This window comes from Amblyomma americanum, chromosome 5 (assembly GCF_052857255.1).
Source record: "Amblyomma americanum isolate KBUSLIRL-KWMA chromosome 5, ASM5285725v1, whole genome shotgun sequence".
NCBI lineage: Eukaryota > Metazoa > Arthropoda > Arachnida > Ixodida > Ixodidae > Amblyomma > Amblyomma americanum.
In genome coordinates, this window is record NC_135501.1 from 28,394,498 (window position 1) to 28,521,233 (window position 126,736).

Below are 126,736 nucleotides of genomic sequence, written 5' to 3' on the forward strand. Positions count from 1 at the left end.
ATGTTTTCGGGAAAAATGAAGACCTCCTGGGGAGATTCCAAATCTCCTGATGGGATATTTCTGAGAGATTTTGAGGTCACCGAAACCAAGGTGCATAGAGAAATGTTTTCTATTGTATTTGATTTCTAATGCCAATCAATTGGTTTAAAGAAAATTACTTATAAACCAGCAGAAAAAACAACCATGCCGCCGGTGGGCCACGACCTCCGAACACCTTGGATGCTCCTTGGTTTCGGTAACTGTTGGCTTCCTTAATATGTTTGTCAAACGAGCCCCTACTTTCATTTGCCTTGTCTGCACACACACACACACACACACATATATATATATATATATATATATATATATATATATATATATATATATATATATATATATATATATATATATATATATATATATATATATATATTTGTACGACTGGCCTTCGGCTTTGGAATCTTCAGAGGCTGGTGTTTAACGAAGAAGACGAGAAGCGCCCAAACGCTCCGTCCCTCGTACGTGCTCTGGACTGGCCGCTGCCTCTGGTCTGTGCCTGGACGGTACCGCTGGTTCTTCGCGACGCTGTAATTTGCAAGACGTTCCTTATTAAAAGTGGTGGAGGTGCCAACGATCCCCTCGCCCTGGAGCTTCGCACCCGCGCATTGCCTACCGCCTCTACAATGCCTGAGATCGTCACACAAACCGCTTCCTCGCTTCCGTCGGCTGTCTTCTGTTCCGGCGCCGCGCGGCAGCCTGACCCGGCCATCTTCAGCGGCACAGGTGACACGGATGTGGAATATTGGTTGGCCTCCTATAAACGCGTAAGCGCATACAATGAGTGGGACGATAGCGTCAAGCTCACCAACGTTGTATTTTATTTGAGCGACGGCCAATCTCTGGTTTCGAAACCACGAATCTGACATCTCAAGCTGGGCAGCTATAAAAACCAGTCTGACAGAAGTCTTTGGCCGTCCCGCAGCGCGAAAGCTTCGCGCCGAGCAGCGCTTGCGAACACGGGCCCAGCAAACCGGTGAAAACTTCACCAGTGATATAGAAGATGTCGTCGACGTCTGCAAGCGTGTCAACCGTTCTATGAGCGAGGCCGACAAGATCAGACATATTATGAAAGGCATTGAGTATGATGCCTTCCAGATGCTCGTCGCCAAAGATCCCCAGACTGTCTCCGGTGTCATCGGCTACTGCCACAGCTACGATGAGCTGCGCAAACAGCGCCTTTCTGCCCGGCGTGCAGGCTTTCAGGAGGCCACACTCTCCAGCTTGGCTCTCCCTCTCCCAGGGGACGGTGCTCTGGACCGACAGTCGCTCCTCCAGCGCATCCAGCAGTTTGTACGTGAGGAAGTCGCACGCCCGCTATCTTTGTCTACCTGCCCGCCTACGCCTGCGCCATCGCTCGCTCCCAACCTACAGCGTGTTATCGAGGAGCAGGTCGCTGAAGTCCTGCCACCTCCTCCTCAGGCACCCCGTAGTCAGGCAGGTTCCTTCCTCCCTCCTCTATTTTGTTTTCTTCTCCTGCCGATTCAGCCAGACCACACCGAACATTCCGATTACACAGTGGCTAATTTATTCACATCTATTCACAACTGCGGTGACACAACTCTACCGTCGGGATGCGGACTCTCGTCTCGGCATCCACGATCCGTCTGTCCAGTCCTTCTCTGTTTGTCTCTCCTCTCTTCCCGGTCCTCCTTTCCAGCTTGCCTCTCCCTTAGGTCGACTCCCTGGGACGGCATCTTGAGCTGGTTCCCGTCGTTACGGAGGCGGCGCGCAGACCTTGGTCTTATCGGATGATGCCCCCGTAACTGCTGTTGGGAAGGGGTCTCATCCGTCGCCGCTGAGCGGCAAGCACACACATATAAACACAAAGCGCCGGCTGTTTCTTGGGCGCGTCGAATCGCCCGCGCGTACACGCACATAACCGGGGCGGCCGTTTCTTCCGGCTACGTTCGCATGCATGCGATGCGGCCGCGGGCCCGACACCTCCACCGCCACTGCGATGCGTGCCTCCACGGAGCGCATCGCACTTCACACCACAACGGCGCGCGGCTGGTGTCCCGCGATCCTCCCCCGGGCACTACGACATCATTAAAACAAAGGACTAGGGAACAGCGTTACCCCTTTCAACCCGCTCCCCTTGCCAATGGAGCTGGTGCTATAAGCCTCGGCAGCTTGTCAGCGTTGGCGTCGCTATCTCCTGCGCACAATTCCCATCTCGAACACCACGGTGTGCTCTAAACCCACTGCGGCGGAGGGCGGTCAGTCGGTTCTGTGCAATCGCCCTTACTGGTCATTTACCACGGCGCGTACCTCCTGATGATTAGTACAACTGGCCGTCCCCTGTCGTACGGCCTCTGCCAGGGCGCCATCTGACACTCGCTACAATTTTGACCACGCGTTCTCCCCATAGACCTTTCTGCAAAGCACACCTTAGTCTTTCCGCCGCCCTGGTGGCTTCTCCACTGAGGCTCATTCGCCAGTCGCGTCGTTTTCACTTGTTGCGACTCCCGTGACGCCTTTTGCACACACTATCGGCCCGCGGTCTCGCCCACACTGTCAAGCTTCACCTGCTACCGCATCATGAGCGCGCACTCTCGCGCGTTCGCCAGTCTCCCTCGACGTAGCGCCGCCAGTTTGCTCGCGCCTGGGCTCTTCGCGCTCTGGAGCATTTGTGTGCCTGCGGTACCCTCTTTCAGCGCCAGCGCTACCGGTCTGCTCTACTGCGGTGACCGTTACAGCCGCAGCTGCGTCTGCGCGCTCCTCTTTGTTACCACTATCCTCCTCCAGTGCAGTCACCACTTCTGACACTGCTGTTGCCCATTCCAACCGCTCCGGAGGTCTGACATCATCGATGTCCGCATCTTTCCGGGAAGCTAGCCTGCTCGCCGCAGCGCAGAGACTTGTACTGCTAAACTTGTCTTCATCAGCTTCCTTCAAATCGTCAGAGCGCTCCTCTGACATGTTGACACTTGCCTCCTGTTTCTCGATCACTGTGGCTGTGTTAGCACTCCAACTTTCCAGCCTGCGGTCTGCCTTTTCTGCTCTCTGGCCTACCTCCTGTCCCACAGCTGCAACCTCAGTGTCGCCACTCGAGCCTTCCAGTCTGCGGTCTGCCTTTACCGCTTTCTGGCCTACCTTGAAATGCTCCGCGACGCCCGCCACATTCTCCGGACGCACCCCCTCTTGTATTACACCGTCCACCGCCTCTCCGACCTCTCTCTCGTACCGCAATATTTTAGTTGCCAATGCTACTTCTGAAATTTTCAATTTTAATTTCAACAACGCCATCTCATCGGCGAAAGGCAACACTGACCCTCCGCTGACGCGTGCTGCCCCGGCTTTCGCAACCAGCTCCATCTGCCTCCCTCCTACTCGTTTGTTCCCGTCCTCCCCGCTCACACGACTGTCACAGTGCCCAGCGGAAGGACCTACAACACACCAACCAGCTTCACTGTAAGAGATGGCTTGGCCTGCTGGTCCACGCCCGAGATGGTCGCTCAGCCCTGGGTCCTTTGTTGCCGTCTTGATGAGTCCCATGGCCGGTCCGCTTCCTGTCGGGAGATCATGTCGACTGCGCCAGTCAGGCAGGTTCCTTCCTCCCTCCTCTATTTTGTTTTCTTCTCCTCCCGATTCAGCCAGATCACACCGAACATTCCGATTACACAGTGGCTAATTTATTCACATCTATTCACAACTGCGGTGACACAACTCTGCCGTCGGGATGCGGCCTCTCGTCTCGGCATCCACGATCCGTCTGTCCAGTCCTTCTCTGTCGTCTCTCCTCTCTTCCCGGTCCTCCTTTCCAGCTTGCCTCTCTCTTCAGTCGGCTCCTTGGGAAGGCATCTTGAGCTGGTTCCCGTCGTTACGGAGGCGGCGCGCAGACCTTGGTCTTATCGGATGATGCCTCCGTAACAGCTGTTCGGGGGGCGGGGGGGGGGGGGGGGGGGAGGGGGTCTCGTCTATCGCTGCTGAGCGGCAAGCACACACATAAACACACAAAGCGCCGGCTGTTTCTTGGGCGCGCCGAATCGCCCGCGCGTACAGAGAGAGAGAAACAACTTTATTGATTCGAGCTCGACGTCTGCTTAGACGCCGTCGATGGGAGTGGTTCCCTCTTCACGGGACCCATATGCTTCCCTATCCGCCTGGCCCCTGGAGATCAGGACGAGCTGGTCTTCCACGGCGGGGCTGGTTAGCAAGGTCTCCCATCGCTCGGTAAGGGAGGGTGAGGGATGGGGTGGGGTAGTGGGGCAGGTAAGAGGTGGGGGGATTTCCTTGTTGAAGTTGCATACTCCGATGACATGTTGGAGCGTGCCTAACTGCGCCTTGCAGAAATCACATTCCTTCTCGTACCTTTCCGGGTACATCTTGTTTTGAAGGTAAGGGTGCGGGAAGGATCCTGCCTGTATCTGCCTGTAGATCGCTTGCTGTTCTCTGGTAAGCGATTTGTGAGGATCGGGGTAACGTCGCCTCTCCGTCTTGTAATAGTTCGTAATGTCCTTATAACTAATAATGGACTGTGGCTCACCTTCTGCCCGGTATTCCATCTCTAGGGCGAACTGGTGGGCAAGTTCGTTGCCCTCCAGCCCTGAGTGAGCCGGTGTCCATTTCAACTCAACTTTCCTTTCAGAAACGTCGCGTTTACTTTTGAGAATTCCTAGTGCTGCAAGGGACACCCACCCCTTTCTGTAACTGTTATACGCCTTTTGCGAGTCAGTGACAATTCTTCCCACTTTGGGCTGCGCGAGTGCTAGCGCTATCGCGGCCTCTTCTGCCACCTCTGGAAAAGACGTCTCAATAGAGGCGCAGGTTACGAGCATATCCCGCGTCGTAACTGCCAGCGTGGCTTTCGATGAAAACTTGGGTAATGAAGCGTCTGTGAAGAGAGTGACGCCCTGTTCTTCTTCTTCTATTTGATCTAATGTCTCCGTCAAAGCCGCTATACGAGCCACTCTGCGGCCGTCCTTACGACCCGGCCTCATGTTTCGAGGCAGCGGTTTACTGTAGATTTTATGCGCCCACAACCTGGGTAACGGTCCCGTTTCCTTCCGGTCCGCCTCTTACCAGCCCAACTTGGCAAGAACGCGACGTCCCGCCGAAGTTTGACTGAGCCGGACTCTGATTAGACAGATGAGCTTCTATTAACTCTTACACGTTGTTGTGCTTGGCCATGCCGAGAAGCTTCTCGGTCGAGGAATGCGTCGGTATGCCCAGCGCCATCTTGGTTGCCTTGCGTATAATAACGTTCAACCGGTCCTGGTCTTTCTTGAGTAACTTCAGGTACGGCGCCGCGTAAACGATGCGCGACGTCACGAAGGCTTGGACGAGCGTCAGTGCATCGTCCTCCTTGAATCCTCTTGTTCTGTTCGTTACTCTTATGATCATGTGCGAAATTTGTTCCGTTGAAACCTTGATCTTGTCTATCGACGCCCCCGCCTTGCCGTTGTTCTGGAAGATGACACCCAGAATAAGTGCTTGCGTGGTTGGCGTTAAGTTCGCCCCATCGATGGTGATGTGGATGTTCTCTTGGTCTCCTTGCTTTCTTCTGGACTTGATGACGAGTAACTCCGACTTCTGGGGCGAGCAACTGAGGCCGCACGATTGAGCGAACTCGTGCACGGTCTTTGCCACTCTCTGAATGGTCTCCTCCATCCAACTCTCCGACCCTGCCCTCGACGTCCACACGGTGATATCGTCCGCGTAAAGAGCGTGATCTGTGCCCTCTATATCTTGAAGCAAAGTCGGGAGAGGGAGGAGTGCCAGGTTGAAAAGAAGCGGCGAAAGAACCGACCCTTGCGGGGTGCCTCTGTCTCCCAGGGCTATTGGTTTCGAGTTCTCCTCTCCAATTTTGATTGTTGCCTTTCTGTTGGTTAAGAAATCCTGCACATACTTGAAGGTGCGCTTCCCGCACCCCGTTTGGCGCAGGTTACGGAGGATACTTTTGTGTGTGACGTTATCGAAGGCCCCCTTTAGATCGATCGCCAGGATAGCTCTTAGCGTATGAGGCTTCGCTTGCTTGATAACTAGCTCGTGTAGTTGCACCAAGACGTCTTGCGTGCTCAGGTGCCTCCGGAATCCGTACATAGTCGGTGGTAGCTGATCAGTGACGTCCAAATGTCTCTGTAGTCTCTTGAAAACCATACGCTCGACCACCTTCCCCACACACGACGTGAGGAAGATGGGGCGCAGGTTGTCACGCACATAACCGCGGCGGCCGTTTCTTCCGGCTACGTTCGCATGCGATGCGGCCGCGCGCCCGACACCCGTGATCGCGGCTCCTCTGACGTATGTCGTTGCGGTCGCGGCCCTCACCTGCTGTCCCTGTCTACAGGCCACCTACCCGGCAGTTAGAACACCAGCGACCTGCAACCCCACCTTACCGTCCGGCTGCCCGCTTCCGATCACAGCCGCAGCCACTCATCCCCTGGCGCACACAAGACAACCACCCTATTCGCTACGCCTGTGGCGTCGCTGGTCACGTGGCTCGTTTGTGTCACAGCAGTGACCCCCGTTCCTACTATTATAAGAGTGCGCCGACGTGCGACCTTCCGCCGTCGTCCTCGCCTGAGTCACACGAGCCGCCTCCGGATTCTTCTTAACCAAGTTACCATCCCTGCTCCCACCGCTCGCCGCCTCCTGGCCGTCGTTCCCGTTCTCCGATGCTCCTCCGCCAACCCACCGTCCACGCGGAAAACTAGTGGCCGCAGTTCTGAAGGCAAGAACTGCGTCACCAGCGACTCACTCAAGACCTGTTTCTGTGCTTGCCAATATTTTTACCGTGTTCGTTGAGGCAGTCGCCGTCGAAGCACTTGTTGACACTGGCGCAGCCGTTTCCGTTCTGAATCACACCCTCTGTAGCAGACACAAAAAAGTGACTACGCCCCCGCCTGCCGTTTCTCTCCGCACCGCCAGCGCTCGGATATTCGGCCGTTAGCCGCCTGCACCGCCCGCCTGCTCATCGACAACGTTCCCTACACAATCGAGTTCATCGTCCTCGCCCGCTCCTCTCACGATGTTATCCTTGGTTGGGACTTCCCCACCTCACATCACGCCGTTATTGACTGCGCCCGTGCTCAGCTTGACTTGTCGCCCAACAGTGACGCCCCCTTGGACGTACCCGGTGCTGCTGCCGCTACTGTGGTCGTGTCAGAGGACACCGACGTTCCGCCTTTCTCTTCAGTGCTGGTGCCTCTTTCTTGTGCTGCTCTCTCAGATGCAAATGTGACTTATATTATACCCCTCTTTACGATGAGCTGACCAGAAGTCTGTTTTGCTGCCTCATGCCATGCTGACAAATGTTCGTGGCTCCAGCGCTATTTACGTGGCCAGCCCGTTCTCCTGCCCTACCACTTTAATCTGTGGTCAGTCGCTTGGTAGTCTAGCCTTTCTCGATCCCGCCTCAGCATACCCCCTCGTCCATAGCATGGCTGGCCTTCACGTCGGCGCCATTACGCCTGTTCCCATCACCAATCAGTCTTCTATCGATATTTTTCACCGTTCCGTCGGCGCCGCCCTGACGTCTACCCAACAAGACCAGCTTGTCGCCGTTCTGCACCGTTTTCAAGCTTCGTTTGAATACCAGCAACCTTCCTTGGGCCGCACCATCACCGTTACCTCTGTATTGACACTGGAACCCATGCCCCTTTGCGCCAACGTCCGTACCGCGTGTCAGCCGCTGAGCGCCGCCTAATTGACGAGCAGGTGACCGGCATGCTCAAGCGTCAAGTGATACAGGCGTCGCACAGCCCATGGGCATCGCCAGTGGTCCTGGTCAAAAAAAAAAGACGGTTCCATCCGGTTCTGCGTGGACTACCATCGTCTGAAGAAGATTACACGCAAGGACGTTTACCCTCTACTCCGTATCGACGATGCTCTCGACTGCCTGAAGGGCGCTGAGTTCTTTTCTTCACTGGTCTTGCGCTCCGGTTACTAGCAGGTGCCGATGGCGGAGGCCGATCGTCCAAAAAATGCATTCGTCACACCCGACGGGCTCTATGAATTTAATGTCATGCCCTTCGGCCTCTGCAATGCACCCGCCACATTCGAGCGAATGATGGACAACATACTCCGAGGGCTCAAATGGCACACATGCCATTGTTACCTAGACGAGGTTGTGATCTTTTCCCCGGACTTTTCGTCTTACCTCCAGCGCCTTCAGACTGTTCTTCGCTGCCTGGCCGACGCTGGCCTCCAACTCAATTTGAAAAGGTGCCACTAATTCGGAGCTCGGCAGCTCGCTATTCTCGGACATGTCATGTCGAAGGATGGTGTTCTCCCGGACCCGGCCAAGTTGCGAGCTGTGGCCGAATTTCCGAAGCCCACTTCTGTAAAAGACCACCGCAGCTTCGTCGGCCTCTGCTCCTACTTCCGCCGCTTTATCCGCAATTTCGAACGCCACTATCATCGACCCCCTGACCAAGCTCCTTTCCAGCCACGACCTTTCCGCCTTGTCGCCAGCCTGTGATGAAGCGTTTACGACACTCCGTCGCCTCCTGACCACTCCACCAATTCTGCGTCACTTCAACCCTCGTTCTCCGACGGAACTCCACATCGATGCCAGCGGCGTCGGCCTCGGTGCAGTACTCGCTCAGCGCAAGCAAGATTTCGACGAATGCGTTGTCGCTTAGGCTAGCCGGAAACTCACAAAAGCTGAAGCCAACTATTCTGTCACTGAGAAGGAGTGCTTAGCAATCCTTTGGGCGATCGTCAAATTTCGCCCCTACCTGTACGGGCACATTTTTGACGTTGCCACCGATCACCGCCCTCTTCTGGTTGATCCTCTTTGAAAGATCGTTCTAGTCGATTGGCGCTGGGCTCTGCGACTCCAAGAGTACGACATTCGCGTTATCTATCGTTCAGGCCACAAACATGCCGATGCTGATGCCCTCTCACGTTCGCCTGTACCATCTAAGGCAGTGCCTTGTATGTCCGCCCTGCATTCTTTGACGTTTGAGTCCGCTGATATGGCTTCCGAGCAACGCAAAGACCCGTGAATCACTTGCCTCTTAGATCTCTTATCTGGCCAACCGTCTCGACCTCTTTCCCGTGCTCTCCGTCGTCAGTCCCACCATTTCGCCATCCGAGACGAGCTTCTTTACCGCCGCAACTACCTTCCGGATGGTCGAAAGTGGGTTCTCGACATTCCGACACATCTGCGCTCCTTCATTTGCTCTTCCTACCACGATGATTCCCAGTGTGCCCATGCCAGATTATTGAAGACCGTCACCCGTCTACGACAGCGGTACTACTGGCGTGGAATGGCCCGTTATGTGCGCCAGTTCGTTCAGTCCTGCACCACATGCCAGCGACGAAAACATCCACCTCGCCGACCCGCCGCTCCTATGCAGCCGCTGCCTTGCCCAGCGCAGCCCTTCGAGCGTGTTGGCATCGACCTCTACGGCCCTCTTCCCAGCACATCAACCGGGAAGCGCTGAATCATCGTTGCCATCGACCACCTTACACGCTACGCTGAAACGTCGCCTTTACCATCCGCTACAGCCCACGACATTGCATCCTTCATTCTCCATTGCATCATTCTTCGCCATGGTGGGCCCAAAGAGCTGCTGAGTGCATACATGATAAAGGTCCGGCCTTCCTCTCTGAAGTTGTAGAAGCTCTCCTTCAGGAATTGTTGTGTCCCCTGTGCTGTGTCCCCTCTTTCGTTCTGTTCTGTGTCACCAGTGTTCTTTTCTAACGGCCACTTGCCCCCCTTCGCGCGTCGTCTCGAGATGCCCCGCACGGCGGATCCCCGCGCCCTCTTGTTCTCGGAAGCCACTCCCTCTTGTAGACGCCCCACCGCCCCCTGTCCTTCGGGCGGCCAGTTCGGCTTCCGCCTCGGTCGACGCTGGTCGCACCCTCTTCAGTAGTAAATAAACAGTGTAAAATTACCACGTGTCTTTTGCTGCATTGACAACTACCGGACACGAAAGGAATGCAACATCGTTCACCGCGCCAGCTCCGCCTACCATCCCCAGACAATTGAATGGCATGGTTGAGCGTTTTAACCGCACTCTCGGCGCCATGCTGGCCATGTATGCTGCTTCCGACAATTGTAACTGGGCCCGCGTTCTGCATTTTGTCACATACGCTTATAACTCCGCTGCTCAAGCCACCATCGGATTCTCTCCGTACTTTCTCCTGTACGGCCGTGAGCCTTCTTGCACAATGGACACCATTCTACCTTACCGCCCTGATGCTTCCGAATTTACAACTCTTTCTCAAGCCGCAACTTATGCCGAAGAATGCCAACTTGCCCGGTCCTCCACTTCTCACGCCCAGCAGCAGCAGAAAAGCACCCGTGATCCCCCTGCACTTCCTCCCGTTTACCTTCCCGACTCTTTGGTCTGGCTCTGGGCACCCTCCAAACTTGTTAGCAAGTAACAGGGACCCTACCGTGGTCTTCAGCAGATATCCCCCGTCAATTACCTCATCGAACCCCTTACGCCTAAAGTCACTGGAGCGGGAAAAGTACCGCATTCCTTTTCTCTCGCCGCCGCACCGCCGCGCCAGCACGCGCGCGCTCCCGATTCGTTATCCGCGGTCAAGTGGTCATTCCCCGCCATAAATGGTCCGCTCGCTCCTTTCTCGCGGCCGCCGACACACAGACCGTCCGGAGCATTACGTAGCACTTGCTCATATGGGCTGAGATAAGCGTGCACAGCATTTCCTGTCGCGTATTGACGCTTGTGCATTTGATGCCTGCAAAAGACATCGAAGAATGACTGGGTGCTGCGCTTTTGGGTGCAGCAATCGGCGGGAATCAGGCAAAACGCTGTTTTCCATTCCCAGCGGAAAGAAAAGAAAAAAACCTCAAGCGACGAGCACAGAATCTACAGTTCATGTGCGTACTTTTGGGCGCATGGTATTTCTATAACTTCTGTCTACGCCGCTCATGAGGCAAGAAAGGCTTTCGCCTTAATAAATGCGAAGAGTGGAAAGCACACGCACCACGCTGTTCGTATCTTTTTTTTTTTTCGCGACATTACGCGTGATGCATACGCAAGCAAAAATTCAGGGGGGCAATGAGGTCTCCTTACGTGCGATAATGCGGAAGCATTTGTGCCTTCCTGTGTGTTGTTTGTGATTCTTTTAAGCGGCCCAGGCAAAATTTGGAGGTCACCATCGCGTTTTCCGCAGTTGAATTAGGTTACACATCGATTTTGGCCCAAATCGGCCGAGGACAAATTTCAGGGGTGGGTTGGCCAAATATCGAAGTGGTCCGGGTCAAGTTTGGAGGTCACCATCGTGTTCCCCGTAGTTGAATTAGGATCGACATCGATTTTGGTCTAATTCGGCCGAAGTCATTTTTTGGGGGTGAGGGCCAAATTTGGAAGTGGCTCCGACCAAATTTGGAGCTCACCATCGTGTTCCCTGTAGTGAAATTAGGTTGGACATCGGTTTTGGCCCATATCAGCCAAGATCAAATTTCCCTCTTTACATGCCTTCTAATGTACGAGTGCCATATCCGGTCACAGAGCCGCGGACACATTTTCGTTCCTTGAGTCTAGAAAGGCCTCCGTGCCAATAATTTGCAGCCTTTTTTCGCCTAATTAGCAAGTGAAAAACAGCATGCTTCATTCACTGCTGTAAAAGCACGCACAATTCGCAAAGCCTAATTTATTCTGTGTAAAAGGCACAGCGCGCGGCCGTCGCTGGACCATATATGGCGGCGGGTCGGCGGCTCCGGCGATGGTTGCGGTACTTTTCCCGTTCCAGTGACTTTACCTACGGCATCCCCTGATCATCGTCACCGAGGCCGCGCCATTGTCCACACGACCCGCCTCAAACCAACTACGACCCCGCCGTCATCTAATCGCCATAGGCCGCCAGGATGGCGCCCTTTCGCCTGGGGGGGGGGGGGGGGGAGGGGGGTATTGAACTGGCCTTCGGGCTTTGGAATCTTAAGGGGCTGGCGCTTATATATATATATATATATATATATATATATATATATATATATATATATATATATATATATATATATATATATATATATATATATATATATATATATAAGTACTATAATATCCCACTGATAAGCACAACACACACAAAAAAAAACATTCCCCTATGCATATCTGCTAATAGCTTAACGAGGGTCTCGGTTCTGGCAGTCTTGATGCCATAGGTAGCTTAACAGGGCTCTCGCACCGTTTCCGCCCTCGCCGTTAGATGACGTTCCACGTCACGCTCGCGGTATTACAGGACGTGCTACGTCCGCCGCTAGGGTCGAGGGTGGCGCTGGTGAACACTCTCAAGGTTCGCTTACACCCAATGAACATAAATACCCACGAGAGCAGCAGATTGGACAGCTGTCGCCGTAGCTCAGTTGGTAAGAGCACCGGACGCGATTTTCGGAGGTCGTGGGTTCGGATCCCACCGGCGGCATGGTTGTTTTTTCTGCTGCTTTATAAGTAATTTTCTTTAAGCGATTTATTAATCTAAGTACTATAATATCCCACTGATAAGCACAACACATAAAAAAACATTCCCCTATGCACCTTGGTTTCGGAGACTGTTAGCTCCCTTCATAAGTTTGTCAAACGGGCCCCTCATTTCATTTAACTTATCTGCTAATAGCTTAACGGGGGTCTCGGTTCTGGCAGTCTTGATGCCATAGGTAGCTTAACAGGGCTCTCGCACCGTTTCCGCCCTCGCCGTTAGATGACGTTCCACGTCACGCTCGCGGTATTACAGGACGTGCTACGTCCGCCGCTAGGGACGAGGGTGGCGCTGGTGAACACTCTCAAGGCTCGCTTACACCCAATGAACATAAATACCCACGAGAGCAGCACATTGGACAGCTGTCGCCGTAGCTCAGTTGGTAAGAGCACCGGACGCGATATTCGGAGGTCGTGGGTTCGGATCCCACAGGCGGCATGGTTGTTTTTTCTGCTGCTTTATGAGTAATTTTCTTTAAGCAACATATTAATCTAAGTACTATAATATCCCACTGATAAGCACGACACATTAAAAAAAAACATTCCCCTATGCACCTTGGTTTCGGTGACTGCTAGCTCCCTTCATATATATATTGCCACCTAGTGTTGCCAGGTGGCGCAAGCTGTCCGCGAAGACGATGAGGTTGCGATCGTGCTTTCGCGGATGGGCCGCCATTACCGTCTCCTCTTGCCGACTCCAGCTGTTGAAGCGTCTCTCCGTGAGAACTCCGTGACAATTTGGTGGAGGTGCTGGGTAATTTCATGAACATCGGGTGCGAGTTGGTCGTCATCGAGGCATGGTAGCATCGCGTCAAGCATGCTCTGGACTTCACGTCCATATACAAGACGAAAGGGAGTAAAGCGTGTAGTCTCCTGGAGGGCCATGTTGTACGCAAATGTGACGTACGGTAGCACCTCATCCCAGCAAGCTGTCCGCGAAGACGATGAGGTTGCGATCGTGCTTTCGCGGATGGGCCGCCATTACCGTCTCCTCTTGCCGACTCCAGCTGTTGAAGCGTCTCTCCGTGAGAACTCCGTGACAATTTGGTGGAGGTGCTGGGTAATTTCATGAACATCGGGTGCGAGTTGGTCGTCATCGAGGCATGGTAGCATCGCGTCAAGCATGCTCTGTACTTCACGTCCATATACAAGACGAAAGGGAGTAAAGCGTGTAGTCTCCTGGAGGGCCGTGTTGTACGCAAATGTGACGTACGGTAGCACCTCATCCCAAGTTTTGTGCTGAACGTCTACGTACATTGACAGCATGTCCGCAATGGTCTTGTTTAAGCGTTCGGTTAGCCCATTGCTCTGCGGATGATAAGCTGTGGTCTTGCGATGGCTAGTGCAGCTCAACGTAAATATATGGTCGATTAGCTGCGCTGTAAACGCTGTGCCTCTGTCGGTAATAACGCACGAAGGGGCTCCGTGCCGCAAGACGATGTTTTGCATGAAAAAGTCGGCGACCTCTGAAGCTGTGGCACAGGGTATCGCCTTGGTCTCGGCGTAGCGAGTCAAATAGTCAGTAGCGACTATGATCCACTTGTTTCCTGAGAGTGACAACGGAAAAGGACCGAGAAGGTCCATTCCTATTTGATCGAACGGAGAGCGGGGTGTAGTAACGGGCTTGAGAAACCCCGCCGGCTTAAGCGGTGGCGTCTTCCGGCGCTGGCATTCACGGCAGCTTTTTACGTACCTTTGGACATCGTCCGAGAGTCCGGGCCAGTAGTACATGTTGCGTATCCTGGCGAGCGTCCGGGAAAAACCCAGTTGGCCTGAAGTGGGCTCGTCGTGGCATGCCAATAAAATGTCGGCGCGAAGATCGGCCGGAAGTACCAGAAGGTAAGCTCTTTCTTGGCCTCTCGAGTTCTTCTTGTATAAGATACCTTCGCGCAAACAGAAAGAGCCGAGACGTCGAGCGAAGTGTCGTGGTAGAGGCATGGCGTGACCTTCAAGGTTGTCAATCAGCGGTCGGAGGTCCGTGTCAGCCCGCTGCCGGGCTATTATGTCCGATGCATTAAGTATACCGAGGAAACCGCTGTCGTCGTCGATTTCGGGACCGGAAGAGTCGAGTGGTGCACGCGACAGCGTGTCGGCGTCTTCGTGTTTACGGCCCGACTTATATACGATGGTAATGTCGAATTCTTGGAGCCGTAAACTCCAGCGGGCCAATCGTCCAGACGGGTCTCGCAAATTAGCCAGCCAGCATAGGCAGTGGTGGTCAGTTACGACTTTGAATGCGCGGCCGTAAAGGTAAGGGCGAAATTTCATGGTGGCCCACACGACAGCAAGGCATTCCTTCTCTGACGTAGAGTAATTGCGTTCGGCGCGGGAGAGAGTACGGCTAGCATAGGCTATAACTCTCTCAATGCCCTCTTGGTGTTCGACAAGGACAGCTCCAAGACCGATATTGCTGGCGTCGGTGTGGATCTCGGTGTCGGCCTCTTCGTCGAAGTGTGCAAGAACGGGAGATGTCTGAAGGCGTTGGCGGAGCGAGGATAAAGCCGTCTCTTGGTCTATTGTCCAAACGAAGGAGGTGTTGCTCCTGGTGAGGCGCGTCAACGGCTCTGCAATCTTTGCGAAGTCCGCAATAAACCGTCGGTAATATGCACATAGACCCAGAAAACGCTGGACAGCTTTCTTGTCAGTCGGAGTAGGAAAATTGGCGACGGCGGCTGTCTTGTCGGGGTCGGGTCGAACTCCGTCGGCGCTCACAACGTGACCGAGGAACTTGAGCTCTGTGTAACCGAAGTGGCACTTCTGGGGCTTCAGCGTAAGGTCAGCGGAATGGAGGGCTCTGAGGACAGTTCGCAGGCGCACGAGATGCTGTTCAAAAGTTTCTGAAAAAAACGACAACGTCGTCCAGGTATACAAGACAACTTTGCCACTTGAGGCCGGTGAGGACAGTGTCCATCATCCGTTGAAACGTCGCTGGCGCAGAGCACAAGCCAAAAGGCAGCACTTTGAATTCATAGAGGCCATCTGGTGTAACGAAGGCAGTTTTTTCGCGGTCCCGTTCGTCCACTTCAATTTGCCAATAACCGCTCTTCAGGTCAATGGATGAAAAATACTTAGCACGCCGTAATCTGTCCAGGGAGTCATCAATGCGGGGCAACGGGTAGACGTCCTTTTTAGTCACATTGTTTAATTTACGGTAGTCCACGCAGAATCGAAGTGTTCCATCCTTCTTTTTAACAAGGACAACAGGCGAAGACCACGGGCTTTGGGAAGGTTTAACTACACCGTCGTCAATCATCTCCTGAACTTGCTTTTGGATTACTTCCCGTTCTTTGGCGGAAACACGATAAGGCTGCTGGCGGATAGGGCGAGCGTCGTCATACGTAATGATCCGGTGTTGCGTTAGGGGCGTTTGACGAACTTTCGACGAAGAAGCGAAACACTGTTTATACTCCAATAGCAAGTGCTCTAAGGCCAGGCGCTTTCCTTCGGGGAGGTTGCAGTTGATGTCGACATTCGGAACAGATTGGTCGTCAGTGGCGCGCGATGATTGGTCGTCAGGGGCCGCTGCCGCGAACGCAAAGCAGACCGGAACATCCACAACCGCTTCAGCGGTAGCGATCGCAGTTCCAGAGAAAAGGTGCCGGTGCTCTGGAGAAAAATTTGTAACAAGGATCGCAGACCGGCCAGCGCGAATTGTTAGTAAGCTTCGAGCGGCGCAGATGCCTTGAGTCAGGAGGAGCGAATGATTAGCCTCGGCGACTGCTTCAGCGTCGTGCAACTCAGCACAGGCGACTTCAATCAAAACACTGCTACGGGGCGGAAGTGTGACGCTGTCGGCGAAAACGCGAAGTGCGGCACTGCGTTGGCAGGAGTTGTCGAGTTCGGCGGCTTGTTCTGTGGAAAACATGACGATTCGGTTGCGCAGATCGATAATTGCTCCATACTCCCGCAGAAAGTCGATGCCGAGGATTAGGTCCCGAGAACACTCGCCCAGGACGATGCAGCTGACGACGAACGTGGACTTGCTGATCTGAACGCGAGCAGTGCACATACCCTTGGGCGTAACCAGATGACCGCCGGCAGTTCGAAGGTGCGCGCCAGGCCAAGGGGTAATCACTTTTTTCAGAATGGTCGCCAGTTGTCCACTTAAGATCGAATAATCGGCCCCGGTATCAACTAATGCGCTTACTCTGCGACCATCGATAAGAACGGGTATTTCTAAAGAAACGCGGTTTTTTAACTCTGGTGATGGCGTCGGCGGGTTTTTGTCGGATTGTAGCGGCGACGACGGGAGGTCTTCAGCACAGCGCCCCCCAGCGACCTCGCCCCCGAAGGTCGCGGGTTTCAGTTTTCCCGACGAGGACTTGGCGATCGGCCCGGTGCCGCTCGCGAGAAGCCGGGAGGTGTCGGGGAAGAGCGCCTCGGTGAGGGTGAGCGCGACTGCCGCTGCGCTCGGGATGGATTGCGCTGGTCCGCAAGGAATTCTTCAATTTCAGGGGGTCGTTCACCTTGACGGGGTCTCGGTGAGTCGGTGCGGAAGCCTTGGATGCCGATGCGTCGGTAATAACAATTTCGATAAAGATGACCTGGCTCTCCGCAGTGAAAACAGAGCGGTCGTCGGTTAGGTGTACGCCAAACGTCGGCCTTTCGGAGGGGTGCTCGACGATCCTCGAAGTACTGCACCGGTTGCACAGAGGGCCGCGGGGCTTGAGGCGTGGCGTGAATTGGTGGCGGCGAAGCGGGAGCCGGACGCCTTGCAACTTCGGCGTACGTCGGACGGTGGTAGTCCCCAGGCAGAGGTGGTACGTCGACCACAGGAACAGGGCCCCGGAACGCCTGTTGCACCTCCTCTCGTACAAGAGCGAAGATGGAACCGAGCGCAGGCTGCGACGGGCTACAAAATTTGTGAAGCTCCTCACGCACGATTGTGCGAATAAGTTCCCGCAAATCATCAGGATGCTGTCCGATGGTGGCAAACGATGATGTGACTGCAGCAGCATGCACGGGCCGGTCGTAACTGGCGCAACGCTGTTGCAGGACCTTCTCCATCGTTGTGGCTTCCGAAAGAAATGCAGCAACTGTAGATGGTGGGCTGCGCACGAGGCCTGCGAACAGCTGCTCTTTGACGCCTCTCATTAAGTGCCGAAGTTTCTTCTCTTCAGGCATGGCAGGATCAGCTCTCCTGAAGAGCCGCGTCATGTCCTCGACGTACATTTGTACGCTTTCGTTCGGTAGCTGGACGCGGGACTGGATTGCCCGCTCCGCTCTTTCGCGGCGATCCGCGCTGGTGTAGGCCTCCAGCAGGCGACGGCGAAACTCTCGCCAGGAAGTTAGAACTTCCTCACGGTTCTCAAACCACGTGCAGGCGCCATCCTCTAGGCTAAAGTAGACGTTTCTTAGTTTCGCGGCGTCGTCCCACTGGTTATAAGCAGCCACACGCTCGAAGTGAAGGAACCAGTCCTCCACGTCTTCGAAAAGGTCCCCGTGGAAGGCCTTGGGAACCCGCGGGGTCTGCAAGGTATAGTGGGCAGGTGTAGCACCGGCAGCTTGCGTGAGAATACCGGTGGCTGGTATCATGACTGTCGCGAGTGGTCCAAGCTCCGGTGAAAGGCCGCCATTACCGTCTCCTCTTGCCGACTCCAGCTGTTGAAGCGTCTCTCCGTGAGAACTCCGTGACAATATATATATATATATATATATATATATATATATATATATGTTTAAACGCAATAGAGTGGGCACACGGTGGAAAAGGTAACAATCTTCTAACGTTTCGACCAGTGTCTGGCCTTCGTCAGAGTATACGAGATGTATATATATATATATATATATATATATATATATATATATATATATATATATATATATATATATATATATATATATATATATGGGCATGTTCAGATAAGAACGGTAATCGAGGTCCCATGACCATTTTTTGTTTTCAATGAAATTTTTATATGTGATAGGTAAATGTGTCCACAGAAAGGAATAAACCTTAGTTTTGCAAGAAACTGCGTAGTTTTCTCGGAAAAAAATCGTATGTCACAAGAGGTGGAGAATGTCGTTTTTGCCACTTCGCAAAGTTGCAAGTTTGCAGCATCACTGCATGCACAATAAATTTTTTCCGCACATAAGTATTTTTTCGGTACCTCTTTGCAACGTTTTCTACGCGAAAAAATAAAAATACGTTTTCTTGCTATTATAATCTTTTGAGTAAAAAGTCGCAAACTTCGCTTCCGGAGCTATGCGAATTTTATTAAAATTTGCTTGAATAATCCTCAATACTTGATAATTTGAAGGCACCAAAGAAGTGTTGCATTATATTGTTTTGAAGTATTAAAATAGATACAAAATTGAGTTCATATTTTGTTATTATATAATTGCTTATTACTGCCTCTTAGAAATAGTAACTGTCAGAAATTTGATTTAGCACTCACTGAACGTGGTTAAATTTCATTTACCACAATATGCGAATAATCCTGAATGTTTGTACAGCTTCTACTCGCTTGTTAGCGGCGTTCTTAATCCGTCAATATGGGAATAAAGTCGCTATTTTCCTTATGTCTCAAGAACTGGCTGGTGGCGGTCAAACTTTCTTTTGTATTCTCTAATTTATCATCGTAAGGTACATTGGTATGTAATCGATTCTTTAAAAATATTAGATAATTTCTCGGTTCTTAGAAAAAATTTTATATATAAAAATTAATATTAATGTGTTTCTGAAGCCGACGTTTCCGTACCTGCATCTGTTTACCGCTGTGTTCAGTGGTTCTACAGGGCACTGTCAGGAGACAGAACGTCGTCTTCTGAGAGGAACAATTTATCTGCAAGGTTTTTAATCAGGAGGAGTTTTAATCAGGACACAATTTACAAATGGTATGCCGCTTTATGTGCAGATTGCAATTCAGAAAGCCGTAACGGAATAAACGGCAGCAGTTGATTTCGGTATGCGCACAGTATATTGTCGAGCACGAAGCACAAACCAGATCACAGTCTTTTCCATTCCGAAGCAACAGTGGAGGCCACGTAGGATGCACTGCCTTCATTTGTTTGAACATACTTCCACATATACAGCGTCTGAACCCCAGGCACTTTCTTTGCCATTTTCCATTCTTCCTTCTTCATTTCGCGAAAGTCTGCAAGCTCCCTCTGTGGGAGCTCCAGAATGGTGATATTCTTTAGCGTTCCTTGAATTGCGTCTACGAAGCCGCTGGCTGTTTGTATGGCCTCACTTGCAGGCTTCCGCAAGTTGTGGTGTGATGCTTGATGTTTCACAAGCCCACCAATGCCGTCGCAAGCATTTTTGCCGTGTCCAGTGACCGAAAACATCCATTTCGTCTCTTGACGTTCACTACTTTGTAGCTCATGAAACTGATATTTATTCTTGAAGTTTGTGGGAGCCGCGTCGCTCACATATGTTATCTTGGTGTAGATTGGCGCGTTGTCTTCGAGGTGTGCTTAGATTTTCGACAGAGCCAAGCATGCATGAGCTGAATCATGAGATATCGTCGGAAATAACGGCGTAGTTCCGAGTTGATTTTCTTGACGTGACAACGCAGGTAAACACGGTGACCTGCTTTTTCTGCCAGTGATACGCTTGTGCTGCGTCTGGTAGCACAAATGTCGAGTTTTCGGCGAAATCAAAATGCAAAACAATTACTCCGCTCTTGCAGCTGTGTTTTTCTTCAAGTATTGCTCTTGCTTGCACAGATCTAATATAGTTGCGGGGAATCCACTTCATGGTCTTTCTTAGAAATTCTCTCATAAATGATGAACCGGTCAGAGTTTTTTTAACTAGCTCATCGTATTCCCATGTAGCAATCAACACCTCGTCCTTGCTGCTCATTTCAAAATTTTCCAAAGTGAAAATGCCATCTTGTGGACAGTGCTCACAATTCCTGAAGAAACATGACACAGTAGGTTCTTGGTATACGTAGAGACTCTGCATATCCTCGGGAGAAAGCGACCTTCCGGACGCGTTCTGCAGTCCCACGAGGCACAACTGAAAGTTTGCACAGCATACAGAAACACACACTTGCCGCTGTGGCGAGCCTTTCACCCACTCAGGAGACAAGGATATGAGTTTTGTGAGGCCAACCTGGGAGGCAGGGTGAGCTTGCTTGTAGAGCCTGAATGCTTCTCGCAAGGACTGCGCCATGAAGCATTTAGGTATCCATTCTTTCTCACCCTCCTTTTCGATTCTCACAACGTCCTTCTTGTTCGTAGTCGGTCTAGAGCAATCGAGTTCATCCATGGTGTAATATTCTAAAACGGTGGTAATGTCTTCTTGTTAAAGTTTACATCTTGTATATCTCTGCTGTGTTGACCATACGCCTTCTTCATCCACCATCTTCTTCGATTTTCGGATAACGTACCTCGTTGCCTCTGGAATAACTTCCTGCACATATTTCACGTTAGGTTGCGTGGTAGCAGTTTCAGCAGCTGGCAACGCTCTTGAAAGGACGTACACCTATTGTAGGCAGCATGTAGGTTGTCTTCCCAGCTGCTGCATTGTGCACACTTTTCTTCTGACGCACGCGAAGTCTCTGGGATGATATATGCTGCCTGTATCCCCGATCGGATTTTCGTCACCGTAGCTCTTTCCACCTCTTCCTGCTTTCGCTTTGCACAGGAAAGTCTGAGGCATTTTTTTTAGAGCGCTCGGTGGCTTTAGGGGCGAGATTTCGGAGGTAAGGCTGACACTTGAGTTTAAATTTTCTACGATTTCTTCCCCAGGGCGGAATTCTTGGAATGTTTCGCTTGACTCTGTCTGCATATTATCTATGTCTTCCTTGAACCGACGGTAACAATTCTGACAGATGAAGTCACTTTCTCGTACTCGGAGAGCTTCTTCGGGAAGTAGGACTTTTTTGAGAGCAGCGACATTGAGTGTCTTTACACTGCGAAAATTACGACCTTTTTCAATTCTCTGTTTGTGCCTTTCTGAGTAGCCGGCACAAAACGTTCGCCGCGGAAATCTCTTCATGAATGCAAAAGCTCAACGCTTCCAAAGATTATCGCGGGACAGAGGAGCAGGTGACAGATGCAGGACCCAGGGCTGATTTTCCAAAAAAGGAGGGACAGATGGATGGATTTTTAACACAGGCTGCCCACCGTCGACACTGATGCCGTTTTGGTCTGGTGTACGAGCCGAGACTGAGATACCAAGTACGCTTGTAGAGGGAGCCCTTCAGCGCAGAGAAAACACATGAGTACAGAAAACGACCCCACCGGGTCTACCAGGCCTGGAAAACGACTCGCGAAACTCGAGATCCGAACAACATCCGCTCACCAGGGCTATCTCGGTCGAAGGCCGAGGCATAACTGCCAGGCGATCGGTAGCTTTTGGTTAGTTTCCCATAAACACAATGTAAGAGAAAAAGTAATTTATGACGAATCACTTCGCAAGTCTGTTGTTTAAGAGTAACTGTCGCATTGACCATAACCACAGAGTGGTACTCAGTGGTACTCTTGAGGAGAGTATAGAAGAAAAATTCAAAAATTATAAACCTTTACTTTCAAGAAAGTTTTCCTGCACATTCGTGCAACGGTATGGGGTAGCGTCTTTGCAGGGAAATTTTCTTACATACCTAGCTATAGGAGCGGCTGCCAAGCGCGGTTCATCCCTGGAGCGGCGGTAGCAGTTAAAGGCAGTGGTTAAAGGCATCTTGAGAGTAGCGACGGGTGGATTAATTGTTTGCATAAACTACCCCTACACCCGCGTCACTCCAAAAAAACGTGCTAAAATATGCCTACAGTAATTTAGGTCCCACTGTTAGGACAGTACGAAAGCGAATAGGAGCCTTACGCCTTTGATTGTAAGAGAAAAAAAAAACACTTAAAATTTGCACTTATAAACTCAGCAACTGTAGCGTTTAAAATTTACCCACAAAAAACCAATACTAAATCCAGCTTCTGACGATTGCGCATCCTAAGAGGGAATAGTGAGCAGTCGTAGGGATTGAAATAATGAAGTCGGTTTTGTATTTATTTTCATACTTTAAAACAATATAATGCAACACTTTCTTGTTGCCTTCAAATTATAAAGTATTGAGGATTATTCAGGCAAATTTTAATAAAATTCGGTGATGATGTTTTTTTTTAATCAAAATAAAATTTGTCACTTTTTTGACGTTTTTGAACATCGGCCAAATTTGAGGCCATATTGAAAAATATTTGTCAATTGTAGAGCTACAAAACTTGTCTGAAGTGAGCAAAAGTAGCTGAAAAATACTGAGAAAAAGATTCAGTGGGGAGATCTTAACGCATCTTGCCCTATGGCTGCCCTGAAAAGTGCCTTTTTTGCACCGCATAGCTCCGGAAGCGAAGTTTGCGATTTTTTTCTCAAAAGATTATAATAGCAACAAAACGTATTTTTAATTTTTCGCGTAGAAAAAGTTGCAAAGAGGTACTGACAAAATACTTATGTGCGGAAAAAATTTATTGTGCATGCAGTGATGCTGCAAACTTGCAACTTTGCGAAGTGGCAAAAACGACATTCTCCACCTCTTGTGACATACGATTTTTTTCCGAGAAAACTACGCAGTTGCTTGCAAAACTAAGGTTCATTCCTTTGTGTGGACACATTTACCTATCACATATAAAATTTTCATTGAAAACAAAAAATGGTCATGGGACCTCGATTACCGTCCTAATCTGAACATGCCCATATATATTGAAGAGCGGTTTATTGTAGAGCCGAAAGGGCTGGCGGCGTAACCGTTGCACAAACTGACCCAGCAGCAGCGGCACCAGAACAGACTTCCAGAGCAAGCTCGGGCTCTCCAACGCGCGCGGCAGCCGGTCGCCGAGGCCGGCCGAACCTCTTCATCGTCGTCGATGGTGGCGCACTGTCGTCTTCCTCATTGCAATATATTGAACATTCAAGCATTGAAGCACAGATTGAACATTCAATCGGCTGTCACCCATGCAAAAAAATCGCATTGCAAAGTCTGCGCGCAGATGACGACATCAGCAATGGCTTCCAGCACAGCCTCAGACTTTATTGTGGAAACTCGAGGTAACTATTCATGTGATACATGCAACGTATACTACATGCTTGAATGTTCAATATGTAAGGTTTAGTATATTGGCCAAACAGAAACACCGTTCTGATATCGTTTCAATAATCATAAAACTCATTGCAAGACAGTGCCTAACCTTCCTATCTCTAAACACGTGAATGATACTAAGCACCCTTTTGAAAAAATTCAAGTAACTTTACTGGAATCAGGCTTCAAGAACCACCATGATCGAACGTGAAGTTCGCGAATCATTTCTTATGCACAAGTTCAACAGTGTTTCTTGCGGTCTGAATGAAAATGTTGGAAAGCTGACTTGCCTTGCGTCATAACCGCATCATGCCATGTTTCATATATGCTGATCATTTCTTCCCCACTGTTTTGCGCTCTTTGCTTCTATCGCTGAAGTGATATCACATCTCAGCACCATACCCCATAGCTTTTCACATGATACGTTGTTTAAACAAGAATGGTATTCATCTGTGTTTTCATCTATCTGATTTTTTTTTCTGTTGTTGTTCGCCTTTTCTGGTGCATTTGAGCACACGACCAATTCTTTCGCAAGGATGTGACTGCAATGATCCTTCATGATTCCTTAATCATGCTTGACTGTGCTTACTAGTGACGTCGTGGCTGCCGTGGCTCCAGCGAATGAGAGCGTGTGGTGGCCTGGCGACGTCATGGTAAAGTGACATCTTTGCTCCACGATTTTAGTTCCAAAATCGGTCACTACGATCCCACCAATCGGCCCGCGAATTTTGAAAAACACGGTTTTTAAATGTTGCGCCCCGACCGCGAGACCCCACGATGTCGGAAATGAAGTTCATTCATTCATTCATCATAATAAATTGACGGCTCAGTTCTGAAGACTCATACTTGGTGTGAATGCTTCTTAGCATCATTTCGAAGCATTGAAAACATTTACAAGTGACTTTTTATTCGTTGCATAGTCCCTTTAAGATATAAATAAAGCACTTGTGATACGCCTGCCATGCCGGCTGGTCATCCCTCCTCATGGTCCATGCGAGACAGCACGCTGAATACCGTCATTAGGGCCACCTTACCGTCTTTTTTCTTCTCTTGGCTGCCCCACACCAAAGCGGGTCTCGTTGAACTTCGAAAGCAAAATGTTCTCGTTTATTGCATACCTTCCACTGAATGTCACGCGATATGTTCTTTAGCTCCAGCCCTAAAAATGCACGACAGCGAACGACGGCAAACTGCAGTCGTTATCTGGCCATAAGTGTTGCGCCATGCCAGATGCCGTGTTCTGCGGTGAAGAGGCGTTAACAGACGACGCAACTTGCGGCACGAGAGCGCAACTTCAAAATTCTTTTCTCACTTTAAACCAAATTTACATCGATAAAAAATTTCATAAGTGAAAGGCAATAAAGTCTTCTCCGTAACCCGCTATTGGCCATAAGTGTTGTTCCATTCCAGGTGCCATGTTCTGCGGCGAAGAGGTGTTAAGAGACGACGCAACTTGCGGCACAAAAGCTCAACTTCAAAAATTTTTGCCTTGCTTTAAACAAAAATTACCTCGATAAAAATTTCAGAAATGAATGGAAATAAACTCTTCTACGTAACGCGCTACTGGCCATAAGTGTTGTTCCATTCCAGGTGCCATGTTCTGCGGCAAAGAGGTGTTAAGAGACGACGCAACTTGCGGCACAAAAGCTCAACTTGAAAAATTTTTTTCTCGCTTTACACAAAAATTACCTCAACAAAAACTTCAGAAATTAAAAGCGATGAACTGTTCTACGTACCCCATTATTGCTTGCATTTTTATTTGGACCACCTCAGGGTAAAATTAACGAGTTTTTATGGCTCAAAACACACTTTTTGCAAATTTAGTATTTTTTTACTTCGACGTATGCAGTTTCATCACCTGTAACATTTGTTACAGGTACTAGACATCTAGAAAAACAAATAGGCTATTTCCATGAATTTACATTAGGATAAGTTAGGATAAGTTTCCATGATTTTTTGAACCAATTGGAGATGGTCGAGAGCAATGTTTGGGACGTTTGGCGTGGAATGACCCAGTACAGAAATAAGTAGGCACAAGTAAAAAATATACAAGTACAAATAAATAAATAAGCATGGATAGGATGAAGGGGAGTGGGACCCACACGAAAAATATGGAGAGTGCACAGAACGTGCAAGGAGTAGGGAAATATAATATCCAGATGTGATCTCTGCTTTCTCAGGCAACCCATTCATGCTTATATAATGACAGGCATGCTGAGCTGAGCTGAGATGGGCAACAGCAAGCATGACCATGCAGCTAGCTACCTTCGTAGAAAAATGCAGTAACTTTTCCCTCCTCCCCGCCACGAGAGGAAGGGGGGGGGGGGGGGGGGCAAAATTTTTTTGACCCAACAGAAGCAGCAAAAAAAAAAAGAAAGAAAACCTTAGTGTTTTTTTTTTAAGCAAAAAGCTTCACTACGCAAGGTAAAGCTGAATTAGAGGCTGCTGGATACGTGTGGACACATACTTGACACTCTTGTTGAGCCCGCGAGGCCACGGTTAAAAGAAGAGAAGCTGTGAGTAACTAGTATGTGAACTACCTGCTGAGTACCTGTTCATGGGTACTATGACATAAGACCGGTTGGTGTGTTCCCTCACTAACACAAGGCAGAGGTCTCCAGCAACAACAGAATAAGGGCAATACAAATTCCCAACTTGGTCAAATAAACCTTGAAACTCGGTGGCAGAGGCATGGCAAGTGTGTTCAACACAGGGGATATTGCCCTTTTTGAAGTGAAAAGCTTCACTATGCTAGGTAAAGCAGTCATCGCAAGATTGAAACTAGCGAGATTTACGTACTTCGATTTTACAGGTCGTCGAGAGTAGGCGTAGCTAAGCCGGAGAATGACCTTGAATGACCTTCAGCCGAATTACATTATCCGTGTATGACCATATGTGGTACAGTTATGGTATCGAACTGTTTCGAGCTAGCAGCCTGCTTTTCGGCCCAACACTAGCCAAGTCAAATATGAATCTCACCTTCCCAGCATTCCTCTGGTGGATGAAGTGCTGTTAAGAAATTCGCATGGTGGCACCACTTTTCCCTCTAGGCAATTTTGACGAACTCTATGCCTGAAAGAGCCAATACATAGCACATTGGCCCTGCTCAACAGTGGGCAATAAATGACCCATCTCAGTAGCAGTTTCCTCGAGGCAATGGCCATTGCTGAGATGGCATTGCCTGTATGTGTCATTAATCTCACAGGTTTGCCCATATAGTTTGCCTCTAGTCTGTACCTCTTGCGACAACCCCATCCAGATGAACACGGCTTCTCAACTGACTGCGTGGAAAGCACCTGTATTCAGCTAAAGTGGTGCACAGTTCAATGCACCTGAAGATGCCCTAAAAAAGAGGCTCCATCTACGACAACTTCAGCGCAGAGGAAGAGAATGTCCATTCCCTCTCTGCCTCACCTTGACGCCACTGGAAATGATCTCAATGACACACCTTGCAAGGAGAACGGCTAGCACTTTATTTGAGTGTCAGGCCACAAAAACGACAAAGACGATGAAGAACACTATCAGCACTGCAAACACCTTAATCATGAGCCACCGGTTGGAGGTCACCGACTGGAAGTAGCGCAGGATCTCAGAGTGTGCCGCCTCCACGTTCACCGATGTGTCCTCCACATTTGCGTCGATCCTGCATAACCGCCAGTTCTCAGGATCTGTTGCAACTTACAGGAAGCAGCACAAGTCAGACGGCCATTCGGAGGAGGCTCCTGGGGCAACTCATTGTCTCTACATAATTGATTTTTTTCTTTCTTTCCAGCCAGGAGAACTAACATTAATAGTATGTTACATCTCCAGCCACCTAATCAGTGCCGATACCTGGTCTGCACAGCAATCAGTGCTGCCCTGTAAAGTCAGTCAAGATGAACTGTGAATCTGTGCTAGTGTTAGCCCTAAGTAATTAGAGAAAAAAAAACATACAAAATCCAGTCGCTCAAAAAGGCCTAGTCGTCAGTGCCAAATACCATACATGGTCATGTCTCCAGACAGACCCCTCCTGTTCCATTAAAGTCCCTCCTCCTCCTCCTGACAAAAGGAAAAATTGTTAGCAAAAGGAATTGCATTTCACATGTGCATCATTTTTCCACACAGCAGTTCTCAACGGGAGCTAAGAGATGGTGACAGATGCCTGCAGCACTTGATACGGTCAGTACGAGTATGACCATGCTGACAACAGCACGTCATTGGCATTGTCGCCTTAACCCGCCATCACACGGAGGCCTCGCAACAACACAGCAATGCGTCAGTGCTGCTAACTCATCTTATGTACTAACTAGGAGTTCACACCAAAATGGACAGAACACTATTGAAACAACACCCTGCTGCACAAAAGCCAAGATAGAGTGCACCCACGCTAGTGGTGTGCTTCCCTTCGACAAGGTGCCTTGCGCCTAGCTCTGGCACTGCTGGACTGGTAGCATGCCATTAGGTCTCCCAGCGTGCTTCGCAGCAAAGCCTTAGAGAAACTGCTTTGAAACCAGTCATCACTTACCATGAAAAGTCTAGCCTTGTTACCATTTTAAAGGTTCACATTAGTGCAAACTACAATTCATTTCCGAAACACGTTGAGCAGTGAAGCGAGTGCCAAAGCCATCCAGGTAAAGGCCACCTCGTACAAATGGCCGCCATTCAGAGCTCTTGGCTGCCCCGTGATTAAAGTCAGTCAAGAGCCAATTCTCAGTAGTTACATGCAGAGGTCTCCACTTCAATTTTTATTCGGAAACACTCAGAATGGCTTGACGTCTGTCGATAAACTAATCTACGAGCCAGTTCTATTTTGGGTGCATCCGTTACATGAGTATATATAGGTATGTATATGGCGGTATTCTATACACTGGCTGAAAGCACCAGAGTCATCATGTCTGCTCACTCTTGTGCAAGGCTTTATGACAGTTTAGATTCTAAACTAGAGCAAGAACAGGCAAAATAAGTTAGTACTAGCTAGAATAATAACTGTGTGGGGTAATATAGTAGAATCCTGAAGATTCACTATTATTGTGTGCATTACTTAATAAACTTGAAACCTGAATACAGTGACAGCTGATGCAAATTTCAGGATGATATAAATTCAGAAAATTCTATCCCCAAAATGCGTTGCGTACAATGTGTAGGAATTTGGGCATACCAAACACTCCACCAGCTCTTTATGGATGATACAAAAACGGGAGCCACGACCTCACGTGTGAGCACCAAGCACTGCTACTGCAATCACCAGTCATGCAGCCGTAAGCAGTAGAATCCTTCTATAGTGGTCACTCGGATCAGCAAAAATCTTTACTATATCAGGGTCTTTATTACCATATCAGTTGTTGGTGATGGCATGACTCTGGGGATGCTCTGGATAATTACTAAATGCCAATTGACGGCTTATAAAAGAAGCACTCAGAAATACCTTCCGTCCTGCTCTGATCACCCCTTTATGTCACAATTATTTGTTTTCAGTTATCACATTTCATGTGACCATGTTTTCATTTTGTTTAAGTCTTGCGGAAGTACTGCATTTGCATGCGGCTACAATGCAGCTACAAAATTAATGCCGGTTTGATTCCACGTAAAAAAACCAAAGCTTTGCTTGCGTGTCATCTTCTGCAGCCTCAACGTCATTTAGTTTAGAAACGTGCGCGACACAGTCAAGTGCAGCAAGACCGGCCACGCCGTGCCACTGCTGATGTGCTGCCCTTTTTTTCCCCTTCTCTACTCATCACTGTAGTTTTACTAGCTTTCCTTTCTCAGTGAACCCGCTGCCTTCTTTCTACATTCATAGTCAGCTTTACCTTTTCTCTTTTTTTTTTTCCGTGTGCACTGCGTGCTTTGCTTCACAGCCCCAAGGCCCTCAAAAGTCGGCTTCTCCTCGCGCTCATGAGCTTGGCGGTGAAGCCATCTCAAACAGCGTCGATTTATCATCTTCGGTATTCATTTGCCTCCGAAGTTGCCCTAATAATAATTGGTTTTTTGGGGGAAAGGAAATGGCGCAGTATCTGTCTCATATATCAGCGTACACCTGAACCGCGCCGTAAGGGAAGGGATAAAGGAGGGAGTGAAAGAAGAAAGGAAGAGAAAGGTGCCGTAGTGGAGGGCTCCGGCATAATTTCGACCACCTGGGGATCTTTAACGTGCACTGACATCATCGCACAGCACACGGGCGCCTTAGCGTTTCTCCTCCATAAAAACGCAGCCGCCGCGGTCGGGTTCGAACCCCGCGCGTGCCGCAATGTCATCACTCTGCACATCCTCACGGCCAGAATCTCCCTACTGCAGCCGTTTCTTGTAAAAAAATCTTTATTACAAAAAAAAATGTACTACAGCCATTTCTTGTAAAAAAAAATCTTTACAGAAAGAAAAAAATGTACTACAGCTGTTTATTGTAAAAAGAAATCTTTACTACAAACGAAAAAAAATGTCATCTGTGGAAGGCGAAAAAGCACTGCAGTTTAACTTTACTCTATCCAAGTTTACTAGGGCAGGGTTCTACTGAAGCCCTATCAGTGATAATGTATCTGCATGATTGCTCTTTTCCTGCTTCAGAGTATGAATTTCATCTTTTTTTTATGATATAAAATCTCTATGATACAAATCTCACAGGGTTCGCAAAAAATATTCGCAGTATCCAAAATGAATAATATTTATACGCAGACTCACTGGAAATGCATTAAAGTAAATCTGTTTTCGGCTGAAGGATTTTTTTTTTAGAGCTCACTGCTTGCTTTGCGTACCATACGATGGCAACGACATTGTGCAGAGCTCGGTGTTTGAGGGTACAGTCACAGCTTGGGCGTTCCCATCATCCGCAGTGGCGGGGGAGTGTGCTTGGAACACACGAAAATATTTACAATGCACTCCGGCCACTGAATTGATATCAACTATGATTGTATCATCGAGATTCTACACATTTCAGATGATATGAGTCTTTTTCGCGACCCCATGAGATCCACATAATTGAGATTTGACTGCATCCTGAGGTGAGCCACAACGTGAATGTGGTATGCATTAAATCAGGCTCACATTTATATCAAGGACTGCATGCATGCCACTGAGCTTATCATTGCAGCAAAGAGCCTTATTGACTCTGCAGGCCAAGAGATTGGGGAGGGTCCCTGATAACTGCTTTACTACTGCAACGCTTGGGCAGAGCTCTTCCGTAGGATTTTGCACACAGGTCCTACCAACAGTGCTTCATGTGGAGTGCAACCAAAAAATAAACGAGGGACAGAAGGATGGCATTAGTCCGCTAGCTGAAGTTTCAACAAGATCTACCTCCATCTGGCTCAGATGAAGACAAGGTCTCTTGAAGCGTTAGCTGACTGACGCTTCCCTAGCTCAGCATTTCCTGTCAAGAATTCCATGCACCCGTGCCTCTCTCACCTAGATATGGAGTGAAGTGCATTCTTGGACCTGCAGTCACTGTACAGCAAGAAGACACAGACGGCGTGCCCTGTGCTGATGAACAATTCGTACGCTCAGCTAAAAAAAATGTCACTTGTACAACGATACGCACCTCTGGACCATTTCCTCCTGCTCCTTGACCATGTGCGCTAGCTGCTGGAAGATGGAGCCCAGCTCCACAATGGTGCTCTCGATGCTTGCCATGGTGTCTGCCCGGTTTTGGATGTAAGCATCCTGCAGCAAAGCATGCCCCCGCTGCTCGTCATTGCCTGCCCCACTGGGTCCAGTGCACGCCGGTCATGCAACTCCGGTAAAAAAATCTGGCACCTCGTCTGATGGCCCGTTCTCAGAGGCCAGCAGACAGATACGCCAGTTACGGGTTTGGGCGCCAGTGAGAAAACAACCTGCAGACCTCTAAATTCGGAATGAATCAGTACGATGCGTGCAGAAGGTTTTGCCACTTGCACGTTCAAACAGCTGGCACAACCTGCAACCAGCACCATTTCCTGCCTTGTTCATGCAGAGCTGAAACTAGGAGCCCTTTCCTGGAAGAGTGCCACAGAAGCAGAAAAATGGCACAAGCACTGAGCTGCAGTGCGACTGCTATGACCAGCACTTGCCTCTGATTGCTCTCCTCTTTGCTTTGCTGACGAGAAGAGAGTGTTTAGGACACACCAAGCAGCTCTTTACAATGGCACAGCTTCACAAAGTGCCCAATCAGGTCGGGCAACTGCAGTTCAATGGGCCATTCCGGCCCAACAATATCTGCAGAGATAGCAAGTGGCTTGTCAACAGGCCACGCGGCACTGGACTGCTCACATTCATGCCCCCTTCATGAGGCTCACGTATTTGAGATTGGAAAGGGGTCACATAAACTCAACACCCGGACAGTTTCTTTTTTTTTTTTTTTCCACTATTCGACATTGAGTCCCCCGAAACCATCTCCCTATCTGCGTGGCGGCAGGGAAAGCTGCGTCTTTAGCCTAGGGACAGTCAATTTAGTCTTCTGTGCCAAAGCATTAGACCTGTCAAACAAAGCATGACAATTTATGGATGCATGCCACGACTGCCCTTGAAGAAAAAAGTGGAAAGGTGCCACAGTGCATCATAGAGGAAGAGATTTTGTACATTCGTCATAGGGATCGACGGACCGGATACATTACGAAGCTCATTCCGCGCTTAAGACAGCGCAAATGCGGACTGAATTCTGCAAGCACTAGAAAAGAACCAGTTCAGAGCTTGTGCCAAGATGTGCTAATCTGCATTTTTATGAAGTGAAATTGTCAATACATCATCAATACATTGGCAACTTTGTACCAATCAGCAGTTCAAATAGCACTTGCATTTTTCAAAATTAGGCAGTTTGGATGATACTTTTTCCTGGATAAGACGTTTTGTTTCGCAATTATTTTAAGAACACCTCAATGAGGGGATACTGCTGTGCAAAAATGTAGAAATAAGCAAATCTCTTGGAAGCTTCATGTTCATTATTTTTAAAATACAGTCAAATCCACTTATAACAATATTGAAGTACCACGGAAATATCATTGTTACAACCGATAATTATTACAGACAGGTTGTGCTGAAAAAAAGAAAGAAAAGCTGACAAACTTTAGAGCATTTACAGACAGGAAAGACCTAGAGGGCTTCGATTGTTCTAATGCATGTAAAAGCTCGTTAATTCAAACTTCAGAGGACCAGAAAAATGTTCAAATTATCAAATGATCCTGAAAAACTAACAAGGTCCGATTGCATCGCGTGGTATGTTTGTCTGGTGAAAGACTGGAGAGTGGTTTCTTGCTTCCAAGATGAAAACAGTGCAATGATTGTTATTTTCATAAATTCTCTATTGCATGCATACTCTCGGGAGCATTAAGGCAGGACTACACAAAAGTGGTAATGGCCTCCCCGACAATGTTCACAGTGCATCATGCAAGCGCTGGAGCTCCACCGCCGCTGTGTCACACCCCTCACAAGCGGCAGCGTCGCGTGTGAGGAGGCTTCACTGCACAAACATCGAACGACAGACACGTGACAAGCGTGCAGTTTCGGCGCACTGGAAGAACCGGAGAAAGAACCACACGGACAAATGTGATCGCACCAATCAGCACCGGAAATGGCGCACAGTGGGGCTTGGTAAGGTGGCTGCTACAAAAAGTTCAAAAAAGCGAAACCGAAACTAGACAGTCCGACCGATTTTGAGACAGGGCCGTGCGTTTGTCGTTATGCCAGGTGTTGTATGCACGTCCAGGGTGCATTGATGGCTCTGCAGCATAGAATTCAGGTTTGAGCAGGGCTATATGGCCGATCGCTTGCCACGCCAGTCATACCTGGATGCAACCTCCCTTCGGGAGCCCGTTCGAATTAACCGGTGCGAGACCCGTAAAGTCCGAATTAGCAAGCGTATGACACCATAGACTTACAAGGAAGTTGGCCAGGACTGTGCTGGCAAATCGAATTATCCATATTTTCGAATTAAAGTAGGTCGAACTACAACCTTTTACTATTATGTTACAACTTGCAAAGGTTCCTGTTTGTTGCTGCCCATGCCGGTAACAGCTGCCATAATCGCCTTGTCAGTGAGGTCTTATTTGTCACGACTGCAATCATCACCATTCACTGATGACCAAAGCATCGTCATCACTGCACCAGCGGGAGCTTTGCGCGCCTCTGTGTCACTAGCACCAAGCCCATTTTCCGGAAGCAATTCTTGTGGGAAATCCAAGGAGAGTGCAGAACGAAGGGTGTAGTGACAGCTGACAAGAGAAAAACCAAGCTGCTAACACGTGTGCACCGCACTGACTGATTGGGAGTAGGCATGGCACGCGTGGCCAATGCAGCAACGCAGCAGCTCGCCTGACACAGTGACGCCTGCCCTTGGGACACGTGAATCTGTGAAGCGGAGACCATGTCCAAGTTACACAGGGAAAGAAGTGACCAAGAAGAACAGGGGAAGATGGGACAACGCACAACACCGAGAGAAGCAAGCATCCTCGGCGCGCTCGGTGGTGGTGTCTCAGAGTGCGTGGTCACGGATTCTTTTGGTTTCGCTGCGCCGGCTTGGTGCGTCGGTCGACTCTATATGCACGAGCTTTTGTGTTGTAAGCGTGGTCTTGCTGGTGCGGTTGTAGCGTTTCCATGTTTTTGTTTCTTTTACAGTTGCCACTCAGTGACCAGATTTAATTGTTATAACCGATAATGTGCTATGACAGCATTTCTATAAGCGGTTTATTTTACCATAGAACACATAGTAAAGCTGACGGTGCTGCAACTAACCATTGTTATGTCTGATATATATTGTTATAACCGGTATTGTTAGAAGTCGGTTTGACTGTAATGTGTGGCAGTTTGAAGCGTCTGGTGGCACCTCATGGCAGGATGACATACCACACACTATGGCTGCTCACAACCCACGAACATCTAGTGCATAATTCCACTCTGCCAGCTGCCGACTGCTGAATGTAGCTTTGAATGCAGGACAAGCTACAGAGAAAGCAGATAGAGATTTCTTCCCATTGCCATTGGCCACATTCATCCAATATGGTGAATGGAAAGGTGAGTCGACCTGTTGCTAGGTAAAGCATGAAAATGAAAAAAAAAAGGCCCCTACTCATGCATCTGTACTTTTGCACTGCTCTTTGCTAGTGTCCTGCTCTTAAAATATACAAAAAGAAACATCTGGTTGCAGAAGTCGAGATTTCAATCTCATCGTTGTCCAGATTAATGCAACACAGGCCGCATTCGGCTCCGTGCGTTTTCACCCTGTCTATTGTCTGGGCAGTGGGTTTTCATATTAACTGGGCATATATGGATTAAAAAAGCTCTGTCCCCACAAAAATTTCCATAATTTGAGTTGACCATATTAACAGTGGTTGTATTAACGGGGCATGATTGTACACGGTAGCTTCTGTGCTAATGACTAGCTACAGAACAAACAACAAGCTGAGCCCTCAATGAGATGGCAAGTTTGTACTGCTTCTTTCATGACCTTGGTGGCCTCCTTGGAACTAGCTGCATGAGGAGCCAGTACTAGTACTCGCTGCGATTGATGCAAGTTGATGCAAGTATCGAAAACATCACAGGGTTACCTGCCACCTAGTTTACAGAGCTCAGATCCAGAAGAAAGAAACCAAATATGACAGGGCTGCACATGACACAAACTGCACTTTTTTAAGAAACAGAGATATGCGACGTTGCTGTAGACGTTTCTCTCAGCAAAGGAGTGCGAGACTGGCAGAAGAGAAGGAGGTACAAAATAAAGGGGGCCAGAAAAACTGTTATGCTGTGCTACATGTGCAAAGGAGTTTCCTTTCATTGAGATACATGTAGCACAGTGCAACAGGTACCAGTGACTGCTAACTTTACACAGCATAGCGTATGAAAGTTTTTTAAACCGGCACTTTCTAAGGTGCACTGCCTGCCACCAGCCCAGAAAGAAGCCCAAGTCAGAGTTCGGTGCAGTGTGGCCTTGAGCAACGCTGCGTCTACGACACATGCAGACGGGAACTGAATGCCCCACCTGTTCGTCAAGCAGTGCCATCTGCTGCTGCTGCTGGAGCTGCCGGTGCCGGGGCCCCTCATCCATGTTGATGGCCAGGAAGTCACCCTGGGCTCCCGCTTGCTGCTGCTGCTGAGAGGCTGCATACTCATCTGCCAGCAGCACCGACCCACCCCCAATGGCCGATGGAGGCAGCGCCGTGCTCACACCAGGGCCCTGCCCACTGAACTGCTCCCGGCGGCTCTTCTGGTGCTTCAGGTTCTGTAGATGAACAGAAGAAGAGGCTTTACAAGCACACATGCATGCTGGGCAGTGAACACAAACATCCTTGACAAGTCCATCAGACTGGGTTACGCAGCACAGGGACACGCAGCACAAAACGATATTCGCTTGGGACGAATGCTTCGAGACTTCCAATAACAACCATTCAGATCAACTCAAATTTCGAACACTTCACTATTTTACCAAATATTCTAAATTACTGAATATGCGCACATGCCTAGATTACTGTAAAAACCCACATAAAATACGACTTTTTTTTCCAGATTTCAGCATGCCCATTTTCCACCTCTCATTACATGTGGATCCATACAATTTTCAGCAAAAATGCGCAGTTCCGGTTTCATTATTATCGAGCTTCGTCATCACCATGCTTCGAGCGAGAGGAGGCGCTATCTAGCGGTGGCATAGGTCGGTAGTTTCGATTTCTACGCCAGGTCACTACACTAACCTGACATGAGCCTACTTTTTTTCCAGAAAAGTTCACATAATTTGAGGGGAGGGCTCAATACACGGGAAAAAAAGTTTCAACAGATTTTTTTTGGGAGGATCGAAATTTAATAATGCATGTGCGCCTGCCTGCCTGCTTCCTTCCATTCGTCCATCCATCATCAACAAAAAAGCACCCGGTTAGAAGCGCTCGTGTCGCCGGCTTTTAGCATCGTTCACTTAGAAAGGTTCTTTCAGTATCATGGCACGATCCGATGATTTTGTGACAGCTGGCAGCACCGGCCAATAGCAGCGAGATAAAGCAAACATCCTGAACATCGGCTCTGAAGGTCAGGTGCGCACTTTTTATGCAAGGTCAAAAGAACTCGCAGGATAGTTACGTGTGTGTAATGTGAATGTTTAATTAGCCCTTTTCACTCCCAATCTCGAGCTCACCAAATCAGGGTCTGAAGGTCCTACTTCCTTCATGGCATTTCAGTTTTTATAAAGTTTTGATTTAAACTGCTATGCTCTTCTCAGATTCTCAAACATTTGCTGGCTTTTAAGCATACAGTGGTGCAGCTGAGTGCCGAACAAGCCACCGCCACCGGCACTTCTATCAACGCACAGCAGAGTGAGTGAGAGCACACGCCTTGGTGCTCTACCAAGTTTGCCGTGTGGCCCCCCACCACAGGAGCTCTCATTAAAAGATAAACACGCCGTAATGTTATGTTATCAGAGCACAGCATCTTACTGTGCTGCCGAGGTCTGCGCTGGGGACAGTGCGAAAACTAAGGAATAAGCTAAGTAACACTAATGGTTAAAGAAAAAAAGTAAATTCTTAACGACGGTAGTTGGTGTAGTGGGTTCACTACACGAGTATATATGCTACTTTCATTGTTGTACTGTACGCTTTGAGAAGCTCTGCTAATTCTACTATTTCCGTCAAATGGCGACTGGCAACTCTGTTGTCCGTACCATCCAGTGTGTACATCTGGTTTCTTGGCAATGCTTAGTGTATGCCTTAATTCTTTGAGACCTGCTCTAAGTACCTCCACTACCTTTCCGACAATATATTTTCAAACAAAGCATACTTCACGCACACAGAAACTGAGACAGTTCTTGAATAGTTCTGTCTCGTTTTGGGGCTCGAGACCTTCATATCCTGATGCCTTTTAATCACATCCTTGACCCCTGGGGACAGCTTATTAGCTTCCTTCCAAGTTACTTAATGTTCTCTACATTTGTAGACTCAAACTTCAGTCAGTAAGCTATCATTTGCAGCTTCCATAGCAGAGGTTAAACCATGATTAAGTTCTCGAGTAGAAATCTAAATCACAGCACCTCTCTACCAGCCCCCACCTGTTAGCGTGCTTTACCTGAGATCTTTGTTTGCTCTTTCTAAATATAGTTCAACCTGGGACTTCGATTCGACCCTGTGATTGTTAGGCTTCATATTACTCAACATCTGTGCACTTGAGACAGGTTGAAAGTTCCCTTTAAATGAACCAATTCAGAAGCGGCAGTGAATCAGAAGAAGCCCATTGCCGAGTGACCATGCTGTATGTGACTACTGTATGTCGCTCTCAAAGCGAGCGGGTCGCATACTTACCTCTGTCCGAACCTCCAGGACACTCTTGAAGTCGTTGGACATGGATGCCAGCTTGGACTGCAAGAGAGTAAGAAAAGCTCACTCATCCCTCCAACCAGGCTGTCTGGAAGCGGTGCATTCAGCTCCGAGCAGCACCAAGGAGCTGCTCTGCTCAGACTTTCTTAAACAGTTTGTACACAGTAAAGCATTTCACGGAACTACTAAAAATTGATGCTGCCGTGCCATTTTCCACCTCAAATGTTGAGAGCCATGACTCAGGTCTTCATCAAATAAATTACTAAGACGCAAACAGCTTTTGGCAGTTTCTCGGAGGCAACTCAAAAATCTGAACTTCCAAATGTGTTTGATGGCCACTCGAAGTTTGACTTAATGAGATTTAACTAATATGAACCAGACCTTTTAACCAGCATTCTTGGCACCGCACCTGACAGCCCACACAGGCTTCGAGCCTATGACCATCCTCACCTGAAGGGAGACGACGACCGAGTTGGAATGTGATTGCATGTGCTTCCCGCCATGCTGGTTTCTCGAGCGGGCCACCTGTGTGCACACAAACACACATCACCACACTGATGATGCTGCATCTGCACAGTACCTGAAAGAGGGCGAGACCTTCCCCACTTGCCTAGAAACACTGAGGTATGGACTCCTTTAGCAGGTATCTTCGAGTAAGTACACAACTCAATGAACAGTGTGCTACTATCGTCAAGCACACGCCAACCCAGAATAACTCAATTCCAGTGCCCCGGCTAATAGAGACTTAGCATATATAATCACGTAATGAACCCACATTTTTTTCCAGAAAACTTGACATCAGTTAGGGGGGAGGGTTCATTATGCTGGAAAAGAAGTTTCAACAGATTTTTTTGGAAGGAACGAGATTTCATATTGAAGAAGGAAACCAGCGCAAAAGACGAAGACACAGGAACAAGGAACACAGGACACCGCTGGAGTCGGTACATGATTGAAGAAGGAAACCAATCATGTACCGACTCGCCCAGCTCTCCACTCTACTAGAGATTTCATATCATACCACCGTCCGTCCTTCCGTAATGAACAAACGCACGTGGTCAGGCGCGTTCATGCCGCTGGTGTTAAGCATCGTTCACTATGGCGCGATCTGACAATTCTGAGGTAGCCAGCAGCACCGGCCAATCATGGCGGCAAGATAGTGCAAACATGCTGAAGAGGCCCTGAAGGCCGGGTGGGCGTTTTTTATGCGAGGTTAAAAAAGAAAACATTCAGCATGGTTATGAGTATGTAATGCGAATGTTTAAATCGGCGGGTATCATTTTGGCACGCTGCCAAGGTCTCCGCTGTGGACGGGCAAAAACTGAGGAACCCACTACAAAATGCTAAATAGGAAAGTAAATTCTGGATGACAGAAGTGGGGGCAGGCTCATTATGCGAGTGGGTTCATTTTGAGAGTATATATGGTAAATTCTGCTTCATTTGAAAATGAAATTACAATGTTTTCCTCCTACTGTGACCATTTTGGCTGTTTACAAGGTGGAAGCAAGACTGACAGAACAATAGGATTTCAAGGCAATGAAGCAGTCACAAAAACTTGGGGGTCACTTAAGCCTTGCCTTGAAGGTGCAACATGACAGCGTTAGTGGGTCCCTTCAGTGGCCTGTCGTCCTCTTTGTGCATCACTTCGGAGACACCGACAGTGTTCATTCCTTCACCATCTCATAATGCTTAACCTACCTGTAAGAGTACAATGCAATAGCATTAGAGATCTCTCCCATGCAAGTCCCTTGTCCTTCTCTGTCACCTAGGTGCTGCCTACATGCCCATATATGCGGAGTTGGCCATTCTCTGCATTCACAGATCACGGGGGAGTCCCCATCGTCAGGCAAGTGGTGGTTTCAAATTACAGCCACTGGTGGAGCTGTGAGGACCAAGTTGCTTTCTCATGAGCTGACATGACCAATCATTAATTTAACTGCTGCTTGCCACGGTGGGCAGTCTGCTCACAATTTGGCGGGCAGGCGGGCCACCTGCCTTTCTCAACATGCTGCCAGTGCCAGAGCTGCTGCTAAGCGGGACCCTTAATGTGACCTTTAACGGTTGGATGAGTACTGTATTCATACATATACAAAGCATATGATTAATGTCTATACAACCACTGATGAATCCAATCCACTTGACTCTGTGTTTCCTTAGTGTGTCCCTTCAAGGTGCCATGTGCAAGTGGGACCCACCTCCTGAAGCTGTGCGATGGCCTTGTTGAGGCTGCCAATGTCCTGCTTGATGATGTACGTCAGCTCCTGGATCTCCTCGGGCCGGTCGTCAAAGATGGTCTTGCGCCGAGCCACTGCACATGCGCCCACACACACACACACACACACCACTCACAAGAGCTGCCTGAACGTGTAGCCATGCCAGCCAGGCTGTCACTGGGTCTTCCAGGCAATGCAGCAATGGCACAGCTGGGCTCCTTTATGGGCGCATCCACTCAGCTACACACACAGTCTGCTGTCAAGAATCTGGACTCAAAGAATTTGGACCAAAAATCTGCTCAAATTATGTGGATTTTAAATTAAGGGCAGCCTCTTCAACATAGTTGATGCTGACAGAATTAAAAGCTGGTTCAGACTAACCAGAGGCTGTAACTAAATGGATTTGAATTAACAACTGTCTACCATACATGGACTTGCACTGAGTGCAGATGTCGCAGCTGTGCTCGGATGATGTTGACCACAGGGCTCACTTTCTTGTCAGTGCTTGCTAAGGCCTCACACTTCGCACACAAGGACTGCCATGCATTCCGGCAGTGCATACATATCCAGCTGCTCAACCATGAGTGGCACATATAATAGTACTTGAGGTATGCTGACCGAACAAGTGCCACCATAATCATTGCATGCAGAAATTGAGACTACCCCATGCCAAGCTTCAGAAAAATAAAAAAAGCCATGCTAAGTATTTCCCCACATCTTTCCAAGCCAAGATGCTTCTGAGTAGCCCATGCGGCATCCAAGTTGCCACGTGTCGGCCGAGCATCTGCACTCTGCCCCACCCGAGAGGGATGGTCGGTAGCCCATGAGATTCTTTTCCTTTCATGCGCTTAGGTACAGTAAAACCTCTGAGGCCACAGTGCCATGCACAATGCTTCACACCCCTGCCTGAGTGGTGTATACCCCCGTCCCGTTGCTTCTGGTTTCTGCTTTGCCCAAGTTTTGGTGGTAAAAATTTGGCATTATTTTTTTTAGTTCAATCTGAGCTAAAAATGAGGTTATTCAACAAGAACTTTAAAAATATCATTTTCTGTTCAGTTATTTTTTCCTTCGCCAGAAATAAGACAATACAGTCGACGACCAAAAATTCGGACGCCAAACTTTTTGGACATGCTTGATTATTCAGACTTTTTCGCGCCACCGCGACATGGCTCATAAAGCCAATGTATAAGAGCGTCTGAAATTTTGGACGTACCACAACTGACCGCTCGATTTTTCGGACCTCGTTCGCACTCGCTGCCAAACGCCGCCATATAATGTGTAAAGTGGAACCTCATTAACTGAAACTGCAGGAGAGACCAAAAATTTGATCAAACAAAATGAAATTCAAGCTTAAAGGGAGCGTCTTAAATTGCGATGCTGAAATTTTGCCCGAGTCGGCACACTGCTAGCTTCGAATTCTTACTGTTCTTGAACGCGTTCTGCTGCAGTAACTTGAACAGTAGTCAGAGTTCGCTGAACTCATCTGTGACGAGTCTTTCGTCCCGAGTACGGGAAGAGGCTGCAGTGAAGCGTGCGGGAGGCGTATGGGTTCACAGAGACAGCGAGAGCGGAAGGAAATGGTGGTGCATTTCAAAGCGAGGTCAGTGTACTCGCGGCAAAACGCACTGTAACTCTGACGTTTATATCGCAAAACCGTGAACAACTGGCGTTTCAATGACAGGCAAGACGCCTCTCATACGCAGCCACCATAGAGTGAATATTGGCAGGTACGTTGCCGGTTTTGGCTCTAGCTGCTGGGCCTAATGACGAAGGACAACGCCGACGGAGCACTTGCTTCGGCCGTTTCTCAGTTCTTATTGGTTTGCCACCTTCGCGTTCTTGTTCCGGGCCCATCGTACTGCAAGCGCACCGCAGATCCTGCAGTGGCTTTCACGTCTAGACTCTGTCCGAACCTGTGTGTTCAACGGCGGCATGCCAAGGGCAGCGCAGCGAGGCCGAGCTCGTGAAAGCGGTCGCTGCCTGTCGTCTGTGCACATGACGCGTGGTGAAATTTAGTCATGACGAGCTTCAGTATGTGTGCAATACAACTGACCCCTTACTCTAGCATATTGGCAATAAGTTCGTGATTTTTTCATTGAAATTTCATTTTCTGGACTGCCCAATTTTCGGCCGTTTTCGCGGTCCCTAGAAAGTCCGAAAAATCAGTTGTCAACTGTATTAGCGCACATTTTGTGCAGGACATAAATTGCTCCAAATTTCACTCATTATTTCCATAAATAACTCCGTAATGACAGCTTGCACCAAGTAATTTCCACCAAGTCACATATTTCAGTTTTCCATTCATCACAATCATTTCACCTCAAACATTACCTTCCTCACATGCAGCACTTTCGCGTCTGTGTTGCATCTGCCTGCTTCATATGCTGCTAAAACACTCACTGTCATACTTGCCACCTGGGTCTTTCAAGAGCCTCAGAGAAAGAGTGGTTAGCATGACGAGTGCTCGATAGTTGATACTATGATGGCATAAAGCATATGATCAGTACCTATGTTCTGGCCTTTCACTCCTCAAACATTATTTCCAAACTTATCCACACAATAAGTGACACTGTGCATATGAAACATTGCAAGACGTTCAAAATCCTCAAAAGTTAACTAAAAATGCTGCCTTGGAATGAGTATCAGACATCCACTAATTTCTGCCCCATGCCTATAACATTGTGCACTGGCAAACTACACTTCTTGAAAGTGAATTTTTGGGTATAAATTGGGTTTAACCTGAACTTTAGGAAATCTGCAGAGGGTGCAAGAATTGGGTACAACCTGGTTTTACAGCCAAAAATGAATGCCTGTAGATAAAGCCTACAGTGCGCAGTGCACTGAGCATCAGCAAACTGACACTGCGGATTCCCATAAAGCATGCTCTACGCTCAAGAAAACCCACTCACAGAGTGTCAGCTTCTCCAGCTTGGCAAATGTGTTGGCGATGTCCTTGCCAATCTGCCTGCAAACAGAAAGGAAGAACAACACAGCCCGGTCACGGGACGCGTCATTGACTTTTATCTTCATTAGACAATTAAAAACAATCAGAACTAGCTACATTTAATTGGCTCTAATTATCTATTTCTCATTAATCCTCCCAGTATTTTGTGTTTTTTGTGCTGCAATGAAAGAACCATTAGTGATGAAATGTTGCTGATCTTCTGATGTTTTCAATGTCTGGGCATCATGCATTTTTCTCCCTCACCAAAAGAAAGGTACGTTCTCACTAGAAACGATACATCTGCTACCCCAGAATGCCAGTCTAACTGCACTCATTTCTAGCCCCCTTTGAAAAGCAACGAAGCGCTGTAGATGGAAAGCATAGCAGGGTGACACGTGCGGTGCCTCTGGTGCCAGTCTCTGACGACTGAAAGGGGCGCACTGACCTGGCGGCGTGCATGAAGCGCCCCCACTCCTGTGCCCCTCGTTCACCAGGCCTCCGTAGGCGCTGCTGTTGCTGGGCCTGCACAGACACGACCACAGCATTCAGCACTGCACAAGCAACTGTGCACAAAAGAAAGAGAGAACTTTTCCACTTCTAAGAGCCTTCTCACAGCCTCACTTTGTGATCAATGCTTAATGTTGCATCGGCGCATGAATTTCTTTCCCTTTCATTCCATCCCTAGAGTGTTATTTTTGAGCAGCGAATCACTCCACACTTGTAAACTGCTCTTAGTTGAACACACTGGAAGTGACCCATTTCCTCATTCCTGCTCAAGTTCCTGCAAACCATGCATAATGTGACCATATTCTATGGAACCCAAAGTGGGACGGGGGAGGGGGGGGGGGCAGGGGCGGGGTAGGCAGGCAGGTAGGTAGGCACGAAGAGAGCATTCAATCATACATTTTTATTTCAAACACGCAAAAGCCATTTTCGTTTTTCTAAATAAACCTGGGCGAAAAGTTTCTCCTTCTGTAATACTTCTGGCTAGAATGTATTTTCTTTAGCAAATGTTCCTTTTTGCAAAGATGCGCAAAGTATTGCTCGCACGTCATGCGTATATTTATTCAGCACAAAGCATGGATTTTAATGTCGCCACTTTAAGCTGCGTCTTCTCTGCGGTCCATATCTTGTTGATGAGAGAAAACACCCTCTCTACCGGTGTATTTGTACCTGGCAGGCACATGCAATATTCCAGCACGGTCATCAAGTTCTCACAAGGCACATCATTCTTCTCGAAGTGCCCGAGAATCTCTACCCAGCGTTCCCCAACAGATACTTTCTGCGCCTTCCATTCCTTAATTTTTTCAGCGGTCACATAATGTGAAACATTATTGATTTCATCAAACATGGCATTCTCATCAACAGTGACATTATTGAACTCTGAAGTTATGAGTTCTGCAGTTTTCTGCACGTCATCCCAGCATGGGGATGACCCAAGCGAGACCCATAGAAGGCTTCTGACTTCATCAAACTGCTAGCACCATCGGTCGAGGTATGACGGGCAGGTTGCATAAAACTTCACCACAGTATCCACAACCTGTTCTCTTCGAACTTGTCTCTGTTCTTCGAGCTTTGTTTCCCTTTAGCGCACACTTGATGGCGGAAATGATTGCTCAAATCTTTCTCGCACTTTTGTCTGCAGCTGGATTAAGGCACTGTAGACTTGCACAGCTGTCTTCGTGTCTCCTTCAATTTGGAGTACAGTAGCTTCAAATATAGCAGCTTGACTATGCAGAAAATAGAGCCAGAACTCTCCACATAGGTCTTCGAAAAACGACTTGATATGAGACGGACACTTGTCTATCGACAAAAAATATGCCTTTAAAGCTGGATAGAGCTTTAGGACCCTCTCAACTGCTGGCATCAATGCCAACCACCTGGTCTTGCTATAGACCAGAAGGTGCTGGTACTCCACTGAGACAAAATCACAAAATTCTTTGAAAGAGTCCACCCTAACCGTGTAAATGTAAAAGTACGAGTAGATTTTCCCAATCACGGCCTCAATATCCAATGGCAGGCAATCTGCAGCAGTCTGAACGGTGCTGTGCACTATGTGCGTAGCGCAGCCAATTGCAAGGATCTTGTGATCCATAGAATCTTGCAATCTCGAGAACACATTGTTCTTCCCGTTCCGCGCAGCACCATCAAAGTTGCCATTTGCGTTGTCGGCACTGAAAGCAACCAGCTTTGGTGTAACTAGGTTGGCTTCGAGTGCATCCATTATATATTGGCGCACCCTAGCTAAGTCTCACCTGGCAAGGTGTTAATCTTAAGGAGCTTCGTTTGCACTCCTGCAGCAGCGGTGAAATAGCGCACCATTATCGGGAGCACCTTCAAATTCTTGTGGTTGGAAGCATCACAGAACACTGAGATAAATTTAGCCTCCTGCAGGTCAGTCTTCAATTCTTCGTCTGCAGACGGAGCAAGCACGTTCAAAGCTATCTCTTCTGCCTTTGTGCGAGCGCAGGAAAATTTTTCGGTGAACAATTTCTGCAGAAGCTTTGAAATGCAGTCCATTGATCGAAAGCTATGGTTGTGAGCGATCGTGTGGATAGCGAATACACCCTCTGATGCAGCAAGTTGGAGCTCCTTTTACCCGGCACCTTCCTATCTGAAGAACCGGGTTACTGCACTGGAACTAGCAGCAGCCGACACACTCTGCTCGTGCTTGACAGAGCTGATGTGTTTTACTATATCCGAACGTCCACCGTGAGCGACTGAAAAGTCTTCCCCACATGCATCACAGCGCACATCCGCCTCTGACTTAGTTTTCTTGATGAACGGGTACTCTTTTCCCAGCTGTTCCGTGATTTTGCACTTGCATTTCGGCATTGTCACCGGCAAGACGACGAAACAAGCCAAAAACCCAAAAAACAATGCTGACAAAGCCACTACGAGGTGCCGTCAACAAATCGGGACATTTGACTTTTATTATGGCTTCGGCTCGCTGGACAACGCAGGCCTCCGAGCCAGCACAGAGGCAAGCCTTGCCCGGCCTATCCAATATCCAGCCAGCCATGCAAGCAGACGCGAGTAAAGTGTTCTAAAAGGCTGTAACGCGAGTTTTTGGAGGCCACGGTAAGGTGAAACGTTGGTCAGGTGGTGCTGCCGTACTGTGATGGATAGAGCGGATAAAGCCGCTAGTGATGGAGACAAGGTATCTTTCTAGGCCGTTCCGAAAACATGCGATTTGGAAAGCAGAAAAAGGAAAATAACTTGCTCGCGTTGCTCGCACCGGCATGTTTCAAAGGAGATGATCTTGAGAGCTAATTATCAACCAAAGCTTCGTTCGGGAAAGCCAAAGCGGGACAAAACGCCGTCCCACAAGGACCTCGGTGGGACACCGGGACTATGACTGCAAAAGCGGGACTGTCCCGCCTAAATCGGGACGTCTGGTCACTTTAACCATGCATGCTGGAAGACATGGGCACTGCACATGAGATGAGATGTTTGGGCACATTGCCACACCATAACATACACACTACAGCATAAGAACACAACGAGCAAACAAAGAAGATGCACGGATCACTGATGTCCTTAGCAAATTACAGTGAAATTCCGAGCAAGCGCCCCAACCCACGCAAGTCGAAATTACTGGCAAAGTAGGGAGGAGACGCTATCCCGGAACGGTGCCAAAATTCAAGATGACGGCGACATTTTGCCACCAGAAAGAAAAAGCACAGTGCACATGGATTTAAAACGTCCTGCCTTTCTTTCCCTTTCGAAGAACTCAAAGAGCGCATCGTCCACGTATTCACTAAACAGCGGAGTGTCTTTACTCAACTTTCTTCGAAGTTTTGCATTCCCGTAGCAAGTTCTCGAAATTTTTGTCCCATTCCCGTATCCATTTCCGGTCGTGCTTGAAGTCTCGAGTCCTTTGCTGCATGTTCCTTCCGTTTTCCCAAAGCCATTGTATGACCTCATTTTTCTTCGCCACTTGTACGAATGCACTGCCGACTTGACAACACCAAAACAAGACAAATGGCGCGTGGCGAACGAGCATGCTAAATTGCGAATGGCTAGAAAATCAGGATTGGATCGGATAGGGCAGGCCAGTGTTGCCTGGGCGCGGTGTGGGATAAGGGCGTGGAGCAGGCGGAAGGGGGCAGGGGGAGGGGGGGGGGGGGGGGGGGGGGGGGCTTTTGCATGGGCGGGGGCGCTTGTTCGGATTTTTACGGTAACTCTTTTCTTACTGCAAAAAAATGACTGATTTTGAGTGTTTTAAAATAATAAATATTTCTTTACGAAGCGCTGAATGCACTGTGTCTTTTAATATATGACACTAGCTTACTGATTACATATGTGAATGAAAAAAATGCCAAGGTTGTGCGTGGAAAACTTTTCAAAAATTTATTTGTTAAATATGCTGCTAATGCACAAAAAGAATACAAGCAAAACAAAGAAGCCGCTGCAATGAGCCAGAAGTTGGTCACAAAAAATAAAACAAAAAAAATGCTTCACATGTTCTTAGGTACCATTCTGGTGATTTCCAGCTGTGTACATAATACAGTGCGCCTTCTGTAGCCTGCGCAATCATCTCATTCCTTGTAGCATAGAGAACTGGGCCAGCTTGTTCAGCAAGTCACTTGCGCTTCTCGTCTTTGTTTTTGTTCTTGCGCATTTGTGCTGTGATATCTACAGTCTACATCTCAATCACCGCCCTCAATATATATCACACTGCATTGGTCATTACCCTACAGTAGGTACTGCATCACTGAGCACTCAGCCATTCATAACTCATATTGGAAGAGAATGCAACCACCACATTGCACAGTTCAAGACTATTAATGAGAATAACCATTTTCAAGGGACTTCGGCTAACACTGTAAATTCAGGGGCTATCTGATGTTAGCGTAACCTTGTGCACTGTATTTTTGAATGCCAATTTCAATGCATTTTTTTACTGCTCCCTCTGCAAAATATAATGCCTTTGGCCCCGAGGGGAAGGAATAGAAATATTAAATAAAAAACTAAAAAATAAAACTTGGCTCAAAGGAGAAAGAAGCAACTAGGACCCAAGGAATGGATTCGATCTAAGCAGCTGTGCACATTGCATGAAAACGACTGCACTGTTCAGTTCTGCACTGCTACAAAGGCTCGATGGAGGAGCACATCTGGGTGCAATGGACTAAATTGAATTACTGTACTATAAACAAAAAATGTAACATGAACTGAGAAGATTTTAGCCAGGGAAAGCTCAATAATGGCGTAGTTTAATTTCCCTTCAAATGTGTAAAAAACTCCTTTAGAAGAGCTAACCTCACTTTTATTTACTCTCCAGGAGCTAATGTGTTTTTGTGTTGGCATTTCAGTTTTCTTTTTCGCGTTTCACAACTGGAAGCAACCCTGGGCACTGACTATAGTCTGATACAAATCAAGTCCGCAGTGAAGCTCAGCCCATTCAGGACCACCGAACAGAATTCCTATGTGACAAAACGTAGACTGTTGCTAAAATTTTTCTCGTTACCTACACAAGAAGCTAACCACAAGACGAAATTATATGCTCAGCAATTTTGATGCTTCTGGCCTGTTTGATACAGTCAAACATTAAAAACTGATTTTGTACACTGTTGTGGCTGGTCAGCGGAGTAATGCCCCTGTCACATGAGTGTCTTCAAGGAACTGATAGTTTATCAATTGAAAGACCACTGAGCGCTGCTACATGGGTAATTTTAATGGCCATCGAGTCAACAGAGCAGCGCGGAACTACATCGAGATTTTGAGGGCCTTCAAGTGGTGTCTACATGCATTCTTGAACGCACAGCCTCACAGCAACAGGCAGGGGAGTAAGATCAGAGCAGTATAATTTTTGAAAAACATGGAACTTCAAAGTATAAAACTTAATTTATAAAAAATAAAGACAGCCCGGGCAACAAAACACTGCAGCACATATAGTACCATTTCTGCCAGTGATGCAAAAACAACCAACACCAGCTTCCTCAAATGTGCACGAATGCTACTACAGATTGTCCAAGATAACAAAGATCATTTCAAGAGTTAATAATACTATTGTAATGATTAGAGATTTTGTTTTAACCCTTCCAGGTTAAACTTGCTGGCTGATTGCTAGCATGCCTGTGAAATTATTGGCGCTGACAATGGCACTGCAACACCCTGGTGCGAGATGACTCAAACACTTGATGAAGATCCAGTTTGCCGTGCAGCACCGGCACAGCTTCTTCAAGTTTGATAGCGATTGAGACTTTTGAAGGCTCTAGACTCGATGACCTTTGAAAGTGCCCATGTGACAGGGGTATAATACAGGGCGATGCAGATCGTGGCCCGCTGTTGCCAACGGGTGTTTTTTTTAGTAGTACCCTGCTATAGTTGTAATGCACTCAGCTGTCAAGTTAAGCCGAGTCAACTAGAGCCGAGCCACCCAGGTTACTCACAATGGTGCCCTGCATCAGCTTGGCAGCCGACTTGAACTCTGCTGTGCGGTCCCGGCTTGTCATGACAGCTGCTGATCCGTTGGACAGGGATGTGGTGACAAAGCCAGTGGCAGGGGTACGCCTGAGACCAGGAGGGTCTTCGTGCTCCGAGCCTGAGACGGTGCGTCTACGGAGTGTGCTCATTGGGCTCAGCTCGGGGCATCCTCACACACCCTGCAGTAGCGAAACGTGCATTCGTAAGGACGCTGACAAAGTGAGATGTTTTCAGCTGTGTCTACCACACTCCAACAACAGGAACAATATATGGAGAAATGGCAATTACAAGTGCTGGTCGATTACAAATCACAATGACAAACTGAATCCCATTTTCTGACCAAGCAACGCAATGCATCATGAGAGCCAAAAAAGTGTTACTTGCGACGTGAAGCAAGCCGAACAGTTCAGGATGGCTACAAGCTTGAAAAGACATAAGCGAGACAAAGGATTCAATTTTAATAACCCACAGCTTGCCAGCGATAGCAGACTGCCTAAATTGAAGAAGCGTAGCTTGATGGGCCAGGTGGTGCATGGTATGCAGAAAACCAGCGGGAAGGACGCGTTCACAAGCAGGAGCTGTGCACAGGACAATGCTGGAAACACAATTTACATTTCCTTTACTTCGTGAAATTGCCGACAACAGAACAGGGTGCACATGTGTGAGAGCGACCACACGCGCTATCAAAACAACAGGAACAAAACATTAAGCGGGAGAAGGTAACGTGTTGCAACCTATGTCTTAAGTAAAGAAAATTTGAGCTGTGCATCCAGCGTTGTCCTGTGTACTTCTCCTGTTTGCGAACGCGTCTTTTCCACTGGTTTTCCACACAGACTGCCTAAATGTTGTCACTTTATGCTGCCCTATAAACTCAAACAAGAACTATTGACTGGTCCAAGTTCATTTCCCGGTTTCAAAGGGTAAGTAAGAAGTCTGCACTAATTAAAACATTCAGAGCATCATACAGCACACATGGATCACATTGAATGCTCCAGCTGTACTACATTAAATATTGAGCCCTTTCAAACAATGCAGGAAACAATTTTCTTTGAGCAAATTGATCGCAGTGGAAAAACTGGCTTCATTTCTCAATATAGAACCATGAGAAATTGGCCTACTCCAATGATATACAGGTAAAGCATGCATGGCAGTGATAAGGAACCCAGAGTAATGGTGAAGGTCATCACATTTTGCAGTCACTAAAGCACAAACGGTAGTAGGCCACCAAAGATTAATGAAGGTCTGACAATCACTGATACGACATATGACATGTAAATCTCACCATAACGCTTTATAAGGCAGAAGCTGCATTCATGTCTCACTTATATACGAATGGTAAAATTGCACTCAAAATGAATCTAGGAACTGAATGGCATCGCTTTCAGGTCGTTTCAACCGTTGGTTTTGTAGAAAGAGGGTGTACAGTTGTACCAATGACTTCGTAAAAAGGCCTCAAATATGGTATGTATCACTTTTTTGGAAGCATTAAACACATTGTATTAAATTAAAAATTACTTCAAGAACAAGAAGCATTATGAGGCAGTTGACTGATGGACAAGGCTCAAAGCTTAACAATTTTTCTAATTTGTTTTTTGCCCCACCAAGATGGCAACCGCAAAACATGCAGATCACCATGGAGGCCTATTACCAAATTATGAAAACACACTGAATGGCTTGCTTGATAGTTTAGTAGTATTCCACATGCAAAAACATGGTAGACAGGAGCATCGTTTCCCATTTGCCAACACATGAAGCAGGTGGGACACATGCCCCACTGATGCACAAAAGGTTAAAGAATGGAATTTTGCTCAGGTTTTTTTCTCCAATAAAGCGTCATGAAGATGTCTTCAATGTGCTATATGAAACTTATACTGCTGGACAGTGGGCAGCAGTAATAAACATTCACTGCACCATCATCTCAATTATCAGTATCATTAGTTTACGACACTGACATCTCTATTATCGCCACGGTAAATCTTGGCAGACACTCTCAGGTGAACGCAGCAGCTGACCGATATACCTCAAAGGAGTAAGAACACATCCAGAGCACTAAAGAGTAACTCCGGCATTTTCTCTGCCTCTGTGGATTTCATTGACACTTTTATGGTATATTCTCCGCAGTCTTCTGGTCTCGTGAGTCAAATTTAGAAGATGGGTGACATTTCGTTGCAGTGCAGGTTAAATTAAAATTTGTCGTTTCGTGACCTCAATCGTGATGATTTTTATGGGCAACCTTGCGTGTATGATATCAAAGTTTGTATGCTCATCGATATTCTGTATGTATGCTCATCTGGTAAAGGACCAAATTCCGGCAGCACCTGCCGTGCGATGGCAGGTGCTGCCACCAGTGGGGCTTGTGTGACCCAGGTTGCTCTTCCCGAGCAACCTGTTGCAATCAACCATTAATTTAACTGCCACCTACCACAGTGGGCACTTTGTTTGCAATCCAAGGGCAGGTTGTGACAACACCACAAGGTCACATGACCTAAGTGACCCACCTACATGGGTCACCCCTCTGTGGGGATTTTTCGTGGATTTTTGCTCACGGTCAATGACAGCGATGCTGGCTTTTCTGCAACACGGGCTCCTTTAATAATTGATTTTTGGCGAAAGGTGATCTGTCTCGTATATCATTGGAAACCTGAACGGCGGCGCCATAAGGGAAGGGATAAAGGAGGGAGTGAATGAAAGGAAGCAAGTGCTGCCGTAGTGGAGGGCTCCGGAATAATTTCAACCACCTGGGCTCCTTGACACTTACGATTTAAAACCAGCCCAACTAAAGGTCTTACTTAGCACAGACATGAGCAGGCTTGCCTAGAAAATTTGAGCTGTGCACTGAGGAGCGAATAAAGAATTTTTAATCCAGACGCTAGGTTTCACAGACAGCATTGGCGCTTGAGGACAGCTGCACAGATGTACAAACAATAAAAGCACTAGTAGCATGTCCTTAATAAAATCAGTGCACCAATATTCCACTTATTCGATCCATAGCACACTGCTCCCGTGCTCCAGACAAATTTGGTCATGTCTGCACGCTGATTGCGTACAGACATGAGGCGGTATGAACTTACAGGGTGAAAACCTGTAGGCCTACAAAAGTGCAAAATGGGGCTAAGAACAGTGCAGTCACAGATGGAATTGCAATCGATCAGGGGAATATAAAACAACAAAACAAGCAGCATAAATCAACCAATCCAAACCAACCCTCCACCCAGTGAGAGCAACTAGAAAATGGACTTGTACAGGACATGAAACCTAGACAGTGAGCGACTGCGCGCATATCTACAGAAGGCCAGTTACGGCAGCAGAGAACAAGTTGGAATGACGAGCTCAGGAAACTCGCCACAAATGCTAGTCCACAGATGGTGCAAAACAGTTAACAGGAGACCACTAGAAGAATCAACCTGGCAGCCTGCCACCTCCTGGTTGCCACAATGTCTGATTCAAGCCGCCTGAACATTCAGCCCACGAATTAAGGCTATTTTACTCTTACACTCATTGTTTTCTGTGCTCAAACAACAGTTTCCCGTCGTACAAACAGGTGCTACTAGCGCAATGTTCGCTATATAACAACAGCAAACGAGAGACGTGCCGCGTAAACGCCGCCTATCCGTGGGCCATCGGCAGCGCCCTTTCGGATCCGACTGTCAGGCCCCGCCAGCTCCGGTGCCACGTTAGAGGCACCACAGCTACGCTCTGAACGTAGCCGGTCAGGGAGGGCCAGTGGCAGCGCCGGGAGTCACCGCCCCTCGCACGATCAGCACCGCGCAGTTTCGCTCCGTCAAGCAAGCGCCTGTGACAGCGCCTCGGTACGCCAGCCGGGCGCTTACGTATGCAACGTGGACTTGGGAGCCAGCGTCAATCCATAGCCTCGGCTGTCGGTGATGCCGCTGCCTTGATGCACTACTCAGCCGACCGGGAATGAAACTGGGGGTGCCGTCGGTTGCCGCGCACGAAAACCACGAAGGAACAAACACGCGGACGAGCCGAACTACACACAGCCAGCTGTAGCCGCCGTAGCTGTAACAGCAGCAGGAAACGGGATCACTTTCAAGTTCCGGACGATCAACCTGTACGGGCGCTCGGGCCTAGTCTTGAGGTAAACGACCATGAAAACACAACGCGCCGCGCTGGCGACTCAACACATTCAGAGTCTACTGACCCAGCAGCACAGATGATAACTCGCCACTGCTCGCTCGCGTAAACGGCTACACGACAGCATACGATAATCAAGCGGAGAACGCGATGCGTGTACAGCTCCGTATGGTTTCGCACATATTTTGCTCATTTACCCTGCAACGAGGCGCTGCGGTCGTTCCGTCACTATCAGCAGCAGGACGAGGACCAAATAGAACATCGGCCCTTCAAAATACTACAGGGGCTAGAAGGTTCTATAAATATACTGCTTTTGAGTACTTCTTTTAGTTCATTCAAGTGCCGGTGTAAAGCCGGAACGGCACGAAAGGTCAGTATAGTTCATGGTTCAACCAGCCCTTTCAGAGCAAAAGTTTAAATTTGTTATATAACAGTGAAAAAAAAAAAAAAGATCGTGGCGTAGGAAAGCGCGCCAATCAGAAACCGACGGAAGCAGAAAGGCAATTATTCCGGAACCCTTCACTACGGCACCTCTTTCTCCTTTCACTCCCTCCTTAATTATCCCTTCCCTTACGGCACGGTTCAGGTGTCCGCCGATATATGAGACAGATACGCCATTGCCTTTCCCACCCAAAAAACAATTTCATTTGCCACACGAAGTGAGAAATTGAATAGGGTTTTTCATACACTCGGCCATGTACAGTGAGAGTCGTTCTTGTCGTATGTTGTGCGGAATTCTATACGAACGTTGCACGACGACTAAATTCTCTGTTGTTCCATCGCGGTACGTGCGATCAATGTTTGGCAATGCAACAAGTGAAAAAAATCCTGACTATTACCAGGGGTGCCGTAACCTGACACCAAAACTGTAAACCGGAGCTGGCAACAAACTACAGAAGACCAAAAGCGGAAACAAGCAAGAAATTTCAGCCTCTCTGGCCCTCTATGCGTTGTGCTCTCGTCGCTATCCGATTGCTCATCTCCCGGTGGAAAGCTGAATTGCCTCTTGAGGAAATGAAATGGCGCAGTAACTTCCTCACTTATCTCGGCGGACACCCGAACCGCGCCGTAAGGGAAAGGCATAACTCGAGTAGTATAAAGGAGCTGTGGGGAAAGGATAGAGGAGGGAGTGAGAGAAGAAAGGAAGAATGAAGTTGAATAACACCATCTGCCGGGCTAGTTGGTTGCGATCCATATGTATCAGCAGCGCGAACACAAAAAGGAAGAAGGAGAAGAGCGCTGAACATGATAGGAAGGAAGGAAGGAAGGAAGGAAGGAAGGAAGGAAGGAAGGCCTCAGACGTTGCTGGCACATACCCACTACGGGGGAGTGGCCAAGACACAGGCGGTTAATTACTGGATACAGGAAAGTTTTGACGGGAAAAGGAGTGGCAATAGTATACATGATAGTACATCAGCGCTCTGTACTATCTTCTTCTTCTTCCTTTTTGTGTTCGCGCTGCTGATACATATGGATACATAAGAATGAGGCGCCTTACGTAGAGGAGGGATCCGGAATATTTTCGACCACCTGGGGATCATTAACATGCACTGACATCGCACAGAACACGTTTGAGGTTTTGATTAACCTGCTCCAGGTATTGTATCCAGGTGCCGCTCCTCCGCTTGCGAGCCTTAATTCAATAGAGTGGCTACGTTCGCAAAGTGTCTGTTCTTTTTTAAAAATTAAATAGCAAAAAAAACGCTTTAAAAAGCTGATCTAGCATGCCGTTGCTGCTGTAAATGACCGTGGATGAAGCTATGAAGAGGATATTCACATATGATATGATAAAAGCTTCGGGTGAAGTTGTGTGTGGCAGCGCGAGAATTTGCGGATCGAAGTAATATACTCAGTAATCATATGTGATTACATAAGGGAAAATTTTGGCCTCCCTATTTATCCCTGCCGCCGAGGGCACAACGCTTCATCAAACTGCAAGTTTGTTATCTCTCTAGTTTACTGCGGTTCAGCCAGCGCCTCCTGCAGGCTGCATGGCAGCGCTTCACTTTCCTGCAGCTGATTTGTCGCTTGCCTGACGCGCTTCAAATTCTGTTTTTGAGAATGTGTGCTCGTTGCTGAGCGAATTTCCTCTCGACATGGAGAAAGGTAAGCGCGCTTTGTCGGTCGGGCTTGTGCGTCACCGGGCAGAAGTGCCAACATCGTGCAAGATCCGAGTTTCGGATCGCGTCGGTGCGCGGAGATGTTCCCAAAGCTACCCAACGTGTTTCCTGAACGCGTAGAGTCTGCAAAGTGCCCAGCCCTGTGAGCTGGTGCGTAGTATACGTGCTCTAGCAGTACTACCTGCGGGACGTGCATGCATTTCACTCTGAAATAATTTCGATCCTCTGTGCTCGGATGATCCCTCTGGCAGCTGACAAATCTTTCTGCTGGCCGGTGTTGAAAGCTAGTATGCGTATGTACATGCATTTCCGACTTGTGGAAAAGGTCGAAAGACAATGCATCAACTAATCTCGGACTGCACATGCCCAGTATGCTTGCGGCATCGACGCGCAAAGCCTTACCGGCACACTGGTGCGCGTTGTCCAATTAAGTTTAACTGCATATGCGCAGCAGTAACTTGGACGACTCGGTCTCTGCGCAAGCATGGGTACGTGTATGGGCATGTGCCATCAGCAATTAGGTGATGCATTGTTTTCCATTGCATTTATTCTACATTGTTTTGTGTGACGAAGCGAGAGAGGCTTCCACGGTATGCAGCGCTGTGGAAGTTGTGGTTGGCAGCTGCGATGCTACTAGATAGTTCCCTCGACCGCGTAATTTTGCCTCGATCTACTTGTGCTAGTCATTAGCAGGCTAGTTTGGGGTCTTGGTGCTCGTGTAGTGGTTATAGTCATGAGCGATCAACTTAATGTTGTCCTGCCTACTTGCCTATAGTGGTAAAGGGATTAAAGGTACCGATTTCCGCCGCGTTACGAAGAGTATGTTGGTGCCTTTGTGGCACTTGTAAATTGTAAGTTCTCCAATACTTCAGGTGTAAATATTTCCTCTGAGCTCGTGCCTGACTCGTGATGGCACAAATCCTTATATTATACCCATGTTACGGAGGGATTTTAATTGGCGTCAAACTGATGTGTCATTAAGCCCAGCTGCATGTCATGTTCTGTGCAGACTGTGCAACACGAACCTTTTCAACGAATTAGGTTGAGCTGTCACTCAAATCAACAAAGTAACGCAATGGCATTGAAGACTTTAAAGTGCCAATTTAAAATGCTAATGTGTGTACCTTTGTGTGCAGCGTCTTTTGGAAAACAAAAATTTATGAGTAAGTATGTGCTTTGAGTTGACAAATTTTAACACACATTACATAATATAGTTCTTGAGTATAGTGGTTTAAGTTGTCATTCTCAAACTTGTCAGTTCTGGCTTTTGTCTGTTCAGTTTTGGAGTTCAGATGCATTAATAGCAGCAGCCACCTTCGAAGGAAGCCGAGATTCTTCATCTGCAGCACCTCTTTCACAGTCATTTATAATTGTAAAACGGCAGATATAAGGAAAATGAAAAATGAGCAGATAGCAATAATGAAAACAGAGAAAATAAATACCTGCACCTAGCTCAGAGTAAGGCTTTCAACTGTAACTTATGGCTAGTAAAAAATAAATATGAAAAGGAAGTTATGTTTGTGACAGCTGTCTGTTAAATTTATCGAAACAAAACTTGACGGTAGCAATGCCGCTGCAACATGCTTAGTGAACAGTGGAGCTTCTGACTGCCTTTGAAAATCGCCTTGAATGGCTGTGAAACTCTTTCAAGTTTGAATGTCATTAAGGGTCTGCAATGTCATGTGACTAAAGTGTCGCTGCTGACTTGCCTATAGCATGGTTGTTACTTTGATCCTTATTTTTGGCTGATTTGAATGTGGTGTGCAGGGTCGCTCTAAAGTGGCCTGCCTGTTGCCAAAGGTACGGCCAGAGCAGTACGATCAGTGCTCACAGGGAAGAACTCTTGCTAGGAAATGGGAAATTCCTTAAGGAATAAGCTTTAATGTGTAATCATAGGGGTCTTCAAAGAGATGGCTCCAACTCAGCATCTTCCTTATAGCTTCGTAAGTGGGCCAGTGCTGTGCTGTGCGTTCCTTTGGGCCCTGACGCATGACACTGTGAGTCCACATAATGCATGCTGTTGGAGCATTGGACAGGCTCAGGGGGACTGATAATGGTGTTGCTGTGCAGAAGGGGAGAGCTCGCGCCTGCTCCCTGGGGCCGAAGAGGAGCAACCGGCGGAGTCGACCGAGGCGAGTGCAGCGCCCTCATGCACCTGCAGCAGCCAGCCGGCAACAGCTGCCACCAGCAGCCGGGCATCCTCCCAGCTCCAGGTGGGCTCCACATTCCTACTCAAAGTATTCGTGGAGGAAACCTTATCTTCACTTGCAAGCAAAACTGTGCTATACCAGGCAAACGCTGGCCAAACTGCATTGAACTGCCATATCACGGTTGTGCCTGGCATTGAGGAAGCCAAAGCAGGAACTGTCCTTACCTGCTGGCATGTAACCAACATCGAGCAAGAATCTTGTCACCATACGTACGATCTTGTGCCGCTGCCTAGCAACCCGAGTTACTAACCGAACTTACCCGAGTTACTCGGGTAAGCTCGGATAGGTTCGTTCGGAGGAGTGTCGTGCCAGATGCGTGAGAGGGTGCTCGGGAAGAGAAACACGGGTCACACTGTCCGTACGGGTGGCTGTCACAGAAACAGCCCCTGCCAGTGCAGTGCCGCATCGCTTAACTGCTGCGCCAGTGCACTTTTTTTTTCTTTATTGCATGGAAATAGTGCCGAAAAGAAAAGTCTAAGCACGCTTACGCCACAAAACACCAGGCCACCATACCCCTGCATGACCCTTCCTTCCAAAACATCAAAAGTCTGGGAGGCACTCACATGCATCCAGATAGGGGATCCAGCTAGGCGGCTCTTGCAGGGCAGCATATACGCACCACAGCACAGCATATACGCACCACGAAACAAGGATTTCGACGACCATGGTGATTCGGCCCAAACTTCGGTGCTTTTGCATAAGATGGATTTATCACTGAAAAAATTGTGTTTGAAAATTTTCCCTCCAGTCGATTTAAACTCGTGACGTCCTTACTGAAAAGGACGGGTTGCCATGAAGAGAATGGCGATTGGTGTGGACAAGATGCAGCAGGCGTTATAAAAACTTGCTGAGGATTGCTTTGTCAGTGAGTGTGACCAAAATACTCATGTGCAGCAGCTGCTGTATGCAGACAATCCTCAAGTAATTCTTTCTGAGCCCTGCCTTTTTTGTTGGCTTCATCGACTGGAGCGTTCTTGCGGGCTTGCGTTGGTACCGGATAGTTTTTTCACTCACGTTGAACTGCCTCCCTGCTGCCCGGTTGCCATTTTGCAGTGCATATTCAACGGCATGGAACTTCAGTTTTACATCTTATCTTGCTCGCCTCGCAGGTGGCGCCATGTTGAGCACAAAAACAACGTGCGACATACAAGGCTCCATGCAAATTGAAACTTTTGAGAGTATGAATGAACTGGATGTGGGAGCTGTGGCGCGTGCTTCGTGCCACCACCGCATCCAGTCCAGCTATTGCGAGATTGTGATTCTATGTGATGATAAAACAAAACTGAAACCAAACAGTTGGTGTTATAGAAGCAAACTACATGGCGCAGCTTGTCCAGGAGCACCGACTTGAATTTTGGCGACAGATTCAGAACGTCAGTCATATATGAACAATGGCCTATGGCTTTGCAGTGAAAGAGCTAAAAAGAGTTTTAGCATAGTGTTCTGCTACTGTCAGCCGCTTCCGTGGTGAGCTACCTGCAGATGTGTTGATGGCCCCCTGAGAAGCGCTCACCTATCACTGCGCAGGTGCAGCTGGGTCCCCGCAAAACCAGATCATGGTAGCGGGTTGTGCTTCACTAAAACTCTCTAAGCGACTCGAATTGTGCTCTTTTTTTGCTCAGGGATTTTTTTTTTCAAACGTAGTAATTGGGAATTCCAAATGATGGCACGTGGTCGTGCGCAGTTTTTCGCCGTATATAAGTTGCACCGATGAAAAATCTAGAAAAAAAAATACTTACTTATACACTGCAAAATACAGTGTGTATCTGCTCCAAATGCTCAATTTTCTGCGCCAGAAAGCACTTCTGGCTGCTCCAAAAGCTGCTCCAAAGTGACTTCGGCCAATCCCATCACTGCGCGCACCCTTGACAAGACACAAGGGATCTTGCCATGGTCATCGTCTTATGTGTTAACTGAAAATAATATTGTGAATGCCCCATGTGAATAAAATGTGGCATTCATTTGCAGATTGGTCAAGAAATGCCATTCGATGTTAATTTTGAACGTGGTGGCTGTTTTGGACTAGTTGCTTTTTGCACATGATGAGGACATGACTGTTTGTCTGTAGCCGGGAAAATAGGGGTCATGTCGTGTGTCACTGATGCTGCTGGCATTGCTGATCTTCATCAGTGCTGCTTTCAGCACTGCCCAGAAGGAGTTCGCTGCATAAACGTTTGTCATTCTCTCTTTCTTCCAGTGTTGTTGTCATGTAAGTGAGCATTCTGTGCAGCCTTTGTTTTTGCAGCATCAGAAGTGAGAGGTGGGCTGCATTTGCCTACTCTGAGACCCTTTCACACTCTGAAGTGAAGGCAATCACACACAATGGAGTGTTTATTTTTCTTTGTCTATTTTTTTTTCAGGCTGACGAGCCCGAACAGCCAACTGACCTTTGTAAGTGTTTTTCTTTTCTGTAATTCTTTGTCACATTGTGAAGTGCCATTCAGATGGTGAAGCTTATATGGTCTCTGTCAGAGGTTTCTCGTGGTGATCTGTTTCTAAACTCTGTTTAACATGCAAGCGAAAATGCTAGCAAATCGTGTCGCCGCAGCGCAAAAACCTGTTTTGGCAGTTTGAGCAGCGAGGTTCCAACGAGTTGAAAATTTTTGCTGCGACGCACTGCTCAATTCGCTCAGTCACTTGCATCTGAACCAGCTTTAGCATTCCTCTTAGCAGGCATAGATAACATCTTGTAATAGTTTGCTGCTGAAAAGTCTGCTGCAAGTACCCAACACTGGCAATGTTTTGTTATCCTAACACTGTATGTTTCTGCACGCAGGCAGGTCATGATTTGAGATCGCAGTTGCACTGATTGCCACTCAGAAAGCTAGTAGTGGCCACCAGGTGTAACAGGATGTACTCTCTGCTAAAGTAGAGCTCTGGTCTGTGACCACGTCCCTTGTACAGTCACCTGATGATCTGGTGCTGCACCACTTCTCTGTCCTCCCTTGCCGGTGGTGTGCCATTCAGTGGCTGTTAAAAAGACAAATTAAAGTTGGCCTGTTTGGATAGGCAACCGTGTTCTAATTGCAAAGAGCCTACTCTGACTGAAACCGGAGCTTTTGTAAGTCAGAAAAGGTCAGAACAATGTAACACTATAGTGTGTTGCAACCACTGGTCATTTTCACTAGTAAACTGTGATGATGTTAAGGCCAATTTTTTGTGCTGGACTCTGAGGCCAGGCTACATTTTTATTCACTTTTAAACGATCATTACAGAGTCCCTTTTGGTCTTAACCCTTTTAGGAAAGAGGGACACATGATGTCCCACTTACTTCAGGTGCCCACAAATGGACAACAGTGCACCTGCATATGCTATTTTTTGTTCCGAATACATCTAAACTATCAAAAAACCATTCAGTGTTTTTGTCCTTTGCTATTAGGCCTCTGTGGTGTTCTCTGTGTGTTTACAAGTGCAGTTGTACAGTGTAATGTGGCCCCATTTGGCGGGAAAATGAAATTTTAGAAATTGTTCAGCTTTTAAGCATTTTAATGTGACAGCATTACGGGTCTCATTCAGTGGAGAACCCAGCTTTTGTTGGCGTTGTGAAAGAAAAATCCTGATTGGTCAAGAAGAGTGTGACTTCAGAGCCAAGCACTTTCGATAAACAAAAATTGGTTGGTCAAGCACTGGAGTCGAGCCTCTGTTCCTTGGGTCAGGAGTTGGACACGATACCTCACTGCCACTAAGGAATACTGTCACGCAACACTCTGAAGGTAGACTTAAAGGGGCTGTGAAAGGGGGTCTCAACAAAAATGTGATCTGCCTAGGATGCTAAAGGACAGCGCTTCACAAATATCCTCCAACAAGAATTTTTTAGATGCGTTTTTTGGAAGCTGAGTTATCTCTAGTCAAAATTTGAATTTCCGCATCTTCTCGCCTTTCCTTCTCCTCTTGTCACTTTTTGCACGTTGAAGTGTCGGCGCTCTTCCGCCAGCCCCTAGCACTCGCCCCCCCCCGCTGGCTGTCGACGCGCGCAAACGAGTGCTAGCAGTTCGCTGCTGACGTAATGAGTGCGGATGCTGACGTAACGAGCTCGGATTCGGGCGAAAGCCCAGCACCGCTGATCACCGCTAGGCGCGCAAGTGGGAGTTTTAAAAATTGTATTGTAAATTATCGGCTTGCTTTTGAGGTCTTGTACACGTCATGGATGCTCGTTGGCCTGCACTGTATATAATGCGAGCATTTTATAGACAACCTCAGACAACCTTTTCAGGGACCCTTTAAGTGTCCTATCAAGTTTTTCCTTCAGTCAACAGCTGCATAATACCTATTAAGGAAATTTGCAATTATAGTGCAACTTTTCTTATGAACAGAAAGTACTGAGGTAGGGATTAGTATCATATTTAAGGTCTTTTTAAGAAGTTGTCTGTAGAAATATGTGTTCCTTTTCTTTACATAATCTATGGTTGAAGTGGTTTGGAAGTGATGTCATTCAATTCCTAGAGCCATTCTTAGTATAACTGTACCATTTGTATACGTGTGAGACATGTATAGTATAGCTTGCGCCTTATAGTAAACGGTTAACATTATGAGCTTGAGCAGGGAAAATTTTGAAGTGCAATTTTCTCAGCGACGAATGTGTCCTTTGCTCCTGAGCTAACACCATGCTAGCGAGAATAAGATGCGCAGTGTTTTTTTTTTGCCAGGAGCACAAAGATGTATAGAGGTGTCCTCATTTTCCCCTGGATGGTGGCACGTGAGTTAGGTGGGTGGATGAGATTAGGAAGTTTGCAGGCATAGGGTGGACGCAGCTGGCAAAGGACAGGGTTAATTGGAGAGACATGGGAGTGGCCTTTGCCCTGCAGTGGGTGCAGTCAGGCTGATGATGATGATGGTGGTGGCACGTGTGCAGTGAGCCACCTGAGTCACTTCCTGTACCAGAAGTTGGGTCTCGGCAATGACGAAGAGCCCGTGCACATCCTGGACGAACCCAGCGTGGCCGGCATCGTGCGCTACATCAAGGGCGGAAAGTGTGGGTACCACTCTCAACCCTCGCCCTGTGAAAGGTGCATTTCTAACCTGTCAATGGTACAGTGTGGGGACTCAGCCACTTTACCTAGTGGAAAATAGGATATTTGTGTAACAGGTAAGAGCACAATTAACAGCCTTAATGCCGTTGCTTCTGTGGTGCAATGGCTTAGCACTCTGCTGTTGAGCACTTAAGATAACAGTTTGAATTTCATTTTTAACTTCAACTCTTTTGCTCATTTGTTTTTTAAAGCATTTACACCACATAAATCATTTGTCATTTTCACCTGGGGGTGTGGTGCCTTTAGATTGCATTTTGAGATCCATTTGAGGGAGAATCCCCATTTAGGCCCCTTCAATGCACACCTGTTGTTTTCACCATTTTCTTTATGTAAAAAGAAGAAACACAACTCAAATTAACTACCTTGGGGTGTATGTCAGCTTTTAGATTGCATTCTGAGATGCTTTGGAATAAAATTGCTGCTTAAAAAAGCTTTCAGACAACCCTGAAGACGAAACCAGAAGTTGGTGGACTGTACCACTGAGAGACTGTGAATACACCTCGTAAAGGGGTTCGCAGCAACATACTAGTAGTTCTAGGGTAGGGATTTACATGGGAGATGTGATAAGCGCTGACCTCCAGCCGCAGCTGTTATAGCTTAGGGTGGCCCTGCAGCAAAGCTTTGCTGTTAGAAGGGCACAACCCCTCCCCTCTTCTTTTCCCTCTCCCGCCATCTGCTTGCTGTATGCACCCTCAGGTGAGGTCCAGATAGTGGAAAAGAGAGCCTTGCTCATAGGCTGGGATGCTTCTTGCATGAGCACACTTGAGGTGCAGCCCAGGCATGACGAGCTATGTCTGCTGGGGACAGATTTGATAAGCAGGCATCCTAGTGTGCTCCCCTAACTGCGGAAACATTTCTTGGGGAGTCCGTAGTTCAGTGAAGGTCGGAGGGTTCCTACAAAGGTAATTGAAATTGTTTCAAAAATTTTAATACGATAGCATTAGAAGGCCTATCGGAGAAAAAGAAAGCAGCATCGTGTGTCATAAAAATCACTGACCAGTCGAGGAGGTGCACCATCACAATTGATGCCACCAGAGTGGGAGTGACATCATTAGATGTGGACATGGCCGAGTTGGCAGGTGCACTGATAGGTGCACTGGTCATGCAAGATGGCCGAGCATGATGGCAGGCTCAGCTTCATTTGTAGAGTGTCAGGTTGAATGGAACCAAAATCAACGCCTGCCGTAGTGGAGAATCCCCGCAAGGGGAGAGGGTGACCACGGAAGTATGTCACTGAAGATGCAGTAGCAGCGACTCCACAGGCATTGTCAACACGTAATGTAATTAGGCGTCTGCTAAATTTTTTTGAAATATGAAGGAAATTAAATTTATAGACGGTTATAGACAGCAGACATGCCTGTCCCGAGTGTCTGTGGCTAGCCCACCACTACACATTGCATGCAGAAGCACTAGTAGCCGAGCATTGCCCTGACACGTGACACATGATAGAATCATGGAGCATGTTGAGCTCCCATGGTTATAGTACCTTTGTGCGTATTGACTTATGGTGTCTGGCTTCTTGCAGGCAAGAACATCATTGCCATGATTGGGGCTGGCATATCCACAGGTGAGCCAGCTGCGTTATGCCCACTAACAAAGCAAAGCTGTGCCTTTTGAAAGTTCTTTGAGCAGAGTTAATGTAGCATTAACATAAATATTCTGCGAATTCTCATTGCTTACTAAATGTGTGAAGAGTAGCGAATGTATTGAAGCCCACCTGCACAGCCTGGACATAGCTGTTCACTAGGCTGGCTCTGGCGTGTTAACAGACAGCTGTGATTTAGTTCTTATGTCTTTCTAGAAATATGTCTGTGCAGGCTCGTCAGTTTCCCTGGGCTGGCCCTCTTGAGGCAGTTTCTCTGATGCCATCTTGGCACAGAGCATGGCTCGCATGACATAGGTGGTAACAAGGGAACGGGATGAGTGCTGACTGTCAGTACTTAGCATGCCATGTGAACGCACATTGCTTCTCAACCTACTCTTTTATCCTATTCTTTACTTTTTTCTGTGCTCACAGTTATCTCTTTGAGCCAGACAGGGCTGTTTCATTGTCTGCCATGCTAACCGACGGACAGCTTGAAATTCCTTGATTGGTTACTTCTTCTGTCGATCTAGAATCTCGCACAATGTACTTTCTACAGCGTGTGAACAAGGATGAATTCTGTGTCTGTGTCTGATGGCATCATAATGTTCTTTCAGTATAGAGTTCCTACAGCGGTCTGTCTGACTGCATAGATATGTCTACAAGTCAGTGGAATCAGATGTGCAGTTTCGTGCTTACATTCTGTTGCCTGATTTTTCTAGTACACAGTATACTGGTTCCTTGGTTATATGCTGTCTTAGTCCTGCAGCATCAGCACAGACAGATCCTAGCTGATTGCTTGCTTCGTTCTGTTGTTAGACTTCTGGCATTTGCTTTGATCGCATGGAACCAGTTATTGGGCTGCGACAATAAAAGCATTGAGGCAGTACAGAAATGTATGGTTAGGACAATATATATGACTGGAACTTCAGATGTGGGGTCTGTTTTGTCTGTTTGTTCCTCATCAAAGCACTATCACTGAAACTACCGTATTTACACGATTGTAAGTCAACTCGAATGTAATTCGAACCCCGCATATCACATTTCTGAAAAAAAAAGAAAATTGGTGGTCGTTTGCGCTTGGCCTTTAAAAATAGAATAATAGAATAGCTGTGGTCCCACAGCTTGTCGTTCTAACATCGTCATACAGCTAAATCTCTCACTTCGCAAACAGCCACATCACGACATCGCGTGGAACAGCTGAAATTTTGCTTCGCTGCAGCTGCCACACCTGTATCACCCGTTGTGAACGTCGAACTTGCAGCCTGGCATGCAGTTGGTTTCTTTGGCGTAAAGAATGACAGCCATCTTGAATGTAGTCGTGAATGAGCGCTTACCGGACCCAGAGCACAAATGACGCACTACATTAAAACTTGTGAAACGCGGCCAGCAGCAGTCAAATGCATCAGAGCCAAAGAGAAACTACGTGTGACTGGCGTCGGCTCTTCCGTCGGCTACCGACACTCCCTGGCGCCGCTGCGGTTCCGAGTGGTAGTGTCGCCGCGAATGAAACAGCGGCCCTTCCATCAACTATCGACGCTCCCTTGAGCGCCGAGTGCGCAGTTGAAGGTAAAAGGAAAAATACTTGGATGACGCCTATTTAGAGTAGAACGCGAATGCGTTATTGGGCTGCCGCTTATCAGCAGATGTAATCTGCGGCCACGCGTGGGGAGTGGGCTGGTGTGGTTTGCTGCTTATCGACAGCCACCATCGGCCGCCTCGCGCAGGGTGGGGATGCCAGTTCTGCGCATTGACATAGCAGCTGCTCAAGGCCAGCACCAAGAGCGATGCGATGGAGCCACGCTGCAAAAATGCAACCACGCTGTAGCATGCCTGATATTTCTTTTGTCTTGCCTTTATTTTATTTATGGTGCGATGCTTTCGTTTCGATTTTAAGTCGACCTCCTTACTTCAGATTTTCAAAATTTGAAAAATACGTCGACTTACAATCGTGCACATACGTGTAATAAAAACTCATAGGCACTGCCATGAGCTGCTTTTTTGTATAAGGTTGTTCACAGTGAGATTTGTGTATGTGTCTTAACTATATTGGCCGCGGAAGATGATGCCGTGTTCAAGAAAGTTTTGATTTTCACATGGAATCAAACTCGCGTCATATTCGTGGCTTTGTTGTATTCGTGCAAATTCGGTATTTCTACAACACTTAAATGAAAACGAAAAAGGGATAACATAAAGTGTGATGACTGAAAATAAATAATTATCACATAAAGGGTGGAGAAGAGCTGGATGGAAGGTATATCTGAGTGTTTCTTTTATAACCCAACACTGTGTTTAAAAAGTATTAAGTATAATTAACAAGTACTAAGTTTAATAAGTATAAGTACGTGTTTAATAAGTGTTTAATAATTACCAGACAACATCCTGAGAGCCACCAGCAACTGATATAGTAAAGACACTCAGTAAAGCTTTTTGCTAGTCCGAGTGACTTTACTGTACAGGGGTCCTACTATAATATTTATTTTTGCCCTTGCACATGAAGGCAGCAAAGAGTTCTACTTCTCTTACACACCGCAAAACACATAAGAATGAATGTGGAAGCATGGTCCACATTATTCTGTCCACCACTGTGCGTACATGTTGCACATTCTGAGTTGATAAACACGTCATTGTGGTGTATTTCCGCCGACAAGCTTCAGACAAGTCACCTGGCACTGGCACCCTGTGCACGGGTACCATTGTTAGGAGAGTGGAGTTTTCTTGTTTTTTGCCTCCGTTGGTCTTTCACAGGTGTCTGGAAGTGCTGCAAATTTTCCTTCTTTTCGCATGTTAGTACAGTCGAGTTCACTTATAACAATGTTCAAGTGCCACAAAAATTCCATTGTTATAACCGATCATTGTTATAAACGGGTTGCATGAAAAAAAGCATAACAACTGCAAAGAGGGGTCACGGATGGCAAGTGACATGCAAGCTCCGCCGAGGCATCATTTTGGTGGCACCAAAAGGGGCATTGTAAAAAATACGAGAAGGTTGCTGCGGCTGCCTCTCAGCTTGAAAAATCCCTTAGTGCCCGAAAAAAAAAACACAAAGAAAACATGAAAACTTGAAAGCATTTAAATAGGGAAAAATAGCTTGCACTTCTCACTTCTTTGCTGAAACAAACCCGTAATCGGTGAGTTTCGACTGCTTCGCGGCAATCTTGCTGACATCGTTCTGGAGGGCACCCAAATGTTGGACATGTCCGAGTGAAAGGTTTTTTGCAAAAATGAAGTCCTGCAGGGACTCTATCATTCTTGAGGCCTCCTGATGAGAGACAACTTGTACAGGCTCCGGTTCATCTTCGTCATCACTGCTATCATCGTCTTCCGCACCGGTGACTGCTGCAACGATCGCCTGGTCTGTCAATTCTTCGTTTGTGGTGACTGCATCGTCGGCGTGCAAGAATTCTTCAAGCCCTTCTGCGTCGCCGTCATCACCGCGCACCGTAGACCAAAGTTCTGTAATCGCTCCATCGGCAGGAGCTTCGTGACACTCCGCGTCACTGATATCCCCGGCGAAGCCCGCTTTTCGGAAGCAATTCATGACGGTGGAGGAGCTGACTTCTGCCCATGCCCCAAAAATGAATTGAACAGCCATCAGGAGCGAAGTCTGCAGTGGGTCGGCATTCACGCACAGCAATGACCAGGCTAAGAGCAAGCCTGCTCAACACACGCCGGCGACACAATGCCTTGAAGCACGCAATCACGCCTGCGTCCATGGGCTGCAAGCCTGCAGTCGTGTTCGGCGGCAGGAAGAAAATTTTCACATGCAACAGCTTCTGGGCAGTCTGGTGTGCAGTACAGTTATCAAGGACCAACGCCACCTTCCTGCCTTCATGCTGCATCCGCTGATCGAACTCGCACAGCCACTCGCGGAAAAGTTCATGCGTCATCCACACTTTCTTAATATGACGCTAACGAACTGGAATCGTCGCAGCGCCACGGAAACAGCGGGGATTCCTAGATTTTCCAATTTTGAAGGCAGGGCACTTGTCGCTGCCGTCCATATTCGTATAGAGGAAAACGGTCGCCCGCAATTTGCTCTGCTTGCCGCCCTTACAGGGATCGCCTTTGAGTGCATGCGCCTTCGACGGAAGCATTTGGAAAAATAGGCCAGTCTCGTCACCATTGTACAAGTCCCGGTCTGCATATGCTTCGCGGATGTACGGCAGTGTCTCTTCCAAGCACTTCCGTCTAGCGTCGACATCGAGCGACCCTGCCTCACCTACGACTGCCTTGTAGACGATTCCGTGCCTCTCCTTGAAGCGCTGAATCCAGCCACCACGAGGCTGGAAATTGGTGTTTCGAAGGAGATACGCAAAGTGCTTTGCCTTCTCCGCTAAAATCAGGCCACTAATTGGCAAGTTCATAGCACGTACGCTAAGGAACCGCTGATACAGTGCCTCCTCCACGTCTTTGTAGGCACCATGCCGAATCCTCTTCCGGCCGTCCTCCATAGCATGGCCAGCACTAGCATGGCATTCGTTTTTAGTCATCTTGAGCGCGGTGCAGATAATGGTTGAAACCGTCGGCTGTGACAGGCCGTACTTGCGTACTAAGTTGCACACTTTTTCACCACCTCGGTGCTCCCTCAAAATGTTTCGCTTCGTTTCCGAAGATATTGCCGCTCGCTTTCTTTTCTGCGTCAGTTGATCCGGTGGAGCCACGCTGGCCGCGCTTCCTGAAGGAGAATCGTCCATTGTTGAACTCTGGGGAGGAATCCGATGGGCTTGCAGAACCAGCAGGACCGAGGCCGGTGATGGCAGATGATAAAAACCATGCTGGCAACGCACGTGCTTTGACGCGGTACGCTGCCCTTGGAACATGTGCAGCTCGTGAAGCAGGAGCCAAAGAAAGTGGGAAAGATGGGGCAGCCCACGCTGAAATGCCGTGACGCGTTTTCAACGGGCGGTGCACCCTCAGAATGGACTGCTCCCCGCACGGATACAAAAGCAACAAAAGGAAGTGCCTTCCTACCCTCTCCACCTCTGCCCAGAGGAAAGTGCCCATCTTTTCTCCTCTTCCGAGTCATACAAGCTTCTTCGGCTCACCCCATGAGCCTCACCTCGTATGTGTCGTCACGTGATCTTTTTTGCAGCCGCTGTGGCCGCTGTGCGGGTGGCTCCGCATATGCGCGCGCGCTTTTTGCGCCGTAAGCGTAGTTTGGCTGGCGTGGTAGCTGCGTTTGCGAGTTTTTTTCTTTGAGGGTTGGCTCCAAATGACTACATTTAATTGTTATAACCGACAATCTAGTATGATAGCATTGTTATAAGCGGTTTATTTTACCATAGAACACATTGTAAAGGTGACGGTGCCGCGGCTGTCCATTGCTATATCCGATATATTGTTAAAAGCAGTATTGTTATAAGTGGGTTTGAGTGTATTTCATGTCTTTTATTTTTAACTTCTGCTCATTGCATACCTTTCTTAGCACAAAAGCATTGTGCACCATTGTCAAGCCTCTGTGGTGTTTTTGGGCATGCAGTGAAGACTGAATGAAGAAACAAACAAAAAATCCTTGCCAAGAATGCAACATTCACTCCAAATCTTCCTGCCACCTCTTAAGCTTGCCAGAAAGTTCATGAGTTGTGCCCTATGCTAAGATACAATCGTGCCAACACACCAGCTGCCTGCTTTTCCCTGGAGCCAGCTCTTCAGCGGTCATCATGTATCTCGGTGATGTGGCAAAAGAATGTATGGTACTCGGCCGATGAAAATTGTTGGTCACTGCGTTGTCAGAAAGAGAACAGCTCTATGCTGTTGCTTCACACACACTACTCAAGTTAAATAATAGTACCATGACGTTCATTTATGTTTGCCTTCTCTCTTTCTCTTTCTTTTTCTCCGTTTTGTTTTCTGTTTCGTTGTGAAATCATGAACACAACCTAACCCAACATAACCTGACCGAACAGAACCTAACCTATGCTGCATTTCATTTGAGCCGCATCGGGTTGCAGCGGCGGGCATCCCCGACTTCCGCAGCCCAAACAGTGGCATCTACTCCAAGCTGGCCAAATTCAACCTGCCCTCGCCCGAGGCCATCTTTGAGATTGGGTACTTCCGGGTGAGTTTGATTTTAAGTCTGGGACTCTTCATTAACTGAAATCAAAGCATCTAATGAGGCGCCTGGTTTTGGACCGACTATTAGCGTAAATCTTGTGCCAGCTATGTCACCGTTCAGTGCCTGTTTGAGTTGCGTCGGTTTTAGTGGGCAGCTGGAAATATTTGCCAACATTGTTATTGCCCCGAGAAATAGGGACAATCATAGTAATAATAAAGGCATTTTTGCACTGCATTATAATAAGGCACTGTTGACATTGCATGTTACTCAAACGAAATGAATGACTGCTCTGCTGTTACTCTCAAAGTCACCGTACAGCTCTGTTGGTCATATAGTAACCAACTGGACTCCTATAATTTGGACTTGCCCCATATTTCGGACTTCGCTGAGGAACCGTCATGCACCTCATAGGTACCTGTACATTTTCACGTCCGATATTCCAGACTTTGTGGAGTCCAAAAGTTAGATTTTTTGGACTAAAATAGACGCCAACAATACTGCGGAGGTCGCATTTGAACTGAAAGTTTGTTTTATGGCCTAATATAGATGTAAGCAGGCACCACTGTCATAACTAACCTGTTCCCTGCCGCCGTGAAAGGCTCCATGGCAGGCACTGACTGGAGTCAATTGGACGGACTGGTTTGGATAGGCTTAGCTATTGATTCTTTATCGCTCCCATTCAAAATAATGGCCTTTCTCTGCAGTGGCGTGGTCTATGCTGCCATTGAGATGGCCGGCAAAGAGTGCGCAATAATGTTGACAACGTGACAATGAGACAGCTCCGGCATTCGCCAAAGCTTGGGCGACACCACCTGGGGACCCGTGGTGCGAGGCAGCTGATGTGGGAGGAGTGATGGGGGGGAGTGGAGAGAGTGCATTCCAAGGAGCTCGTGTCTTCCTGTGGGTTACCTCTCTGTCTTCACAAGCGTTGCTGCCCACGCAAACTGACTGTTCTTGCTTTGCACGGCATGTGCATTTGTTTACGGCACACTTGCAGTCTCATCGGAATGTGGGGTATCGTGACATGAAGTAATGCGGACATGACAAAGCATGACTGTGGCTCAGATACAGTCTAATATTATCGCTTGCAAGTGGGATATGGAGAGCATCGAATTTCACTATTTTTAAAGCTCGTTTTTTGCAGAAAAGTTAATTTTTTGACGTTCATGGCGTTTTCGGATTGTATGGTTATTCGGACCATTTTTCGTGTCCCGCTGAGTTCGAAAGATCGGTTGGTGACTGTTTTCACAATGGTAGCCAGGGTGCCTTGCACACCGTCTTTGACAACGTGCAAAGGCAGTAGCACGCGTATGACATCACATGCATTTGATGAAACCCTGAAAGCCACATGTTTGGACACAGCTGCCACTGTTCGCAGCACACTTATGTTGATCGCTTGGTGAAATCTTTTTTTTCTGTGGAATGCTCTCGTGCACATAAATGAAACCAGGACATTTCCAGTGTTCGATTGCTCCCTACACCTAGTAACCTTGCTCCACTGACCCTATGCATGGAGCCCGTTTTTCGGTGGGCTTGTTAAACCTGCTCCATTGGCTCTTGTCTCTCTTGCCCAGCTTTTTTGTCTTTGGGGAGAGACAATGTTTGAAAGATTATGTGCACTTTGGATTCACAGGATCGGTAGGGTTTCTGTGCTTGCAGAATAGGTGAACCTTCGCACTGTGCACACTTAACGCAGTCAGTGGGCCGTATTGCCTGTGGCCAGTGCCCTGGTTGTTTCCATCAGCTAAAGTTGTTGCGCCCTCTTTCAGCGAAACCCGGCCCCCTTCTATGCCCTGGCCAGGCAGCTGTTCCCCCAGGACCTCAAGGTGTGTCCATTTGCCTCATGTTGGGTAGGGGACTTTAGCAGCCTTGTGTTGTACCAGCCAGCACAATGTTTCCTGCATCTCGGCATGGGGCTGTGTTGTGGTGTCATCATTGGCAAAGACCGTAGGGGTACTGCTGCATGTGCATGTCTTTGTGCTGTTTGCTGTTCTTGTTCTCATCATGGGAAAAACATGGGAAGCAGTGCGTTTTTACTCTGGTGCTTGTGGCTGTGTACAGGACGGTTTGTGAATGTGCCAAGAGCACAGATCGAGGAGCACATTGTCAGCTACGTGCAGGGTTAGCGTGTTGACCATGCAAGGGTAGCGAGCAACTGCGCTGCCTGTGCACTACCCCTGTTGAAGAACGCAGTGTCCAGAAGGCACAGAGGTCGTAAAACTGTGCCACACATTCCTGGCCTTAATTGCTGTTTAAGCATTGGTACAGTGAGGGAGTACCTGGCAGAGTTGTGTGAGGCCAGTCCCAGCTGTAGTTTGCAACAGCCTCAACACCTGCCAGGGAGTGAGCAAAGGTGTCACCATGGTGTCTGCTCTCTTTTTTTCCATTGCGTTCCTGTAGCCGACATTGAGCCACTACTTCCTGCGGCTGCTGCACGAAAAGGGCCTACTGCTCAGGCTGTACACCCAGGTGCGTGTTTTGAGTAACATTCTGCTCTGCAGTTTCCTGCCATCCAAAGCACTTGGAAGACCAAGACGACAGTGTGTGAGAGCAGTTGAGGCAACCAATGTGCACATGATATGGCACAACATGTATGAGCTCGTGCTTACATTGGGCTTGCTACATACTGAAGTGTTAACACGAGCCAGAGTGGATTCAACTCCCGGGCGCTGCTGTCAGAAGGCGCACAGGAGGCTGGCTGGGAGCAGCCATAGGAAGAATGGAGGGATGCGGTTGTCTTTGGAGGTGTGCGAATATTCAATAATTTTGAATGTTTGGTCGAATAGCTAAGCATTCGATATCCAATTCGATCCGAGTGTTTGTAAATTTCGAATTATTCTTCTCGAGTGAGTAACGTTCCGCAACTCTTGCTTGGTGTGGTTTCAGTTCAGCGTACCTCCTCCAGGATAGCACTGCAGTGTGCGTGCAGCCAAAAGCCCTGACTAAATGGGCACCTGCCTGGTGTGCATGTGGCAGCACATACGAGTAGGCGCTGGCATGGTGCCCAGATCTGCACCTGCCAGGTGTGTGCACAAGCGCAGGAACTGGCACGGCGGTGTGCATGGAGTGGGAGACGCAATGCTCCCTGGACTTCCACGGGACGAGTGTGAACTGACAGCATGTGCCGCAGCCACTCTTCTCCACGTGATACTTGTTAACCAAGCGTGATGGCATGAGCATGAAAGGGAGCTAGTTCGGGATACATGGAGATGGGTGCTCCTTCCTAATTCCTGACGCAGGGTGGTGCTGGGAGCAGGTTAAGTGATGCCAACTTTTGAAGAATGCCGCCCCAGGCTCATCCCTCTGTCTTTCCTCCTCCCTCATGCTGGGCGCTGCTGTCCACACCTCGTTAGGTGTGCACTGGACACCATTTTTAAGGCAGAAGCAATGCTTGCGGAAGACGGAAACAGAGGAGGAAGGGGAGGAAGGGAGGGCAGCTGTCGCTATTTTACAAAGTTGGAGAGGCTTTAGGTCCACGCAGTGCGTACTGTGAGCAGATGTTCACGGAGTCACCGCTGAAAAGCTGCAGCTTCGCAACAACACAGTCATAGAGAAAGAATGAATAAGAGAGGACACTCTTATAGACCCCGGCGGCCCAGTAGATTCTAGTGCACCTAGCGGTTGGTGAGAGCAACTGGCCCACACTTCCTGTTCTGGGTTTAGCCGCGTTAATTTTGGATTGCTCATATGCCGCTCAGATCGATTTTAAGGCACTTCAGCGGTTAGTAAAAACAACTTGCGCACACTTCTTGTTTCAGTTTCTCTGGTACAAATTTCAAATGGCTTGCGCGTTACCCATGTTTGGCTGTGGCCGGAGGTGCACGAAATGTCTTGCTAATCCGTTCTGTGAATTTCGTCGTATCGAAATTATTTCAATGTAGGTTGTACAGAAAAGTACTTATAATACAGGCAGGTATGGATTCATAACTGAACAAGCGCTCTTTCTATCCAGCGCGCTTGTCTTCTGTTCAGAGCAAGTGGTCATTCAGCAAGCAATACTTAATGAGGAGACGGAGTGTTGAGGAAACTGTTTATTTCAGGGCAAGATAAAGAATGAGCACATAAATGCTTGGTACAAACCAAGATAAGCATGGTACAGAAATGCTCGATACACAGATAATTGCGTTCCATAATACAAGCAAATCTGACAGTATTAACAGAGACACGTAGTTACAAGACAGGTAGTCAACACATTGCTAGCGCTTACAGAAAAAAAAAAGGCCTGGAAAGTCTGCTTTGCAGCTGGCCCACAAAGTGAAAAATAAATGGTGCTACAACGTTGGCAGTCTGTTTGCCTCTCTTATGTACCACCTTATCACAAGTTTAGAGTGTTGTGTGGCTTGTCAGTCATCGTCAGCAGTCCAAGTGTCATGAAGGCAAAAGGAACTGTAGTCCTCACTCCTCCAAAAACTGAAATATGTGCCATGCCGCGCCTATGCAAAAATATGGCGTGCAGTGCGTTTCACCACGAGCAGAACAATATATCCCCAATTGTCAGAATAATAAACAGACCTAAGTAAAACTGCTCTGGACCGCAATGCCCCCCCTTTCCATCCCTTTACTTTTGTAAACAAATCACCCACATGGGTGCTGCATGTCTTACGCCATATGTGAACAGCTCACTGTGATGTAAAAACAAAACAAAAGCCTGCGCTCACTCTCTATGTCGGTGTCTTCAAGCAGCATTGTTGCAAAAGCCGTCTCACCTGTTGTCCAACACGCGAAAATCTTTTGGTGCAACACAGCAACGCCGACACAACCGATCATCACAATCATGTGCAGACAGTGCAGACAACACAAGGTCTGGCCTCTGGCAGTCAACTGCACTGCCGGAAAAAAAGGCTCTGGAACATTTTTGAATAAATTACATCTTCATATATATGTTCAAATTGTGGCGTTGAGGCATAATATAACTATTTAGCAACAAGAAGCTCCTATGCTTAAATATAAGAACATTTCTTTTCACGCTTGCGTCCTCTGGCGCTTGTGTAGTCGTGGCGTACTTCCAGAGACCAGTTTTAGCTGAGTGTCCTCTCTTTATGTTTTCTTTCTCCATGACACAACCACAATTAAGAGCAGCATTTGGAGGTCTAGCAAATACGTAGGCTGAGTATGTACCATATATTACTCGCTTAATTTGTACACTTTTTTTTCTTTATATTAAGGCTTCAAAAAGGGGTTGTGCATTTTACATAAAAATTTTTTTAGCATGTTCTTAAAAACGTGCCAAAGGTCATAACAAACAATCAATGTGTAGACCAGGTCCCCATCTCGCATCCCTCAATGGCCAAAAAAAAGTTGACTCCAAATATACTAACACGCGTACCCCCTCCCGCTCTGCCCTTATGTATTTCTCCACAGGATGGAATGAGGGCTCATGCACATTAATACCATTACGAAGCCAGCAGTGGCAGGCAAAAGAGATAACAGGTGCGATAAAATGGCACCCTCACGTGCAGCCCGGCTGACTAGTGGAAAGTTGAACAGCAAACGGTTCGATAGTTTCAGATTCAGGTGCGCTTACAACTGATCATTCGGGAAAGCGACCGCCAGCATGAGCGAGCCGGGTAAACGGCACATAAATCGTGCCTGTGCCACTTGCACCTTTCGCATCCGCATTTTTTTTTTTCACATAATGGCATTGTGCATGGACACCAACACCATGTACATGAAAGTGCGATTGAAAGCGTGTTTCATTTTCTTTCATGACTTGCGCACAGATGGAAGTTGATGACAGTTACAGACAATGCACAACACGAGAGTGTGTTGCAGTTTAACACGAGGCGTGATCTGCTGTGGCGATAGCATAGTGCTCCTTGTGCAGTGGCCAGCAGAGCTGACCTGTTCGTGCTGCTACGGGCTCAAAACCTAGTCGCGAGATTATTATTATTTTTTCTCCAGATTGGCCAAGGTCACCCTTATTAAAGCGTCATTTATTTCCTGCATCACATGACTAACCTCAGAGGCCTCACCACACACCGGCATTTTCCGGGTTAGGAGGCCGATAGTCCTTTCACACTAAAAAACATGATTTTGACGATGCTTTTTGTGCTGCTTCACTTTTTTTTGTATGCCAGAGGTGTTTGAAACACTTGCTTTCAATTTGTTTTGAAGCAAAAACACCACTATTCGCACACTCCTTTGTTGCTTTGCATTGCAAATGGCGGAAGGCACTTCTTCGATTATCTTGGCTTGGATCATTACAAAGAAAATGTGTATGTGTAAGGGCATTGGAAAAGCGTAGGTGGACTAGAAACACATTGAGTTGGGCTCCAGTTGGACCGGCATTTCAGGGCACTTCCTCCAGCAAGCACATGCTCGAAGCACGGTTGCAAGAGTACAGTTGTAAGGAAGTATGGATACTGTTCTTGCGTCTAGATGACATTTTTGATTTGGTAAACAGTTCCTGCTCATCGTCTAGTCTGAAGGCTGAGTTGTATTGATGGGGGAAACATTTGATCAAAAAGTTCATTGGGAGAAGGGGAAAAAGCGGGCGGGCATGCTTTGTTAGCATTGGTGTTCCTCCTGATTGTAAAATGTGCCCACAGCTGGTACATGCTTTTCAGCACACCTGTGTAATTTGCACCATTGTGTGCTCAGAACATTGACTGCCTGGAGCGGCTGGCAGGCATCCCACCTGAGCTCATTGTGGAGGCTCATGGCACCTTCCACACCTCCCACTGCGTGACGTGCAACCGCCAGTACTCCCTGGACTGGCTGCGAGGTGAGTAGCAAGCAGAACCACTATCGACCTTGGTAGCTGCAGGCAGGAGTGCAGGGCAGGAGGTCCTAAAACAAGCTTCTCGTTTTGCAGAGGAAAATTGTTCATCTTATCGCAAACACCGAACCAACATAAAGGTTTAATCCCACAATAGCATCATTCAATATGATCCGTGTAGATAATATATATGAATTTCGTTTGTTACAAATAACATACTTCTCTTCCACAGGTATGAGTAATTCCTTGACACAACTTGCTTCCCTTGAATATTGTACACCAACAGTTAACACTCGTTGTACTGACACTTGGTCCTTACCACAGTTTCGAACTGATTACAACCTGCAATCCTTGGCTCACAATCTGCCATTTTTTCTTAATAAATATAAAGATACTGCTGGATTTAGTCCAAAACAACTGCGAATATACTTTGTGAAAATGTAATCTGTATTTATTCTTATGTCGTATGAGAAAATGTCTGTTATCACTGTACTCTTTTTTTTTTGCATTCATTCATTATTGATAAACATTCTGTTATCTTATTTCTGCTGTGTTGCTCTCATGCATACACTGTATAATTTATTTTCTATTTATTTATTGACGACCACTACTGTATTGTTCATTAATTGTTGTTTCGTTCTGTCTGCTGCTGCCATGTAATGGTTTCCTGGGCCTTCGTCAAGCTGTTCGTATAGCTTTTACTCCAACTGACCATCCAGATACTTGCTGGAGAATAAAATATGATTCGATTTGATTCGATTTTGATTTGACCCATTGGTGATGTCATTGGAATTGTCCTTGTGGGCTGTGCTTGCTTCTCGCACTCCTGTAGCCATGCATGATGCAGGCCTCTGGTCCTGCACAATGTCGTTTATTTTGTTCACACAGCGAGTGAATGAGACGCCATAGCAGTGGGGCAAGTAAAGCATAAGCCTTACCTGTTGGAAACCAGTCTGCATGTGTGCGTGTTAACACTCAATGGTAACGATAAAAATGGCGTCCTCATGCAACCTGGCAGGTGGGATCAAATTAATGATTGGTTGTGCAAGGTTGTTCGGAAAGGTCAACCTGGATAGCACAAATTCCACTGATGGCAGCACCTGCCATCCCAGGGCAGTGGCACACTGCCTAATCGCTGCACCACTGCACCAGCAGTGGTTATGAGGGCTCCCAGGGATCTCTGAATGTTAAGTAAAGAAAGACCATTGACCCAGGGGGCATTAACCCATTAGCTCTCGTGTCATGACGGATCAACGCGCAGATCAGAAAGTGAACGGCAGCGGTGGCTACCTAAGGGACACTCAGAGCTAGAATATCGAGCTGCGTGGCATTAGGTTACATCATGCCGCATGGCGTCTGCGTTCACAAAGTGAGCGAGCGAGCTTACGCCTTCCCACATGTAAGGAGTCCCAAATGTCTCTGCCAACCTTTTTTATGTCAGTATAAACCAGCCAGCAAGGAGTTTCACAAAAACATTACCCATCGTGTCCGAGGTCGCAAGAAACATTGCTGATGGCTCTTTCACATGGTTTTCCTTGCAACATTTTTGTGCAGAAATTGGTGAAAATAGTTGGTTTGGCAGCATTTGCTGCTGGCCACTGAGGGAAGGCATGGCTTAGTGCAGGGCCTGACTCCTCTGCTTGTGCGTACAAACAAGTTCGGAGTGCCAAGCACTGACGCCCGAACAAGGGAATGCCTTGTGGCTACCATGCTAGTTCACCATTGAGCTAGGCATTGCTGTAGGCCAGCACAAGCATCCGTGCCTTGCAAGTGGCCTGCTTCGATCAAGAACACTGCAGGGAACTGGCCCAGAGCATGTGCCAACGCACCACTTCCTAGTGATGCAGTTAATTTGCATGCACTGTAGCCCTTCCAGTGTGTATATTATAGCAGTTCAAAGCGAGGTCCTGTAAGGTGAGTAATGCTGGAGAGAAAGGGAGAATGAGAATAGGGGAATTGCTCAGCCCTATAACTGTCTCCTTTAATGATGGGAACCACCACAATGGGGCTGCGCTGCCGCAGTTCTTGGTCACGCTAGGACCACTCCTCCAGTTACTGCTGAGCGGTTAGATGGGGGGAGAAGGTCAGAATCCATGAAAACTGTGCTCACATTAGCAACAGTGAATCACCAACCGTTATGGTCTAGCACTATTGCTACCGAATGTCCTCTTCTCCTGCAACAGTTACAGCCGCCACACCTTTGACAAATGTCTAGGGCGAGAAGGCTGGTGGTGCAGTAGTCTCACTGACAAACTCTGCATGTTTGACTAGGTCTTGGTATGTGATGTGGTCAATGTTAGCAACGAGCAGCATTTTAGAGAGGCTCGCTTCATGCAGGTTGTGTCCTAGTGGGAGATGGACTGGGTATCTTTTACAGCGACAGCTGTTAAAGGCATGTTTCCCAGTTCTGTAGCAGTGTCGGTGTGACATGAAAGAGAAACAAGGACACAGGAGAATGGCAGCATTCGCTGCAAGTTGGATTAGTGCTGCCCCCTGTGCACAGTGGTATGAACTAGTGTTTGTGCTGTTTGTGGCCCTGCGCATAGAGGGTGGCACTCTGTGATGCCATGTGGAGTGCCTGTAAGGTCTTCCTATGGGCCAGCAATGCTTGAACGGTGAGCAATGCATTCAGCACTGCAAATACTATATAAACACATGTAAGGGCTGCACTTTTTTTTCCAGATTTGAGAGCCAATTTTCACATTTGCGGCCCCTGCACACGATGTGCTAAAAATATTTTTTTATTTTTTACAAGTAAAAACAACATACCAATTTGGAAATGAGTAGCGTTTGTTTTACGTTCAACCATCGTCACTTGCTGAGTCTTCAGACTCCGAGCTGGTGCTGTTCTCCGGTGCATGCTCATCCTACAAGAAGTCGTCTTGAGTGCCGTTCAAACTGTTTGAGATCCCAGTCGCCTTGAAACTACATTTGCAATGTTTATGCACATGGAGTTCCTCGTAGACAAGAACCAGCCAAGCACAGTCATGAGTGGTGCCCCCTTGAGCTGCCCGGTCGTCACCTTCTCATGCTAAAATTCTAATGTGGTAAACTTCATTGTGCTAAAATTGTAACGCACCACAGCTGTTAATGAGAAGAAAAAGCAAGGAGTGCATGAAAGCTGCAATGCATGTGCAGCTGACAGTCACAAAAAGTTGGAGCTGGTGACACTTATGCTGATTTAGAAAGCGAGAGTTCACGTACGAGGAAGAAAGTTGATGATGACAATGGCCTGCGGTCTCGCGCCATCCATGTGCAGCGCCTGGAAGCTCCTGTGCACACGCATTTCAAAGGATATTCCCTGGTGGGTCAGGGAAAGGTTTTGTGCGACCCTTACAAAGTTTTTTTTTAAAATATTTCCTTTGGGAAAACGGTGCGGCCCTTGCACACATTTATACGGTTGCTCTTGCTGAATATTGTGTTACACAGGCATAGCAACTGTCAGTAAATTTGTTTTCAATCATTGTACCAGTGAGTGCCCCTGAGTGGCTGCCCTTTGTGTGCTCAGACTACTGACTGTGACTCCTGCTGCTTTGAGAAGCATCTCCTGTGCTGTGAGGCAAGATGTCTGCAGCCTTACCTGTGGCTTCGCCCAGTGGCCTGAACGTACAAGGAAGGCGGAGGGATTTGTGTGATATTTATTACCGGAGGCTTAGCAGCTTTTTCCCTCCCTGTCATGATTGTAGTTTTGCCTGTCAGAGTGTAATACGAGCGGTGGATGGCTTGTTGCAGAGCGGATAGCTGCGGAGCCTGTGCCTTTGTGCCTGGACTGTGGCTGTCCCGTGAAACCAGGTGAGCCTGAGTCACTCTCTGGTGCTCCACAGTGATCTGGAATAGAGCGCCAGAAAGCAGGTGGCCCGGCTGTACCCTCTGTTTCTTAGTGCCTTATTTATTGTACATGACAAGTGCTTCTTCATGCTTGGAGCGCCATTCTGTTTTCAGTCCTAACCCCTCGTTCTCCTGTTTGTGCCCAAGCCACAGAGCAAGACTATATAGAAGGTGAAACTCCCGTCAGCGCGAGTGAGCGCAGGCGACCAGATAAACTCACAATTGTATGCGCCGACGGGGTCACATGCAGTGACGGCGCCATGCGGCACGTCGTAGAAGCAGCAGGGGGGAAAAAAAAAAAGAATGCAGTGCCAGGGCAGGCGCTCCGGCGGCGCGCGCTCAGAGCAGACGACAAGCAGATGACACGGGTGTTTGCTTCAGCGGGCATGCCGTGACGCTGTATTTCAGTAGTTGCTTTCCAGGCCGCCAGGCGCCGCCAGCATGATGGTGGCGCCACGGGCTTGTGACCTTTTCTGGTTGCCGCAGATGTGGGAGTTTCCACTTCTTATAGTCTTCCTCCGTGGCCCAGGCTCAAGCACAGTGCTACTGGAGGAAGCTCATTTCTCATGCACTTGAATCGCTTTACAGTGAAAGTGTTGCTCTCCTCAAACTGCCATCTTCTCAGTGCCACATATCCCAAAACAACATAACAACAGATGGTAGCCAAATGTTTCTCACATCAGATACAGCCTCACAGACCGAGGAGCATAGTGATTCATGCAGGAAGCAATGCTAAGATGAGGTGGTTTCGGTATATTGCTCTGCGCCCCACAAGTTCTATTTCGTGAGAGGCAAGAATAGTGCAGGTCAGTGGCAGGTTTCCTGGTGGATGCTGTGTGCTTGCATCGTTCAGAAGTGGCACATAAATTACATTGAGCCAACCGGTGGCCTTCACTGATCGCCATGGGATGTGTGCCACAGTAGCGTCACTAGAAACACCTTTTTGTGGGGGAAAATTATTACTGATGCTATACCAGAATAAATATCTAATGTATAATATGCAACCTTTGTCCGTAAAGTTCTGAGACTGAGTTCGTTAAAAAAAATGCTTTTAACGTTGAAATCATTTGTGTGCAGCACCCCTTCAAAATAGTCTCCCTTGCAGTCTATACACAGCTTCCTACGCTTCTTGAGGTCTTGGAAACAGTTGGAAAAAGCTTCTTTTGGCAGGGCTGTCAGCTCCTTTGTCGTGGTGTCTTGAATGGCCTCCACGCTCCCCATCCAGCGACCTTTTAGGGCTCTCTTCACGCGAGGAAACAGGAAAAAATCGCATGGGGAAAGGTCAGGCGAGTATGGCAGATGGGGAAGTACAGTAATGCTATGCTTGGCGAGAAATTTTGTCACACTGAGAGAAGTGTGCGGACTTGCGTTATTGTGGAGAAGGCTTCATTGTCCAGATGTCCATAAGTCAGGGCGACGGCATTGCAGTGCATCATGCATGTGTTGGAGCATGCGATTATAAAACTCCCGATTCACCGTCTGCCCTTGCGGGACGAACTCGGGGTGTATGACACCTCTGGCATAAAAAAAAAAGGTATCAGCATTGTCTTTGTTTGGTCTTCTGTCACCACACCTTTCCTGACGGCGGAGAGCTTGTGGACCGCCATCCGGCACTCTTCCTCTTTGTTTGAGGATCGTATTGAAAACGCCATGTTTCGTCCTCAGCAATGATGCTGTCGACAAATGCAGCATCCTTCTCTGCCTCGGAGAGCAAATCAGTGCTCACTGATGTCCGCGTGTCCTTCTGGTCCTGTGGGAGGGAGTGCGGCACAATGTCTGGCATTCAGCTTTGAAAGTTTGCACAAGTTCTCACGCAAAACTTGGTGGCATGTTGTCTTACTAATGTTGAGAGCGTCTGATAGCATGTGGACTGTAATGGTGCGGTCTTGCTGTACGATTTCCCTGATTCGAGCCATGTTGTTTTCATTCCGTGAAGTTGAAGGTTGCCCCTGCCTTGTGTCGTCTTCCACCGACATTCTCTCCGAAACGAACCTCTTGTGCCACTTGAAAACTCACGCCCGCGATAGTGTCTCGTTGATGTAAGCGTCACGAAGGAGCTCATATGTCTTTGCGGCTGTCTTGCCAAGCAGAATTTTATGTTTACACGTTGTTCTAGGTGGACTTCCATCTCTCCACATTCACTCACAGTAGAATGTGCAGACGACTAGTGACAACGTATTTTTCTGCATGTAGTGCTATCTAGCAGCTCCCATAGCAATTAACATAAATAGCTCAGGTTAGCCCGAAAAGATGGTGCTACACTTACGCACCAACATTTGTTTTGGGCAATCATTTCTAGGGAAGAAAATAAATCAGTCTCGAAACTATACGGGCAAAGGTTGTATTGCAGTACTATATATGACCTCTTATGGTATGAATTTATATAGGTGTAAACATAAAAATGCTCGCCTGAAATTGTGTGCTTTGAGCATTTGGACAGTGTAGACAGTCTAGGTGTAGACTTAATGTTTGCTCTTATGGTTGTATGTACCGACACAGAAATTATTCTTCTGTATATGCCTTCAGTGGTGAGATTACGCATTGCTAACACTGGCGAAATTAGCTGTTGTTAACTTGCAAGCATGGAATTTTTTATGCTCAGAGAAAGACTCAAAACTTAAGCTTACTAATGTGTTATAGGTCAGTTTGTACTGACTGTTGCGTAAATCAGCGAAAATCGAAAAAATTCCGTTGGCCTAACTGTCCACTCCTTAGCGCTGAAATTTCGCACAAAGGTGGCATTTAGTGGTCAGTGTTCTTCTATGCTACATTTGGGTGGAGTACTTGCCTGATTCGGTCAAAATTAATTGGAAATCTTCATCGCCTGTGGCGGCGACGAGCCAAACCTGCGCGCTTTCGCAGTTATGATGCTGGTAGCGCAATCGTGCGCGTTCCAGACAAACGAGCGCTCTGCCTTGCAGGGAGGCTATGGAGAAACGCATGGGGGAAATGCAAAGTCCAGGGAGGGGCCCAGTTGTGTGCAACAGCATTTTCTGCGCCCAATTTTGATAAAACAGCCGAGACAGCACTTTCAAACCAACAGCACAGCTGCTTTCTCCCCCTTGCATTTCACCGCAGCCTCAATGGTAGAGTGCTCGTCCCTTCGGCGAGCATAGGTGGCGCTACGGGTATGATTGCTGCGAAACCTTGTCGCTTCAGTCCGCCATCACCGAAGGCAACGGAGATTTTCGATTAACTCCGACCGAATCGGGCAAGTACACAACCTAAATGTAGTATAAAACAAAACTGACCACCAAGTGCAACCCCTGTGCGAAATTTGAGCCCGGGCAAACGTGCAATTAGGCCGAGAGAATTTTTTTTCGTCTTTCTCTGATTTACACAACAGTCGGTACATGTGGAATAATACATCTACAAGTGTGGAAACATGACAAATTAAAACAATAGCAGTTGCATGTGTTAACAATGGCCCTAGAATGAAATGAGTTTTTCATGTAATTCATTTTTTTAGTGCTATGAAATCATGGTCGTTGACAATGAAAATGTTGAGCCTGTGGGATTTTTTGGCTGAGTGGTGTGTGTGTTTTGGCTTCTGCTGCAGACATCGTGTTCTTTGGGGAGAGGCTACCAGACCGGTTTTTCGACCTGTCAGAAGAGGTATGTGCTGTGCATGGGGTCTCTGCGGTTGTGCTGTTTGGTTCTGTTGTCCATTGGCTTTGTAAGGCCTCTTTATCAGCACAGGATATGAAGTACCAGTGTTCAATTTAATTCCGTCACTTCATATTGTTTACTTGCTTGCAAAACTTGAGAGAATGTTTTTTCTCTTAACTCTTTCGCTACTGCACCATAGGCCATTGGTAATGTATGACCGACATTTTAAACCAGTGGCCAAAAATTAAAGTCGGCACTCCTGGACAAGCTGCTCTGTCTACTTTGCTTATGTAGCACCAAATTTCAGGTTTCGGTTATTTTTTTCGAGAAGGCGTACTGCAGCGGTGGCCTAGTGGTTGAGCATCCGCCTCGCATGCGGGAGGCGCGGGGCTCGATCTCCAGTGCCGCCGGGTACCCACCGGTGATACAATGGGTGCAAGCTTTCCTCTGGCCTGGTGCCTGGCTCAATCAGGGTGAAATGCTTGGGAAAATGGGTCTTTGACCCCACCTTGAGCGAAAACGAAAAAATACCTTGTGTCATGTCGCTCTTTGGCCGCAGATGCCATTGCGCCATAACAGTTCACTATCATCAACACGAGAAGGCGACATGAAAAATGCTCGCCGGTATCCGTTTCTCTGTGTGTTTCTTATAGGTGAAAGGTTACATCAGAGCACTTTAGTTGGTTCTGATGCACTCTTTTTTTTTTTTTTTATAGCAGCAGTGGTGAGTTAGCCAGTTATGTGGAATGATTGGACTTCAGTTCCGATAACAAGACTGTCACAGAGGCCCACACATAGGCACTTGCTTGCATGTGCTTCATTTTGCCATTCACCTTGTTTTATGTAGTGCTCTTGATTTGTAAATGATGAGAGTGGTTTTATTTGGTGCTTTAGAGTCTTCGCAACATACTGCCAATGTATTTTGCCAAATGCACCAGCAGAATTTTGATTATGATGTCTAGGAAGGCCATGCCCCCTTTTCACCTATTGAACTCATTTGTCTGCCAACTGAAAAAAAAAAAAAAAATCGAGAAAAAGAAAAACTGCAAGCTCTGCTCTGAAAAACAAGAACAGAACTCTGAACAAGTGTAATGTGAAGCACATTCCAGATCACTCTCCACTTCACGTCCTTATGCAACTGCTTTCTCTAATGACACAGCAGTCATATTCCCCAACTTGAAAGGTTATGGAAAGTGCAGTGTATTATGTACGCAGCTGAAAATGACAGGAATGGCAGCTAAGAACATGTGGAACATAATGTGTAATTTAATTTTTTTGTAATCAAGTTTTGGCTAACCACGTTTTGCTTATATTTTTTTTTGTATGTTACCATCTTATCTAGCTAGTAAGTTTTCGAAAAGTTTTCGAAAACTTGCAGTAGAAATTAACATTATTATGAGGGAGTTGGCTGATGGAAAAGACTCAAAAGCTGAACAGTTTTTTTCCTGCCAATATGGGCTGCATCAAACTGTCCATGCTTGCTTCAGAAAAGGCAAATAACATCAAGGAGACCTATGAGTGAAAGGGAAAAACACACTGAATGGTCTGTGGGCTTTTTCATTATTATTCAGCACACAAAAAAAATGGTATGTAGGTGCACTGTTTGCTGGCAGCGTAAGCAAGTGGGACAGCACCAGTCCCGCGGTCCTACAGAGGGTCAAAACTGGGTGTGCCCCTGTGTGCAGGACTTTGCCCGGTGTGACCTGCTGCTCATCGTGGGCACCTCCCTCCAGGTGCAGCCCTTCGCTGGGCTGGTGGACAAGTGAGTGCAGCATGTGCACTACTAAGCAGTGGGGCTTCAAGAGCATGGACTCTGTATGGACTGTGTCGTGTGTGGTGAAGTCCTAATGGAGCTCTCCCGGCCTACGCCATCAGAGCACATGTGTCTGGTCTGATAGACAAAAGATGCCATGTGTGGAGGGGGCTATAATCAGGAGAAGAATGGCTGCAAGGCTCAGCGAGGCATTTCTAATTGGGAGAATACAGGTGGTGGCGGAGTGGTTGTCACAAGCAAAACCAGTTCATAAGTGAAAGGGGACAGTTTCGCCTATTCGGAACATCCCCTTGACGCCACGTTGTCTGCACCAGGGAGAGATCTATTGCCACGTGTTGACAGGAGAAACTCTGCAGGAGAGACAGTGCCGAACGTGCTTTCTTTCAACCTTATGACTGCTGTAGCTTAGCAGCTATGCCAAAATGCATGAAAAGGACACCCTGCTTTTGTATTTTCGCTGTAAATTGGACCAGGTTTCCTTTGGTCGATTTGGCGGAAAGGGTGGTAGCGTGGGAGAACTGTTTTTCAAGGTTCACAGTCCATTTTGCACGTGTAAAGTTCACTCTTTAAGAAAGCAGATTTCGTAGTGCACTTGATAGGGCAAGCCATTGTGACTGTGTGAATCAAGCATCGCTGGCCTAATGCAGCATTTTCAGGATATATTTTGTCATACCCATCAAACTAGTGCTGTTAGCAGAAGCAGAGTGGTTTGTTTTCAACATGCACCACATGCAGTTGTGCATTCGTGCTGTGTGCGAGCGTATACTGGCATGTTGCTGTGTGGCTGCAGAACTCTGTGCAACTACACAGGCACAGGTTTTTGCACTGCCCTTCAGAAATGGTTTTAAGGCTGGATTCGTATTGTAGCTGGTTTTGTGCTGCTTTATTGTTCTCATCACCTAGTAAAACATGATACCTTGTGGAGCTTTAAGCAGACTGGCCGGGAGGTATTGAAAGGCCTTTGCTTTCAATCTGAAAGTGAGACATTTCTTATTTATTTAAAAAAAATTGATACCTTGCGGAGCTTTAAGCAGACTGGCCGGAAATATTGAAAGGCCTTTGTTTTCAACCCGAAAGCAAGACATTTCTTATTTATTTAAAAAAAAAATATTTATCATGTACTGCAGACCAAACATGGTCCAAGCAGGAGAGGCAGATGGAAAAAAGTGCAATGCATACATACACAAAGCCATATGAGATGCAGTCACACACAAAGACGCCATACAAGAAAGGAAATAATATGCTACGTCAACAACATAGTACATTGTTGACAACGCGAACTGATGGTTCAAATCACTCATCGGGGCAAGCGGAAGAGAATCACGTGGAAATGAGTTCCACTGTGTGATCGTGCTGGGATAAAATGGCTACTTGCAGACATTTGTATGAGCAAAGATTGGTTCAACATAGTGCTCATGCTTATGACAAGATTTCTTTGATGAGTGTTTAATAAGGTATTCTTGGGGATCAAAGCCCAATTTAAAAAATAAGTGACTGAGAAATTTTATTCGTGCAGTTTTCCTTCGTTTTTTCAAGCACTGCAGCTATGCTTCATACAATATAGCAGACGGAGAGTCTCGGCGTTTGTAACACTTGTATATAATACGAGCGACTAAACTCTGAACTCTTTCTATTTTTTCTACATCTACCATTGTATGAGGGTCCCACACAATGCTTGCATACTCTAGAGAAGGTCTTACTATGGCTTTGTATGCCTTGCTTCTCAGCTCACTTGATGAAGGTCATCAAGCACTCCAATTTATGTTTTAAGAATCCTAATTTTTTACAAGCTGAAGAGCACATGTTGTCAGTGTGTGCTCTCCATTTAAGCCTGTATATGATTGTAACACCTAAAGACATATTTCTGTACTTTGTTAATTAAGTTGCCATCCATGTTATATGAATATTCTAGTTTGTTTCTTTATTAGTAAGACACATATATATACTTTTTTTTCAAAATTAGTAATCATATCCTACTCCTTACACCATTCTACTAGTAATTTTAGATTTGCGTTCAGCTCAGATTGATCAGCAACAGACTTTATATTTTTAAAAATGACGCAATCATCTGCAAACAATTTAACACAGTTGACTCCACAGATTGGACAAGATCATTGACATAAATATTAAATAAGACTGGTTTCATTACAGATCCTTGTGGCACTCCTGAGTAAACATCTAGATTTCCAGAGCACGCGCCATCTATATCAACATGTTCTTTGTTAGTAAAGCAAGATAAAATGCAGTTGATTATGGCCGATTGTTTTCATCTTTATTATTGATTTATTGCTAGGCACCCTGTAAAAAGCTTTGCAGAAGTCCAAAAATATGTCTACCTGGCCATTCTTATCTAGAACCTTAGCAAATTCATTAACTGTTACTATTAATTGCGTGGTGGTAGAAAACCCTCGTCGGAACCTGTGTTACGCTTTAGTCATAATATTATGTTTATCCAAAAAAGTATTTACATATTTCACCAAACTATGCTCCAGCACCTTGCAAGAAATATGTGGCATTGAAATAGGTTGGTACCGTATCAACACATCTAAGGGCCGCACTTTTTTTCCCAGACTTGAGAGCCAATTTTTGGGGTGCGACCCATGCACACGATGTGCAAAAAAAAAAAATTGTTTTAAATTAAAAACACATCAATCAGGGAATGAGCGGCATTTATTCTACATTCAGTCGTCATTCCTGGAGTATTCCGACTCTGTGCTGGTGCTGTACTCTGGTGCGCGCTCATCTCACAAGAAGTCACACATCATGTCCGCTGTCAATGCATAGCCGTTGTTTCATGCTTCCATCACATAGCAGAGCAGCTCTTCTTCCAGTTCGGGAAACTTGCATGGCTTGCCTCGGAAAGCACGCTTTTTGCAGCTTGTGATCCTCAGTGCATCCTGTTGGTTGCAGCATCTTCGGACACACTTTTCGACCATGTCGAATTTTCTGCCAGCCACACGCTTGCCGTGTCCGACAGCAAACTCCCAGCCATGTAGCTATTAAGGTGCTTGCCTTATCGTGCTAAAACTGCAATGCTCGGCGGCAGCATGCGAAAACCACAACTACGGTGAACTAACATGCTACCACAACTCCCGTGCCTTTGACAGCCACGCAAGGCTGGAGCTGGTCATAGATGCTGATATGGACAGTGAAGCTACTTGCGGCGGGACGATGTGTTGACGGACAGACGGACGGACGGACGGGCGGGCGGGCGGGCGGGCGGGCGGGCAGATGGGCGGGCAGATGGGCGGGTGGGCGGGCGGGCAGGCGGTGCGGGTGGGTGGGCAGTGCGGGCGGGCTGATTGTCCCCTTTGGAACCGGGTGATGGCAGTTGCCACCATGCTCAGCTTTTTGTCCCTTTATTTTTGTTTAACTATTTTGTAAGTTGTTAAAATTCGCCATTTTCTTTAAATGCGTCTTCATACTCTTTTAACCTTTTATCACCTCTGCTTTTAAACCACCAATCCACCGCAGATTTACCACCGCAGACTCCACCGCAGATTTATTTGCATTTATTTGTATGACTATTGTTATCTCTAAACCCTAGGGCCTCAGGAAGAGTGACTGCGCCTGCATCGACATTGGGATGGATACCATCACATTTTAGTATCAGGGGCCGTATTCCGAGTTTGTGTCATAATAAAAAGAGTCATAATGTGCTGCAGAGGCAACACCTGATTGGTTAAAAAGCCTGAAGTGGATGTCGGTTCAGTTGCGACTGTGAGGAGCGGCAGGATGTCACTCTGTTGCGGTTGCCGCAGCGAAACGTCCAGCGGTGCCTTAATATCAAAGCTGCTTTATTTACCCAATTGACTTCAGCAAATACAAACAATATAGTTCAGGCACTCTGTTCTGCACCGTAAACGCCGGAGGTGTACTTAAAGACGAAAATATTGTACGCAACCACACATGGCTTTTCAGTGACAGAAGGCAGCCTCTACAGCCGTCGGTCGCTGATGGTAAATAAAAGGCAGCTAGCTTGTTCACACAGCACGGTGTTTTACATTTATTTTGACGAAAAGAAAATGCAGAGGAAAATTTGTAGCATGTACTCACTCTCTGCACAATGCGCGCTCCGTGCCGCACTGAACCTAGACGCTGTGACGACTTGCCGTCTGCAACATCGCTGATCGCTGAATGTAAATTGGTGCTGTGATCGGACGGTTGTGCAGACGGTAATTTACATTTTATTTAATTCATTTTATGCAGGCACGCAAATAAATAAAAGAGATGAGCTAAAAAAATCTCATCACATTTCTCTTGATATATGCGTTGGGAGACTTCGCAGCGATGTTACAAAGCGCATGCGTGCCCATTGACGCCTTAAAACTAACTTGCAGGTTAACTCGCTAGCTCAGTGATGTAGAGCCACACCACCGCAACTATCGAGAACCGTAAGGGACACCAAAAAACCACCTCTGGCATGTCAAACGCTTCGGTGTAGCAGCGCGTCGCTGGTGACTGACCATCCGTGCATGTGAGTGGTTGCACGCTGGCAGACATTACACACGGTCATGATGCAGGACGCTTCAACAGCTAAAAGAGAGCTCTAGAATAGGAAATGCACGTTTGCACGCAGTAAACGCAAGTATTTTGCGGGTCGTTCTGCTTTATGTTACATCGTTCAACATACGCAGACGAGATAACTCAGTGATAGTGGCGACATTCATTTTGAATGACGAGAACAATTTCTGCAGCAAACCACTGCTTGTTAGGCCTAGTAGCTGCCGGATCGTCCAAAGAAATAAAAAACAGGCCGAATTTATCGTCCATTCAATTTTTTATAGGCAAAACAAGACGAAGCGAAAGTCCCGTACCCAGTTTATAGCCAGTTCACGGGCCAAAAAACGCAGTAACATCGATGAGTTAGCTTCGAAGCGAGAAGCTTCACTTCAGAGAGCGCCGCCATGTTGGCTGTCGGGCATCTGCTGGGTACGCTATGTGTTTGACGTCACCGTCCGGTTTCTTCGATCCTTTTTGCTGCATCCGAACCACAACATCTGCTTCCGGCACTTCGACCAATCGACCAATGCGTCCGCTGTGGCAGGTTATGACACCTTTTATTATGACGGAAACTCAGAATACGGGCCCAGGTGTTCTATTATTTCTAAAGATTTACCACACATAGCACATGTGTCATCTTCTTCGTTAAATTTCTTTTTATAGCTGCGCGTTCTAAGACACCTTGACCTAGCTTCAAAGAGTAGGGCACTGCCTCTTGAGTTATCATAAAACGCTTCCTTCCTGATCTTCTGCTTCCAGCATCGATATAGTTCTACACTATGCTTCTTTTCCATTGAATCTATCAAATTTTTACTTTCCGCGTTTTTAGCCTGTCGTTTAATGCTCTGTCTTTCTTCGTCCCCGTGTCTGGCATACTTAGTGGTTAGCTTCCTAGCTCTTTTCCGCCAATGTGAGTCAACGCTCTTTCTGTATAAGTATTTAAAAACCTTAGCTGCCCACTTGTAACAGTCCAATTTCCTCAGGGGTTCGTCGTATAGTATTTTACTCTGAGCTTCCCGTGCTTTGAACGATGTCCATCCCATATCCCCTTGTACTGCCTCGTTTGTGGTTTTCCGGTGGGCACCTAATGCTAATCTTCCAATCGCTCTCTGATTTACTTGATTTACTTCTAATCCGGACTGAACTTCTGCCCTTAAAGGGACACTGAGGAGAAATTGAAGTTGGCTTGTATTGATAGAATACCAGCTCCTCATCACAAAGACGCCACTCTTACTGAAAACAAAGCTCTTGTAAGGTAGAAAATAGCAAGAACCAAAATACAGGTATTGCCGCCACAGGCCAATCTCGCAAGTACAAGCGTGGTGACGCCATAGGACAAGAGACGCAGCTTGGAGGAATTTTCCTTCCTACAGGGTGCGCGAATCTCTGAGGCTGACAAAGGTGGGTTGTGCAGTTCAGTATTGAAGTAAGTTTTGTTTTAAAACCAATAGTGCACTTTTATCACACAAGGAAGGCAGACAAAAGACAACCTGAATGTTGGAAGCAAAGAAAACCGATGCTTGGCGGCGCCACAGGCGGCCAGGAGAGTTTTGATTTGTTATGGCGCTTCACGTCTATGAACTTTGCGTGCCCCATGGTTTTGTTTTTGGCGCGCCTCGATTTACAAGTGCGGAACAGCAGAGGAACTCCAAGTGCTGCTTCAAGTGCTAGTTAACCTTTGAACGAGCCTGTTAAGGCTTGTCAGATGACCTCCACGGTCCATGAAAAACTATGATGGCACAATGATCGGTGATCGTACAAGGCAGCACTTGTGTATTCGCACGCTCGCCCGGCGAAACATTCCCGGCTGTGCCAGTCAACTTCAAACTACTTAACGGAAATCGTTTATTAGGGAACGGGAGACAAGGTACAAGGCAGATCAGAAAAATTGCTGATGGCCTGGCTCTGTTAGGCCAGGATATACCTAGCGAAAGCGCGGAGATTTCTGCATCAGAAGAGTGCATTCACTAGATGCGCCTTTATTGCTGGTTGTAACTTGAGACGTCGTGGCGGAGTGGTTGCATCTCCGCCTCAAACGCCAAAGGCCCTGGTTCGATTCCGAGCCACAGCGCAGGATTTTTTTTTCTTTTTATTCAGTGAGTGGGTGGGAGGTTTCGGTGGCTCCTATAGATGCCGCCGCCGAATATGTTGGTTAGCAGTTAAGCGCAGGCTCTGTTAAGGCGTGTTTATACGCCGGCGTAACACGCGCGCGCGTTGCACGGCGACGTCACGTCGGCCAAAGCGGGACCCTCTATACTCCAACTACGCTCTGCCGCCGACACGTTCAGCGGCTTCGGCGCACTCTGACCGCACTGGCGGGGAGACTTGGAGCATGTCTCTATTTCGCGCCGAGTGCGCCAGCCGCCGCCGGCCCGGCCAGACTGATTCGGCTCCGGGGCGAGGTGCGCGTTGTGACGTAATTCAATAGCTTCGGCAGTTGGGCGGAGCTGTTCTTTTCGAGCTCGGCTAATTTAATCCATTCATAGTACATATCTGAAGGTACATGCAAGTGGGTGAGAGAGCCTGACCCAGTGGACCCGTTCGATCTAGCGAAAGCTGTTGAAGCGTCGTGCGCCGGCTTTAGTTTCAAGCCGCTGACTTTAAACGCGACCGCCCTTGAGCACCCATCTGCTTTTTGTGGCAAAAAAATAAATAAATAACTTGGCCCTTGCAACCGTGGGAGACCTCGACGCCGCTTGCTGCGCCGTGCAACCGCGCCGTTCAAGAAATCACAATCCGTTGGCCCCAAAGCCCCGGCCAGCCTCCAATGGGCGCAAGGCACCGACCTTCTCCTGGCCCCTCGGGGCTCCCCGCACTGGGGTTATGATATTTAGTTTGCAACGGCTGCTCTCTGAGGAAGGGGGAAACGACCCGCCGGCGCCTAACCTAACCATGCTCCCTCAAAAGCATCGCACGCTCTGTGGGGCTGAGGTCGCTGAAATGCAGGCCGGAGTTTTTGCGAGAACTTCGTCGTCGGGTTCGGGAACGGGATCCATCGTAACGCTGGCAAGACGCTAGTGCAAACGTAAACGAAGCGACGGTAACGACCCCCGATAGATGCCTTCAATGTGCAGCGGCGGTAGCTTTCATTTCGGCAGCTGCTAAACCGCACCGCTAGCCGTCAGAAATCACGGAGTCTCCGTTTATGTCACGTTTCACGTCACTCAGTCCTGTGACGTCATAAGAGTTCTCGAGTTTGAATCGGACGGGCGGGAAAAACTTCTTCAACTTTGAATCCAAATTTCTTTGAAATAAATGCATATTTTGCTCCCGGACAGTTGGCAACAAAGCCATGAAATGCTGAACTATCAGATTTTGCTAACAAAAAAAATTTGATAGGGTTCTCCTCAGTGTCCCTTTAAGCACAGAACCGCATTCCCGAAAGTAAGCCCCGGTACCATTATTCCTTTCCAAATACCTCTCAGTACTTCATACCTGTTGTACCCCCACAATTCCCTATATTTAATTATCCCGGCATCTCTTTGCCCTTTTGCTATGAGAGACTGCTCGTGCTTTTTCGTGTACATCTGCCCTTCGTTTACACATACCCCGATATATTTGTATTCGGCCACTCGGGGTATTTCATGGTCTTTTAAGCTCCTGATTGGTTGTATAATTAAAAATCATTACACTGTGGAAATATGGGGGGACAAACCTTTCGCCCCGCTCGCACTCCCACTCCGCGGATGCAGCGTTCCCGCTCGCGAACCGCGGAAGGGTTCGTGCTCGAGGGACAAAGGGAAGGGACGACACAGCGTGAACACTCATATGCTATTTATTACACTTGCAATCAATACACAGAGCGGGCCAGCTAGCTACAAAACATCAACGAGGCATTCCTCGGAAATAGAAGGCTATGTAAGAAGGACTTCCGACTTACCGGCTGGGGCAGGGGCGCGACTTCGGAGGTATCGGCGGCGAACGTTTGTATGCGCCGATAATGGCGGCCAGGTTCTCCCGTGCGCGCCGCATTCTTGAGGCAAAGCCTTTCCCTAGCATTTGCCGGGGAAGGCGACCAGAGCGCGCGTTTGCTGCGCTCGCTTCGCTGCCTGGAACCAGAAGTCCAGCTGCAAGGCACAACGGATCCCCGTGCGCCTGCCGCGGAAGGTGACGGGAGCGTGCGGCTCCAACCGCTCACGACGCTGGCCGGATCCCGAAGGGCCTCTCTCCGGTTCCGCAGAATTCCGCGTAACCTACGAGGTGGCGCTCCCGTCGCCGTTCCCTTTCCCCCATGAGGGAGACTTCCCTCCTCGCCCAGCCGGGGGCTGTCCGTCCCGATGGCCGACGATGAAGATGGGCCGCATCGAAACGGAGGGGGGAAACAGGTTCTCCACAACACCTGACTTAGTTGCGCTAAAACTGAAACCTAGACTGTCTGCTTCGTGTCCACAGCAATAAAACCAGAGTTTGCAAATCTTCTTGGCTATCTGCTAACAGTACAATATTGTCCGCATACATTAAACCCGGTAGTCATTGCACAACAACCCTTCCGCCTAATCTGTACAACAGATTATAACCTAGATTGCTTCCTTGTAGCCTTCTTTCCATACTTATCATATAAAGCATGAACAGCAGCGGTGATAGAGGACAACCTTGCCTTAATCCTTTGCGTGCCTCGACAGTTGTCCTTCCCATGTTATTTCAACCTTATTTTCTCGATATATTTCCTGTAGAAAATAAATTATCTCATGACCGATACCTTCATCTTTTAATATGTTCCACAGGAGTTCCCTGTTCACGTTGTCGTATGCACCGCTTATGTCCAGGAAGGCTAAATACAGAGGTCTGTTTTTCGCCTTAGCTGTATCTATGCACTGGGTAAGCACGAACAGGCTATCATCTAAGCGCCTACCGCTTCTGACCCCTTGCTGAAGTCCTCCGAGCATTCTATTACTTTCTACCCATGACTGCATTTTTATTTTCACCGCCTGCATTGCCACCCTGTATATAACTGATGTTATCGTAATTGGTCGGAAGGATTTTATGTTCGTCTTATCGCCTTTCCCTTTATAGATCAAATTCATTTTACTCTGTTTCCACCTGCGTGGAATTTGCTCATTTGTTATGACTGCCTCCAATGCTTTTATCTGCGTTTCCTTGTATCTTGGGCCAAGTTCATTAATTAACTTCATTGGAATCTCATCTATCCTTGCGGACGTGCATTTTGGAATATTTGCTTCCGCCTTTTTCTAGCAAAGATTGGTTACTTCTAAGCTGTTTTCTATTGTGCTGTCGTGTGTTGCTCCCTCATTTGGGGCGATTACCCCATCGTCTTTCCTAAATGACTCGGCTATAACTGATGCAGTGTAGTTCACGGCGTCATCTTCCTTTAATCATTTTCTCTCGGCATCATGAATCTGTTCCACGGCCTCGGGCGCCATTCGTGGGCGACAACTGGAAGGTCCTGTGCGCATGCGTCACCTCTGCAATCAAGCGCACCATTGCCCGCAGCCAGCGCTGATCGCGCAGGCCAAAGCGCATGCATTTCGAAGGCTATTCGCACGTGGCTCATGGGAAGTTTGGGTGTGGCCCTTACAGGGACATTATTTTCAAAATATTTCCTTTGGGAAAACACGATGCAGCCCATACATGGGCGTGGTCCTTACAGGCGTTTTTACGGTAATTACTTATTTCTACTGGGCTTCCTTTCTTGGAAACTGGAATAGCATGAGCCAGCAGCCAATCACTTGGTACTTGACCAGTTTTCAAGGACTTTTCAAATATTACAAAAAATTTACCTTTAAGCTCCGCATATCTGTTAAGAAAAATGGCTGGAATTATATCTGGACCTGTCGACTTTATTTGCATCTAATCGCAAAAGCAGGTCAACTACAACCTCCAAAGATATGGACAGAGAACCTGACTAATCTGTTGCAGGAGTGATGTCACAGTAACTTTCTGACTTTGAAAACACACTTTGCAAATGAGAATTGTACATTTGCGCTATTTGCCTGCTGTCTGTGACAAGATTATTGCCTACTGCTACCTGCTCAATCCGGTTTGACCCATGTTCCTCAGGAATTGCTAGAATTATTGTGGACTTTCTGAAGCAAAACGGCCAAGAGTGTCATTGTAGTAACACTCCTGGGGCTCTCGTATCTTACATTCGAGAATAGCTTTTAGTTCTTTAACTATGTCGTCATCAATGCACTTTAATTTCCTGCTGCTCTTTAGCCTATGTTTTAAATGTGGCAACTCTGTTATCCAAGGGCTTCCTCGACCAACCTTTTTCAGTTGCGTGAGAACTTAGCATTGCCTTCAGTAGAGATACCCAACCTGCACAGTACCTTGGCATGTGTGCTAGAGTTGTGACTAAGTGTTAGCTCTTTTGGGGTTCTAAAGTTTTAGTGTCTTTTTTTTTTTTCAGTTAATGCCTTTGTACCAATTTAGCAGTGGGGCGGGCCCTTGCTTGGTCAAAGTCTATGGTTATGGGTGTTGTGACCAGAGGGCTGTGTGGGTGAAGAGGAGTGTGAGAGAAGACATAATACTGCAATAGGGCCTCCTTGAGCAGGAGTGAGAGAAACTGGGGGGTGCATTGGAGCGCACTGGAACTGCTGCTGTCTGCTTTTCCAAATTCGTTTTGACGAAAGGTGCTGTAACTCACTTCTCGGTGGATACCTCAACCATGTCGTGAGGGAAGGGGTTAAGGAGGGGGTAGTGGATGACTGTCTGCCACTTTTGGAGGGGAAGAGGGAAGGGAAAAGGAGGAGAAGGCGACAGTTAAAAGCGAATGTGAAAATAAAATTTAAACAGTGCTGTTGAAGAAGAAACACTGCATCACACTGTATAAACCCCTGTCAATTTTAGTGTGCTAGCACTTATAGTGGCCATTCCCCGCATTCAGACATTGTGTGCTTGCTTGTCTGAAGCCGGTTTCATGGCAGATGGGCCACAAAACCGATGGGCAGGTGAACATGAGCAGCCTGCTTGCTACGTCAGGCGGCTTGTCAATTGATCATGAGAGGCTGCTCGCAAAGAGCAACCAGGATCACCAACCAACCAGAGCAACCCAAGTCCTCCCGATAGCAGCACCTGCCATAGAAGGACATTGGTGTATCACTTGAACGCTGCACCACTGCGCCAGGAGTGGTATGAGCACTCCCAGGGATCTATGAATGTAGAGAATGATTTGTTCATGTACATTAACCGAACAACTGCCATCCGTGAAGACTGGATCTGGACAGCAAAACCGAAGTGAAAACCAAACTGCCAGTGCGCCTAATTTGCATTTGGTCTAACTACACAAATCGTCCATCACTTTTTTTTCCTACCCATGTTTACTGTTCTGCATTGAGTATTTGTGCATGTGTCTGGAATGCTACAATTGAAGTCTAGCACTTGTTTGTTGCTCTCTCTCCGGTGCTTTCCCTGATGCACTGATGAAACATTGCTTAGCCGTGGCAAAGTCTGTCCTTTCGTCTTGGTTTCCACTGTGATGTGAGTGGTTGCCCCTCGCCGCCTGTGGGTGCAGGGTGCACAACTCTATTCCCCGGCTCCTCATCAACCTGGAGAAGTGCGGCCAGGGCAGCCTGGTCACCAAGATTTTGGGGCTTGGCTGTGGCCTTGACTTTGACTCGGAGGCCAACTACAGGTGAGTGGCACCCTTCTTTCATTTCTGTGCTGGGCGCTGGGCTCGAGGAGTCATCGACATCTGATTAGTGAACTTGCTTCTTACTTTCAAGGAGGCATTGTGCAACAAGTTTAAATTGCTTATCAAAAATAATGTGGCAAAACAAACTGCAGTCTCGCGGTGGCTGCAGCAGCCAGTGTTGGCAGTAGCCCCATCGGTTCACCCATCAGCAGACTGGGGAAGTCATCAAAGTACATGGGGTATGAAAACTAGGGGATGAGTGCAAGGTATGAGCATGGCCTCAGTTATGTTGTCGAGGGATCATGGTGTTTCTGGAAGTGGGGTCCAATGGCAGGACACAGTAGCGAGATGTTCATTTCAAAGAGTGCTGTTCACTTCATTGTTTCTTTTGTTGTTTAGTGTGTGTGGTTTTTGATGTCAACAATGCCAGTCTACAAGGTATACACTGTACCTGCATGAATTCAAACTCTGTCAATCAGTGTTTTGCGTACACTGCATGCCACGGCTGTATTTATCTACTGCATCAGAAAAACCACATCTTCATTTCACCTCGTGACTGAAATTTGAATGGACCAGCATGATTGTCAAGCAATGCCTCACGGGTGTGCTAAACCCAAGTACTCAGTCCATCCATTTCAGTAGATTGACAGTGGAGCTTCTCAGGGAGCCAAAGGGCTTGGGAGCTGCATGGGGGACGTGCACTGAACTGAACTGGGTGGGGGACGCTATTCACTGCTGGTGCAGAGACGTGGCCCTGCTGGGGACCTGTGACACGGGCTGCCAGGAGATGGCCGAACGCTTGGGCTGGAAGGTGAGAGTCATATGGGAAGCAGCAGAGCATCACTACTGACGGAGGCGGCCTGCATTCAGCCAGGATGCTTGCTGTGCTTGTCACAGTGCTTTGGGGCTGCAGCTTTGTGCTTGGAAAGTAAAAGTGGGCCGAGGCAGGGATAATCGGAGCACGCGACGTAAATTTCGGGCTGAACAACTCGGCAGCTGTCATGAATCAATTCTTCGGTCCTTTAATGCGACAGATCCTTCTAGCACTTCAATAACACTTCTGTTAGGCCTAGTTGGTGCATGGTGATACAGATGAACGATGTGCGCAAAACATTCGACGAACCACATACATGGGAGAAACACAAGGACTGGCGCAACACTAACAACTATTTTATACGTCTCACACCAACGCATAGATATACATCTTTTCACACTTGCGCAAGCTAACAAAAAATTCCACTCATACGTGATTACTAGCAACGATGTGAGCACAAAAACTTCAATTCGGCGGAGTAAAGTGATAAGGAAGTATCGCTAACATATCCTTCAGCCTTTTTCTTAATATGGAATGCTTCGAGAGCCAGCCGCGCGTGTTCGTTTCTGCTCCTGCCCAGAATCGCCGTCTCTTCGAATCGCGGTGCACAATTGCTGCAGTTAATAATGTGTGACACAGGATAGATACCTTTGTCACTTTTGTTCCTCACATTTAGCGCATGCTGCCTGAGTCGCTCATTTATGCAGCGCCCTGTTCGCCCGATGTACATTTTTCCACACGAGAGTGAGAAAGCATACACGACTGCGGTGGAGCAAGGGGCAAAGGTTGTCCCATGCCTGATTTGGCAGCCGTGCCTTCCATCACCGCACGTGCGGGAGCACAGCTTAGAAAGCTTGTTCGGCGCAGAAAACACTAGAGGGATTCCATGCCTGCTAGCCACTCTCTTGAGTTGGTGGGAAACCTTATGTATGTAAGGCATCACCACAGGCCTGTAAGTTTCATATTCAGCCACAATCTTTATTGGCGCTCTGGTTTTATGTTTCCAGATCAGGACCTCAGCCACAGCTGTCAAAAGTGAAACAGGGTAACCTGCTGCCAAAAGCCGGCGCTCCTGATTATCAACACTTGCTTGCAATTTATGCGCACACGATTTTCTGAAGGCCGATTCCATACATGAAGTTGCTATGCACCTTTTCACGATCTTTGAGTGGGCAGACTTAAAAGGCAAGAGATCCTTCTTTACTCGTGGTAGGTATTCCAAGCAAGTGTGGCATTCACAGACCTCAAGCTGGATGTCTTAAAACTGCAACACATTCCTCTGGAGTAGCTCGTGAGTAAACACAAGACCTTGTCCGTGTTGCTTAAAATCATGTAAAACATCATTAATCGTATCCTGGTAGGAAGAGTCTGCCTTTACGACCTTGTGCCAGGTGATCACATTTGTCTGTTGAGAGTTTCAGTGACCAGCTGCACGGCTCTCTTGACTGCTCATGCTTAGAAGCCTCCCACATTGTTCGCCTACATCCCATGATCCCTCTGTAGGTTTCGTGTAGTCGTTTGTTGATGTTCTTGGTTGGAGGGAACGCTGCTAACGTTGTTGAACATTGAAGCAGGTGTAGGTGACGACTGCTGGCTACAAGCACAGGCGCTTTTCATATGGGGCCACTGGCTTTAGACTCACTTCCTCTACTTCGTGTTAAGCAGCAACAAGAGAGCTGAGCCATAACTTTTTGAGCAAACTTCTAATCCCGGCCCAACCTTTGTGCCCTGCTGTTACTGCAGTCTGTTCGAGTGTTAAAACTGCAAGGATGTGTGCGTATCATCTGCTGCAGTAGTGAGCCTTTTGTGTAGCAATTGTGCACCTGAAAAGAGTGAATTTTCTTTAGTAATTGAATTAGAGGCTGCTGGATATGTGTTGACACATACTCCTGTTGAGCACGAGGCCACAGTCACAGAAGAGAAGCTGTGAGGAACTAGTATGTGAATTGCCTCCTGAGCACCTGTCCATGGGTACTGTGACATAAGACCGGTTGGTGTGTTCCCTCACCTAAACAAGGCAAAGGCCCCCAGCAACAGTAGAATAAGGGGAACACAAATTCCCAACTTATTCAAAGAAACCTTGAAACTTAGTGGCAGAGGCATGGCAGGTGTGTGCAACACTGGGGTTATTACCTTTTCTTTTTTGAAGTGAAAGGCTTCGCTACGCTAGGTAAAGCAGTCGTCGCGTAGGCCGCAGAATGACCTTGAACGACCTTCACCCCAAACACGTGTAGTGGAGCTGCCATGGACGAGCCTCAGACGCTTAGCAAGCATCCTTGCTTTTCGCTGAATTCAAGGTTTAGCCAAGTTAAGCCACTGCCAATTTTTTCAGCCCCGATGCACTTCATTAGACTTGAGAAAGTGCTGGATGAGAACCCCACATGAGAGCCCCTTCCTGCCTGACTTTTGTGTGCTAAAGGGCACTGTTCCTCAAGAAATTCCAAGGCTCAATCTAAAGGAGTAGAGACACCTAATTTTGGTGGTATGTTTTTCTCTCTACAATGATGCAGAAGACACTACTACGCATGAACCACCATGTAATATTCGCCTACAGCTGCTAAATAATTTATAATCAAATTTTTTTCTGTCATGCTGTTTTGGTTTCAACGGCTGAACGATGGCTGTGATGTCAGAGTGTGCTTTTGTGTCACATGAGGCATGGAAAAACGTCCATATAATCACTGCTCCATCATTTTAATTTACGGCAGTGCCGAATCCAGCCTTGCTCAAGAGCCGGAATGACAGCGAATGTGGAAGCAGCGATTATACTGCAGTTTTTTCATGTCTCACGGGACCTGGAAGCACATGTTGACGTCACAGTCCTCATTCAGCTATTGAAACCGAAACTGAAACAGCATGACAGAAAAAATTTGATTATAAATTATTTAGTGGTCGTAGAAGAATACCAGGTGGTGATCCATGTATAATAATTCCTTACGCATCATCACGCACGCAAAAGTGAGGTGTCTATACTCCGTTAATAATTGACTGGATGTGTATATAAATAGCCTGCTCTGAGAAATTATAGTATGATTACTCCCAAAATAAATTGGGCGCAGGAAAGGTGGGGGTTGAGGCATACGTGGATTTGGGTGCCTAAGAAATGCTCAAAGGAACCCGCTGAGGGTTTTGCTGAACCCAGTTTGAGAGCCCCTTTCCTTGCTACTTATTTGCTTGTGTGCCGAGGGATCACTGCGCGGCTGTTCTGCGGGGTTTCCTCAGTGCCTGCTCACCACTTCATTGGGGCACACTGCTCGCAGGATGACCTGGCACAGCTCATCGAGCGGTTGGAAAAGGAGAGAGTGGCCGAGGCCCAAGCCTTGGCCGACCAGAAAGCAGCGGCTGCCAAGGCTGCTGAGGAAGCCGCCGCTGAAGAGGCCAGGAAGAAGCAGGAGGCTGAGAAAAAGCTGCAGGCCGAGAAGAAGCGAGAGGCTGAAAAGAAGCCGGAAGCTGAGAAGAAGTGCAGTGAAGCCAACAAGGGAGGTAAGCTGCGGTCGTCCAGGGACCCATCGGTGATGTCCTGGGGTCCATCTACTCGTGTCATGCCAGCCGTCATTGGACTGTTCCAACGCTGGCGCAAGAAATAAAGGTGGCCACCGCACCACCTGCACCACTTGAACTGGCCTTGTGCAGTTGAGTCACATGCGGCACCATCTCGTAGCATGGGAGTGAGGCTGTTTCATTTTGCCAATGGCTGGGACTTTGTTAAGCTCCGGGATTGCATTGCAACTTGCCTCCTGGTGGGTCATGTTTGTAGAGCTCATAACTTTCAAATTCTTTCTTTTTTCTGCAGGAAGCATAAAAATTACCCTGGAAACTAAGCCAGATACAGTGGGCAAGAAAAGCAATAAAGGCGAAATCCTTCAAGGACAGTTCTTAAGACACGAAATTCTTGGTTTGTGTGTATATGATTGGGAGGTATGCTGAGTGTGTCAGCCTGGGGACCAGTGGGTGTAGTTACTCTTTTTACTTTACGCAGGCTCTTTTCCAAAGCTATGCGATTCTGCAGTGTCCAGCTCAGCGTGAACTTGTGCTTTTTGTCAGAGGTCAAGGCAGTCGATGTAGAGACAAGCTGTTTCACAGTTGTTTCGTTCCCGCATGGTTTCACATACTCAAGTTCAGGCCTCCATTTTCTCACCACTGTGCTCATGAGCCCTCGTGCCCTCTGATGGACAGTGCTCTTAGTGTTGAAACTGGGCGTTCCTCTGTCCTTACGCATGTATCCAAACTACGTCATGTTGCTCGCAGTAACAAAATGGTAGAGAGAGCCCACGAATTGTTCTCCCTGGATAAGAACTGGCCCCTGCTAGCCTTGGAAGGTAAACCGGAGTAGCTTATGGAAGGGGCACGTTCAGTGCTAGCTGCTTGCTGGCCTCCTGAGCTGTGTACCTTCATCTCTTCACATCGCCTTGCACTCTTTTGTGACGATAATCCATCACTTTCATCGTCTTTCAGTGAGGCAGCCACACCACTTGCATAGTCCCTGCAGGCGAAAGGGTGCAAGAACTTCAGGGGGCGACAGTCCTTGAACTTGTCTGGGATACCACAATTTCTTGCGTATAGGCCGCATAGTCTCCAGGGCACAATTTTAGCTGCAGAAAGTTTCTTTTTGGTCAACAGTCTGCACCCGGCACGTAGTCCACACTTGGTACATAGTCCTCACCTGGTACATTGTCGTCACCTGGTACATAGAATCACGGTGGGTATTTCGTGCTATACAGGGCTATATTCAAACAGAAAATGCTGTGTAGTCTACGCCTGTAGACGGTCTGAAAAGCCTAAAATTTTGCCTTCTAAATACATATTGCCCGCAGCCATATTCTGGAATTTATGGCACTTGGTAAGTGCAACACTGTGACAGGTTCCTCATGGATACCTGAAAGGGTGCACACCATGCTTTTCTCCAACTTAGCAGCAATGCAGATTATGTGTAAAGGAGGTCGTTTCATCATCCTTTCACAGTCGGTTGTCCACATTGCTTGCGTCCTGCTGCACATTTCACTGATAGACCCAAAACCTTGTTTGTGCATGCGTTTGTTCAGCGTGGCGCACTTATTTGCAGAGTAGGAACTTCATATCCTTGAGCTGTCGCTTGCTGCTACTTTCCTTGCTTCATTTTCAGTTGTCACAGCATTCTCACTCAGACTGAATGCCACAAGGTCTTTTTTTTTTTTTTGCGCATCAGTGGGTACTTCCACTTTGGCAGTCAGCAAATTGCTCAGAACCTCTGACCACTGCTTATGACAATTCCAGCTTGCATGTTATGGTCAAACAGTTGTGAGGGCGACCTTTGGCACGCACTTTGTTCTCCTCTTCATCTGCAGCTTGCAACATCAGGAATGCTGCACAACTTTTGATTTGGGGGGAGTCCGGCATTCTGTGTGCTTTGCGAGTTGATCGGTTTCCTTTCACTTCCATAGTAGGCATCCTGGCTGACAACTTTTTCCTATATCCTTGCATTGGATGGCTGCAGCTACCATATACTGGCGATTACAAGTCGACTTCGGTTATAAGTTGAACCCCCAACTCGCAAAACCTTCTTAGCAGAAAAAAGTTTGACCCCGATTATAGGTCGACACTAAATCGCGATGCGGCCGTTGCTCGCCAATAAGTTCTTCAGAACACCAAGTCATACAGACACGTTTATTCGTACAGGAAACTCCTCTTACGATTCGTCGTTGCTCCCAACAAGGACACAGTCACCTGAGCCACTGCTACTGCTGGTCGTTGGAAGTGGTGATCAGATGCTGCACAGGGAAAATGCCCCAGAGACCATGTCGGTTGGCAGTCCATACCAAGCGTTGTTTACCCACTGTGCCACTTGGCTCAGAGCTTCGCCGCCCGGTTGGACACTTTGAGGTCGGTGCACGGGATGCACATCTCCTCCACGACAGCACGTGCCTTCACTTCAGTGTCACTGCAGCAAACACTCAGGCCCTTGCTTCTTTGGTTGTGAACCCAGTCTCGAACCACACCTTCAACAGCAGTTGTTTTCCAATTCTGCATAAAGAATCACTTGCTGCATGAAAGCCGTGCTGTATTGTTGCAGAGCTTGCGGTGGCATGTTGGGGTCTGTCGGGCACACAAACCATGCTCACCACTGATGGTCAACGATCCGGCGTAAGGTGCCCAGCGCCAATGAAGCGAAGTACAGAAATGGCGACAAGGGATGAAAAAAAAAAACGCGCAAAGACGCTTCTGAGAGCATGTAACTGGTCGCATGGTTTGGGATTGGATTGGATTGGATCTGAGACACAGCATTGCCAGTTTTTAAGTGGAATGTCCGCGGTTCATCTCCAAAGTGTTCCTGTTGTATGTAAACAAAAACTTGGGCATATCTATAGATAAATTCCTGTTTTTGAAACAGCCCACTTTTGAATCATGTCTGACAACTATAATGGAATTTTACTTGAACGCACATGATATTACCTGATGCTTGAAAAAAAATTGGAGAATTGAAAATTGATTTTTGAGGAAAGGGAATGACACAGTAATCGACCATGCAGTAAAGGAAGGGAGGAAAGAAGGAAGGAGGAAAGAGGTGCGGTAGTGGTTGGCTCTGGAATAATTTCGACCACCTGGGGACCTTTAGCTTGCACTGGCATCGCACAGCACACTGCAAAAGGTGCTTCGCCTCTATCCAAACGCGGCTGCCGTGGTCGGGTTCGAAGCCGGTACTCTGGCCCAGTAGCAGAGGGCCCAAAACTCTACTTTGGACCCCGCATATAGGTCGAATTTAGGACTCTGCGTATAGGTTGACTCCGATTATAAATCGACTCCCAAACTTCGGAAGGTCGTTTTTCGGAAAAAATGTGGACTTGTAATCTTCAGTATATGGTATCTACTTTATTTTGAGGAACCTGCCTCAAAGTCAGGGTGGCATTAGTACCCACGCCAGAGTGAATCTAATTGTGGTGTTGGTGCTGTCAAGCTGTGTTGGAATGCCATCTTCATTGTGGACCATTTGCTACAGATTGTTCAGCCTTCCTCATGTGCTTTGCCTCCCCATTGGACTGCCAGTGCCTGTGTTGATTCAGCAGCCTGGCATATCAGCTCTGATACAGGGTGTAACAATGCAAATATTTTTGATTTCTCAGAGAACTGCATAAAGAGTTAACATACAAGTGGCATATTTCAGCATATTTACGACAGCAAGGTCAGAGTGTCTGCTGCCGAAGACATAGGAGGCCCTTCGAAGCATAAATTCCTACAAAAGCAAATCCAAGTGGACCGTTCTGTTGAGGTACAGATTTGGCATGAAGGAGAACACGAAGGAGTGTTTTGGTACTCGTAAGTGTAAAATTTCTGTGGTCATAATGCTGCACTGGTAGGTGATGGAACAGTTTTGTATTTCGCTCCTGATTTGCTTTGTGCACCTGCTTAGTTATGCGCAGTTTTATCGTCCTTAGTCTTTGAGAAATTTTATTGCGCTGTATTCATCTTCATGAATCTCATTTAATTTCTGCAATGAAGGAACCATTAGTGATGAGATCCTAGAGGTTCATAACTTCTGTCCGATGTTTGAAATGTGTGAGGATTACAGGGTTCATGTTGTAACATACCAAAAGGGACTTGAGCACTGTCTCATTGTGAAGCAGAACTGATGCCAGGGCTTTTCCTTCTGGTCTGCCATCATTGTTAGTGGCTCCTCCAATCGCCAGGCCATGGCAGACGACACCAATGACACAGGATCAAAAGAAAGGAGAACAGGACAAATGTTACAGAATACAGCACCTGGGCTTTTGTCGCACCTGTCACGGCTCGGCTACTGATTTGGAGTACCCGGGTTCGAACCCGACTGCGGTGGCCCCGTTTTGAGGCGAAATGCTAAGGCTCCCATGTGCTGTGCGATGCCAGTGCATGTTTAAGATCCCTAGGTGGTCGAAATTATTCCAGAGCCCTCCACTACGGCACTTCTTTCTTCCTTTTTTTTCTTAGTCCCTCCTTTCTCCCTTTCCTTATGGGCATGATATGTGAAACTGATACTGCGCCTTTTCCTCTCCCTAAAAACCAATTCTCAATTCTCAGTTCTTTTGTCCCTAGTGTCATCTTTTGCCTGCCCATCTAGTTACAGTGCCATTGTGGAATGAAAAGGCTGTTGAGAGCTTCAGTTGACATGTCCAGCTGCTGCAGAAGTGAGCAGGTTCAAGGGGTGCAAGAGTAGTAGATCGCTGTGAAAGTAAAGGAAGCGTCAAACAGCTCCAGGGCTTTGGCCATATTACCGTATATTGCCGCATTTAGGTTGACACCGAATGTAAGTTGAGCCCCCTCGACTTGCTGCCCTCTCTGGCCAGAAAGATTTGACTCCAAATATTATGTTATGCATGTCGTCAATGCATTCTGACCAGTCAGCAGGACATGTTGCATCTGGTGTGTTACACCAGTGACAATGCCACATACACGGGAAATGCAGCCTTAACAGCTGTTGCTGTAAAAGCTCTCGACTTATATGTGTCAGTGTGCAATATTTCACCTTAAGAATTGTTTTTAGTTAACCATTCAGATGCGTCACCTGCAAAATTTACTTAATGAAAGCACCTGTCGTCCATTGACCCACCTGGTCTTTCCGCACGAAAGAGATGAACACCTATGGGGGTGTATGTGCTATGTTCTAAGCAACCTAGAAATGCACTGGATGTGCCATGGCCTCCTGGTCTCACCTCGCAGCTGGTCAAGGCTCTGGGAAGGTACAAAACTTGTGCGATTGGCTCATTGCAGTTAAAAAGGACTGCACATAATGAGTACAGAACCAAGGCAAGTTGGGCCATCAGCTGAAATTTTACCAGTCAGTACTCACCTGGAGAAACAACACTGGAGATATGGGCAGGTTATGTTCGGGCATCTGCACTGTGAAATGAAGGAAAACAGTGTGAATGACTGGGATGTGACACGACTACGCAGGCGCTGGACTAAGAACATAGGTTTATTGTCAGACAGAGAGGGAATTTAAAGGTGTGTGACCTGTTTTCCTTCACTCAGCTTTATGCACCAAATAGCCTGCTAAAAAGCCCTCTTGGATCTTCACAGTCTACAGTTAAAGTACATGAAGAAATAAGTTTTACTATACTTTCAATTCTGAGAGAGCCGTCAAAAAGTGAAAATAAAAAAACTCAAGAAAGCAAGAGGTTTGCTAAATCTTGGCATGTACCCAAAAAAAAGTCGAATAGAAAATTTTGTCATGAGGTGGGTAGCGTAGTGTTATTAAAACGAAGATTTCTGTATTTGTTTGTATTGCAGTCATGGACAGAGCAGCCGTTCTTACTGTGGAAGTTGACATATAAATGAAGCAACTGAAAAAACATTGCACAACACAGGTGTTACTGCCACACACAATGCACCAGTTGTTACATGTGCTTTTTTGTATGTTTTGTTGCGTTCTCAATAAAATATGTCTAGCACTTAATATAAGCTAGGCTACCGGCCACTTTAGCTAATGCAGCTATCATGCGCACTCTGCTGTGGGTGCCAAATGGAAAAAAAATTTTTCTCATCCTCCCCAAGTGAGAAGTTTTCTGTGGAGAAACCATTTTTACCCCATTTTTTCAAGAAATGTGTGGCACAGTTATTGCACCTGCCCTCTTCCACTGCTCAAACTGCCCAGGAGAGGAGAGTTGGGCAATACCAGGGGGTGGTGGCATTCAAAAAGGGGAGAGCCACGTGGGCTGATGTGACAAACATATGGAAATCTAGTAGTGGAAGAGTTATCAAGAACAACTCTTTGTAGCTGTGTGATGTGAATTGGCAGCATGGCAGTCACACCGAGAGACCAAGAACTGTCAGTGATTCTTAAACGAGGATGGCTTATCTTGCAGTATGTGTTGTCGAGAATAAAATAGCCTGCTTTTCACAGGTACGGAATCTCTCACGCAGTTCATGACAAGTGGCATGAGGGTTTCTTTTTTTTAAGTGGCAGTTTTAGTGTTCGTGGGCATGAACCCTTTGATTCTGTTGTTCCTTAAGGCACACTTTTTTTTATAACCTGTTCTATGATGGTCAGCTTTGTCTCTCAGCTTTTTTTTGTCGGTTAAAACAATTGAGCTGACCACTTCACCTGAACTGTCTCTGGGAGCCAGGTTGTGATGTGAAAAGAAGTGAGAGAGCATGAACATTGATGCAAGGCTCTACGCTGGCTCACATGAGTCCCTTGTGCTTTCCCCACCCCCTGCCCTCACCCCCTGCCCCGACCCCCACTATGCAGAGACACCAAAAAAGTGATGGGCCATTGTGACACCTGTCTTCAGAGTCCCCTGCACTTCTTGGCTTTGTTACCAGCTGGCTGCAGTACAAGATTGGCGGGTTATGTGTGGAGCTTCCTCTGTTTACTAGTTGGGAATCACAGCCCATCTCTGTTGGGCCTGTAATTTTTCTTAGAAGTTTAATGCCAGTGTTGACTGTCAAGCTGAACTATCTATGTACAAAAGGTTCGCACTTTACGTGGCATGGTTAGTGCTGTCGGAGCTTTTTGTCACTTTGAGGGAAGCAGAAATGTTGACTTTTGTAAGGTGAAGGTATTTAGCAGTATGTTAACAAAGTATGTTAGAAATTCCAGTTGTTGACTATACTTATTCATGCCTGTGTACCTTATAGCAGGTTAAAGTAGCAACGAAATGTTGAATGATGAATATTTGTCTTTTTTTAGCCCATAGGGTTGTGCTGGCCAGTTTCGTACTGATTGCGTGCAGAGTGATTGAAACCTGAGCACTTTGACTGCTTCTCTAAGATGAAACAAGGCATCAGAATGTAATGAGTAAGCAAAAGAGGCCCTGATATCGGCTGTGCTGCTTAACTGTCTTACTTGTTGCTGTCTTTGATTTCTAGCATTTAAATGAGCTCAACCAGGCATGCTGGTTTTTGCCTGGCATAGAACCCTGCTGTAGTGACGGCATTATGTACTGTCGTGCTCTACTTGTTTGCTCTTCCACTTTGAGTTTGATCTCTTTGTTCTCAAACATTTGACCCAGAAAATGGGCAGAAGTGACATTGACATGGATAAAAGAACTGCTAGACATGTACGAGTGCTCGCCCGTGTCTACAGTCGAATACAACATAAGTGCGCAGTGAAGCTTCTCCCACATTCAGGACCACCACACAGAGTTAGTTCCTCCACAGCAAAAAAGTATTCCATTGGGCAAGCTTTTCTTGCTACCTGCACAAGAAGCTGACTACAGGGACGAAATTTTATTTTTATAAATTTTGATGCCTTCTGCCTAACTGATATAGTCACACTAAAAAAAAGTGATTTAGTGTACTGTTGTTATTGATCAATTTAGTAATATAGGACAGCACACATCATGCTTCATTGTTACCAACTGCTATTCTTTTTAAGATGTATCTTACTATAGTCTTTTTGTTTGCGTCCTTATTTTTCAGCCCCATACTGTCAATGACACCAACTATCCTGATCAGCCCTTGTGCGCAAGTGCTTTCTCTGGCCCTGGTTGCTGCTGCCTGATTAGCACACATTATAGCAATCTTTGTTCGAGTTGTTGAGTTGCACTGTGAAAACTAACACAATCAGAAATGAGAGAGGCTCCGTAGCTGCGCTAGCTCTTGACGCGATAAGTAAAACTTGCAGAGGTGTAGGTTCAAATGCTGCCTGCAACCCGCTTTGCTTATTTAATATTTGACTCTGAAACTAAATGCCTGTATTGTCCCGAGTCGGTTGTCACATTTTCTTTTTGTTCCCTGTCTTCTGCCTCAGAGTTGAAGTTGGTTTTCGTAGGATGGGGAACACAATGTTCTGTGGCTCAAAATTCTCAGTTCTTGAGTCGCATTATAGCCGCTATGCATTTCACTACTTGCAAAGGGCCAGTGGCGCCGAATTTCACCAAGAGGAAGAAAACAGCTGTAATGGCCACATGGCCTCAGTTCTTTGACATATTGCCCGTATGACTGCGCTTGCAGTGCCTGTTGTGTGGGTCTGTTCTCTCTGATGAGACAGTGCTTGATTCGATGTATGTGTGCGGTGGAAGTAAACCTAGTTTTGTTGTAGGCGTTGTTTCTGAATGTGTTCTTACTTAGGAAGCCACAATTATAACCAGCACAGTGCGGTGGCTCAATGCCTAAGTGAAATTTTGTTAATGGGAATCTACTTGATTGTACTGGTTTCTCCTGGAACCAGTGGGAAAGCTGCTGGTTTTGTGCTGGTTGTACTGGTTCTAGCAGGGTGCTTACTGGTTTTTAGAGCGATAGCTCTACTCCTATCTTGAAACCTCTCAGGCGAGTTTCATTGTTTGACCTCTGGCTCCAAAATTTGACCTCTAAAGAGCCACACGTGTTTCTAATCACGTACGCCAGGCATGCCAGCTGCTGTGGAGAGGATAGTCACATACCCCGCGCCCCGCCATGGAGAGCTCCAGCAGATGTGTGCTCCGCCACCATGTTGCGGAGAGGAGGAAAGGAGGCATCCCAGGTGTGCTGCATACTCCCTCCGTGACAACACACACCTTGACCGAGTGGAGCAGGAAAGCGTCTGCCGGCATCGCATGCACAGTACATGAAAGTGGGTTCTGCATAGAACACCAGTGCACTTAGATGCATTCAAAAGAATGCTGGTTGTGTTTGATGCAACGCCCGGTCACCTGCATGCAAAGCTCCCGGCCAGGCAAGGTAAAAATTACATGGTTGCACTGCGGAAGCCTTTCCCTGCCCTCTGTTTCTCTATTTGTAAATTTTATTTTGTATTTTTTTCCTTTTTATTTTTATTTAGTTTAATTATATATTTATTTTGTTTTTATTGTATTTTATTATTTTCTAATTTTATTCTATTTATTTTGTTTTTATTTTTCCATCACTATCCCCAACAATCGCTATCATCATTGTCATCACTATCACTATATCACTAGCTATCATTATCACTCTCACTGCCATCACTAACACTATCTCTAGCACTATCACTATCAGCAGCTATCATCACTACCACTATCTATCTCTAGCACTATCACTATCAGAAGCTATCATTATCGCTTTCACTATTTTTACTGTCTATTTACTAACTACTATCATTATATATGTTGCTTATCAATTGTTGCTTAATCAACTTTTATCCTTTATTTTAATTACCATACAACTTATGATTGACAGTTTGTGCGGGCAGCATCCGCCTACAGCTTCCGTCCACGCCACTCGTGAACCAAGAAAGGCTTGAACAGCAGCTTGGGCATGTTGGTTACTCACTTGTGACTGTACAGTGCAGAACAACAAGACGAGAGACAAGTGCTGACTTACAGCTCATTTTATTTCGAAGAAACAGAGCAGCTTATAACTTCTTCACACCCTCAAAACACGTGTCACAATCATATCGATGAAGCGTTTTAAAATGACAACCTAAGATTTGTAATCACATTTTTAACATGTCCAATTCTTTCTTTGTTAACGCAACAGATGGCGTGATTTGTATTTGGCTCGAAAAGACAGGTTCCTCGACGTAACGCTCGCTGGTACAAGTGTCAAAAGTATTTAGGTACGTTGATGACTACCTTGTTCTTTGTGACAGCCAAGGCCCAAATACTCTAGGAATAGTAATGGACGAGGTGGGTTGCTTTGCAGCCATTTATTGTCACACACGATCTAGCTTCCTTCTCAAGGGCCTCTGAGATTTTCAGACCTGCGACGAGTTCACTGGAGGGCATGCCTGCTAGGCCTATGAGCCAAGAGGGGAGAACGCACCAATGCCATGCCAATCGGCTCACTCAAAGCTGACCAAGAGTGCTATTGTGAACTTGTGCCTGACAAATCCCTTAAGGAAGACCTGTGTTCACAAAATGGAGGTGAGCTTTCTTTGCCAGACAGAATGGCTTGGCAGCTTGGGATAGCCTTCGCACCTGTTGGTATCTGTTACCAAGCAAATGAAAAGGCACCTGATGCAGGCTAGGCCCGGGTAGCAAGATGAGACAAGGAAAAAGAAAAAGAGGAGCCGGTGGTAGCAATACTGTATATTGTCAACGTTTTATATCGCCTGAAAAGGATTGGTCGAAAAGGTGTGAATCTCTTGGTGACTGCATTTAATGCACTGAAAAGTGTTTGCAGGTGAGTGAATTGCAACCCACCCAAAAAGAAATGGGGATGCACGATAGAGCACCAAACCCCCGTTGTGGAGTACACCGAAGGCCTCATTTATTCGTTGCCAGTGACATACGTGTGGGAAAAAATACACAGGACAGACTGGAATGTGCATGAACGAGAGACTACTAGAGCACAAAACGAATTTCGAGCAAGATTGCAGAAACCTTGGAATTCATTGCAGAGAGTGCTGCTCAAAAACTTGTGCACCTGAGTTCGGCAAATGTAAAGCACTGGCTAATCACAAAGATATGTTAGTCCGCGAAATAATCGAGGCAGCTTCGATAACGAGGCTGTGCGACCATTGTGTCAGCACGCTGTCTATTGCGTTAATAAGGAAAGAATTGGACATGTTAAAAATGCAATTACAAATCTCTGATTTCAAATCTTAGGTTGTCATTTTAGAACGCTTGAACGATATGGTTCTGATGCATGTGTTTTGAGGTTAGGAAGAAGTTGTAATGAGCTGTAAGTCAGCGCTTGTCTCTTGTCCCTTGTTTTGCACTGTTCCGTGGCAAAAAAAGAAGGCTTACGCCCTAATAATAAAATATTGAAGCCAATGTTGTGTCTTATATATATCACTGGCGCTATCGCTCGACATTCGGTTCAGCAGGGTTGAACTAGAACCTCTCAAGTTTTTTCTGCAGGTTCCAGCAGGGTGCTTGCTGGTTTCGTGCTGGCTGTACTGGTACCATCGGGGTGCTTACTGGTTTACGGCTGGCCCCACCAAGTAACCTGCTGGTTTTCGCTTGGTTGTACTGGTTTCCTTCTCTGGGATGCTGCTGGCACCACTGTTTCAGGTCACAGAAAAGCTGGCTTCGTCGTTGGCCATGAGCAAAAAATCTATGCAAAATTAAACATTGCCACCTGCTGGGGTGGGCAGGTCACAACTTGGGGACTGTGACAGTTTGCCACCATTTAGACTCGTGTGTGTTCTTTCATGTCCTTGTCTGATGTTGCGCTATTTTATACGTCATGTACTACCAACAAGCCCAAACCGCCACTTTGTTAGATCTACTGTAAAGGAGCCTTACGGGAGCACGCGCAGAGCAACCTGCGTCGCATACACCCGACTGGTGGCTGTGGGGTAGGGCAGAGGCACTTCGCCTAGTGTTGCACCACTGTGCTAGGAGTGGTGTATGATAAGGCGATACAGACAAGACAATAACACTATCGCGTCCCACCTTTAAAGGGGAACTTAAAAGGCAACTGCATAGGTTTTAGAGATCGACGAGCTTAAAGGGGTCGAATGTGTGAAACTTGCAGGTAAAGCATGCGAAGTCTTTTTGGGCTAGCGTTTGAAATAGTGACGTAATCGTGAATTAAAATCTTGATGGCTTTCAATCTTCTCCGCAGCACACAGCGCCAAGTAGGGGGAACATGATGACGTCATCGAATGTACCGGCACAGTTCCAGTGCATAAATGCTTGCTTTGGAGAAAAAAAACACCAACTCCACCGAGGGAAAAGCATGCCGAGAGTTTTTAGGCAGCATCAAACGAGGCACAGCAGGGTATGGTTGATGACAGCAGCAATTTGAAATCTTACCTTCCGTGACTGCACACCGAGCTTGCCCGCACTTCTCCTGTGCACTGAGGAGAAGCCTAAAATTCAATTATCGATTGCGTCACTATTTTAAATGCAAGCGCAAAAAAATTGGTATGCATTACCTGTAGCCGTTATAGATTTGAATTTTTGAATGTAGCAGAATTCTCAAAAATTGTTGCAGTTGCCCTTTAAAGGGACACTGAGGAGAAATTGGGGTTGGCTTGTATTGATAGGAATATGCCAGCTTCTAAACACAAAAAAAAAAACACCCTTTCTGAAAACAAAGCTCTTGTAAGGTAGAAAAGAGCAAGAACTAAAATACAGGTTCGCTGCCACAGGCCAATCTCGCAACCACAAGTGTGATGAAATAAGAAAAAAAAGTACAGGTTTCTGAGGCTCATAAACACGTGCATGAAGGTTACGTGTCTGATCGATATTGAAGTATGGAAGTTTTGTTTTGAAACCACTAATGTACTTTTATCACACAAGGAAGATGGAAAAAAGACAACCTGAATGCTGGAAGTCAAAGAAAGCCTGCAAGTGGCGGTGCAACAGGCGACCAGCTGAGTTTCGGTATGTTTTGGGGTCCTTCGCAGCTATGCATTCTGTGTGCCCGCATGGTATTGTTATGTGCCTTGATTTGCAGGGACGCAGCAGCAGAGGACCTCCAAGTGCCTCTCTAAATGCTGCTCGGACGAAGTCTGTGCAAAGGCACGTAAATGCGACGAGGAAAACCTGTGTATACCAGGAAAGCCTCCAACGATCCTTGCAAACTTACGACCTATCTCCTTGACTCCAGCACTCTGCAAGCTGGTGGAGAAAATGCTAGCCACATGATTGTCATGGTGGCTAGAGCGGCATGCTTTTTATCACTCCACTCAGACTGGCTTTCGTCCATTTATTGGTCAGAGGCAGTGGTGACAGTAAAGCGTTACTTTTTTCGGTAAACTTATAGTAACGTACTCGTTAGTGTTTCGGAACTGTAACGGGTAACATAGTTACGTTAACAGCTTTCGGTAATGTGAGGTCTCGCATTACTAGTTAGTTTTTCTTCCAGTTGTTCCCCACTCAGCCCCTTTTTTCGAAAAAAAAAAAGTAGAGCACCTAAAATGATGTTGCAAATAATCAAAATGTACAGTTGCTCACGGCGACCCTTGTTGCGGCTCGCATGCATACCAGAGAACACCTCCCCTTGTCAATGCACCCAACTAAAATACAAACAATAGCCATAAAGCACGAAACACGTGCACGAACACGCGTCCACACACTGCCTTCCCTTACCTCCCCTTCCCAAACCACTCACACTGACAACTCTTAAAGAGTGGAAGCATGCTGAGCATTTTGGAACATCACATTTTTCACAATTACTGTAAATTTGTTGAGAGCTCAGCGATGTTTTCCTTTTGAAGTTAGAATTGAGAATGAAGTTTTATTTTGTGTTTAATGTCACATTGAGAAAATGGCTTCACTATGTACCATCACATATGGAACTCTACAGGCAACCTTAGGCCACTATAACATTGCTAAGCTCTTGCACATTTGTGCAAAGTATTCTTGTTAATCAGGAATTTGTGCAAAATTGTTGTTTGGGCTAGAAGTTTTATGTGAAATATGAGCTTTACAAAATCGTTATCGTGAGTTTTTAAGGCAAAGACGCCAGCTATGAAGTAACGGCAAAGTAACGTGGTACTTTTTTTCGATAACGGTAACGCGTTACCTTTTTTTGCAGGTAACGTAGGGTGGTAACACGTTCCTCTTTTTCTTCAGCATAACGAGTAACTATTTAGTTACTTTTTTTCCGGTATCGCCTACAACACTGGTCAGAGGACAGGTTGGCTCTCTTGGCATCTGCAGTTTGGTCATATCTACCCGCAGCCGCAATGTGTGTACCGTTTAGCAGTTGACTTTAAAAGGCATATGACAACGTCAGTCATGCTGCCATCCTGAACTGCATTGACATGCTTCATCTCCCTCTGAGAGGGCGTAGGTTTGTTGAGTCATTTTTGGAACGTAGAAAATTTGCAATAAAGCGGCCGGATCATTTGTTCCGCTCTGCGGCGTGCCCCAGGGATCAGTATTGTCTCCGACGTTATTTAATATTGCTTTCATCCAGCTGGCATGGCGCTTACATGACATCCGTCACGTAAAATTTCTGCATTACGCTGATTGTTGTATCGGGCCAAAGTTTAATCAAGCGTGTTATCACTTTGTTACTGTGGGCCACGTATCTGATGTACGCGGTTACTGTGCATGCATACTATTGTATTGCTAGCCAATGGCATGCCTCTGTTGCACCCAGGCTTCCTTTATAAGGCGAAGCTTCTGAATCATTTCTGTCTGTTATATTCATGTTGCTGTGACTTCACACGTCTCCGGTCAGCATGGTGATGAGGGTGCGACCGTTTGGGCAGAGGCATTGATCGAGCCTGCAGAAACAACGATGACGCCACAACAAAGGAGGACATATCAATGATGACCACTACCCTGGGATCTCTGGCCAAGTTCTGCTCAGACTCTGGCAATACCAATGTCTACGTGGAAAGGTTTGACCTGTATGCAACCGCCAACTGAATAGACACAAGCCCTCCTACCGATGGTTACTGGCATTGGGAGTACACCACGGCAGGCAAGCGACACGCAACTAAGGAGAAGACCGCTAGCAATGAGCAGCGGCCCCTAAAACAGCCCAAGGAAGCAACGTGGGAAAGGCAGTGTTCGCACCTGTAAAGCCGAAAGTTGGGCGAGTTGGATATAAGGTTCATGATGAAAAAATAGCGCAAAAGGAACACAATCAAGAGATGGAAAGGGAATGACGCAGGCAAGCGCTAACTCGCAATTGGGGTTTGTTGCTGAAATTTAAACATGTGCTTCACAGAAGTCACTTTGAAAGTAACACAAATCAAGCAGCCCCCCCTCCTCGGAAGCCAAAGTCAAAAAGAAAAAGGAATTGTAAGCAGCATGTGTCACTCATCGCTAGGGAAGAAACAATTTAGCAAAAGACCCGTTATAAAAAAAGATATCAGTGCAGTGCGGTGAATAAAGAATCAGTTTCACAGTCTACCATGGTAACAGATCGAGGGCTTGCCGACACAGATTTTGACATTTCCTAGCTTATATATAGCTAGACTTGAAGAGGGAACAGAAGAAGTCCATTAACGAGCTAGCGGTAAGAGGGAAGATAGAGGAATTCAGGATATTGCTACAGAACATATTCAGCTTTAACTGAGAAAGACTAAATGTTCATACAATGAACAATAATCTGACAGCTGTCATTACGGAGTGCGAAGTAGAAGTAAGCGGTAGGACGGTTCGACAGGATGCCGGCAAGCTATCTCAGGAGACGAAAGATCTGATTAAGAAACGTCAAAGCATGAGGGCGTCTAACCCTACGGACAGAACAGAACTAGCAGAGCTATCGAAGTTAATAAATAAGGCCAAGGGTAGCCAACATAAAGAAGTTTATTATGGAGAGAATCGAGCATGCTCTAAAGAATGGAGGTAGCTTAAAAGCGGTGAAGAGGAAACTAGGCATAGGTAAGAACCAAATGTATGCTTTAAGAGACAGAGGGCAATGTCGTTAGCAACATGGATAAGATAGTTAATGTAGCCGAAGAGTTTACACAAATCTATGCAGTAGGTAATGTAATCAGAAGGTTAATGATAAAAACAGTAGCGCACAGCAATGCGTCATCCCGCCAGTAACGAAAAAGTAAAGAAAGCCTGAGGAGCAATGCAAAGGGGAAAAGCAGCTAGTGAGGATCAAGTAACAGCAGATGTGCTGAAGGACGGAGGGAAGATTATGCTAGAAAAACTAGCTGCCCTTTATACGCAATGCCTTATGACCTCGACCAAGCTTGGAAGAATGCAAATATCTTAATTCATAAGAAATGAGACGCCAAGGAGTTGAAAAATTACAGGCCGATCAGCTTACTGTCTGTTGCCTACAAGGCATTTACTAAAGTAATCGCTAATAGAGTCAGGACAACCTTGAGACTAATCAACCAAATGATCGGGCCGGCTTTCGTAAAGGATATTCCACAATAGATCTTATTCACAGTATCAGTCAGGTGATAAGAGAAATGCGCAGAATATTGCAACGGATAATCTCCGTAAAGACGATGTGGAGGAAGTGTCCGGTGTCTGCGCGCTATCCGCTCAGTGTTCGCTGTGCCCTGTGCTCCGGTTGTCCTTGTGCCTGCCTAGACTTCGGGCCACGTAACATCTTTGGTGGAGGTGCTGGGTAGACGATCTCCACGCAACGCAACTCCGAACTGGTCATGTCGGGCCTACTACCATTATGGCTCCACCCGGCGAGTCACGAACCACTCCTACTGCTCCCTTCGTGGTCATGGCTCCTCCCCGTGAGCCCGGTACCTTTTCTGGGAACGACGGCGCCGATGTCGACGACTGGCTCAGCCTATATGAACGAGTGAGCACCTATAACCGGTGGGATCCCACCGTGATATGCTGGCGAATGCCATCTTCTGTCTTAGTGGCACGGCCCGGGTCTGGTAAGAAACACACGAAGACGAACTGACGAGCTGGGACACTTTTAAAGAAAAGCTCCGTACTTTGTTTGACAGACCCGATGACCGGAAGCTCTCCGCGAGGAAGCAGCTCGCATCGCGCGCCCAGTCGTCAACAGAAATCTATGTTGTATATATTCAAGATGTCTTGGCGCTTTGCCACACAGTTGACGCCGCCATGACAGAGTCCGACAAGGTGGGCCATGTTGTGAAAGGAATTACGGATGATGCTTTTAATTTAATTGTTTGCAAAGACTATACTACCGCGGACACAATCATAAAATAATGCCGTCGCTTCGAGTAGGTCAAAAGCCGCCAAATTACACAGCAGTTCTCTCAACTCCCTAATACGGCCGCCACCTCTTCGTGCGAAGAACAGCGATTACCGTCCCGCGCTTCCTCCGTTGATGTCCCCGTCGCCGACGCTGTCACCCGGATTGTTCTCCGCGAACTGGAAGCCCTTGCGCCTGTGATGCCCCGGCCGCCTGCACCTGATAACTCTCTACTCGCCGTGTCACCGTGGCAGGAACTCGCTAAACTGAACCTCCCTCAGGCAGTGTGCGCCATCGGAAGCCTGGACACCCACCAGCCACCTCCCTCTGTTTTTCGTCGCACCTATTATTCTACGTCCCGTTACCGCAATCCCAATGAGGGGCGCACGGCAGACAACCGCCCCATCTGCTTCCGGTGCTCTCGCATTGGCCAGATCGCCCGACATTGCCGCAGTCCATGGCCTTCGCCACACCGCAACGTCTTCCCCTCCTTCTACAGTACCGCCTCGTTCCGCAACTTCTCGTCCCGAGCCTCGTCCGAACCGTCTGAAGCATCCGTTCCCCCTCCACGCCGATTCTCCGTTGCCGCAGGACCGCCGCGCCCAGACACCTTCCAGCAGCCGCTCCCATTTGGAAAACTAAATGATGCAGCTCCCGGAGGTGATGTTGCATCAACGACCCGGACCAAAAATATTTTCTCGACCACTCGACCGAATCTCCTGGACGTCACTATCGACCGTGTTCCTGTGCGCGCCCTGATTGACACCGGTGCTCATTAGCGATGAGTGCTGCCTTCCGCCATCGCCTCCGCGGAGTCCTCACGCCTGCAATGTCCCGCGTGCGTGTCGCGGATGATGGCACACCTGCTGTCGACGGTATGCATACCGCGCCCGTTACTATTGCCGGCCAGATTATACCGGTTCTGTTCATCGTGCTGAACATCTGTGCCCAGTATACCCTATCCTCGGCTTGGATTTTAACGCGACAGTGTTAAAAAGCCCGGTGTCGTCGGCGGCATTGTCCGTGAGCGAAAAATAGCGCATCTGGGTGGACACCTGAACCGCGCAGGAAGGGAAGGGATTTTCCTTCCCTTACGGCGCGGTACGGGTGTCCAGCGAGAATTATGAGACAGGCGTCATTTCCTTTCCTTAAAACCAATTTTCATTTCATTTTCCTTCACTTACGGCCCGGTTCGGGTGTCCACCGAGATATGTGAAACAGACGTCATTTCCTTAAATTGTCCAACGGGCCACGCGTCGCTCCGAACGGGCGATGGCGTTCCGTGCACTCCTTGGCAACGCTGCAACATTCTGTCGCGTCTCACTCTTAAAGACGAAGCTTAATCGTCCTCCGAATTTTTTGACTGAACATACCGCCCTCATTGACTGCTCGGAGGGTGTCTACACCTCGAACTTCACTGCTGGATTCAGAACCAGTCGTCGATGTATCACTGCGACTGTTCAGTACCGAATATGCTCGCCTGTCATCCCGAACCTTCTTTCGTTCCACTGACCCTATCTCGCCCAGTTCCCGATGGCGACTATCTCGGTACGCCCAATCTTGGTCTGCTGCTGATCCGTAACGTTCCCTACCTTATACCGTCGCCACCGTCCAAGCCAACGCCCTCTCTCTGCCTTTCCTCAACTTCGGCGTCTCCTCTCAAGTTCTCCCGTGCGGCACCTGCGTGGCTACGCTATTCCCTCTCGCTCCTTGCCACGCCGCTAAGTTGGCCGCCACCCCTGTTCAAGACACCGCCGCCGCGCGCCGGCAGTCTCCACTCTCGACAGACGCCTTCACTACCATAATGGGCACCGACCTCCGTCCCGACCAAACTGCCCAGCTGCGTACCTTCTTGAATCTTTTTCGGATATTTTTGATGTGAACAACACCGCGCTGGGTCAAATTCTCGCCGTAACGCACCGCATTGAAACAGGCGATGCCCCTCCCATCCGCCGCCGCCCCTACCGGGTCTCTCACGCAGACTGTCAGGTTATCAATGCGGAAGTTATTAAAATGCTTGCGAAAAGCATTACCGCTCCTCGCAAAGTCCCTGGGTCTCACCCGTCGTACTTGTCAAGAAAAAGGATGGCTCCTGGCGCTTTTGCATTGATTACTGCCACTTGAATAAAATCACTAAAAAAGGACGTGTAACCCCTGCCGCGTATCGATGACGCACTTGACTGCCTCCATGGTACCAAATTCTTCTCATCCACAGATCTTCGCTCCGGCTACTGGCAAATTGCTGTAGATGACCAGGGCCATCAGAAGACCGCCTTTGTGACCCCTGATGGGCTTTAGCAATTTAAACGTATGCCTTTCCGATTATGCAACGTGCCAGCCGCATTCGAACGCATGATGGATGCCCTTTTGCAAGGCTTTAAGTGGTCCACCTGCCTGTGCTATCTCGATGACGTCATTGTCTTTTCGCCCACGTTTTTCTCTCACATCGCTGACCTTTCCCAGATCCTTTCCCTCACTCGTCATGCCGGCCTGCAGCTCAACTCGTCTAAGTGCCGTTTCGCGCGCCGTCAGCTCGCCATCCTGGGTCATGCCGTCGACAGCACGGGGGTGCACCCTGACCCTGATAAGATCCGAGCTGTCAGACTTTCCCGAGCCACGTTCTTGTAATGACGTCCGAAGCTTCTTAGGGCTGTGCTCCTACTTTCGCCGATTCGGTGAAGGCTTCGCCGACATCGCCCGCCCCCTCAACGACCTCCTGGAAAAAGACGCCACCTTCATGTGGGGACCCGACCAAGCACAAGTGTTCTCCAACTTGATATTGAAGCTTACTACCACGCCAGTTCTGGCACACTTCGATGTGACCAACGCACTGAAGTCCGCACTGGCGCCAGTGGCTACGGCATTGGCACTATTCTCTCTCAGATGCAATCCGGACAGCACCATGTCATCGCCTTTGCCAGCCGCTCCTCTATGCCCCCGAGCGCAATTGCTCAATTACCGAATCGAGCGCTTAGCCCTTCTCTGGGCTGTTGGGACATTCCGCCCATATATATTTATACGGCTGCCCCTTTACAGTTGTCACTGACCACCATGCGTTATGCTGGCTCTCTTCCTTGAAAGACCCTACAGGACGGCTTGGTCGTTGGGCACTGAGCCTGCAGCAGTACCATTGTTCTCTACTCTACAAGTCCGGTCGCTTGCACGCCGATGCCGACTGCCTTTCCCGTTACCCCGTTGGCTCGTGTGACAATCCTGGCACTGACAGCGAGGACGCTTTGTGCTCTCTCTCTGCCCTCACTAACATGGCCGAAGAAAACGCCACGATGCCGAGCTGTGCCCAATTGTCGACCGCCCCATTCGACCTTCCTATGCGCTACTTTGTGCTCCGCGATGGAGTTTTATAACGCAGGAGCCTTAACCACGCTGGCCCAGACCTCCTCCTCATTGTGCCCAAGCACCTTCGCACTACTGTCCTCCAAAAGCTGCATGATCTCTCCACTGCTGGTCACTTGGTTGTCTCCCATACTTACGACCGCGTGCGTCATCGATTCTTTTGGCTCCGCCTCTACCGCTGTGTACGCCGCTATGTTGCTGCCTGCGACGAGTGCCAGCGCCGGAAATGCCCCACCACTCATTCAGCCGGTCTGCTTCAGCCCATTGACGTCCCACCCGAACCATTCCATCGCGTAGGCTTAGACCTGGGACCGTTTCCGGAATCCACCTCGGGAAACAGATGGGTAGCTGTTGCCACAGACTACGCTACTCGTTACGCAATCACGCGGGCACTCCCCACCAGTACTGCTGCTGATGTTGCCGATTTTCTTTTGACCGACCTCATCATGCATCAGGGTGCTCCCCGTCAACTTCTTACCGACTGAGGCCGATGCTTTCTCTCCAGAGTTGTCGCTGACATTCTTCGGTCGTGCTCTACAAAACGTAAGTTCACCACCGCCTGCCACCCGCATACAAACGGCCCCACAGAACACCTCAACCGCACTTTCACCGATATGCTGGCTATGTACGTTTCCCCGGACCATCGCGACTGGGATATCGCTCTCCCCTATGTGATCTCCGCCTGCAACTCCTCCCGCCATGACACTGCCGGTTACTCCCCTTTTTATCTTTTGTACGGCCGCGAGCCCCTGCTGCCTCTGGACACGCTGCTTCCCACTTCTACTGCTCCGTCATCTGCATACGCCCACGACGCCATTGCTCGCGCTGACCACGACCGCCAACTTGCAAGCTCCCGGCTACTCGCTTCCCAGACCTCTCAGCAGGAATTCTACAACCGCCGTCACCGTATGGTCTCCTCCCCTGGCTCCCTCGTCCTGCATTAGTCGCCATCTCGCCGCGTGGGGCTTTCTGAAAAACTTCTGTCCCGCTATATCAGCCCGTACAGTGTCCTGCGCCAAGTCACCGTAGTCACCTATGAGATCGCCCCGGCCTTCCCTGGTGCCACGTCCTCCCAGCATCAGACTGATGTGCACGTTTCTCGACTCAAACCTTACGTCTCGCAGTCCCCTTCACTGCTTTGATGTACACCGAGACGGTGCCTTTTCAACCGGGGGGCCGTGCAACGGATAATCTCCGTAAAGACGACTTGGAGGAAGTGTCCGGTGTGTGCGCGCTATCCGCTCGATGTTCGCTGTGCCCTGTGCTCCGGTCGTCCTTCTGCCTGCCTAGGCTTCGGGCCACGTAGCAATATAACCAATCCCTATATATAGTCTTCATTGATTACTAGAAAGCATTCGACTCAGTGGAAATCTCAGCAGTCGTGCAGGCATGGCGGGATCAGGTTATAGAAGAGCCTTATGTCAAAATACTGGAAGATGTATATATAGGAACTGCATGGCTACCATAGTCACCCATAAAGTCAGCAATAAAATTCCAATAATAAAGGGCGTCAGACAAGCAGACACATCTTGCCAATGCTATTCACCTCCTGTTTACAGGAGGTATTCCGAGGCCTGAATAGGGAACAATTGGGGGTAAGAGCTAAGGGAGAATACCTAAATAATCTGCGATTCGCTGATGACATTCCCTTGTTGAGCTACATGGGAGGGTATGACGTTGTTAGTAACTGCCTTACTGACAAAAGTCGGGTAACCTCCTTCATTAGTTCTGACGTGATGTTCGAGCCCCGGTAACTCAAAATTTCCTTCGCGAACCCATAACGCGAAAACATTTCTACAAGATCCTCCGCCATTTGGATACTGTCAATAGTCCTCAGTGGAATAGCACTCGGATAATGAGTGGCCACGTCAACCAGAGTAAGCACATATATATTGCCTTTGGCGGATACTTGAGAGATTGGCCCCACAATGTCAATATATAGTCACTCTTTGAAACGGTAGGTAGATGGCTGGCATCTTGCCCAGAGGTACGGGGCCAACTCTTCCACTCGGAACTGTGCGCTGGCACACGTCACATGAGTGAACACAGCGCTTAACGTCACTCTGAACACCCGGCCAAAAGAACTCTTCGGTAATCCTAGACACCGTTTTTTGAACACCCTGGTGTACGGCTCCCAGCCTTGTCCCAAAGCTCGAATCGCTGCAGATATGCGTCCAGATCATCTCTTTTGTCCTCGAAAGGAGCCATAAGCTTCCGTGGACAAACTCTGGCCCGTCTAAAAGATTCTCTACCCGCTAAGGAACGCTGATTATTGTCTGTGATCTCATATCGTCCCGCGACATGCGCCTGTTTCCACAAAAGAAACTCCTCCCGTTCTGTCACTCTTTTCTCCTGTTCTTCTGCCTCGCCAGCTCTTCTAGCCTCTCGCTCTTCTGCCTCGCGAGCTCTTTTCTCCTCCCGCTCTTCTGCTTCGCGAGCGTATGCGCGTGCTTGCGCCCTTTCCTCTTTCTGCCTCTTTGCCCCCTTTTCATAGAGACGTATCGCCTCTTCTTTGCTTAACTCTAGCTTGAGCGCCATTTCTAGTGTTTTCGCCAAATCCATCCTTTCTGCCATCGAGATATCAGAAGGATCCGAGACAAAGCAAAAAGAAAAAAGGAAATGAATCCTGGCACAGACTCGCCACTTTGTCACATCTCCCCGGAGAACACTCGGACTGAAAGAATGGACTAGGCGACATGGGTACCCACGCAGACGCACATTTAATACACCCTAGGTGACACAAACGCTAGCACACAAAACAAACACAAAGCCTCTCAATACATACGACCCGGGAACACTGCTACTAGCGTCTACTGCTAGCGTTCTACTGTTAGCGGTCGGCGTTCGTGCTCACGGTTGGTTCGGTGCGGATGCGATGTTACATGGGTCCAGTAGCCGGCGTCGAGATGGCGTTCGACGTGCAGAGGCTGGCGTCGCTGGTGGCGTCACTGGCTGCGTCGTACAAGCTCCCGGTCCAAACGCCCGTGGAGGTGATGCCGGTGTTGTTGGCGTTGAGGGCACCACATGGATGGGTGGCAACGGCGCTGGAGACACCCCTGGCCGTAGCAGGTGGTGGCATCCTCAGTTAACTCCCCGGAACGGGCTCAGGACGGGCAGGAAGTCCGCGGTGCGAATCCGTAGAACAAGAGCTCACCGGAGCAGCAGCCGGCGTCGCTCTCTTCCAGACGAAGAGTCCCTGACCCGCCGGAGCCTCCGCTTCTCTGTTCTTCGCCCCCGTGCGTCGCTCTCACTCGCCCTTTTATAAGCCTTGGCGTTGTTGTTGTTGTTGTTGTTAGCCTATCAAAAGATGGCACATACCCACACTGGGGGATCGGCCAAGAATCGGGTGGCTATTCACCTGAACGCAGTTAGCAAAAAGGAAAAGCACGTGGGAGCATAACACCGGTGAATTTTTCGTCATGAACAGAAAAGGGATGAGTGTTTTGATTTTAAAATTTTAAGAATAATAATAACGAGAGTGATTAAATATTAATGATTTAGTCAAAATGTAATAATTGATAGAAAAGAAAAGGTGGAAACACTTAGCAAGGCAGTCGGTGAGATTCTATCAGGAAATTTTGAACAGCGGTGCAAACAGATCTGTGGCTGAACCCAAATGTGGTGGCGCCAAATGATAGCAAGAGCGGGCTGCTCAAACTAAGGCCAAGATGCTGCAAGGGCTCCTCCAGCAACCTTTTTCTCAGTGAGTTGAATCGGCGACAATACAGCCAAAAATGTTCAATAGATTCCGGCTCACGGCAAAATGCACAAAGGGGAGAGAGCG

The 126,736-nt window shown here is 47.6% G+C and overlaps 3 protein-coding genes across 7 annotated transcripts; 1 reads left to right on the forward strand and 2 right to left on the reverse strand.

The window, feature by feature from the left end:
* Positions 1-26,898: 26,898 nt before the first annotated feature.
* Syx5 (syntaxin 5) lies at positions 26,899-53,570 on the reverse strand. 3 transcript variants are annotated; one of them, XM_077664687.1, is made up of 10 exons: positions 53,091-53,570; positions 49,227-49,439; positions 43,277-43,353; positions 42,797-42,852; positions 39,870-39,982; positions 38,128-38,202; positions 37,663-37,719; positions 35,364-35,603; positions 30,957-31,078; positions 26,899-27,092 (listed from the first exon to the last, which is right to left on the reverse strand). In XM_077664687.1, the coding sequence occupies exons 2-10, from the start codon at positions 49,407-49,409 to the stop codon at positions 26,933-26,935; spliced, it is 1,083 nt and encodes a 360-aa protein (XP_077520813.1). In that variant the 5' UTR covers positions 49,410-49,439; positions 53,091-53,570; the 3' UTR covers positions 26,899-26,932. The 3 variants fall into 3 exon arrangements, with proteins under 3 accessions (XP_077520813.1, XP_077520812.1, XP_077520814.1); XM_077664686.1 differs by having other exon boundaries at positions 52,853-53,553; XM_077664688.1 differs by having other exon boundaries at positions 53,423-53,546.
* LOC144132353 (uncharacterized) lies at positions 44,943-45,789 on the reverse strand. The gene is given in 1 exon segment (XM_077664689.1): positions 44,943-45,789. A coding segment is annotated over 1 exon segment (591 nt). The 5' UTR covers positions 45,667-45,789; the 3' UTR covers positions 44,943-45,075.
* A 1,756-nt stretch (positions 53,571-55,326) lies between the features above and the next one.
* Positions 55,327-111,183, forward strand: Sirt2 (Sirtuin 2). Of its 3 annotated transcripts, XM_077664692.1 has the most exons (17): positions 55,371-55,461; positions 56,612-56,638; positions 57,546-57,688; positions 60,046-60,076; positions 62,538-62,657; positions 64,241-64,282; positions 70,252-70,358; positions 72,125-72,181; positions 72,756-72,824; positions 76,956-77,079; positions 80,806-80,865; positions 84,461-84,516; positions 86,196-86,272; positions 98,259-98,378; positions 99,123-99,189; positions 102,453-102,675; positions 109,391-111,183. In XM_077664692.1, exons 1-17 carry the CDS (start codon positions 55,452-55,454, stop codon positions 109,405-109,407), a joined length of 1,350 nt encoding a protein of 449 aa, XP_077520818.1. In that variant the 5' UTR covers positions 55,371-55,451; the 3' UTR covers positions 109,408-111,183. The 3 variants fall into 3 exon arrangements, with proteins under 3 accessions (XP_077520816.1, XP_077520819.1, XP_077520818.1); XM_077664690.1 differs by lacking the exon at positions 56,612-56,638 and having other exon boundaries at positions 55,327-55,461; positions 102,453-102,824; XM_077664693.1 differs by lacking the exon at positions 56,612-56,638 and having other exon boundaries at positions 55,327-55,461.
* Positions 111,184-126,736: the final 15,553 nt, after the last annotated feature.

Coding starts and splice junctions, on each gene's coding strand:
- Sirt2 (XM_077664690.1), top strand. Junction 62,658..64,240: donor CTACATCAAGGGCGGAAAGT/GTGGGTACCACT, acceptor GGCTTCTTGCAG/GCAAGAACATCATTGCCATG. Junction 84,517..86,195: donor TTTTCGACCTGTCAGAAGAG/GTATGTGCTGTG, acceptor CCCTGTGTGCAG/GACTTTGCCCGGTGTGACCT.
- Syx5 (XM_077664687.1), bottom strand. CDS start 49,409: ATGAGCACACTCCGTAGACGCACCGTCTCAGGCTCGGAGCACGAAGAC. Junction 42,853..43,276: donor CGCTTCATGCACGCCGCCAG/GTCAGTGCGCCC, acceptor TTCTGTTTGCAG/GCAGATTGGCAAGGACATCG. Junction 27,093..30,956: donor CAGGAGGAAATGGTCCAGAG/GTGCGTATCGTT, acceptor GCGGTTATGCAG/GATCGACGCAAATGTGGAGG.